Below are 142,358 nucleotides of genomic sequence, written 5' to 3'. Positions count from 1 at the left end.
TATATAGGTTTATCAAGATCACCATGCAAGAAAGCAGTTTTAACATCCATTTGTTTTAATTCCCAATCAAAATGAGCACACAATGAAAGCATTAACCTCACAGTGGTAAATTTAACAACAGGAGCAAATATTTCAGTGTAATCTACCCCCTCTTGTTGAGTAAAACCTTTAGCCACCAATTTGGCCTTATACCTTAGCCCCTCCACCTCATTCTTTAGCTTATACAACCATCTACAGTCAACAACAGAGGCACCAAGAGGCAGAGGTACAAGGATCCAGGTCATATTAACTTTCAGAGAATTCATCTCTTCAATCATAGCATCATGCCACTTAGCCCAGAATTTAGATTTTGTAGCCTGCTTAAAGGTTTGAGGCTCATCTCCATCAGATTCATGCACATTGAAAGCCAAGTTTATGAGAGCAATTAGCCCTACATATCTAGCAGGTTTATTCACATTCACCCTTCTGGATCTATCCCTAGCAAGCACATAGTCATTCAAATTTGGTGCATCAATGACATTTTGAACTCCAGGAGGACTGTTTAACACATTATGAGCAGGCACAGGAGCATTACTCCTAATAGGACTAGCATGCACATTGTCATCAGGTAAAGCCACATTGTTAACATTATCCTCAGGTAGATTTCCCTCATTAGGTGTGTCACTAGGACTATAGGCTGGCACTGAGTTCCAAAAAGGTTGCTCCACCTCACTTGAAGCATCCACTGGATGCTCCACATCAGTGGGTAAAATTGTGGACTCCACCTCACTTGGAGGGTCACTGTCCACACTCTCTAGAGCTGAAGGATCAGTCAACCTCAGACAAGGAAAGTCATGCTCATTGAACACAACATCCCTGCTGATAATGACCTTAAATCCAGGCTCATCTCTCAGCCAGATCCTATACCCTTTAACACCCTCAGGATAACCCAAGAGAACACCTTTTCTAGACCTAGGTTCAAGTTTGTCAGACTTGGTATGCACAAAAGCAGAGCAGCCAAACACTCTTAGGTGAGAAAGGTTCAAAGGTTTTCCATAAAACACATATTCAGGGCACTGCCCCAATAAAGGCACAGAGGGAGACCTATTTACCAGATAAGTAGCAGTCAACAAAGCTTCACCCCAAAATTTTTTGACAAACCAGATTTAGAAAGCATGCATCTAACCTTTTCAAGTAAAGTCCTATTCATTCTTTCAGCTACTCCATTTTGTTGAGGAGTATAAGGAACAGTTTTATGCCTTTTAATACCATGCCCAGCACATAAGTCATCAAATTGGTTATTACAAAATTCAAGACCATTATCAGTTCTGATTCCTTTGATTTTCTTTCCAGTTTGGTTTTCAATCAAGGTTTTCCAAGTAGTAAATTTTCCAAACACATCAGATTTATGTTTCATCAGAAAACACCACACTTTCCTTGAAAAATCATCAATCACAGAGAGAAAGTAGACAGAACCAGAGTGAGATGACACAGGAGCAGGTCCCCAAACATCCATATGCAAATATTCAAGCACATTCTTACTCACATTAGCAGGGACAGGTGTAGGAAAAGATACTCTATGTTGTTTGCCAAGCACACATGTATCACAGAAAGGCAATTCACCACAAACATCAGAGTCAGAAAGAATAACATGTTTTTTCAGAATATTCATCCCTCTTTCACTCATGTGACCTAGCCTATTATGCCACAACAATAATTTGTCAGATTTTACAACATTGGCAGAGGCTTTATCACAGGTAAGAGGGACAACATTGCAGACATACAACCCACACCTTTTTTGAGCCTTAAACAAGCACATAGAGCCTTTACAGATTTTCATACAGCCTTCCCCCCACTTACCACTCAATCCAGAGCTTTCAAGAGCATTACATGACATCAAGTTATAACACAGATCTGGAACATATCTTACACCCTTCAAAGTCAGCACATAGCCATTATTAAATTTTAAACACACAGTGCCAATTCCAAGAATCTCACACTTCTTGTCATCAGCCATTGACACATAAGTATTTGAAACAGGCTTCATATCAGAAAACACTTCCTTGAAGGGACTTACATGAAAGGTGCAACCAGAATCACATAACCAGTCATTTGAAGTGTAAGGACACATAGGGGAAGCATTGATATTCAACAAATCATGCACCATAAACACAGATTCATTGTCAGTTTCATACTTAACCATACTGGCAATGTTTTCAATCTGAGAGCTGTTATTATTATGGTGAGAAGGCTTATTCTTCTTGGGCTTGGTACATTCCTTTTTATAATGTCCTGTTTCTCCACAATTATAACATTTTCTGAAGGGTTTGGGGTCCCTACTGTTAGACCTAGACCTGTTATACTTCTTTTTGGAATTGGATCTAGTATTTGAACCCCCATTAGACTCAAAACCCCCTCTAGAATTAGGTCTGCCCCTGACATTGAAAACTTTGTTAGCAGCAGCTTTTTCCCCAGCCCTTTCCCTTAAATCAAGTTCCTTAGACTTAAGAGAGCTTATAATCAAATCTAGAGGAGCTGAATCTCTACCATACTTTATAGCAGCCTTGACATCACTATAAGTATCAGGAATTGCATTCATTAGAGCAATACTAGTGTATTCATCAATGGTCTTATCACCAGACCTTTTAATATCTTGAACAAGCTTCTGAAACCTATCCACATTGTCATCTATATCCTTAGACAAATCCAGCTTAAATTTAAACAACTTTTCAAGCAGATACATTCTGGAGGACATAGAGGTTTCTGTATAAAGAGTATCAAGTAATTTCCACATTTCAGAGGCAGATTCAACTTGGTCAACTTTTCTTATCACAGAATCAGACAAATTGAGAATAATAGTGGCTCTAGCCAACTCATTCATTTCATCTTGTTTTTCAGGAGAAACATCATCAGGCAAAGTACCATCAACAGCTTTGAAAACCTTTTGTTGAATCAAAATGCACTTCAATTTTTGTTTCCAAATCATAAAATCATTTTTCCCATTAAAGGGAACCAATCCAACAGGTTGTGACATTTTTTAGACAAGTTCAGCAAGAACACAGTGAGCAAGGTAAGAACCCACAACTTTGCACACAATAGAGGACAGAGACATGCAGGCAAAGGGCCTAACACAGATTTTCACAGAAGGAGCACAGGAAAAAAACACAAAGTCAAGTACCCAGAGGGCAGTAACAGCTTATCTGACCAGGAAAAAGAAAATTTTCTCAAGAACACAAAGAAACACACCATACACACAGGTCAAGCCCAAATCCCTGACTGTCACGAGCAGCACTGGCTAAGGCTATCCCAGATCGCAAGCACTCACTCTTGGAGGGCGCAGGGGGTCACTTAGGCAGTATATGTGCTTGGTGGCCAGGTAATAAGGGGTCAGAGAGACAGAAACAACAACAATAAAAAAAAACACGGAAGCAGGTAAACACAGAGAAAACAACACAGATAAGCCTAAAACCTTGCCAAGGTTTACTATCAGCAGCAAAAGCCCCAAACCTAGGGTGGCTCTAAACAGAAAAAACAACAAACAGAGTGAGTCACAGCCAATTTACCAGAGCAAACCCCCACTCGAGGGAGGGTTCCACTTGCCCACCTCCTTAATGCGACTCGGCGTGCCGGAATCGTCCCCCCGTGGCTCTGATACCACTGTAGGGATCAGACAATTCCGGGTTCACTATTTACCGAGACCTCTTTGGTCTTGTTACAAGATGGCTCAGTCAAACCATCAACCAAGCGACTGATGTTACAAGATAACTAGCTATTACAGTTATTAACAAATAGCTAATCCTAGAAGCAATCTTGAGCTTGACAGCTCCAAGATCCTATGTCAGTACCTGCACACTCAATACCCAAGTTAGTAACACAAGGTAACAGATCCAATCGGATCTTGGTGCAAACAATTAAGAAATACAGTAAGGAACACAAGTGAACAACAGTCAACGGCTCAGACACCCGCCGAAGACACAAGCCTATTCTCCAGAACACCGATCCAAAGGAGCACAGCCGAATCTCTCAGTGAATCACCTCACACTCCAGATTCCAGGCCTAACCGACTCCTACACACCAGATCTAAACCGTTCAAGAATAGTCTCTCACAGAAAACCTCACACCAGAAACCCTAGCTCTCTCAAAACATCAGCAACCGAAGTGGTTGCCTGCTAAACTACTGTAGCAAGGTCTACTACACTTCCAACCGTGAGAAATCACAAGGAAACCGCCGGAGAACCGTCGGCGAAGAAAGCAACAGAGAAGAGAAGAGAGAGCATCTCAGAGCTTCGAGAGAAAGAGAGAGAGAGTGTTTTTAAACGAATCAATAAACCAAAGAGACTAACCTCTCACATAACAAACATATCTCGCAATCCAATGGCTGAACACAAGGATCCGGGTGAGAGGAACACGTGGCGGCATCTGGAGTGAGAGATGTGTGAATTGGGTCAAGCCCAATTCAGATACACATGGGCTCCAGAAAAAATATAGGCCCAAATGAAGGTCCACCATAATTCAACAGATGTTGATTTATATCGATGGAAGAGGATGGAACAAACTTTTTATTTTATTTTCTCTCTTTTACTTTATTTTTCCACTCTACAAAATAAAGTTAAACAAAATTTATGTTATCCTAGAAAAAGATAACTTTATTAGGTTTGAGGGAGTTCTATAAACAGAATTCAATTTTAATAACAAAGTGATCAATATTTGACACACCCGGTGTCCAGTGAAAACTCTAAATACTTAATAGTAGTATAAATAAGTAAATAATGATAAATGGATAAACAATTTTTGTATCTTTTTTTTCTTTAAAATATTTTTTTCAGTAGCTAAGTCTAATCCGATTCGGTCGCAAACAAAATTAATTTCTGCACACTGTCTCGACTTTTATTTTTACTGAACAATAACAACGGTTCCAGTTTGATGAGTATCCGGAATATCGTAACATAGAGCTTCACATTAGTTTGATCTTGTCCGTTCGATCCAAGCTTGCACGAATTTATTTTTGAATCACTATAAATACCTCAAACTAATTGGAGGTACTTCCAACTTCCTTCATTCTCCGATATGAGTTTGTAACCCAACATTCATCTTGTTCAGGGGGCATGGAATGTTATAGGGACGCTTGGTTGTCATTCTGTCGGTCACTCATCCCATAAATTGTTCCTTGGAATTTTATTTCTATTTTTTATTATGTTTTTTTAATTTGATTTATTTTCATTATAATTTCGTTTGCTTTATGTTTATTTTTTATATTTCTTTTTTAATTTATTTTATTTTTATATTTTGGATATTTACTAAATGAAATTCATTATTTTTAAGTATATTAAAATTTTAATAAAATAAGATTTCGATTATTTAATTTTAATTTTTTAAAATTGGGCAAAAAAAGCCTGAATGAGTGGGCTTCACCGCCCATTGAAAACACGCTTTGGCATTTTTCTAACAATTTTTTTCTTCACATATTTCGATTTAGGTTAGGTTGATTGTTTGAAAACCAGTCCACCTCAACAAACTAAAAAAAGGATGAACCTAAGTAAGGAGAGGACAAACTAAAAACAACAGAGGTTTGGTTTTAAATAAGCATGGCTTATAGAGTAGAAGAAGCCAATCGCATTTACCTAGTTGTTGACTAAACATTGAAAAAGGCCAAATTTGGGGTGTGTCCCATCTTCTACTTTATTCATCATTTTCTTTTTTCTTTGTTTTGATCACCTAAACATATAAGCAATTTATAAATCTGACCGACTCCACACTAAATACTTCTTTCTAGTAAAAAACTGAGCTTCTAGCTTAATACACTATTTCAATTATGATTCACAATCTATTGTATTTATTTAAAAAATGTACTAGGATGTACTCCTCTCGCCCATTAAACATGACTAATCTGATTTGTTCCAGTCAAGTTTATCCATTATTAAAAGTAGAAATACATTTATCACTATTTATTCACTCTTTTATTTTATTCTCTCTACTTAATGTACAAATAAAATTACATAAAATACTGTACCGCCCAAGAAAAGAATCGTCTTCCTTGAAATGGAGGAAGTATATACTAATAGAGTAGTAGTATCAAATTATTATGAATCTAAAATAGTTGAAAATACACAGTAACACCATATAATGAAGAAGCAATAAAAACTTTGTTTACACTTTTAATGAAAACTTAAACAAAATGATGAATCACACTCGGAATCCGTAATTTTAATCTGGATGAAGCGAGAATTGGTATGTGTACATTTATCACTTACATTTTCACTCTGTTTGTTTTGCTCAAATGTCTGAAAAAAGATACATTCCAAGCTATTGGTATTTGTTTTGTTTCCAGGTATACAAATGTAAATACACGAACACATCGAAGTTCGATAACTGATTAGAGTCATAGAATGTTGTACGGAGTATATCACTGAGTAAGGTAAATGATTTCATATTTTCTGTATGTTGTAAGAATAAATATAACAAATACGACTAACATAATTGAGTGAACTACACAAATAATCTCTACTCATGGTCTATATGGGACATTCGGAATAAGATCATATTCCATGAATTTAAGCCCAATTGGGAGTTTGAGAATAAACGACTTTTTTAGCGCCTTGGTATATGGATGAGAGGATGGTACTCGGAGCTCTCATTTTCACCCGGATAGGTGATGGATAGCTTCAATGATGTTAGGAGTTGGGTAAACTCAAGGGCTATTTTTGGGGGTAACTGTTTTGATCCGCTTTTGTGACGAGACGAAGCAAGAAGCTTGTGCTTTTTCCAAGCCCTCACCCTGGATTAAAGTGGTACCATTTCCCACCTCTCGTGTGCTACTCGTTGCTTGCTTGAAACAGGTTCAATGGTTGTCCCCTTCCTTCTTTTTTTGTTGTTTGGCTACGTGCTTGGGTGTCTTCTGTTGGGTGTCGTGATGTATCATACCCTTGTGACCTTTGGTTGTCCTTTTTTGTTTTGTTCTGTTTGAGTACGTTGTGATGTTTGGAGTAGCTTGTTTTGGGGCAGTTGTGAACTCCTTGAGGTTCGTTGTTGTTCAGCTCACCATTTTCCAATGGTTTGAGCATTTTTTGTCTCATAAAAAAACACAAATAATCTCTAAACTTTGCGTTTTACATAATAGTCCTTGGATTTTACAAATATCCTAGTAAGTCCCTAGACTAAGGTGTAATCACATCCATGGTACTTTTTCACTATTCATTCCAAATTTCCATCCAAAATGCCCCAAGGCATGGAGGACATTTTTGGACTTTCACAAAAATGGGATATGTCGATACTACGTTATGATATTTTCTCTATCTCTCTCTGTATTGGTATGATATTTTCTTATAGTTTGAGTGAATAAGTGAAGTGAACAATATCATTTCAGACATTTAAACTATAAGAATATATTATACCGAATATTATAGAGAGATAGAGAAAATATCATACCCGATATTTAGATGTCTCATTTCTATGAAAGTCCAAACATACCCTTCATGCCTTGAGGGACATTTTCGGTGGAAATTTGGGATGAATAGTGAAAAGATATAATGAATGTGATTACACTTTAGTCCAAGGACTTAGTAGTATATTTTCAAAGTTCAGGGACTATTGACGTGTAAAACACAAAGTTAAGGGAGTATTTGTGCGATTCATTCTAGCTAATTATAAATATAGAGTGCATGGAGTGGTGGGAAATTAAAATACCAATAATGAGTAACTAAATAACTTATTTTGAATATAATTCTGAACTTATGTTAAATAATAGAGTACGAAGTGAGCTAAGGGAGGGAGAGTTACTAGGGGTGGGAAATTATACCGAAATACCGGACTTACCGTACCGGAAAAATACCGAAAATACTGATTTTTCGGTATACCGCAGTTCCGGTACGGTATGATACCGTACCGCATTGTTTCGGTATGGTAACGGTATCAATTTTTCTATACCGCGGTATACCGGTATACCGTGGATTCGGTATACCGCGGTATACCGGTATACCGATACATTTATATTAATATTAATATATATATATATATATATATAATATTAATATTAAATATGTTAATGGAATTAGCTCTGTGGGGTTTATGGTGGGTTTTGAATTAGCAAATGAAAAAATGTCGGGACATGAAACATATTGTACAGATGTCTATTTCACATCTACTCTTGAAATATAACAAAAATACATAGGATTCATTTTACATTTATCTGACTAGTGCTTTGTTTCATGCAATATGCGAATTGCTAAATAACAATACGAAAAAATATAAAGATATTTTGAAACTTCTAATCATTATAATTATTTTAAATGTTTTTTCATAAATATAGTTCATTTTTCATAAATATGTTATAATATATATATATATAGGTCCATGATCAATTGAGATTTTTTAGGCTAATTGAGAAATGAGATGCAATCTCATCCACTCATTTTTATTAAATGAATGGTCCAGATTTTGCCACACAAAAAATATTTTTAGATTAATTAATTGTGAAAGGGCATAGTGGTAATTTTATAATCTAATTATGATTTAATCAGGGTTCTTTCAATTTGGGCGATTTCTGTGACCAGTCGCTAAATCCACCGCCCTTCACCACCTCTCCCGCCTAATCATCCGCCGCCCTCCGCCGTCTGGACCCCCACTCCGCTCGTCAAAGTCTCCCTCATCGCCGAATCGCTGTTCCTCGTTACCGTCGACGTATCGAGCTCCCCCGAGCTCGCCGCGTCCTACACCAGCCCCGGCCAGTACCTGCATCTCCGCCTCCGCGACCGCCGCACGGTCCTTGCCATCTCCTCTCCTCCGTCGCTCGCCGCCTCCAGCGGCGTGTTTGAATTTCTGGTGAAGCCTATCGCCGGCTCCACGGCGGAGCTCCTCTGTGAGCTGCAGAGATGCGATGTGGTCGAATTGAGTCAGGCGGTTGGTGACGGTTTCGATGTGGATTGAATCTCGCCGCCGGAGAAATATCAAACGGTGCTCATCTTCGCTGGAAATTGAACGGAACCACTGTTGCTCTTCCGCGTGACTATTCTGGTAATCGTGATTGCCTTTTTGATAACCTCAGATTTTCGCCGTTTTTATTTGGTTGATTTTGCGAAGAAATGTTTGAAATATTGTGTGAACTGAGTATTGAAAGATAACCTGATTTCTACGCCCAATTTGTTCGTGTGATGATTTCATAATTTTGGAATTTGTGCTTTGATTCAACATTATCTGCTTTTGAACCGATTTCCAGTGATATGAAATCTGTAGTATAGAAAAAAGCTCAATTGGATTCTGCTATAATCAAATTTGATGCGAGATTTTGAAACTTTTCTTTTTTAATCACATTTAGCTTCAAATGAATGTGCTATAACTGTATCGCTCTTTCTAGGTTTCATCATAGGAAATAAAGGTCGTGATCAAGGGAATTATAAGTGTTATTTTTTAGTTGTTGACATTTTAATACAAGTTGTTGACATTTGATATTCTCGAGATTCAAATGTGAATTGTAAGTGTTATTTTTTAGTTGTTGACATTTTAATACGAGTTGTTGACATTTGATATTCTTGGTATTGATACGTGAATTGTAAGTGTTGTTTTTTAGTTGTTGACATTTTAATACGAGTTGTTGACATTTGATATTCTCGGTATTGATACGTGAATTGTAAGTGTTATTTTTTAGTTGTTGACATTTTAATACGAGTTGTTGACATTTGATATTCTCGAGATTCAAATGTGAATTATAAGTGTTATTTTTTAGTTGTTGACATTTTAATACGAGTTGTTGACATTTGATATTCTCGGTATTCAAATGTGAATTGTAAGTGTTATTTTTTAGTTGTTGACATTTTAATACGAGCTGTTGACATTTGATATTCTGGCTATTGAAATGAAATGACACTTATACCCCCGTGTTGACATAATGTGATAGCTGTTGACATTTAGTTAATCTTGTGAATTAGTGGCTGATATTGCATCTCATTTCTCAATTTAGCTAAATAATCTCAACCTAACAGGACCCTATATATATATATATATATATATATTACATTTAAAAAAAGTTTAAAAATATAATTTTCTAATCCACGGTATACCGTTACCATACCGCATACCGTTATTACGGTATGGTAACGGTATAAAAAATTATCATACCGAATTTTCGGTATACCGGAATTCCGGTATACCGGAAATTCGGTACGGTATCGGTATGGAATTTTGTCATACCGTAATTCCCGGTACGGTATGCGGTATGGCGACCCACCCCTAGGAGTTACATATGTGATAGTTAGGTGCCAATTTACGACAAGAGAATCGACCTAAAAATCAATAATAAAAAGGTGTAGTAGCTAGGGAATGTGGAGAAATCATGGCTACATGTTGAGGCGTGTGTGCGCGGCACACTCTTAGCCACATCCATATGTGACAATTAATACGTGCAAAAAAGTGTCTCCACTTATCACTTCTCTTTAATAAATTAATTAAGAAAAACAGTATACCAATGTATACAAATTAAAATTGCTTCGCATTAATCACGTTTAGTAATGAATACCTACTTTCGTTTTTCGTTGAACTTTATGATTTTGGCAGCATCGTTTAACTCACAATTAATATTCAATACGTCGTTTGCTACAAAGAAGTGCATTCAATACTGATTATGAAGATTTTTTTTAATTGTTTTTGTAGGTAATGTCGTTAGATAATAGAGAGATTGCTCATAAAAATTTGAGTGAATTTTGATATTTTTATAATGGTCTTAAATTTTACAAATGTTCAATTTGATCCCTTTGTTAAGGCATATCATTATTTAAATTCAGCATATCTACGTGTCATAACGTGATTTTATAAAATTTAATTTCAAATCATCTGTTTAGTAAGTAAAATGAAGTACTGGTGATTGATATAAAACTGAATTTGAAAATTTTGTGCATAAACTACACACATTGCGCACACAAAATGTGTGTTTGTATGTGTGTGTACTTTTTGTATAGTGTGTATTTTGTGTATAATGTGTGTGAAGTATGTATGTTATGGATATAGAATTCCAATTATGTACTTTTTATGGAGTATTAAATTCAAATTTTATAATTGAGAAATTTAGAATAGTAATCCAATTTCAAATATTTTTTTGATATCAAATACTGGATCATTGAAGAAGTTCAATTATAACAATGTATTTAGATTGTACTTATCCATTTTCTCTACTAATATACTATTAATATGATTAGGGGTACACTAAAGAGAGTGGCTAGAGTAGCATAAGAGCATCCACAATTGTGCTCTTGCCAGCGAGCACGGTTGTGGGCCCGACGCCACTATTCCTGCCTGCTCTCTGGCAAGAGCACAACACCCACAGCTGTGCTCTTCCGCAAGGACGAGCACAATTCAATTTAAAATTCAATTAAACAAAAACATTTCCATAATATTAAAATTCATTAAAAAACCACAATAAATATTACAAATTACAAATAAAATAAAAAAGACATAATTAAACTCCTGAAAATTAAAAATTACATAATTAAACTCCTAAAAATTAAAAATTACATAATTAAAAGCTAAAAATACCCCCGTGGAACCCCCAATTGTCTTTGGAGACCCAATATCATGGCCTCGTGCGATCGAAGTTGCGAGGGGGTCATAGTGGACCTATTGGCCATATTGAGTTGGGCCAAAAGCTGCCACAATGAGTTGGTGGGGGTGGAGGTGGCTCATATGGAACTGGAGCATCGGCGGTTGCAGCCGCAGCTCGACGGCGGTTGGCCGCCGCCTTCTTCCTTTCTTGCGGTCGGTGTTGGGAACCGCTCGGGCCGGCGTCGGGGCTACTCAAGTTAGCTTCGGCGAGTTGGCTAGCCACTTCTTCGGAGCCGGCGTCGGATAGAGATACCGACCTTGACCGTTTGGAGGAGCCGCTAGAGGAGGATGTTACGCCTCCCATATACTTCGGGTGCGTCCGCGTCTCCTGCCAAACGTTGAGGTACTTGAACGGCTTGTAGTTCATGGATTGGTAGGTGCTCATCGCGGCAGTGATGAAGTCGACCCCGTTCCGGCCGCTCCCCGCATTCCGCTCTTCCTGGAGGAAATAACCATTGAACTTGCCAGTTTCATCGTTGGCTCGGAAGATGGCGTTGCGCACCATGCTCTCGTTGCACTCGACTGTTCCCGGCGGCCGGTTTTCATTGTACCAGCGAGCGATGCGCCACCAAAAGTGATCGTCGGATTGGTTCGTGCCAACCACCGGATCTTCGGAGATTTCCAAGTACGCCTTGTACAATTTATCCATCTCCGCCGGAGTGTACGGTGTGCGGACACTGCGAGTAGGAGGAGTCGGAGTTTGGGAGTGGGCGGTCGGTCTAGGCTCCGGTGTCCACCCGTATCGCCCTTCGGGGGCACCTTGGTCGTCGATTGGGTATGGCCGGTAGCCACCCGGAACGCCTGAACTTTGGGTTTGAGGAGGGGCCGAGTATTCCATTTTCGGACTAAGAAACGGTGGTGAACCAAACCATTTGGGGTTCCAACCGGAGCACGGGGGGTTATCGCCGTGGCCGGACATTGTTATGGTGTAGGAGTGGAAGAAAGATTGAGAATGGATATGGGAGAATGAAGATGAGAATGGATATGGGAGAATGAAGATGAGAATTGTGTAATTTGGTGTGAATTTTTGGGTGTGAAAGTGGGGGTATTTAAAGATGAAAATGTGTATTTTTGGGGGAAAAAAAAAAAAAATAAAAGTGGTAAAAAACGGTAATAAACGGATATATTTTTTTTGGGAAGTGAAATTTTTTTATTTTATTTTTTATCGGTTTTTTTAATTAAAAACCGATTTTTAATAAACAAAATTTTCAAAGGCAACGGCATATCGCTTGCCGCCACGTCGCCTGCTCGCTGGCACAGACGTGCTCTTCGCAGCGAGCAGCACCGTGCCAGCGGCGCGAGCGCAGCGGCGGTGGAGCTTGTCCGTGCCAGCTGCACAGACGGACGAACGCCGTCCGTCCACCGCTGCGCGTGCTCTAAAATTCTTAATCCTTAATCATATTAGTCCAATCTTTGCTTATGAAACATCTATAAATCCTTAGTTAGTTATCTCATTCTTCAAATATAAAATAATCATTCGGTCCGCCGATGAATACTTTGATCTAACAAACAAGCTGGCGCGAGCGCAGCGGCGGTGGAGCTTGTCCGTGCCAGCGGCACAGACGGACGAACGTCGTCCGTCCACCGCTGCGCGTGCTCTAAAATTCTTAATCCTTAATCATATTAGTCCAATCTTTGCTTATGAAACATCTATAAATCCTTAGTTAGTTATCTCATTCTTCAAATATAAAATAATCATTCAGTCCGCCGATGAATACTTTGATCTAACAAACAAAAAAAATATGATGAGGTCTAAATACATGGAGGAACATTATTGATCCCTAAAAAAATTGAATACGATGAATAAAATTAAAGTCAAGGTACCCAATCAGTTAGTACTGGTTTTAGAAATTAAAACAAGTACTCCGTATGTGAATATTTGTCAAATTTTGTAAAATTATTGATCGATAATTGATAAGATATGATATGATAAAACTACTCAGATCTTAGGATTGCTATATTTTAGTGTATCCAGATTGGGGGTACTATATTGCTATATTTTGATACTACTATATTGTGATATTTTGTTTTGTTTGTGCAAATCTATTTTATAGAAGAAAAAAAATCATTCCCTTATAAAACCAAACATGATCAAATGCACGCTCGTTATTAGATCGTATCATCAAATGCCAAGTTGAAATGATCACGCGACTACAGACAAAAATTACTACTATCTTTTAAGTACAAAAAATTAATACACAAAATTACTAACATTTGAATTTTTTTTAAATAATCATAATATGAAAACGTCCTTAAATTGAGTGGAAATTGTCTTAATCTTTTACTCTTTTAGAACGCTTTTATTTGTGTATCATAATTTTAATTGGAACACCAATAATACGAACACTTTATGAAGCGTTGGTGGTATAATCAAATACACATAGCGTACTTAATAGTATTAAAAAATGTAATTAGTCATTCTTTTTCTTGTGGTGCGCCTTCAAATCCACATAGACAATAATCATTAGATCCATCGGTGGATACCCTTTAAAACAAAAAAAGAGGGTTATAATCAAATTACCGTCCTTAAAAATATACAACATTTGAAACGGCAAGGGTTTTAATGCAAAACTGGTAAAGTAAGCGATAGATAGAAAGAAAAAGTTATTGGAGCATTGTTAGTGGAGAATGAGACTCACCTCATTTGAGGGAAAAAGTTTCCTTAAATAGAATTGGTCAATTTTTACGGGACATCCCAAAATGGAAATTGTGGTTTATTTTCAAGGAACGGAGGGAGTATCATGCATCAATTGAATCTTAATTTTTTTAAAAATAATACTTTCACATTTATCCGTAATAATTTTAATTTTTTATTTTTTGGACGGAAGAGAAACATCTTACAATCAAATACTACCCATCGCTCATCATAAGCAACTCGTAGTTCTTCACTTAACTCTTAAATATCATTTTTCTTAAATTTCTTATATAAAAGAAAATCTCATTTATGGTTTGACGGAAAAAATAATAATACCTCTGTCCTTGAAAAATAAAAACTTTTTGAATGACACGAGTTTTAATGCATAATTAGTAAAATAAAAGAGAAAAGAAAAATGAATAAAGTAAGAGAGATGAAGAGAAAAAGTAATGAAAATAATGTTAGTGAATTGTGGGGTCCACGTTCTAAAATATAAAGTTTAGAAAGTTTCTAATTTTAAGTGACCACCCAAAAAGAAAATAATTGTTTTTTTAAGGGACGGAGGTACTATATTACTCCCCCGGTCCACAAAAAATAGTCTCATTTTTCCATTTTGGGATGTCCGCAAAAATAGTCTCATTTCTAAAAATGGAAAGTTTCTCTCTCATACCTTTTCCATTTTTTCTCCTCCCTCTCATACTTTACCCATTTTTTTCTCCATTTCTCTCTTATTTTACCTACTTTTTCTCTCATTCTCTCTTACTTTATCAATTTCTCATTAAAATCTGTGTTATCCACAAATGAAACTATTTTTTATGGACAGAGAGGTGTTATAGTACTATTGTTGTAAATTATTTTCTTATTTATTCATAAAAAACATAATTGAATATAATTGTTGTAGGATCTTTAAAAATGTGGTAATATTTTTGAACAACATGTATTTTATGTAATTAACCATAAACATAATACGTTCAACAACTTATCCGGACGATCCATAGCGAAAGCGATTAGAGAAGAAGACTTCCTTGAACTCTTCGATTTAGTGGCATAACTCCAATTAATTGTGTTTCTTTTTCCCTTATTTAGGTGTTTTCTGTAGTATGCTTCGATTTAGTGGCATAACTCCAATTAATTGTGTTTCTTTTTCCCTTATTTAGGTGTTTTCTGTAGTATGTCTAGTTTGATGAGATCTTACCATGTATGTACTCTCTTTGTATCATAAAATTATTATTTTTTCAATTTTTATCCGTTCTATAATTATAGTCTATTTTTATTTTTGGTAAGTTTTCTATTTGCACATCTCTTTTTTTACTAACAATATTCCATTTTTTTCTTATTTCTATTTTACTAGTGCCTTTTTAAAAGTTGTGGGATGGCGGAGTATATGTGCACATGTTATAGACTCCCTTCATTCGTCATAACTTGTCACTAGTTTCATTTTTAGTTGTTTGTTTGCCGATACTCGTCCCTCTTACTTTTTACTCCCCCTATTCCACTGAAAATGACTCACTTTCTTTTCTATTGGTTGTCAAACTTCTTTATATATTTTATGTCTTTTACTTTACCCACTCCACTTATCACACAAAATAAAGTTGCATAAAATCACGTACCGTTCAAGGAAGGGGTCATCTTCCTTGAGACGGAATGAGTACTACTTTTGATAGTGAACCTCATATTCTATTAACTCATTTTCACCTATGTTTTATTACAAAACTAAATATATAAAAATAAGGACAATCAATTAAATTTTTAACACACTTTTTGTTACTCTATTCGTCTGTGAATAAGAGTCTCGATTCATTATTATTGTAACTTATTAAGAGGCTTCTGTTGGAATCGTACTTGGTCAAACGCCTTTGACTAATAATAAATGTTACAAGACATTTAATTTTGTGAAATTAAATGCAATAGCGTCGATCTACGTTCCGAGTAAATGACCGTAGTATATTCATTTTCTCAAATCCGATTCCCGGTGAGTGAGAAATAATATATTAAAATTGGTCACAATAAAGCTAGAAATGAACTATGTGAAAAAACTAAGGGATTAATTAACTAAGCGTTAATTATCCCACATCGGGGATGATAAACTTCTTTGATGAAGTATTTAATCAGATGAATTATTATGTGTAATAATTATCGTGGAATAAGACAGGTGACAGAGCCCATGCACCGTGACCCGTGCCCCGGACGACGGGTCGTGTGCCGTGTGCCTTGGATCTTGGATCTTGATCTTTGGGTGGTCTTTGGGTTGTTCTCTGGAGCTGGTCGTTGAGCGTGGCTCAAGCCCCGCTTGTTCTTTTTAGACCATCCCAAACTCCACGCTATCCCCAACGGGTCTTGGTCCACGTCATGTTCCCGCTGGACCCCGACGCATAACGGGACACAAAAGGTCTCCGTTGGACCCCGACGCACAACGGGAGACAAAAGGTCCCGCTGGACCCCGACGAATAACGTGAGACAAAAGGTCCCGACGGTCCATGGTGTATCCCGTCGTGTAGCATGTCCAGGTGCGTCGTGTCTCTTCAGCTCCCAATGGCTAGTGCACCAGTCAATAACCCCCGGCAGTTACAGTCAAGCCATCATGGTACACATAATTGCTGTTGACTCCATTAATGCCCCTGCGGGTGGACTTGGCCTATAAATAGGCATGCATCCATTGCATTATACACAGAACATACACAAGCATTCTTGCATACACGCTTTCTCCCTCTCTGCATAATCTTCCCGTCGAAGCTCTGCCCCCGCCTTACTCCCGTTCGCCAGAGCTCTGCTGCTAGCGGTGCTGCTACTTCAGAGACGAAGCCTTTTTATCTCTGGGGACGACACGCCAAACCGAGAGCACTACCAGGGCGTATCTCGTCTTGCGGAAAGAGGACTCCTCGACTCGGCTTACATCTTTACGGTTTATTGTTTCGAATTCTTCTTTGTAATTTCAATTCAGTTTATTTCTGTTTAATTTCTTCATTCTTCATTGGGTTGTATTACGGCCGGTTAGTGTATCTTTGTATCACAGTCAATTTTCAACCAACAATCGTAAGACGAGATATACTTACCGTTGAAGATGGAGTTTGGACTTTAAATTGAATCTAAAACTTTCGAAACTAATACCTTAGCATGGAGATGGATCCCGTTGCTAAGTTCGCCATCGCCGCTTTCCCTGACTCCAACACCGACGCGCCCACTGTTCCCTACTGGGTCCCCGCCACGACCACGACTCCCGTCGAGTCCACATCATTACCTATGACTACCCATAACGCCATGAGAAATTACTAACCCGTTTGGGTTAATTGGTGCATCTACCTTTGGTGTGGCACCGATGGTTCCACATTAAGTGGTTCCATGGGATCCTTGATAGGATCGATTGTTGGACCTTTCGAGGTCAACACGGTGTTGGGGCCTTCGGGACCAACACGAAGAATGACGGTTCCACTTTTTGTGGTTCCACGAGATCTTCCAATGGATCGTGTGTTGAGTCCTTTGGGATCAACACGAGTATTGGGCCTTCGGGGCCAACACGCAAATTGACGGTTCCACTGTTAGTGGTTCCTTGAGATCCTCTAACGGATCAAGTGTTGAGGCCTTTGGGATCAACACGTGTGTTGGGGCCTTAGGGGCCAACACGAGAACTAGTGGTTCCACGTTAAGTGGCTCCATAGAATCCTATAATGGATTGAGTATTGGGACCGCCGGGTTGAACACGAGAATTGATGCCTTTGGGATCAACACGACTGACTCCAATGTGGGGGAGAGACCTCGTGAATGTGAATGGTCGGTAAGTCCTACGGGACGTCTCCCGTCGTTCCCATGGATAGGGTCGTTGGGCGTGTCCCATTGGTCTCAAGGGACGTCTCCCGTTCGTCGGGAGACATGGGAGATGTTTTGCTCCCGTCCGTGCCTTAGAAAATGTTCGAAGACATTTGACACACATTGGTCCCATGGGACGTCTCCCGTTCGTCGGGTGACATGACGGACATTCGACTCCTGTCCGTGGCATGGGAAATGCCGGGAGACATTTCTCACCCATTCGTACCTTTAAAACGTCGGGAGACTTTCGCTCCCGTTAGTGCCTTAGAATATGCCAGGAGACGTATGGCACACAACTGTGCCGTGGGAAATGTCGGGAGCAAATTTTGCACCCGTTGGTCTCCTATTTGTCGGGAGACATGGGCTCCCATCCGTGACTTAGGAAATGTCAGTAGACGTTTTGCACTCTTACATCCTATGTGAGATGTAGGGAGAAATTTTACACACGTACGTATCTTAGGAGATGTCGGGAGCAAATTTTGCACCCGTCAGTCTCCCGTTCATCGGGAGACATGGGGAGACATTTGGCTCTCGTTTGTGCCTTAGCAAATGTCGGGAGACATTTGGCACACGTCGGTCCCTTAGAAAATATCGGGAGACGTTTGACACCCGTCCGTGTCTTGAAAAAATGTCGGGAGATATTTGACACCCGTTCAGATGTCGTGAGAAAGATGAAGCCACCAACCAAGAAGCTTGGTAACATAGCCGACGTGGTAACTGAAGAAGTCAACAACGTCGAGAACAAAGGTGGTTGGTATATCGACTCGGGCGTCACTGCCCACGTGTGTGCCGATAGAAGTAAGTTCTATACTTACAAGACTGTTGAGAGGATGAAGCTCAGCATGGGGAACCAAGCCTCGTCCAAATGTGTCGACTTTGGAGATGTGGTCCTCAAGATGACGTCCGACGTGACAATCACTTTAAGAAAATGCTATATGTTCCGGACATGCGCAAGAACATAGTTTTTGGATCAATACTTGTAAATAGGGGTTTAAACTTGTATTTGAGTTTGATAAGTTCTTTGTGTATAAGTTTGGAAAACCCTCAGAAAATGTTATGTAACCGAGGGTTCTTTTTAAACTAAGTGTATCGGCTATTCGCCGCGTTAAAAAGCCATTGGCTAATAATGAAAATGCAAATACTTCCTCCTATTTGTGGCATTATAGATTAGGACATGTGAATCCTAATGCTATAAAAGTTTATTAAACTTGGATTTACTAAAGACAAAAGAAGTCAATACCCAAAACAAATGTGAGACTTGTCTTGAGGCGAAAATGACTAGATTATCGTTTCATTCTATTGAACGAAACATGAAACCCCTTGAAAATTCACATTGATGTATGTGATTTAAAATTCGTGCAAACTAGAAGTGGTATAAAATACTTTATCACGTTCATAGATGATTGCACAAGATGTTGCTATCTTTATTTTTTAAGAAGTAAAGATGAAGCAATTGAAGTGTTCAAAAATTATAAGAACGAAGTCGGGAATCAACTTGGATTGTAAATCAAAATGATTCAAAGTGATAGAGGAGGCGAATACGTAGCTCCGTTTGAGGAATTATGCAACACAGGTGGTATAATTCTTCAAACGGTTGCACCATATTCACCACAATCTATTGGTGCTACAGAACGCAAGAAACTGAACTCTTAAAGAGATGATAAATGCGTTACTGATTAGTTCAGGGATGCCCCAGAACATGTGGGGAGAAACTGTTTTGACAGCCAACCACATCCTAAACAAAATCTCACTCAAAAGTAAGGATGTTACTCCTTATGAGTTGTGGAAGAGAAGGAAGTCATCCTACAAATACCTCAATGTGTGGGGGTGTTCGACAAATGTGATGGTTCCTCTGCCGAAAGAAGTTACAATCGGTCCTAACACTGTTGATTGCATCTTTATTGGGTATACACTTAATTGGAGTGCTTATCGATTTGTTGTCTACAAGTCTGAAATACCGAATGCGTTCGTAGGAATAACAATCAAGTCAAGAAATGTAGTATTTCTTGAAAAATATATTTCCTCGCAAAGACAAAGAAAATGTTGCATCCAATTCTGAGATAAGAATTGAGGATGAAGCCACTAGTTCTGAATCAGCGGATGAAGAGCCAGAATCACACAAGCGAGCAAGGCCCGATCCAAACGATACAATACTAAGACGTGGTAGTAGGGTCAGTACACCAAAGACAGTTGGTCCTTACTATATTGCTTTTATGTTAGATGAATAACAAACATCGATAAAAGTAGCCTTTGCTGGCCCAGGCGGGCTGCATTAAAGAGAAACTGTTCAAAGCGAAATTGATTCAATTTTTCTAAACCACACTTAGGTGGTGGATGATCTATCTGAAGGTGCTAAACCTTTAGGATGCAAATGAGTCCTTAAAAGCAAGTTTAAGGTCGTTGGAACAGTTGATAAGTATAAATGGTGACTTAAGATGAAATCTATATGGAACAACCTGAAGGTTTTGTAGTACCTGGACAAGAGAGAAAGGTTTGCAAACTGGTTAAGTCCTTCTATGGATTGAAACGAGCATCTTTGCTTGAAATTTGATAGTGTGATGTTATCAAATGAATTTAAAATCAACGAATGTGACAAATGTGTCTACATTAAGAACACTGATAATGGATACGTTATAGTGTGTCTCTACGTTGATAATATGTTAATCATGGGTAGTAACACCTAAGTGATTAACTATCCGAAAACCATGTTAAAGAGAAACTTTGACATGAAGGATATGGGTCTACCCGATGTGATTTTTGGAATGAAAAATTCTAATTCAAATGAATCATCTTGACACAATCTCATTATGTTGAGAAAGTACTAAAGAGATTCAAACGCCCATGATGGCATGTCGGCTGAGACACCTATAGAGCTCAATGTTCACTTGAGCAAGAATAAGGGCTAGCCTGTTGCACAAGAAGGTTATGCACATGTCATTTGGTGCATTATGTATTTGACTAATTGCACTAGACTTGGCATTGTTTGCGTAGTGAACAAGTTCAGTCGTTACACGAGCAATTCAAGCAAGGAGCATTGGAAAGCTCTTGTAAGAGTGTTGAGGTACTTGAAATATACTCAAAATCATGGGCTATAATTCTCGATATACCCCCTGGTACTTGAAGGGCACTGTGATGCTAACTGGATATCCGATAACAAAGACACACTTTGAACAAGTGGATATGTCTTTACTATTGGGGGTACTGTCTCGTGGAAATCCATGAAACAGACATGTATAGCCCGATCAACCATGGAATCGGAATTCATAGCTTTAGATAAAGCTAGTGAGGAAGCCAAGTGGCTTAAGAAATTCCTTGATGATATTCTATGGTGGTCTAAGCCGGTGCCTCCAGTGTTGATTCGTTGTGATAGCTAAGCTGCTATAGGAAGGGCAAATAATGACTTTTACAATGGTAAGTCTCGACATACTCGTCGACGACATAATACAATGAGGCATTTGATCACAACAGAGATGATTACATTTGACTATGTGAAGTCATTGGGTAATCTAGCGGATCCGCTAACCATGTGGTTAAATCGTGATCAAATGAATAAATTGTTAGAGGGAATGAGTTTAAAATCCACAAACTAAAGAATTGTTATAGTGGTAACCCAACCATGATGGAATTGTTATAGTGGTAACCCAACCATGATGACTGGAGATCCCAAGAACTTGGTTCAATGGGAAAACTAAGCTACGAGAGTTAGTGTGAAACACTCATCTATATCTATTCCCTAGAGAGCAATAGAGTGTTGAAAAACTTGCCTAGTGGTGAGGTTAAGTCTATGACTTTTAATGATCCATAAAGGATCTCGTTTAGATGAAGTTCTCAAGGAGACCAAGTATGGCAAGATACTTAACGACGAATCACCTATGTAAGTGTGAAGTGGGGCTGCTTCAAACAATACACTTATGAATCCAAAGTGGTGTCCAAGGCTTGAAATGGACACAAAATGTGAGAACGGATGAGGTTGAGGTGTTTAAGTGTTAACATCATTGTCTCGGTGCACGCCGTGGAGGAATAGTTCAAAGCATCGCGCTACTAGTCCGCTTGTGTATCCGATGGTGTTGACTATGAATAGTTCAAAGCCAAAAACTACCTATCATTATGCTTACATACCTCTTGATAGTGTTGCCCACGGTTCACGAACCGGCGGTTCCGGTTCGGTCGATGGCGGAACCCGAACCGAACCGTGAGGCTATTTCACTGTTCCGGTTCCGGTTCCGGTTCGAAAACCGGCGGTTCCGGTTCGGAATCGCCGGTTTTCCGGCGGTTTTGGCAGTTTCGGTTTTCGAACCGGCAGTTTTGCCGGTTCAATTTTTTTTTTTTTTTAATTTGAAATTTGGCTTTATACAATAAATCGGAACAAGACAATGCATAATTCAAGCACAAATAAGACGGATAAGGAGAAAATGAAATAAATTTTTTTGATTTTGAGTTGTAACGGACAACGATACATTACAATTTACAATACATAAGTATACAATACAACAACATACAACAATATAATATAATTTATAGATAAAAATGGGGGACAAAGAGAGAGAATTGGGAGATTGAAGAGAGAAACTCTTATTAACACAAGAGTGGGGTGAATTTAAATGAGGATAGAGGGGGGTATTTATAGATAAAAATGGGGGGGGGGGGGAAATGGAACAATTCGAATTTGAAATTTGAAAAAAAAAAATTTGAATTTTCGGCAAAACCGGCGGTTTTTGGCGGAAAACCGCCGGAACCGCCGGTTTCCGGGGCAAAACCGCCGGTTCGGTCAACGAAACCGTCTGCAAAAGCTGCGTCATGTCGCCTCGTTTCTCACGCCGCAACCGGAACCCCCTGAACCGGCAGTTAACCGCCGGTTTTCACGGTTAACCGCCGGTTCACGACCCAAAAACTGCCGGAACCGGCCGATTTTTCAGCTGAAAAGCTGCCGCCGGTCTGCCCCATCCACACGCCTTGAAATACGCGCCCGAACCGGCTGTTCCGCCGGTTAACCGCCGGTTCCGAACCGTCCAGAACCGCTGGTTCGGTGACGGTTCCGGTTCGAAATATCTTGAACCGGAACCGGACCGCGACCCGAATTCCGACGGTTCCGGTTCGGGAAAATGGCCACGGTTCCGGTTCGGAACCGGAACCGGAACCGTTGGGCATGTCTACCTCTTGAGGGTTGAGCTTGTGTCTGCATACATATGCATTTGGCAATTTCCACTCATGTGGGGGATTGTTGGAATCGTGCTTGATCAAACAACTTTGACTAATAATAAATGTTACAAGACATTTAATTTTGTGAAATTAAATGCAATAGCGTCGATCTACATTCCGAGTAGATGACCGTAGTATATTCATTTTCTCAAATCCGATTCCCGGTGAGTGAGAAATAATATATTAAAATTGGTCACAATAAAGCTAGAAATGAGCTATGTGAAAAAACTAAGGGATTAATTAACTAAGTGTTAATTGTCCCACATCGGGGATGATAAACTTCTTTGATGAAGTATTTAATCAGATGAATTATTATGTGTAATAATTATCGTTGAATAAGACGGGTGACAGAGTCCACACGCACGCGCCGCCGCCCGCCCGCGAGTCGCGCACCGTGACTCGTGCCCCGTGCACCGGACGATGGGTGCCAGGTGTCATGTGCCCTGGATCTTGGATCTTGGTCTTTGGGTGGTCTTTGGGCTGTTCTTTGGAGCTGGTCGTTGAACGTGGTTCAAGCCCCGCTTGTTCTTTTTAGACCACCCCAAACTCCACGCTATCCCCGACGGGTCCTGGTCCACGCCATGTTCCCGCTGGACCCCGATGTATAACGGGAGACAAAAGGTCCCCGCTGGACCCCGACGAATAACGAGAGACAAAAGGTCCCGACGGCCCATGGTGTATCCCGTCGTGTAGCATGTCCAGGTGCGTCGTGTCTCTTCAGCTCCCAATGGCTAGTGCTCCAATCAATAACCCCCGACGGTTACAGTGAAGCCATCATGACACACATAATGGCTGTTGACTCCATCAATGCCCCTGCGGGTGGACTTGGCCTATAAATAGGCATGCATCCATTGCATTCTACACAGAACATACACAAGCATTTTTGCATACACGCTTTCTCCCTCTCTGCATAATCTTCCCGTCGAAGCTCTGCCCCCGCCTTACTCCTGTTCGCCGGAGCTCTGCTGCTAGCGGTGCTGCTACTTCAGAGACGAAGCCGTTTTATCTCTGGGGACGACACGCCAAACCGAGAGCACTACTGGGGCGTATCTCGTCTTGCGGAAAGAGGACTACTCGACTCGGCTTACATCTTTACGATATATTGTTTCGAATTCTTCTTTGTAATTTCAATTCAGTTTATTTCTGTTTAATTTCTACATTCTTCATTGGACTGTATTACGCCCGATTAGTATATCTTTGTATCATAAATCAATTTTCAACCAATAGCTTCATATTCCACTAATCGGAAAAATGCAAAACTAATGTTGGCAAATGGAGGGGTTAAAAATTGTTGAAGAATAGGCACATCCTCACGCATCTAGGCTGGCCCTAGGTGGTTCCACCAGTTGGCCCGCATGTGACGAACACGTGATGGTGGCTTTTTATTGCTGCACCTACATAACGACAAAATTCAAAACCCCACGATAATTTTCTTTAAAAAATGGCAGCATTAAAAAATTAAACTAAACAAAAAAACAATAAAGAAGATGAAGAAAAGTAGGAGGAGCGGGCCCCACACTCGGGGTGTACAGACAAGATAGAGGGGGTCCGCCACGCGTCTAACACTACGTGACAAATACGCGTCGCTTTCCGTGGCACTCCCTGTAATCTTGGTCTTGACCTGAGGGCTTTTTCGTCAGTTCAGACGATGTTTGTCGCCACGTGCGTTGGCGTCGGCCGCACGCAGCGAGTACAAGCTACGTACAACCCCTCCCACATTTGGCTACCTCCAGATTTATTCTTCCAGTTTATTGAACTTCCCTTTTTAAGAAAATAAATAAGCGACTACCATATTACAACATCTCAAACCATAAATCGTCTTTTAATGGAGTACCATTGTTTAGTCACTCTGATTATGTGCAATCACACACATTTATATTACTCTCACCGTCACTAAATTATTATACTCTCATTATTTTAGCTTGATACATAGGAACACAGTTTTTATTTTTGACAACTTTATTTCTGAAATGTAATCTTTAAATATTATTTTTAATATATTATATTAAAATGTCTTCAAAGTCTATATTTCTATAAAATAGAGATAAAATACTCCTATATTTTTTAAGAATAAGTAGTGACCTAAATGGATAATTATAAAGGCATCAGCAGTGGAACGCCCTAAGGCGCGCCACGTCATCAGTTTTATCCTCCTTCCCCCCACCTGCAGTGGGGTGCCCTAAGGCGCCCTATGACGCGCCACATCATCATTTTATTGTTTTGTTTAATTAATTTAAATGTTTTCAAATAACAAGTAACGAGTAAATAAAAAACGTCAAAATAACAAATGACGACGCATTAATAAAAAAAAGTTACACCATTCAACTTACAAAAAAAAACAACTAAGTCGGTGCAATTCCCAACTTCCGACGCAGCTCATCGATTAACGCCTGGAGATATTCGGCTTCGTCGGGGTCGGTACACTTCTTGAGGGCCTTGTGCGTCTGCAATAACGTCCTCGCCATCGACGCTGTTGCCAACGACTCAAACGCGGTGGCCGTCTGGGTCTGGAGCGTTTCCGGGAACGGAGATGGCTTTGCAGCGGTCGAGGATGAGGTCGCGGCCACCTTCCCCTTGGCCATCGCAGCCTTGACGCCGGGAGGACACCGGTGTGCCGGAACTCCCTTCATCCACGTACGTCCGGTTGAGGTCAACCGGGTGATTGCCGCTGCCGCTGCTCGTGTAATCACCAGCTTCGGTGGTCTTCGTCCTCTTCGGAGCACCAGTGTGCAGAATTCCACCTTGGAACTTCTGCTTGTCCCTCAAGAGCGCCCAGATGGCCTCGTGCTTGAAGTCGCCGTACATCGACCGGTACGACAACAGCGCTTTAGCGCGCACGTCGCTCAAGCTCTCGTCGCTCCCATGTGCCCGCGTGAACTTCTCGAACTCCGCCGCGTACAAGTTCACTTGCTTCTTCACTTGATCCCAGTGCTTGTGGAGTTGCTCACGTTTGCGCTTGTACGCGGTCGGCGACCTTGCCTCATTGTAGAGGCCGGCGATGCGCTCCCAGTACGCGACCTGCCTCTGGTTGTTCGCGAAAATCGGGTCTTCCGATATATCTACCCAATACCGGGCTAAAATGAGGGTTTGGTCGTCGGTGTAGTTTGTACGGCCGGGGGCGTACTCATCGCAATTTTCGGGAGGCGGCAACTTCTGCGCCCGCTCCCGGTTCCGCTTCTTTTTGGCTGGGGCGGAAGCGGTCGCGGCGGGTTAGGGATCGGCCGCTGCGGCGTCACGGCGGGAGGAGCGCTTGGTCGGTTTGGAGACGGCTCCATGTCAGACAACCCGTACGATTCCGTACTGAAATCGGGATCGTAATGGGTGTCGGCGTCGAAGGAACGATATTCGCCGGGTTCTGTACCCGGCCAACGCGCCTCTCCGCTAAACATAGGACTATTGGGACTTGAATCCATTTCGTAGTAATTATGTAAATGTAATAAGTTTCGAAAGTGAAATCGTGAAATGAAATTACAAATGGACTCTATTTATAAAAAACGAAACCGCGTGCCATCGTCCGCGTCGATCGTCCGCGTAGCCCACAGTGGGCCGGACGATGGGGCGGACGATGGGCATCGTCCGCGCTATACTCCGCGCCCTTAGTATACGGCGCGCCACATCATCATTTTATTGTTTTGTTTAATTAATTTAAATATTTTCAAATAACAAGTAACGAGTAAATAAAAAAAGTCTAAATAACAAATGGCGACACATTAATATAAAAAAGTTACACCATTCAACTTACAAAAAAAAACAACTAAGTCGGTGCAATTCTAACTTCTGACGCAGCTCATCGATTAACGCCCGGAGATATTCGGCTTCGTCGGGGTCGGTACACTTCTTGAGGGCCTTGTGCGTCTGCAATAACGTCCTCGCCATCGACGCTGTTGCCAACGACTCAAACGCGGTGGCCGTCTGGGTCGGGAGCGTTTCCGGGAACGGAGATGGGTTTGCAGCGGTTGTCGCGGCCGCCTTCCCCTTGGCCTTCGCAGCCTTGACGCCGGGAGGACACCGGTGTGCCGGAGCTCCCTTCATCCACGTACGTTCGGTTGAGGTCAACCGGGTGATTGCCGCTGCCGCTGCTCGTGTAATCACCAGCTTCGGTGGTCTTCGTCCTCTTCGGCGCACCAGTGTGCAGAATTCCACCTTGGAACTTATGCTTGTCCCTCAAGAGCGCCCAGATGGCCTCGTGCTTGAAGTCACCGTACATGGACCGGTAGGACAACAGCGCTTTAGCGCGCACGTCGCTCAAGCTCTCGCCGCTCCCCTGTGCCCGCGTGAACTTCTCAAACTCCGCCGCGTACAAGTTCACTTGCTTCTTCACTTGATCCTAGTGCTTGCGGAGTTGCTCACGTTTGCGCTTGTATGCGGTCGGCGGCTTGGCTTCATTGTAGAGGCCGGTGATGCGCTCCCAGTACGCGACCTGCCTCTGGTTGTTCGCGAAAATCGGGTCTTCCGATATATCTACCCAACACCGGGCCAATATGAGGGTTTCATCGTCGGTGTAGTTCGTACGGCCGGGGGCGTACTCATCGCAATTTTCGGGAGGCGGCAACTTCTGCGCCCGCTGCCGGTTCCGCTTCTTTTTGGCTGGGGCGGAAGCGGTCGCGGCGGGTTCGGGATCGGCCGCTGCGGCGTCACGGCGGGAGGGAGCGCTTGGTCGGTTTGGAGACGGCTCCATGTCAGACAACCAGTACGATTCTGTACTGAAATCGGGATCGTACTGGGTGTCGACGTCGAACGAACGATATTCGCCGGGTTCTGTACCCGGCCAACGCGCCTCTCCGCTAAACATATGACTATTGGGACTTGAATCCATTTCGTAGTAATTATGTAAATGTAGGGATGTCAATGTAACCCGAACCCGCCGGCCGGCCCGAATAACCCGATAAAAATACAGGGTTAGGGTTATAATTTCGCAGCCTGAATTTAAAATCGGGCCATTCGGGCTGACCCGTTCGGGTTGTCGGGTTAGGCGGGCTGACCCGTTCGGGTTACGGGTCGGCCCGTCGGGTTGAAGGCTTCTGCACAACGAGCAATTTTTGTAACGGTCATAACTTTCTCTACAAATCTCCGATTGAGGAGTGCAATATATCCACGCGAAGCTCTTTCGAAGACGAAGAGAATGATATGTATTAGAGGTTTATCAGACTTCAAAATCGTGAGAAACATTGACTCAAACAAGGCTGTTGCACATCCACATATTTTGTGTACATTTTCTAATCAATTTTCTATCATTTCTCAACAAACATGTAAACATACCAAAATATAGAAATATAATCAAAATCATCCAAGACAACCCTCTAAAACCATGCAAAATCCAAATACGTCAACCGACTATATAAGATCACGAAAAAAATCACCATGTGGTTCATGGATTTATAAATACTCGTATATAGAAGCTTTCTTTTAGTATATTTCCAATATAATAGTGCAAAGTGTTTTGACGCCGCTTCGTCATTGAATTATGCGTACTTTGATGATTCTTAAAAAAAAGATAAATTATTATTTGACATATTTACAGCTGGAATAAATTAAATTTGACCAATCATAAATCAAGAAAACTTAGAGTTACTCCAATTAGCTAGCATCTTGATAATTCACTCTTTAACAATTCAAAATATTTTTGTTACATCTACGATGCACCTCTCACGTTATGAAAATTTTATTTAATTTTCTACGAATTGATTTGTGTTTGAATTTTGAAACAAAGTGTTGATTTATGTTTTAAATACATAAACATAAACATACTATTGATAGATATTTTGTAAATAATTATGTAATGAATAAGTTATTTAAATTTAAATAACTTAATCTTTTTTAAAAATATTAAAGAAAATTAAAAATATGTATTTCATTGTTGAATGATTAATTAAAAATATGTATATAATTAAAGAAAATTTAAAATATGTATTATTTTTTGAAAATATTAAAAGAATTAAAAATACGCATTGGCCCGAATAACCCGGTGGGTTAGCCCGAAACCCGTAGGGTTAGGGTTAGGGTCGAACTTTTATAACCCGAAAAAATCATAACCCGAATAGCCCGTACCCGAATGGCCCGACAACCCGAACGGGTTGGCCCGATTGACATCCCTATGTAAATGTAATAAGTTTCGAAAGTGAAATCGTGAAATGAAATTACAAATGAACTATATTTATAAAAAAACGAAACCGCGTGCCATCGTCTGCGTAGCCCACAGTGGGTCGGACGATGGCACGGACGATGGGCATCGTCCGCGCTATACTCCGCGCCCTTAGTATAGGGCGCGACGATCGTCCGCGGCCTATGTCACGCACCCGCAATGTGGCGGACGATGGCGGGCGCGGGCGATGCGCGCCATCGGGCGTGCCATCGTCCGCCCCATTGCGGATGGCCTAAGGCGCCGCTTGCTTGAGTTTTTAGTTTAAAAAAAATACTCCGTACTAAAATTAGGTATAGAAAATGGCGGAAAAAATAAATTGAAAACGTGTTGGTGTCGATAGGCTTTGAATTTTGGTACCTCTTTTTTTTAATTAAAAATTAACTCTTATATAAGGGAGGAAATTACAAATAAACTCATATACCATAGATAGGAGGAAATTACAACTGATGTCAAGATGGCTCGAACTCGGGACCTCATGCAATAATGTCTAAGCTCCTTGCCGCTAAGACAGTACCTCCAGTCGTAATGGAGTGTTGTCGTTAGCGGTGGACCGCTCCAGTCTATTGACATTTTATAATTATTTTCAATCTTTCTCTTTAGAGCACCCACAACCGTGCTCTTGCCAGCGAGCACAGTTGTGGGCCCGACCCCACTTTTTCTGCCTGCTCTCTGGCAAGAGCACAACACTCACTGTTGTGCTCTTGCACAAGGACGATCACAATTCAATTTAAAATTTAATTAAATAAAAACATTTCCATAATATTAAAATTCATTAAAAAAAACCTAAATAATATTACAAATGACAAATAAAATAAAAACGACATAATTAAAATCCTAAAAATTAAAAAGTACATAATTAAAATCCTAAAAATTACATAATTAAACTCCTAATAATTAAAAATTACATAATTAAAAGCTAAAAATACCCCGGTGGAAGACTACTCATCCGGTGGCACTACCACCAATTGTCTTTGGAGGCCCAATATCATAGCCTCATGCGATCGAAGTTGCGAGCGGGTCGTAGTTGACCTATCAGCCATATTGAGTTGGGCCAAGAGGGTCCACAACGAGTTGGTGAGGGTATTTATAGATGAAAATGTGTATATTTGGGGGAAAAAAATAAAAAAAAATTTTAAAAAGTGGTAAAAAAATGGATATATTTTTTTTGGGAAGTGGAAAAATATTTTTTTTCCTTATTTTTAATCGGTTTTTTAATTAAAAACCGATTTTTAATTAAAAAAAAATCAAAGGCAACGGCTATGTCGTTGCCCAATCGCTGCTCGCCACGTCAGCTGCTCGCTGGCACGGACGTGCTTGATGCATCGACCAGCGCCGTGCCAGTGGTGGCGGAGCTCGTAATTGCCAGCGGCACGGACGGATGGACGCCGTGCGTCCACCATTGCAGATGCTCTTATAAGTATTAAAATAAAAGAAATATAAATTTGAAGTAGTCGTCATTTTTTTGTAAATTAAGAAACTGTTCATATTTATAAAACTTCAAGCAACTTCATTTAATTTGGTATAAAAAAGTTTGTTCATGTCACTAAACATATATCCACATCTAATTAGTTTACGGCAACTAATGACAACGAACTAGTAACAACCACGTCACTTTTAATAAATCACAGCAAAAATCTCAATATTAAGGTGATTGTTTTAAAACAACATTTTAAAATTGAAAGGGGTAAAGGGGTTATTCGATTTGCAAGATTATATGTCGAAATTAAATATATGTTGTGTTGTTCATTAGATTTAATCTCACAACTTAATCTTAGATAAATATATAATTATATGATAATTAGTGATAGTCAACTCCATCCAACTAAAATATGATAATAGTGATAGTCACCTCCCTCCAACTAAAATAATCTCACAATTCAATCCTAGATGAAATATTGTAGTATGATAATTAGTCATAGCAACCGAACCACCCAAAAAGAAAACTTGAAAATTCAATGCAAAGAGACCAAGATCATTATACATAAAAGTTAGATTTTTTTTCCATCATTTTTGGTGCGTATTTTTGAAAATGTCTCACCTATTTAGAAAAAAATGTCCTGTAAATATACCTTGGCTATTGGAATAGCGACATGACAAATGAAATTGCAGGTTGATTACTCAAAAGTACACATTAATTACTTAATGATGTTTAATTTTGATTGACAAGTTTTTTATGAATAATTTATCCTAAAAATGAAACGTGAGTACTATATATAGAGTAATTATCCAATTAATGAGATATTTTTGGATAAACTCTTCAAGCAACGAGAAAAAATCGATCATTTACTATATTATATCAGGTGTAGTTGTGTTTTTTAAGACATAAAAAGAAGGCTGTGAGTTTTTAAAAGATTGATGCTGTGAATGTCACTGATTAGTCATCTTGAGCCATAATAAAGGTGTTTTAAATGTTTTCTTGTTAATTGTTTGTTTAATGCACTTAACAACCCTCTTACACAATAGTAAATGATTTTTTTGAACAAGACTTCTTCTTTGGAGGACATTATATATCGTCGTCTCATTCTCACGTGACCAATCGCTCTCGATGCAGTCATGCAGATGATGTTCAACATTGTTCATCATTTCTTTTTCTATTAGAAAATTATTCTTTTCTACTTTTCTAGTAGTATTAAGTGTGAATCATTAAAGAGGTAGTATTATATTTTTTGGACTAAAAATATTTCCATTCAAATCTATCTGTAAGATAGTGGTACTATAAAACTTTTGATTAAAAAAATTATAATTTGTGCGGTGCTTCCTTTTGCCAATTGAGTTGTTGTACTGGTAGATGGGTACCACTTGTCCAAATTGGCTTTGCGTTACCTTTTAGCATTATACCCTAACATCTCTAAAAAAATAAACAACATTTAAACCGGCACATATTTTAATGATAATAAAGATATAATAAAAAAGTAACTGAAGTATTGTTAGCAGAGAATGAAACCACTTTATTAAAGAGAAAATTTAGAATTGATCTATTTTAAGGAGCATTCCAAAATAGCAGATTAATATAGTCTATTTTTAAAGGATAGAGGAAATATAAATGATGATCATCAACATATTAATTCAAATTATTTGATCGATCAAGTTCTATAAGAAAAATTATATTGACCCGACAATTTTAAACACAAACATGTATGAAGTTAATGAGTTTGGGTCTGTATTGAGACGACCAATAAGAATCCAACAATTTTGTATTGGGTCAGGTTAAGTTCGAATTACCCACTAAGAATTAAAATTATTATAATAAATTATTTTTAAAATATTATATGTGAATTTAATTATTTAGATCAATATCGTTATAAAACGTGAATCAAGTCATAACATGTTTTAATTGTGTAATACTACATCTGTCATTTAAAAATAACATGTATTTCTATTTTAATCAGTCTATTAAAATTATGCAAATCCAATGTAGGAACTTTTACAAATCATTTTATTTATAACTTTACCATTAGAGTTAACAACTACTCTTATGAATTGGTGAATTCACTATCCACTAACACTATATAAATAGACACTACTCCTTTATAATCTACAAACACTATTTCTCTTCTTCTTTTTTTCCTTTTTCTCCCTTACTAGTAAAACTTTAGATATCTACTTCATTAATATAATAAACTTACCTAATTATGATATTTAATTATATGTGTACAGTGTAAATAATGTTATAAGTAGGCACCTTTAAAAAATGTTACAAGTAGGAAATTTGAGAAATATTACATAGTACTGTTTTGTATTTGTGTTTTTTTCTAGGAGAGAAAGGGCTCAAACTGTTCTAAGATTGATAAGTTAAAGGAACCAAAGTTCAGTACAAACAAATTATAAAGGCTTATTCATTTTCACAAGTATTAAAAAAATTTATTAAGAAAATATATTAAAAAGACTTCCTAATATGCACATAGTATTTAATTTGATGAGGAATTAATGTGATTGAGTTAATAAGGATATAAATATAGATATATTTGTAAGTGAGTAAGAAAATTTGTTTTTATACTAGCATATGAAAACAAGTTATATACTTTGGGATACTAAAACAAAACAAGCTTATATAATTGGGACAAAAAAAATTGGGACGAAAAAAATATTTGTTCCAAATGTGTGAAGACAAATGATGTACTCTCTCCGATCTAAAAAAAAATAAAGACATTTGGGACGACATGAGAATTAATGCATAATTGGTAAAGTAAGAGAGATAATAAGAAAGATAGTTACAATATTTTTAGGAGTCGTTTGGTTACTTAGATGGTTTCAACCAGATTAAATAAATCATGTCATGGCAGATCGGTGTTTTGGGCCTAGATGGGTTATGAAACCCACCATTTGGTTAATAGAAGTCAATGTAGGAAAATAAACTCATGTGACGTTTGGTTGCCATTTTTTAATTGAGTTAAGCCGCCTAAATGACACGTATGCTCTTCACTTACTAGACATAATCAAATATATTTCCAACTCCTGAAGCACCGGATTGGAGGGATGAGGCCATCACCACCGGATCGCTGAAGCACGTCGACCTCAACACCAGATCCAACGGCTGGGCGTCGCCTCCAGGGGACCTATTCTCCGTCCGCAGCCCGAATTACCTGACGAAGAAGGGCAAGAACCCCGCCGGCGAGTGGCTGATGAATCCGGCCGGCGTCGACTGGATCAGATCCAGCGGCAAACTCGATCACGTCCTGGCGCGGCCGGACAACCGCGTGATGAACGCGCTGCGCGCCTCGAGGTGCTAGAAATCGTGGAAGACGTTCGTCATCGCGATCAATCTCCAAGTCCCCGGGCGCGAGCATCACTCGGCGGTTTTCTACTTTTCTAGCAAGGTCTACGAGCCGATTGGGTCGAATTCGCTTCTGTATCAGTTCATCAACGGCTCCGACGCCGTCCGCAGCAGTCGATTTAAGATTGTGAATAAAATCGTGAAAGATCCGTGGATTGTGAAAACGACGGTGGGGAATTACTCGGCGTGTTTGTTAGGGAAGGCGTTGAATTGCTACTACCACCGCGGACCTAATTATTTGGAAATCGATGTTGATATCGGTAGCTCCGCCATCGCCTCCGCGATTTTGAAGTTGGCGTTGGGTTGCGTGACGGCAGTGACAGTGGATATGGGGTTTCTGGTTGACACACAAATCGAGGCCATCTAACTCAATCTGAAGGTGTTGGGTTAGATTCGAAACTGGGTAAAATTTGATGAACAGTGCGGGCCTCAGTTCTGAAACACGGGCTTTACAAAGCTACACTTTGACAACCAAACACTTAGTTTCACTAAGTTACCAATCCTTACCTTGATGAAACAAAGCAACCAAACGACTTCTTAGTGGATAGTGAGACTTATATGATTATTAGAGTTTAATGGTGGGTCTCAGTGTTATACGTTGTAAACAAATTGATGTATATGAGTGATGAGTTTAATAGAACTTTCTATAAATAAAAATGGTATAATTTTATATAAGGATAAAAAAGGAAAATATCCATATTTTTATGGAACAGATGGTACTTAGTATTATTTAGTATTATTTGTAGGGGGAGAATAGAATTGTACTGTGATACTATAAATAAGGAAAAAAAAGAAAATCCCATTCTGTACTCGTATTCAATGAACACTTCAAATTAATATAGTTAGAATATGTATCTTCGGGTAATTTTGTTTTGATTTATATAGTTAAGAGTTAAGACTTGCTGTGTTGGTTAGATTAAATAGTTGTGAGAGAGTATGTGATAGCTTAAGATGAGTTTTATCTAGAATAAAATTAATATTGAATTAGATATTATTATTTGGTTGATAAGATTAATTATATTTACTAAGGTTAATGAAAATTATAAAGTTAATTTTAATAAATTATGAAATAAATTATAAATTAATTAAAATAATTTAAAATTTATTAGATCTTATGAATGTAAATTATGTGACAAATCAGTTTATATTTTAATTGATGACGGCAACTAAGAGAGAGAAGAGAGGGGTGGGAGTAATTAATCAGAGGATTAGTGGTGCGATGAATTGTTTGCCTTAAATACAGAAAATGCCACCATTGATATGGGCTTGACACGAGACTTGTTGGCTGAGATTAATTTGGATTGCAACAACCGAATACTATTAGTGAGTTGGTGAGACTCAATGTAGCCTATATTATATATAGCATAATATGCTAAACCGAACATCTATGAGTACACTTTGTTGCTCGCAAGGGTTGACGCATAGCGTCTCTATATTTAAAAATTCAAATTTGAAATTTGGAAATTTGTTTTTGAGTTACATACAGACTTTTCTACACCAAATGACAAAACACACAGCGTACACTTACTTATCAACAACACAATTCCATTTCAAGGGACCAACTTTAATAAGAGTAAACGAAAACTCAAAAAGTAACAACGCTGGGGAAATCTGCTTAGGCCATCCACAAAACTGTCACTATACCGTCCTTTAAAATACTATTTGCGGGCCCCACTGTACTTTTTTACTCCATCCCTTAACTGAGGGACGGAACCTGCAATGCTCCGTCCCTTAACCGTCTCTTAAATTACTATTCATTCAATTTCATTTTTTTTATTTTTTTTTTCAACAAATTCAATTAATAAAAAACACACTTTAAAAATAAAATACCATTACAACATAAAATTCGTAAAAAAAACAAAGATAAAAATCCTAAAAAAATTAAAACTACATAATTTAATTTCCTCCGCCAAAGTTTTCCCAAATGTGCTCAATTAGATCCTCTTAGAGTTGGGCGTAGGCGCTAGAGTCGCGTGTCCTTGTCCGAATAGACAACCGTTCTTGTATAGACGGATGCGCTCCACTTCGCGGCGGACTACTTGCGGTTGAGCTTCCGGGGGATTCGGGGTAGAACCAATTTCCCGCCTCGGGTCCTTCGTCTTGGACAATCATGTTGTGCAAGATTATGCACGTATACATGATGTCGACCTTGCTCTCCATGAACCACGAACGAGCCGGGGCTTTGATGATGCTGAAGCGCGCTTGAAGAACCCCGAATGCCCTCTCCACATCTTTGCGAGCAGCTTCCTGCTTCTGTGCAAAAAGAGCCTGCTTTGGGTTCACAGGCCTGCTGCACGTCTTCACGAAGGTTGGCCATTTCGGGTAGATGCCGTCGGCGAGATAGTACCCTATTTTATAAAGGCGGTTGTTGGCGACGAAATTGATGGCCAACGCTTTACCACCCAAAACTTCGATGAAGAGGTCGGATTGGTGGAGCACGTTTACGTAGTTGTTCGACTTGGGGACCCCGAAGTACGCGTGCCAGATCCATAGGCAGTAGTCGGCAACGGCCTCGAGTATAACGGTTGGGTGGGTGCCTTTGTGGCCGCTCATGTAGGACCCCCTCCACGCCGTCGGACAATTCTTCCATTGCCAGTGCATGCAATCGACGCTGCCAAGCATCCGGGGAACCCGTGCACTTGTTCGTGCAGGTCGAGCAGGAACTGACAATCTGTCGTGCTTGGATTCCGGAGAAATTCGTCGGTGAAGGCCGCCCGGACGCCTTTGTAGAATTGGAGCAAGCACATTCGCCAAGTGTTGTCTCCAATGTGGAGGTATTCGTCGAACACGTCGGCCGGCTGACCAGTCGCAAGCTGACGGATTGTTGCAGTACATTTCTGCAGCGTCGTGTGGCTGGGACGACCGATCGCGTCGAACCCTTCCTGGAAGAACTATTCGTGAGCTGCCAAAGTGTTCGCGATGTGGAGAAATAGCGGTTTCCCCATGCGGAAACGGCGACGAAAGTATGTATCTCTCCAAACCGGGTTATCACAGAAGTAGTCGCGTACTAACCTTGCGGCGGCTTCCTCCCGGTTACGATAAATGTACGTCCGAGAGCGTCGTTGGGGAAGCGCGACTTCTTCCGCCTCCCGACGTCGATCTTCTTCAAGTGATTGTTCCATCATTTGACGCATTTGCTCAAAAGGATCCATTAGTTTGATTAAATTTGGGAGAAGAAAAACAGAGTTGGTTTGAGATGAAAATTGGAGTGGAAATAGAGAGGAACAGATGTGTGTTTGTGTGTGAAATGAGTATGAAATATGAGTATTTATAGAGTAAAAAAATATAAAAAAAATAAAAAAAAATGAAAAACGGCTATAAAATGGTAACATTACCGTTTGGATTTTTCAATTTTTTTTATATTTTAATTCGAATTTTTAAAAAAATGAATTATTGCCTCAGCGTGACGAATCTCACTCGCGGGCCAGCGAGTGGGAGTCACGCATGGCCTGGGAGCTCGCCATGTCGCCTCGGCGCGTGGCGAGACGTCGCGTTACGCGTCTTGCAGGGACGGCACTCGGGACGGGATGGCGACGGGCTGGGGACAAGACGGGGCGCCGCAACGCGTCGCGCCGCCGTCTCGTCACTCCGTGACGGAACGCGGGACACCCGCGTAACGCGTTGCGGGTGCCCTTAAACTATTAAAAATGTGAAGTAAATTAAACATGATTTTATTGTGTCAAATACAAATTAACGTTATGGTTTCAACTGATTTAACTGAAACTCCAATATCAGTCAAATCTTAAGCTTTTGGAAACAAATGTTCATTAATAAAGCCGCCAATTCCACCTCTCCTTGAGACCTAGTCATTATATTGACATGCTAAAGCCTAATCAAGTTGGACTAACTTAACGTGTAATAGAATTTTATACTTCCTGTTCTATACGTTTAGATTTCGGACTAACTTAATGAACTAATTGAAAAGTACTCCATCCGTCCCCGAATAAGAGTCGGTAATTTCCTTTTTGGGCCCTCCCCCATTAAGAGTCACTCTTTATTTTTACCATAAATGGTAGTAGGTCCCACATTCCACTAACTCACTTCATTCACATTTTATTATAAAATCAATATAAAAAAAGTGGGTCTCACATTCCACTAACTTTTTCAACCAACTTTTCTTTACATTTCTTAAAACTCGTGCCCGGTCAAACAACGACTCCTATTAGGGGACGGAGGGAGTAACATATGTATTCTTCATTTTAAGGATTTTATATTTACAATATACTATAAACATATACGGAAATTAAAATTTAATTATGTTACAAGCATAAACACAAATATGATTAAGTAGTATAAGTACATTTTAAGAGTGTGATATTAGATAAAAATAGCATTTCAGAATTTTAACAAATAAGAATAAGTTAAGATAGAATACTAACATATTAAAGTATAATTTTTAATATAATTTATGGTTGTAAAATTTAAATAAAATACAAACAAATTTTAATACATTTAAAATTTTTGAATACTAGTATTTCTTATAGTAGTAGTAGTAAATTTTAATTTATCGATTCGTTTATTATATTAATTGGATAGTTTGTTTCATTATATTTTTTTATGTAGTTATTTACTTTTAAATAAACTATAGAAAATAATGAAGAAACATAAAAAATAGTTAGAGTATTCGCAATAAGACTCCAAAAATAAGCTTTAACCAATTTTCTTTTGTCACATTACCATTTTCTTATTCAACTACAACACCAGTCAACTCCAAAATCAGCCTCAACTTATTCTACCAATTTTTAATTCTATTCTTTTAATTTTCAAAGAAAAAAAATTTCCCTCCGTCTCGCCACAAGTGATAGATTTCTTTTGGGCAGATGATTAAGAAAACAACATACATTGATTTAAAGTAGAGAGAATAAAATATGACATAGTAAAAAATAAGAGATATAAAGAGAGAATAAAGTAAAGTAGAGAGAATAAAATATGGCATAGTAAAAAATAAGAGATATAAAGAGAGAATAAAGTAAGAGAAATGAAATAAAATAAGAGAGTTGAAGTTTTATTTTTTGTTAAAAAAAGAAATTGATCACTTGTGATGGGACAACCCAAAATTGAAAGTTGATAACTTGTAGTGGGACTGAGGGAGTAAGATAGACGAGTCCAACTTTAATTTTTGTTGACGTTATTTTTCATCTTTTGATATTGAATCTGAAAATCTAATGATTCAAATTTTAGTTTGTAGTAGTTTGCAGGAGATATATAATATCATACTCTTAAAATGAGATGAGAGATTCATTTTTTGTTTTCTTGTGAGAGATAAATGGGATGAGAGAAGAGATTGGAGTGAAAAGTTGATAAATGATGTGAAAATAGGATAATGAAGTGAAAATAGTGTAAAAAAATTTAATTTTCAACCGAAAACGCTACAATAGTGTCAATCAAACGCCCATCAGTACACCCTAGCTGATCGGCGCTTTCTATAGCAAGGGTGGACAGTTATGGTATCCACTATGGGGGCGGCGCGCCGGCCGCCCCCTTCCCGCCGCTGCCCCGCCGGATTATAGTAGGGAGGACGTCCGCCCCGAGACGGACAAAATTTCCGGGGCGGAAGAGGCTTCGGCGTGTTTTGTGCGAGGATGCGCCGGTCCCCGATCGCCGCGCCTATAGGCGCGCCGGCCACCCCCTGCGTTTTTTTTCCCGACATTTTTAGGGTTTTAGAGGGAGATTGGAGAAGGAAGAAGGAAGAAGGAAACAATTTCGAATTTTGTGTAATTAAAATGAAAATTGGTTATAAAATTTCGGGTCTATTGGAAGTGTCCGTTTTATAGTGGCGGAAGCCTTTTTTTTTTAGCGCGGACAAAAAAACTGGGGCTGTGGACAAAAAAGGGGACGGGGCTATTGGGGACGTCCGCATTATAGTGGATACTCTTAGACGAGTTTATCATCTAAACCCGAGCAATAGCGTCTATAAATCTGGCGATCACTTGGGTCGAATATATTTGGGCGGTATTTGATAAAAGAAGGAACATCATTTTTGGTCCACGAACTTTGCCAAAGTATAATTTTAGGTCCGTGAACTTTGAAAATATCATTTTAGGTCCGTGAACTTTGAGTTAGTATCATTTGAGATACTTTTTATTTTTTTGGACGAAAATAACCTCAATACCTTAAAATATATATATTTTTAATAAATCTATCATATATTCATATTTTTTTATAAATATCTTTACAATATATTTTTGACAAATTTTCTAAATATAATTTGACCTTAAATATTATCACATAATTTTGTGACATGCAAGTAAAATTGCTTCTTCAATTTTTTATATTAATTTTTTTTAAAAATTGAATAAAGAACTTTCTTTAATAATAAAAAATTGAATAAAGATCTTTTTATAAATATCTTTGCAATATATTTTTGACAAATTTTCTAAATATAATTTGACCTTCAATATTAACATTTAATTTTGTGACATGCAAGAAAAGATCTTTATTCAATTTTTTATTATTAAAGAAAAGTTCTTTATTCAATTTAAAAAAAATAATATAAAAAATTGAAGAAGCAATTTTACTTGCATGTCACAAAATTAAGTGATAATATTTAAGGTCAAATTATATTTAGAAAATTTGTCAAAAATATACTGTAAAGATATTTATAAAAAATTATGAGTATATGATAAATTTATTAAAAATATATACACTTTAAGGTATTGAGGGTATTTTCGTTAAAAAAAACTTGAAAATAGTAAAAAGTACCTCAAATGATACTAACTCAAAGTTCACGGACCTAAAATGATATTTTCAACGTTCACAGATTTAAAATAATACTTTGAAAAAGTTCGTGGACCAAAAATGAGGTTTCTATCGTGATAAAATTAAAAAAACATCTGCATCTCAAAATAAAAACTGACGGACATCTGCATCTCAAAATAAAAACTGACGGATTAGAATTATTGAAAACGGAAAATGAAAAATGACCACAACTTTTGGCGGGGCCTACCTAAACAGTTTAATTTTGCGCCACCTTCCCCCAACCCATTTCTCAATTTGTCGTCTCCTTCGTCGTTCTATTCCCTTTGACTCTCTCTCTACAATACTTCTCCATTTCTCTCTCTTATCTATTACTCCATGTAACTCCACGCGCCACCTTCATTGCTTTATCTACCATTTTGCATTATAGTAATATACACACTAAGATTATTTTTTTAATTTCCCCCTCTCTCTCCCCTCTCTTTCTTGATCTTTTCCACTTCTGTTGAGTTGGATAACTGAACTCCTCCCTGCAATATTTTGCGATTCTCTCTCTAATTGTTCTAAATCAGAATCCCGAAAGAAATAGGAAAAAGCGTTTTCAGCCATCGCTAAAAGGGAGAGGACAATTTTTTGGGTGAGAACAGAAATACAAATTTTTCTAGAGAGATCATTGTGTGTGGAGCTGCCAAATATTGAGCCTCCGGCGTTGAATTATGGCGGGCAGTAATGAAGTAAATGTCAGTGAATCGAAGGTAACCAGACGTGTTTGCTTGTTTTAAACATAATTTTATGTTTTTCCAGTATCGGATTTCTGGTTTGAAATTAGGGTATCATGCGGTTTGTTGGCTCGTGGATTTTCTCCGTGTTTCTGTGAATTTTTGTGGTTAAAATTGGGGTTTCCTATTGTTTGTTGTGGAAGAGTTTATTTTGCGGATAAAAAGTGAGATTTGAGGTTGGAAAATTGAATCTTGATCTTTTATCCACGATTTCCCCCCTTCTCTTTACCCTTGATTCTCGCCTTTGTTGTTTGTTTTGCTTTGACTACTGACTTACCTAGGCCGATATCATGATTGTGCTGTTTGGGTTAATTTAGGTTGTTTCTCGACTTTTCATTTCTTTTTATGGATATATATGCTTGAAATTTCCCTTTTCTTTTCAGCATTTTCCTTTATGGTTGATTGGTTGAATCTGTTGAGGATAATCACTTGGGAATGTTTGTGTATTTTTGATCAATTATCAATCCGAAGCCCCAGTTTGACTTGAGTCAGTAATGGATAAAGGAAACTTCTAGTGAACTGAAAATTAAAACTTTGGTGCTATTTTTTCAGAGAGTGGTTCCCCTGCATACATGGATCCTCATATCCAACTTCAAACTTGCATATAACATGCTCAGGCGGCCTGATGGCACGTTCAACCGTGATTTGAACGAGTTTCTTGACCGGAAAGTGACTGCTAATTCTGTCCCTGTTGATGGGGTGTACTCATTCGACACTTTGGATCGTCCTACTGGCCTGCTCAACCGTGTTTATCTCCCTGCCCGTGACAACGAGCCTCAGTTGGGGATTGCAGAAGTGGAGAAGCCCTTGAGTGCCTCTGAAGTTGTACCTGTAATCCTATTTTTCCATGGTGGGAGCTTTGTCCATTCATCGGCCAACAGCGCTATCTATGACATATTCTGCCGCCGCCTTGTGCAAACCTGCAAGGCTGCAGTGGTATCTGTGAACTACCGGAGATCACCTGAGCATCGGTATCCCTGTGCTTATGATGATGGATGGACGGCTCTTAAATGGGTTAACTCGAGAGCGTGGCTTCGTAGTGGGAAGGAGAATGATCTCAAAGTTCATATATACCTAGCTGGAGATAGTTCTGGTGGCAATATCGCTCATCATGTTGCAGTGAGAGCTGCTAACGAGAACGTGGAGGTATTGGGAAACATTCTTCTCCATCCCTTGTTTGGAGGGGAGGAGAGGACCGAATCTGAGAAACGGTTGGATGGGAAATACTTTGTGAGGATTCAAGACAGAGATTGGTATTGGAGAGCCTATCTACCAGAAGGCGAAGATAGGGACCATCCCGCGTGCAATGTGTTTGGTCCTAGAAGTCAAACCCTTGAAGGCCTAAAGTTTCCAAAGAGTCTGGTTGTTGTGGCTGGATTGGATCTTGTTCAAGATTGGCAAATAGGTTATGTTGAAGGGCTCAAAAAATATGGTCATGAGGTGAAGCTCCTCTACCTTGAAAAGGCTACAATAGGGTTCTACTTCTTGCCAAACAACGAGCATTTCGAGTCCTTAATGGATGAGATGAAGAGCTTCATCCAATCCTAATTGTTTATACATAACTCCCCATCACAGGCAGCCATACATGACAGAAGCTTGACTCTTTTTCGTTTCTTACTCAGGGTCTCGGGTTTCGTGGTTTATCCCGGCCTCGTTTAGCGATTATGGTGTGTAGTAGTATGATTGTGTAGAAACTACTCTTTTTCCAGTTGCTGATAACTTGTGAATTTGTGGTGATGATCTGCACCTTGTTGGTGCCGGTTTATCTCCTTGCATTGATGCTGATTGCTCTCATCTCCTTGGTTGAAGAGGGTGTTCCACATCGGAAACTCAACTCACTTGTTCGCGGTGGGTGCTTGTAATGGCAGATGGTGGACAGAGGAGGTATTAGGGTTACTGGCCAGAGATGCTTGCCGTGGCCAGCCGGCCAACTGGCTCGGTTGAATGCTAATTAAGTACACATGGATTGGGAGTAATCCATGCTGCTGCTGTATCTGTATTTTCCACTTGTGCTCTACAAATATATAGAAATTTTGTGTTTATATGTAACAGTCTAAACATCCCTCTTATAGTATTATACTACTAATTTGAATGTGATGGTTTTTTTACATGGCGAGAGATTGCTATTTCATGAAAATTTCATTATTTTATTGTGCAGACTCTTCTACTCATCACACAAAATCTTGTACACCCAAATTTAGTGAATACTGATTAAAGTTTTTGGATTGTTTAAGGCTATGCAGAGACAATGCAATTCCTTGTATATCCAAAAGATGGAATTTTGAACTAGAAGCCTTTTCCTTCTCTTGTTTCCCTCCCACGGTTGCTTTTAGTATTTTGTCATGGCCTATGAAGATCATACAAGGGTTTAGTTAATCTTGAAAGACATACTATCTGAGGAGCAATCCGTATTTTATCGTACTTCTATAAATTAAAACGATCTAAAAATGACTTTTGTGTTTTGGTGGCAATACGATTCAACTATCACAAAACTGAAAATGTCGTGAAATCCTTCTAATAACGAAAACCATAAATAACACAAATATTAAATGAGATGCCATAAAAGGCAAAGCAATGATATCCCCTCATCCTCGGATCCTCGATATAATGTTATATTTTGTTAATCTAGTATGTTTGCAGCTAAGAGTCTCATTTTTTTTTTCATTTTAAACTTATTAAGAAGGAATTCAACAACATAAGTATCTTAGGTTTCTATGCATAATGCTTTCTCCCTAATCGTGTACCTCAGCTAATGAAATTTAATAAACCTTCATATTGTCATCATTTCAGAAAATAAGTAGTACTATGCTATTTCCTTATCTACTGGTCCTTCTCATTCATTATTTTCAGTCTACACTACAAAGTGTTAATTAGTGCATTCCTTTTTGTAGCAAAACTATGGACACAACAAAGTTTTTTTTTAGCTCAACAAAATGTTTCATTATATCTTATGAAATCTCAACCATAACTTGGCTTTATATATTATACGATTCCTAAAAAGGGACCACTTCACAAAAGAAAAGGAGAGAAACATTCATTTAGCTTAGTGGTTGGGATGGCTTTGTTGATTGTATTTTTATAACTATATGGTAAACAAAGTGAAAAAAAATAAATAAAAGATTGGTAGTTTTGTCTTGCAGCATCTCACAATGTCGTTATCTGGCTTCTTTTGATCATAATTTCAACACGTCACTTATAGAGAAAAATAAAGTGAACTAATTCACATTGATGACAGACGTTATCACATAGTTATTGTGTGTAAGCACAAAAGAGGCGAACCACACAAGAAAACAAGGTCGACTTCCATCTTGGATGATAATGGGTTCGTTCCGTATACGGAATTGGAATTATAATTTTATGGAATTGAATTTGAAGAAATTCAATTCCAAATCTTGTGTTTAATAAATAATGTAATTGATATGAAATTGAATTTGATGAAATTATATAGTGTGTGTGTTTCGTAATGTGTGTGTTACTGTGTGTGCAATGTGTGTATAGTGCATTTAGTGTGTGCGCGCGCACAATATATGTGTTGTGTGTGAAGGTGTTTAATTTGATAACTATTTGGAATTTCAATTCTTAATCTTTAATAAAGAATTCAAATTGTAGAATGGGGGAGGAAATGGAATCATATAGCTATGAAATTTCAGTTCTCTAATTTTGATATTGAATTCAAATTGTGAAATTGTGGAAGGAATTGGAATTGTACAGTTATGAAATTTCAATTCTCTACTTTCAATATATAATCCAAATTGTGGAATTGGGGGAAACTATAATTCAATTCCAAATCCAAATATTTTGCGGTACCAAACATTGGATTTGGAATTGAAGGCTTCAATTCCAACCCCGCAGCTAAATTTTTGGCAATTCAATACAATCTTTACAATAATGGGAAACAAAGTATAGCATATTACAGAAAAAACAAGTCAAAAAGCTAGCACTGGTAGAATGAAGCCAATAACTTTTATTTAGACCTCAATGTAATCCACATGTTTTTAGAATGCATTTAACAACCAGAACTCTAGCAGGTCAATACAAAGTTATATAGAAACTACAGAAAACTGATGAAATTCTTACTTCATCTCGGATAGCGTTCTGGCATTTGGACATGCTTGCTCAGGAATTATTGATGTACTTTGATCTATTCGACATAATCCAGTAAAACTGATGGACCACCATGTATTTCGTATCCATTTTTACACATTACTCCGATAATCTGCTCGAGCTTTCTTCGCTCACCCCATCTTTCATAGGCATGATATAGTATCCAGAACGTTTTCTTCGACAAGTGTATATTTACTTTATCCATTTCAGAAAGAACCCTCTCCATCTCAGAAAGGCGCATCTCCGAAGCGTACATTACCATTTTGCAGTGGTAGAGTGACCTACAGAGCCTCCAGCCTGCAATCTCAGCACGCTGCACAAACTCATCCAGTTTGTCCACTGCATTGTGCCTGAAGTAACTTGAAACGATGCATCTCATCACACTCGCTGCTACAACATGGATTTTATGCTCAAACGCCTCGTTTATTGATTTTTCCATCTGCTCCAATAAGTCCTCCTTTGCGTATAAGCAAATTAAGAGCACATTCATCCACGGACGATAGCCACTTTCCGGAATTTTGCTGAGAAGTGCCTCCACCCTCTGAACTCTATCAGCATTGGAGCTCCTACTGTAAGCATGAATCATGATTCTAATCAACTGTATTTCGTTAGCATCAACATGATCCCGCACCATCTTATATATTTCCTCCATCTTTTCCAGCTTACCAGCGAGTGCATACCCTCGAAGCATAAGCAGATGGATGTCTAAGTCAGGTGTGACAAACTGATCTTTCATAGTCAAGTAAGTCTTTTCCATTTCATCCCACATCCATGCAGTAATATAACCAGAAATTAACACCTTGTATGTATGGACAGTTGGGTTGATGTTTGAATCATTTAACTCCCTAAAAGTTGCTTCCATTTTGTCGACAAGCATCAGACGGCCAAATACTGAAATGAGTATGTTGTAAGTAATGATCGACGGATAACAGATGGAATCCCTCTTCAATTCACGAAACACCGACCGGCACTTCACATACTGACCCGATCTCATGTAAGCACTCATGAGAGCATTATATAAAGATGTTCCCTTCAGTTGTTTACTGTAGGCCTCTTTAAAAAGTTCAACTGCAACATCAATATTGTACATTCTACCAGCTATGATGATACCTTTTGAGTACTCCTCAATTGTCATTGGAGAAGCATAATCAAGTTGTTTCCTCCTCCACTCGAGAACCTGTGTAGATTCAACTGATTAATCTAGCTGTGTAACAACACATTCTGATCCATAAATTGGTTCACATGTTATTGAACAGAGGCCATACAGTCAAGCTCGAAACAAGAAAGTGCTATCAATTCACTCCTTAACAACAGTTGACAAAGCAACACATACATTTCACCTAATTATATCAGTGGTAAATAAATTGCAAAGAAATTGTGATTTATCACTAATTCACCAAACTAAACTGCAGCGTAAGGAATGTGAAACATTTTGCAGGGTACAAGAGTTCTTACATTCATCATGTATAATTCTACAAAGCTGGGTTCTGTGGTTTCCACGAGAGTCCTAACACCTTGTTCTCCATCTATAATCCCTTTTTATATTAGTATTAACTAAAGCAGTAGAAAAATAGAAAAAATAAAAATAGGTGTGCTACCTGCCTCTCTATTGAACACTCATCTACATAGAATTCCATTAGAATGTGAATGAACGAGTCGAACTAGAATATTAGCTCGGAAATCTCAGGATTGCAGCAGACCTAAACTGCTCAATGTGTTTCATTTCAACATTTTCAAGGATAAAACAAACACATAGGGCATTCATGTGATAATTGAACAGCATCTTATTTGCATTCGTGCAAAAACAACAATTCATGAACTACATTATACCCATCCATCTACCAAATTATGAACCCCGCCTCTAGGTTAAATTCATGCGCAAAATATGAAGCATAAAACAAAAAAAGAGTTAATAAAAAAACACACCATCATAGCCACAGATGGAACTCTGTCTAGCTGGTTCAAGAGCTCAAGGATCGCCGACCCATCGGCGTACCTTCGAAAGAGGGCGACACCCTTTTCTTCTAGAATCTTCTCGATTTTCTCCACATCTTTCTCGGCCAAAATCTCATCCCTCAATTCGGCAACCGTCTCTTTTAAGTCATTTTTCCAATTCACATCCGCACGCTTACAAATTAATTTATCTTGGAACAAAGACGCTAATAACCCGAAACCCGGTTCTTTCCCATCACTAGAAGGCGTTTGAGTTGTATTTTGACAAATAAAACGAATTGGGGCAGAGGGTTTAGCTATTCTCTCATGGTGGTAGAGAATGAAACGAGGTGTAGTCAAGCAAGTCCGAAATTCGGCAAGTTTGAATGCTCGTTTCATTGGAGATTAGCTGCTAAAGGAAGGAAATTTACGCATTTTTCATCCGGCTTCCCTCTCTGGATGTTAGGGTTTTTGATGGGGTTTGGGGAAAGTCCAGATCAATGGCGTGATTCAGATTCTTTCACGTTGTTACAGAAATCAAGAGAGAACAAAAAAATTGTTTTGGGTCAGCAAAGTTAGTTTTGGATTGGCCCAAAACTTCATATTTTTGGCCCAATTTTTTTTTCTTTGTGGAGTAGTATTACTGAACTAGAGTAGTGACATTATGATAGGATAAACCTCCTATCGGACTGATCGGCGTCCGTAGATCGGCGATCGATAAATGTCAGTCGCGGGTAAGTGCCCGTCGAGCAAGACGGTTTTCTCACTTTGGAGAAGAGAATGAATATTTTTAATTGATTTCTTAAATGATTACAACGACTCCTATTTATAATGCTAATAACTAAGTTAATGAACAAGAAAATAAAGATATGGAAAAGATATGTGAATCCCTAAAATATCTAAAGAGAATATGAAATATGCTCGTATCACATTATAAGATGCTCCAACTTCACTTGTTATGCTTTTAGTATATCCGACCCTGATCCGAAACCTGTAGGTTTTTAGGTAATTCAGTATCCAAAATTACAGATTGGGTATGGGAACTGAGGATTAAGAGCAACTGCTCTAATGTACTCCTTCTGTCTCGCTCAAAGTGACACATTTTTAAAAAAAATTTCTCAGTTTAAATAATACTAGTACTCCCTCCGTTCCATAGTAGTGAAGTCATTTTGTACGTTCCATAGTAGTAGAGACATTTCTTTTTTAGTAAAAGTCAACACATTTCTTCTCACTTATTTTTCCTCTCTCTTACTTTCTTCTCTCTACTTTTTCCTCTTTCATACTTTATTATTTTTTATTTAATACATTACTCACATTTTTCTTAATCCCCGTGCCATAAAGGAATGCATCTGCTACTATGGAACATAAAGAGTACAATTTTAAAAATAAAAAAAAATTATTCTTTCTACTTTTTCTCTCTCCCTCTTAATTGTTTTATTTTTCTTTCTACTTAACTCATAAAAGAATATTATATAAAATCTTGTGTCAAATAAAGTGGAACAGAGTAGTAAAATTCAGAAAACCCTATCAATATATTGGTGGCAGAAAGGATAATACAAGTCATAGTTCATCAACACTACATGCATACACCCTAGACTTATACATGAGACAATAATTATAGATAGTAGGAATAAAATTTGAAAATGCAATTCATTAAAGATGGTATGTCATCCCAACTTTAAGCATTCTCTTGTGAGGAATATCAAACACCCTATTGCTGTGCCTCAAGTTCTTCTTCAAGAAGTTGTACCCATAGTCTATCACCACCCTCTTCCAAAGGGCCGCCCCTTTGGCCGCAGCCACCTCATGCTCCCCCACCATGTGCACCACCCCGCTCCGCCACGCTCTGTCCAAATCCCCAACCTCCCCTCCCCCACTCTCCTCGAACTCCTTGAGCCTCTCCACCAACAGGCGCTCGAACGGCACCTCCTCATTCCTCACATCCTTGTAACCATACCGCACCACGCATCTGAACACCTGAAGCTCCCTCGGCTGCACCCTCCGGAACAGGAACCTCTCCTCCTCCGGCACTCTGCTGATCGGCAGGGACTTGAACGACACGAACACGAGGACCGAGTGCAGGGCCGGGACGTTGCCCACGTAGTGCTTGAATATGGGCGGGATGCCCTGCACCAGCTCCGAGTAGAACACTGCCAGCCCGGGGAGACGCGGGGAGCTCGTCTCGCCAATGATCTCCCTCATGGCCTCTGGTGAGATCTTGTGATCGAGTTCGAAGTAGTACTTGTTTCTGTAGACGTAGTTCCATGTGCACATGATGGTCATCAGAATCATGGCGAATGCGAGGGGGAGGTAGCCGCCTTGGTCGAACTTGTAGAGGACCGAGCTCATGTAGAGCAGCTCCACCGATCCGATTATCAGGATGTAGAGGATTATGAAGACTATGTTGGTCTTCCATATCACGATCATCACCAGCACCAGGAATGTCGATGTGAGCGCCATCACCAACACCACCGCAATCCCTAGTAAGAAAGAGAATAAAGTAAGACAAATTGATAATGAGACAGTCCAAAAAGGAATAGGAATGTGACTCATACTGACCATAGGCATTGCCGATCTTGGCAGTAGTCCGGAATCCAAGGGTGACACAAATGCAAGCGAACATGAGAAGATAATTGACTTCGGGGATGTAGACTTGGCCGGGGTATTTGTTGGAGGTGTGGACGATTTTGACACGCGGGAAGCATCCGAGAGAGAGAGACTGTTGGATGATGGAGAATGTGGCCGAGATCATAGCTTGGCTAGCTATGACTGATGCTGCCACCGCCACCACAAACATCGGCCAGTACATCTTACCTGCATCATCATTAAAGTTTGGTTGGAGTTTGTATTATAAGGACAGCCGATTTGATATTGTGGGCTTTAAGATATTGAACCTGGGATGGATTCGTAGAAAGTGTTAGCAACCAAGTGGTTGTTCTTGCGAAGAAACGAGGCTTGGCCGGTGTAAGCTAGGACTAAAGCAGGGTAAGTGACACAGCACATGCTTATCTGAATCGATCTGACGGAGAAATGTCCGACATCAGCAAATAAGGCTTCAGTTCCTGTGATGGAAAGAACAGCGCCGCCGAGGGAGATCCAAGCCTGCTCCTTGTTCCTTATAAAGTAATCGACGATGTAAATGGGGTTTAGAGCTTTGATGACAGAAGTGTCGTATTTGATGAAGTTGAAGAGGCCGACTCCAGCGATGAAGGAGAACCATAGGAAGATTATGGGAGCGAAAGTGTATCCAACTTTATCAGTTCCGAATCTTTGAACCATGAAGAGTGTTACTAGGATCACCACTGATGTCCACACTATTCTATCTGTTCCACCAATCCAATTCAACTTTGTTAAGTTTCCCTTTTCACAACTCTATAATTTAAATCAAAACAGTAGAGATAGATAGAGACACCTTCTGTCATATGAGATGTAGCCTCTTTTAATCCGCCCACAGCAGACAATACTATAGAAGTAAACAATAAAAGTAGCTATAAATGAATACTAGTAGGAGTATTATAAATTGATAAAGCATACCTGAGATGCATGGCGTGAGAACTCCATCACCAATAACCATGGAAGTGCCAAGCATGGTGGCAAACAGCAAAGCATACTTAGCAAAGTTGCTATTCTCTAACTTTGCTTGGATTTTTGAAGCTCTTTGCAAGCTTTTACTAGGCAATTCCAGTTGGTAAGTCGACACATCTCGATCTTCTACTTCTTGGCTCGGAATTAAACTCACTTTTACGTATCGACATATCAGAGAATATAGAGCAAAAGTACCCCCTGATCAAATTCCCAAACAATTAAGACATTTAATCAATGATTTCTATTCTAATAAAGCTTTTAATTTTTAAAGATGAATTTATTTAAGAAAAGATGAGGTACCATCGCCATGGTCGTTGGCACGTAAGACAACGAAGACATACTTGATCAAGGGAATTAACGTTAAAGTGTACAAAATCAAGGACAAAACTCCGATGATATCGTCATTGTGTTTTATTCCATCCGTGAACGTGCTAGCGAATACGTACAACGGGGATGTCCCGATGTCGCCGTACACCACCCCGATGCTCTGGAACGCCAGCTGCAGCACCACCGCCCACCCCATGCCGCCACCCTATCGCACACACATACAATACAATTAGTGCAGATAGATACTTTCTCAGTCCCAAGGAAGATGACCTCTTTCTTTCTTGGGACGACCAAGATGTTATATATTGTTGTTTTGTTTATTAGTAGTAATTAAGTAGAGACAAAATAAAATAGAGTGAAAAGTGTTTCCATTTTAAAAAATGGAGTTAATTACCATGGCGGTGGCGGCACTGTGGCCAAGGCTAGCGGACTCTACGTCGAGTGAGTCCACGCGCCGGAGCTTAGTCCATGAGAGGCTTCTGCCGTTGAGTTGAGGATTTTCTTGGGGTATTACGACGTCGTCAAGGTTTGTATCATCTGTGTGTGTCGAAACACCGTCGCTAGACATTTTCTATTTTTTTCTCAGATCAAATATGTCTTGGGAGTGTCATGGAAGCAAGCCTTTTATATATACCCTAATCTATACATACAATACACTGTGTATATTAAATCTATACTCTCTCTACCTGTTTTTCTTTCTTTTGTATCTATGTGTAGCACTTTTCCTAGCTAACTAAAGATGGCGATGATCTTGAATGGAAAATTGTTATTTAGATGAATGAATTGTTTTGAGAAAAAAATTAGTTAAAAATTAAAAAATTTATGCTCCTCGATTGCCTCCATCTCCAAACACCAACCTAGTGCATTTTGAACAAAGATTTGAGAATTTAATTGAATACTAAATAATACAACTATAACATTGTCATTTACACACAAATTATCATATGTTGGGTTCAGAAAAACAAAAGAAAGTTTGAAGGAACTATTATAGTTTCATCTCCAACAAAAGTAAATTGTATAATTTTGACATATTTACATTTTAAGACAAACCATTCGACTAGTAAATGTAACTTCAAAATAACTTAACCGTTTGTTAGGTACAAACGCGGGAAAAATCAGTTCTAATAGAAATTTTTGGGTGCAGCAGTCATTTTTTCTTTACCCAAGTAACTAGTTAAATATTGGTAATATTTATTTCGAACCGTGTTGCATCTTACTCTATGAGAAATGATAATTGCAATTTCTTATTTGAATTAAGTATCGTGATGTGCAACCGTTCTTTTATTGCAATTTGCATCATTAATTACACGAACTTTAGTTTTGTTATCTAAAATTGGCTTGTAAGCAGTCTTCTAGCCTATAGACTTTTGAGACGACGACGATGATATGATATATTATGGTGTAATACTAACAAATTAATATTTTAAAACATTTAACCGATGAATTAAAAATAATAAGGGAAGACAATGGAAGACTGGAGTTAGGAATTAATAAAATCTATATGGATCTAATAACTAAATTTTTTTTATCTGTTTCAGGAAAATTAAACCTAAAAAAGTTTAATTTCTCCTTCAAATGAACAAACTTAAGAAAGTTTATCTTTACAGAATTTTCACTATTTGGATCTAAGAATTACAAATCTATATATATTTGATCTTTCAATCATTTTTTTTTCTAAATTAAGATACTTGTCACTTATAACTGTTCATCTCATAAACTGTAAAATTATTAACATTTTCTCCTAACCTGCCGCCTGAATCTTTAGGGATTAGCATACGGCCAATGAAAAGGTATGAATGCATAATCTTAGGATTTGGTATTTTCTCAACTAAAGACAACATTAATGTTAGTAATTAATCATTAATTTGTTTCAAGAAACTCAATCTCTCAATTAATTTGGCTAAAACCTGACTAATTTGGTTATTTAGTCTGACATTGGAATAATCACTTTTTTACCTTTCAATTTTTAAAATTTGTTCATGAGGTTTTTTTGTGTTATAAAATGCGCCAAAGTAAAAAAAATGGAGAACAACATATTAATAGTATCTTCGCAGTTCAAAATTTTAAAATTAATAAAATGCGATGAAATTAACGTACAGACAAAAGAAAATGATTCACCCAAACTCACTCCAAAAGAAAAGTAATGGACGAATACAAGAAAACAAATGCAAAGGAACTTCAACTACTAGAAACGAGTGGTCTTATACATAACTCCAAGCTGGATGAAAAATGCCACAATTATAACACAAAAAAATAAACGACTAACATACATGAAGGATCGAATAATCACAAAAGCAAGAAACATAAATCCACGAATGTAAAAAACCAAACCAACTATCATAGCACTAAACATAAATCTAGCTAGAGAGTTTGTCATGGACTATTTCTATGGAACGGACGAAAAAGGAAATATGACATATTTCTATGGGACGGAGGGATTAATCGATAGTTGTATGTTTCAAAGTTAAATCACTTAATGAATGCCACCTCCACCAGTTGACATATATACTATGAAGCTCAAATTTGAATTGTTTAGCTAACTAGTTTCACCAAATCAGCTTTTAGCGAGAGCGTATCTAATAGGGCATGAATAACTCAGTTTTTTAAAGCCCTTGTAATTTTCAAACAAAAAATTCACATATCCGGTGCAGGTTACTGAAAGCAAAGCACAATAATTTTGTTTTCCTAATTTTTATCACCAATCAATTTTTGGGTTCAATTATTGGTTTTATTTATTTAGTGGAAACACGCGTAATATTCAGAATTTGATCAAGAAATGCGACGTGATGCTTCTCCATTTTATATTATGAGGAGTTCCCATCCTGTGGGCTAGTTGTTTTCTCACAAGACAAATGAGTAAAAGCAAAGGAATTTAAGGAAATGAGTTGCCTTTTTAACTCTTATAAAGTTGAATTGAGGGTGCATGTGTTTTCAATTGGTAACAACTCCTTAAACAATGAGTGGAACAACAAAGAAGGGCGTGGAATGAAGGTGACATGGCGTAACTAGACAAAAATAAATCAATCAATAAAATCGCCAGTGATATGTGTAATAAGCAAATCAATTGATGCATCTTTCTGTGTTTTTTTCTTCATCCCAAACGGCTTTAACCAAAAACGCTCTCCTGTAAAGGACACACCAGCATCCGTGGCCTTGACAGCGACACACTCTCTCAGCAACACGTGTATGCCTTTGTTGTAAGAGAGGGGGGAGAGAGAGTACATAATAAGCGCCTCCACTACGCGGTCCCCCACCATCCCTTAAACTACTATTTGAGGGTCGCACTGTACTTTTTTACTCCATCCCTTAACTAAGGGACGGAACCTGCAACGCTCCGTCCCTTAATACTATTCATTCAATTTCATTTTATATTTTTATTTCCAACCCAATTCAATTAAAACAAACACACTTCATTAAAAAACACACAACATAAAAAAAATACAACTTAAAATTAAAAAAAAAACACACAATTAAAATCCTAAAAAATTAAACGGTTGCATAATTTAAAATACAAATTTAAAGAAAATAAAGAAACTACTCCGCCGGTGAATCATCCCCCGAAGGCGGTCGAGGTGGAGGGGGAGTCGGAAGGCCAAGTTGTGCTGCCATATGCACAATTCCGTTCCACCAGGCCGCGTATTGGGAGGGCGAGTAGCGGGAAACGTCCGCCATTGTGGCGGTCATGTACACCGCCATAAGTGTGTCCGAGCCTCCCCGAGAGCCCGATCCCGAGCCCGCCTGGCTTGATTCGCCTCGGCCCTTCCTCGTTCTAGCCGCTTTCGCCGCCTTCATCCCTTGCGGCCGACGGGGCCCACGGCTGGATCCCCCGGCATCGCCGGCCGTACCCGCAAACTCCTGCGATGCAGCCTCTAGTGCGTCGCTGCCCTCACCGGTGTCACCAGACGAGTATTGGCCACTCGCCGTGTGCTTCGTGAGCTTCGAGGTTGAGCCCGACCTGGAGCGGACACCGCCGGCCCACCGTTCCTCGTCCTTGACTGCCTACCAAACATCAACAAATTTGAATTGTTTGCCGGTGCTCTGGTTGTAGGCACGCAAAGCCGCCCTCATAATGTCGGCTCCTGAAGCGCCGCTTTGGTAGTGCGCCACTTCGGTGGAGTAGATGCCGCAGAATTTTTTGACTTGTCTGTCGACTCGGTCAAAATGAGAGCAGAGCATTTTAAATGTGCGCTTGCGGGAGCCTTTCGGCTTCATCTGGTGGTAGAGCTCGTAGACCTTTTCCCAGAAACACTTCTGGGGTTGTTGATTCCCGACGATGGGATCGTACGAGACGGTAACCCAGGCGTTGTACACCGCCAGCGTTTCGAGGTTGCTGTACGGATGCCGGCCTAGATCCTCTTCCTCTTCCTCCTCCTCGCCCTCCTGGGGTTGTACACCGCCTCGGCCACCTCCACCGCCTACTCCCGGCGTGGGATGAACGGGAAAATCCTCCCGAATCTGGGATAATCCCTGCGAATACTGCGGGGCGGAGGGACGGGCATAAGCATCAACGTCAAAATTGGGTGATTGGTACCCCCGGCGTCACCGAACCCTGGGTCCCCGGCGTCGATGAACCGGAACCTCCCAGTGTGTCGATCATGGTCTCCCAATCGCCAAACGCGTTGAGATCCCACCCGCCGGAGCCGGAACCGCCGTAGTTGCCGTCGCCAGACATCTTGGAGAAGAGTTGTTAGATGAAAATTGGAGAGGAAATTGAGATGATTTAAGAAGAATAGATGAGTAGTTATGTAAAATGAGGATGAGTTAGGAGTATTTATAGAGTAAAAAATTAATTAAAAATAAAAAAACGGTATTATTACCGTTAGAAAAATTTCTTTTCTTCTATTTTTATTTTTTTTAAAAAAATTTGAATTTTTTTAAAAAAATATTTATTGTGTCAGCACGTGACGACGCCCACTCGCTGGTCGCGCCACGTCGCCGAGGCGCGTGGCGAGACGGCACGTCGCTTGTCTCGGAGACACGGGACGCGGGACGGGTCGGCGCGCTGCAACGCGTCGCGCGACGGACCCGTCTCTCCGGGACGGATCGCGGGACGCCGGCGCGCCGCGTAGTGGATGCTCTAAGCATCTTGGATCTTCCACAAATACTATAATTACATAAACAAAATGAATGCTGTTTCACATATTACAAGAGATGTAAGTCTACAGCAAAGAGAATCTTAGAATATGAACTTTCCCCATGTTAAACATGAATGCCAATTCACACTGAACAAGACAACTAAAAGAAGAAGCATAACATAATGAGCTTCTTCTTCTAGTAAGGACTTAAGTACCATGATCACAAAAGAAGTCAGTTTTTTTACATTTTCTCGGTTTATTATGCAAAAAACTAGCACCATCACATTGGAAATAATCTGGTGTCTATATATTCCTCCACCCAGCACCGTCACATTGGAAAATCTGGTGCTCGCAAATGGAGTCAATAATTTGCAGCATTTCCTTCTCTCAAGTCCATTTCTCATATTCCCTTCTACCATGGCCAAAATATACAACAGATCTAGTCAAGACAACTGATTGGATGCATTCAATTCAGAAGTTTTTTCTGTTGTTTTGAAGCCTCCCAAATATTGGATTTTGAACTACCTCTCTAGCAGATGGTCTCCGAGCAGGATCAGCATCCATCATGGCCTGAGTATTAAGCCAAAAAATGTGCAATTAAACTTGTTAAAATTGGAGCATTTACAGCTTCTAAAACCCATAGGATTGAATTCAAGTTAAAAATCAAGGCAAACAACCAGTCAAAAAGAGCACATTCAGAAAGAGTGAAAGAATAAGGCATGGATCCTCACTACAATACAATGTTTAGCTTGCTTTTTACCATGATTTAGTTTGCTAAACACCAAGAGTATCTGTTCTATAAAGATTTCACACACCAAAAATAAAACATGGATAAAATAAGGTGATGATTTGCTCACATGATTGAGGCATACTAGCATTATATTCAAGCCGTCAATCACAAAATGATAAACCAAGAGAAGGGGAAATCCCAACCAATTTGAGGCAGGAAGCTTCAATATAATCAACAAGTTATTGTACCTTGATTAAATTCTGGAACTGTATTGAGTGGCCTGGAAGAAGAGGCAGCTTTCCTTTCCTAAGATGGAGAAAATGAGGACCCGATTCAGGTAAGGGCGACCCCTTCACGATTTCATAGATGGAAGCTCCTAAGGAGAATATATCAACTTTGTCTAGATTATCATAGTCCTCGTTGAGGATTTCTTGGGGCATATAGCGTGCATCCCCCTCTTCAACTGGCAAGCTTTTATCAATCGTAGTTGCACAACCAAAATCACCAAGTTTATAAACTCCCTCCTTTACATAAATATTATCTGGCTTTACATCTAAGTGAGCTATGCCTCGACTGTGTATAAACTGCAGTGCTTTTGCAATCTGCAAAATGTAAAGAACCTAATAATCACAAATCTCCACATATGAAAGTCATAGCAAGGAACAGAGATTAAGATGGATGTTCATGACACTCTATACATTTGAACCTTCAAACCACTTCCCCATCTCACAATTCACAAACAAAGCAAATCAGAAGAGCTTAGGAAACACATAGAAGAATTAATTAGTTACCTGATACATGGCATCTAAAGCTTCTGCCTCTGTCAATAATTTCGGTAATGTGTTGACTGAAAGGCTGTGATCACACAACTCCAACTGGATATAGAGATGCTCGTTTTCAAACCAAGAAGAGTAGTATCCAACTACATTCTCATGATACCCTGAAAGAAATATGATTCATATATTAGTTCTAGAACCTCTAATTTGGTAGGTGTTTGGAATGCATTTGTGCAGCAAACCTAAAGCTGCCAAAGCTTGAACTTCCATCAAAGCCTTCCGCCTGCAAAAAAAAGTATTACTAATAAGTATGCTGCACGTGAAAGTGCGCTGAACACAAGTAGGATGAATTGTTATTATTGTACCTTTCTGTTTCCTGATGCAACTGTTTCATGCTATGTTTCACCGCGTACATACAACCTTCAATCCTCTTCAGCACTTTGAAAACATGATTGAAGTTGCCACTGCCAATTTTCTGACAATGATAATAATTTCAGTTAGAAACATGAAAGAATTTCAGAGTTAGTGGAGAGCAAGGCTATGTTAGTCTCTAAACCTCAATTTCATGAAAATCTGTTCGATAGCGTGAAAGGCCATCACCACCAACACCAGCAGAAAAGTAACCTGGAGGCAACAAATACATTGTGTTAAAGGACTAATTTAAATTAGTTATTCTCAGAAATAAAATCACTTGGCCTTCTAAGATAAAATTAGCATCCACAATAATATAAAATGTTCCCTTTGTCCAAATAAAAGCAACATAACAACAATGCCTGCACCTGCACATTTTGATCTTTGATTGCTAAAAGGATCAACATCAAAGTCTGAAGCATTCTTGACGTATGGATTCTTTAGGCATGGAGGAGGCATAACTCTGCACCGTAATGCCACTGCAAATTGTGAAACGTAACCACCACGACTACTTTGCAACTCAGCTGGACTTCCAGTCTTCATCACATCGGTCCTCAAAGTACCATTTCCCAGATCTCCAAATGGATGATAACCAATATCAGGTGATCCAAAAGATGTTTTTAGATCAACATCTGGGACAGCAGTCAGCAGTCACATCGAGCATCAGAAAAATATAAAAGCAGATCATTGAGCTCTGAAGTCATTCTAAAAAAGGACAATGGAGAAATAATACTCATATAATGGAAAGGAAACATCTATTCTAATGAAAAAGGGCAATTAAAGTTCACAATCAGTTAGTTTCTAGCTTGAGCTATTACCTAAATCATCTAGTGCAGTCTGCAGAAGACAATGAGATCTGGAAATAGTCCTAAAGAATGTTTAAACTGAATAAAAAACCCTAACGTAGTCACTATATCCAGGATAAATAACCCCAAATTGCCACTAGATCCATGATAACATCCATCAAACTTGAGTTCACAATCAATTAGTTCATAGCTTGAGCTATTACATAAAACCTTTATTGCAGCAGGCAATGAGATAAGTAAATATTCCTAAAGAATCTTTAAACTGAATAACAGTTGTGATATTCTGGATTCTCATTATTAGGTCTCAGTTCATATAACACCTCAACAGGGTATATCCACTGTAATTGGCCGGAAAAATATTTTTTTTTTTCATTTCCCTCTATAAATAAATTATGAAACATAGTACACCCAAAAACGAAAAAATTATGTGAGCACTAACCGAATTTTTGCCGCTTGCTCGTAAGGGTCTTGACTTTCTCAGGTGATTTGGGACATTCAATATTCTCCTTCAACACAAATTGACACTGCGATATCAGCACCTTAATTTAACAGAAAAAAACAACAAAATTATACCTTGCTCCAATCTAGGTTGTTTCCAATTGCTGGCATCTCCGGAGTGATGTAATCAGGGGTACTGCAAGCAAGAAAAAAAATCAATCCCCATAAAATCTATACAGATAACTCCCAAATAGTTAAGGAGGAGAAAATAAAGATTTTGACCAGAAGAAATCCTGGCTGAGGATGAAATCTTTGTCGTTGGCATCGAAATCGAGGGGCATGGAGTCGGATTGAGGTTCGGAATCAACGAGGTTCTGGAAGCGTGAGGGCTTGAGGGAGGCCATGAAATGAGTGGACAAAGTGCCTTTAACCATGACGCTGCTCCGCCTCCGCCTCTTGGTATTACCGCTCGGTGCCTTTTTCCTCATCAACTCTGTCTCTTTATTCGATGAGATTTGGATTGGGGTTAAAAGTGGGGAGAAATAAATTCAAATTCGCGCGCGTTGGGAGATCGGAGTAATATAATAATGTGGTGGAGTAATCGAGTGTTGTGAGATTGAGATTTCAGATGTGTCTTCGAATCAGCACCGTTTGATTATATTAGTAAATGTACCAGCGTGCTTCATAAGCTTTTCTGCACGGGCCCCACTACACTTAAAAAATGTACAATGACACTACAGCAGCTGGCCTATAGAACAGGTGCATACACGCTCGGCTAGCATCTTCATGTTGTCGAGACAATACGACGATAGTGCCTTCAAAGATTTTGTTAGGCCATTAGCAATTAGCGCCTTAAGGCGCGCCCTATGAATTTTCATTTCATTTCATTTATAGAAAATTGAAATAACACATAAAATTTGGAAAAAACTTCATTTCATTTATAAAAATTAATACATTACAATACGAATTAAAAAAATACGCAAACTCAGCGACGGCGGTTACGGGCTCACACTTCTTCAATCATGTCGTTCATGAGCTGAACATGGTCTTGTTGGTTGCGCATTGAGACCAGGCTAGCTAGAACCTCATTGAAGCCCGGCGGTAATACTCTAGCGGGGGGCTCGGTCGCCGTGCTGGACGAGCTAGATGCACAGTCATCATCGTTCCAGTCGGTGATGCTCCCACCCTCATGCTCAACTATCATGTTGTGCATGATTATGCACGCGTACATGACATCGGCGGTGACTTTCTTGAACCAGAGACGAGCCGGCCCTTTCACAATTGCCCACAGTGCTTGGAGCACACCAAATGCCCGCTCGACATCCTTCCGCGCCGACTCCTGCTTTTGGGCAAATAAAGTCCTCTTCTCACCAATTGGGCAGCTGATCGTCTTCAGAAAAACAGGCCACCGTGGGTATATGGCATCGGCCAAGTAGTACCCCATGTGGTGTTGGCGCATGTTGGCAGTGAACTCGATGGCGGGGTCGTTGCCATTGCATTGCTCGGTGAAGAGGGTGGATGAGTTGAGGACGTTAATGTCGTTGTTCGTCGGACAATTCTTCAATTGCCAGTGCATACAGTCGATGCTCCCTAGCATCCCAGGAAAGTCGTGCGCCATCTCGTGCATCTTCATCAGGCCCTGGCAATCAGCGGCAGTCGGCTTGCGCAAATATGTGTCACCGTAGGCCTCCACAACTCCCCTACAAAATCTCTTCAGACACTCCCGGCCTGTTGTCTCCCCGACGTGGAGGTACTCGTCGAAAATGTCCGCCATGGTGCCGTAGGCCAACTGACGGAGTGCAGACGTACACTTTTGCAACGGTGAAAGGTCGGGTCTGCCGATGCCGTCTTCCCGATACGTGAAGTATTCATCACGTGATGACAACGTCCGGACAATGCTGAGAAAAAGGTAACGCGGCATTCTAAACCGACGGCGGAAAACAGTCTCTCCCCACCGTGGTTGATTGGCAAAATAGGCCTGTGGATCTGCTCCGCCTCCGCCACTGCCGCATCGCGCTGCATTTGCGCTAAGCATTCCGCCATGGCCTCTTCAACGGCTGCATCTAAGGCTTCCGAGGTGGACGAGGTCGAACTACCCGAAATAGATATGCATCTTTTATAAACCATATCCTAAATTTGCCATTCACTCAATCTAGAAATATGATTACTCCCTCACTATTATGTCAGGTCAGAGGAAGTAGCCTTGAGTGTAAGAAAATGAAACAGTTTTATCTAAAAACAGTAGCTCGAAAATAAGATAAAATATGTTTATTAGCGAATTATATCATGAACCTTGTACAAGTATAATTTTTTTCTACAAATTTTGAAGTGTATATATGACATTATCAATTTAAATTGAGGTGCCAATTTTCCCCCGATTAAACAAATTTTGGCCTACGTGGCTTGTTCGATGTTTATGTGGATTCGATATATGTTTTATAAAACTGCGTCATTTTGATTAAATGTTCAATATCATTTCCAGCTTATAAAATTTCCATCATTTTATATTCATAATATTATATAAGTAGTACTATTAGTTTTGAAGTATATGGGAAATAACTAATATTTTTTAAAGTTAGTGTGATATTAGGTGTTAAATAGACAAATTTTTTGGATAATGAAAAATAGGGCAAACTGCCTTAAAAGTCATAAACTTTTTTCATTTTCCTGTTTTTTCCACGAACTAAAAAATTAGCATATAATGTCATGAACTTTACATTCGGTTGTCGTTTTCCCATGACTGGTTTTCCGGCCATAAAGCAAGCTGACGTGTCTTTTTAAGCTGACGTGGTTGCTGAGTGTATAAGTTGACGTGACTGCTGTCGTGTCAAACTAACCAAAAAGTCACAAACTATTCCCATTTTCTGGTTTTTTCCACGAACTAAAAAATTGTCCTGCTGACGTGTCCTTTTAAGCTAACGTGGTTGTTGAGAGCGTGATGAGTGTGTACTGACGTGTTAAAATTAAGCTTACTCGTATTTTAGCCCACAAAATCCCCAAATTTAGCCTAATTCACCTCCATTTTTACCCTAAATTCATCCTCAAATTCCTTTCACTTCACTCTCAAATCGGTGCCGACGACAATGAGCACAATGGTGGCGAGGGGCTTCTGCGCGCTGGCGGAGGAGTCACTTTCCTATTTTTTTTAAAGCCGCCACGTCGACTGACTGCGACTTCTTCCTGCTCTGCTTCCTACACATGATAAATAATACTCCATTCGTCCCAAAATAAGTGAAACACTTCTTTTTGGCACGAAATATAAGGAATTCATATTTAAATAGTTAAAGTGGAGAGAGTAAGTATGAGAGAGAGAAAAGTAGAGGAGTGAAGAGAGAATAAAGTAGGTGGAGAATAAAGTAAGAAAGAGAATTTTTTGCTAAAAATGGATAACTAATTTTGGGCAAATGGGGGGTGGGTTCGGCCTCAAATAATTAATTTCAGATGAGTTTTAATTATATTAATAGGCCATGTAAAATTTCACAGATGCAGTTGCAATCCCTCTAACTAGACATGTATATTCCAACAACATTACAGAAAGTGATCTTTTCCTTGAATTTTAGCTGTAACCCTTCCATTTATCATAGTACACCACAATCAAGCAATCCAACCACAAAACTTAAGCATTTAGTTGGACATACTAAAAACTCTATTACAAACAACCAAATTAAATTGAAGCAGAAACATGGAATAATTGAAGCATAATCCAATCGTATATCAATTTCATACATTTTGCACAATATAAAAAAACCAATATGATCTATCACATTTTGCACAATATGATATATCATATGATCTATCACATGTATACTTCACTTATACGACAATGGAGTGTATTTCGACAGTTCAATCCCCTAATTATTCCTGGTTGACAATCTCTTGTACACTTTGCTCATGATCTTCCCAACCCCGCCGCGTGATGAACCCTCCGCAACTGGTCGAGGTTGGACATGGATGTTCTGAACAACCTCTTCTTCCTCATTTTTCTCTTCTCTTTCATCATTTTCTTCTTCTCCTTCATCATCATCTTTTTCTTCAACTTGTACAGGAGGCACAAACTGATAATTTTTGAAGAATGAATCGACTGATGCTCGGGCTCCACTCCATTGAGGCACATCTTGGCTTTGTGAATAGGGGTGACGATTCCAATCAGGCTCAGGCTGGCTTGGAGAATACAGGGGACGGTCCCACTGTGATTGAGACTCATGCGCCGGATATGAAGACCACTGAGGTGGGTCATGCTCTGGATTCATCGGCTCTGGTACTACATAATCGGGATGCGGCTGCGACATCCTAAACTGCTTTGTGAAACCGTGTCCACCAGTCCGAACACCAAGTACTCGACGACGTGGTGGAAGTACTTGGTGTTGGGAAGCCGGGTACTCCATGACATCGGCGTGGTTCATAGACTGAAGGACATGCCTAACAATTTCTTGAATCTGTCGCATTCTTGGGTTCATTTCTTCTTCAGTAGTTAAATGAAAAACCTGCTGAAAACCCTCAACCTAGATAAAAAAACATACAAATATCAATACGAAACAATCTATAACACATGAAAGCTTATAGTTTAATATAACAAACTTACAAGTAATCTCATCGAAGAAGCCGACTCGTTCATCCCAGCAGTTGACCGTACCCTAGGCTGAGTCAGGTACGTCACTGTTATCTTGTTATACCACGCCATGTACCCCGGACTCATAGGAATGTTAATGGACATTGCTGCGGCGTCTTCGGTTGCCTAGAACCTTTCATACCTCAGGTCTCATTCCCCAATGTATAACTGATGCGTGTTTTCCCAATTGTTACCTTTCTTACCAAGCCGATCATTTTTGCCCAAATGATCGGCATTTTTTAGCATCATATCTATATATTGAGGAATATCCTGGTACCGATTAAACTGTCGGCACACTCGTCCAGCCTCATGTGCCTCGACATGGGACCAACACACCAAGTAAGGGTCGCACAAGGAACATCCATTCACATCACTGCAGTAGTCAGGAAGTATGCAATGTGCATATGGCGTCCACACAAACTACAAACTAGCAATGCAATCTCCTATCTTTTTCGCCTCGCGTCTGCCCTTTCTGCCTCCCTCGCGTCTGATTTATGCAAATTAGAGACGCATGAGCCTCATGCGTCTCTCCCTACGACGCATGACGGTCATGCGTCGTCTAATAAAATTAAAAATAAAAGGCGACGCATGATGGAGATGCGTCTTTAAAAAAATTTAAAAAAACAAACGGCGCATGTCTCTCATGCGTCTTTGTGTAAGACGTATCTCTGTGATGCATTTCATTAACGAGAGACGCATGACCCTCATGCGTCTATCCCAATGCAGGAACAAAAAAAAGTCCAGTACACTTATAGAATGTTAATTGTAGTCTAGAACAACAAAAGAATTAACCTTGGCGCCGTTAGAGAGCTTCTTCTTCCCTTCGCCGCCGCCACTCGTGGCAATAGCCAGAGTTTTGGGGCACACGGTGTCAAGAGGCTTCCCATAACGAGAAGTTATCCCTTTGATATTCCTACAAGGCATTTTGGAATGGAGTCGTTTAATTTGTTGAAAGATCCGTTGAATTGGTCGAGATTTGGGAGCTAGAGTGATTATTCTAAAAAACAAAATTGAGATTGAAACCATACATTCAAACCAGAAAATTGACTAATTTCGAACAAATCAAAAAATCGCACATTCAATCAAAATTGACCAAAAATCGATCGTTTGAAATTGAAAAAATTGAAATTGGATTACGACAGAATTCCCGTGAGAAGAAATCGCGACGGGAGAATGGGAAAAGTTCGTGGGAAAAACCGAAAAATAGGAAAAGGTTGTGACTTTTAGGGCTAATGAATTTCTTGCGTTTTCCACGTCAGATTTCAGGCTTGCCACGTGCGCAAGATTTCGACCGGAAAACTCTAGGGTCGACGAGTCAAATGAGAAATTCCAACAACCCGGTAAAGTTCATGACATTATACGCCAATTTTTTAGTTCGTGAGAAAAACCGAAAAATGGAAAAAGTTGGTGACTTTTAAGGTAGTTTGCCCTTTAAAATATAAAGAAACAAAATAACTTAGTGTAATCATAGGTGTGTAGTGGGCCTGGCTATGATTTGGGCCACACAGAAAAAGGACGAAGTGAGATCCATTTTCACAAGGCAGGGCATAAATCTCTAGTACTCCTACTGAAATTCATAGATGTTTATCTGCTCTCCACAATTCAATTAAGCAGAATCTAGCTACAAATCTGTCCACCCACAACCCAACCATGTCGGATCCCAAGGTCACTATAATCGACGGCAAAACAGTCGCCCAAACAATCCGATCGGAGATCGCCGCCGAAGTCAGCCGCCTCTCTCAAACTTACGGCAAGGTCTCTCTCTCCTGTGCATCGGATTTGCCTAATTTTTAGCTAATAATTGCAGAAATTCAGAATGCTCTATCGATTGTATGTTTTGATTTCAGGTTCCCGGTCTAGCTGTTGTCATTGTTGGGCAAAGGAAGGATTCCCAGAGCTATGTGAATATGAAAAGGAAAGCTTGTGCAGAAGTTGGAATCAAGTCGCTTGATTTCGACCTGCCAGAGAATGTCTCCGAATCTGACTTGATTTTCAAAGTTCATGAATTGAATGCCAATCCTGATGTTCATGGTTGGTTAACTTAATTTGCTCAACACATCGAGTTTATTGCCTTCCATTTTTGCTAGATTTTTGCATACTTTTTGAAACTTGTGGAGATGGATTCGATGATTTACCAAACTGACACATTTGCATGTTCGGATTAGTGTTCAAACCGGAGTTGATTTGTCAAGTCCATGAATTGAATGTCATGTTCATGCTTGGCAAGCTAAATGTGCTAAATAAATATAGTTTCTGTAGTTTGGATTAACAGTTAGATTTGTGTTTGTTGTTCGTGCAATCATTTTGTAGCTGTATCAGCTTAGGTGTAGTGTACCCAGCAATGTTGTTTTAATCTCTTAAAGTATAAACAAATTTCATGATATGTCCATTTAAAAGTTGAATCTTTTGCCTATAGGAAGCAGTGTCGAGTGAATACTGATTGGCATAAATCCACATGTCTTGATTGTATAATATTGGGATGGTTTTCCTTAATCTCTTCTTAGATAGCAAGACCCTCTCAGTACATACGACATTGGCCTGAAACTTAAGTAGTTTGAAAGTAGGAAAGACGAAAATTGAAGGCATTTCTGTTTGGTTGCTGTAGGTATACTGGTTCAGCTCCCGTTGCCTAAACATATAAACGAAGAGAAAATTCTAACTGAGATATCTCTGGAAAAGGATGTAGATGGATTTCATCCTCTCAATATTGGTAAGTTAGCAATGAAGGGCAGAGATCCTCTCTTTGTCCCCTGCACCCCAAAGGTAATATTTATGTGCACTATATTAGATGCTATGAAATTCTTTTCCCTTATTGACTTGAATTTATGTTTTGGCATTTTGTTGCATATAAAGGAGTAAATTCTTAATTTATGCGTGCTTTTCTCCCTTACAGGGTTGCATTGAGCTTCTTACCCGCCATGGCATTACTATTAAGGGAAAGAATGCTGTTGTGGTAGGCCGGAGTAACATAGTTGGTTTGCCAGTTTCGTTGCTCCTTCTAAAGGAAGATGCCACCGTCACTATAGTCCACTCTCGTACCAAAGAACCAGAGAGCATTATACGGAATGCTGACATCATCATCGCTGCTGCAGGACAACCTGCAATGGTAACAAGAGTATTTATTAGTATTACCAGTTGCCATGTTACAACTTAACTTTGTATAGTATTTGCTCATAATGCTAACCGATCATGTTAATCGATTTTCAGATCAAGGGCAGTTGGATCAAACCTGGTGCTGCAGTAATTGATGTGGGAACCAATGCTGTGGATGATCCTAGTAAAAAATCTGGTTATAGGCTTGTAGGGGATGTGGATTTTCAGGAAGCATGTAAGACGGCCGGCTGCATTACTCCAGTTCCTGGTGGCGCCGGGCCGATGACTGTTGCAATGTTGCTAAAGAACACATTGGATGGAGCTAAGAGAGTAATAGAGTGCTAGTGTCTCATTTCCCAAATTTAAGATGTTGTGTTGCTAAAGAATTTTGAATCTTTTTAAGATATGAATAATCGTGTGAATTAGCTACCGCGCAGATAGTGGTAGTTAAATTATAATGTACTTTTTCTAAAGTAATTATTTGAATACTATATTTATTGTGATTCTTGGGTGTGTTAGAGAATTGTATTTCCTGGAACCATCACGGAGCATAATAGCAACCGATTATTAAAATTTATAAATGGTCCCTGAATTATGCGTTTTACACGCAAATGGTACCTAAACTTTAAAAATATCGAGGGTAGTCCCTTAACTAAGGTGTAATCATATTTTTTATACTTTTTACTATTCATCATAATATTGCACAAAAAATGCCTCCAAGGCATGAAGAACATTTTTGGACTTTCATATCTAGGTACTAGATTTGATATTTTCTTTATCTTTCTCTCTAGTACTAAATATGATATTTTCTTATAATTTGAGTACCTAAAATGATATTATTCACTTCACTTTTTCAATCATTTTATGTCTTATCTTCTTTATCTCTCTTTCTCTAAAAATTTTAGGAAGTAAAAAATTAAAATGAAAAATTACTATAAAATTCATAAATATGGAATAAAATTTAAAATTATAAATTTAACTGTCAAAATAAATTTTACCTAAATTTAATTTGATTATGGTTCAATAATTTTTTTAATTTTAAATATTATGATTATTTGAAAATTAAGAATTTAGTTTTAATTAAAAAAAATTAATTTTTAACATTAAAAAATAATCAAATCACAATCAAAATGAAATTTTGCTACAAATTATTTTTATAATTGAATTTATAATTTTGATTTTTATAATTAATATATTTAAGAATTTCATACTATTTTTTATTTTAATTTTTTACTTCCTAAATTTTTTATAGAAAGAGAGAGAAAGAAGATATGACATAAAGTGATTGAAAAAGTGACGTGAATAATATCATTTCAGATACTCAAACTATAAGAAAATATCATGTTTAGTACTAGAGAGAAAGATAGAGAAAATATCAAATCTAGTACCTAGATATGAAAGTCAAAAAATGCCCTTCATGCCTTGGGGGGCATTTTTTGTGCAAAATTGTGATGAATAGTGAAAAAGTATAAAAAAATGTGATTATAACTTAGATCAAGGACTACCCACCATATTTTTAAAATTTAGATACTATTTGCGTGCAAAACGCATAGTTCAGTGACCATTTGCGTAGTTCACTCTAAAATTTAATTTAAGTATAACCAAATGCTAATACTAGTATTCAGTAGTCAGTACACATGTTGAACCTATCAACGACAAGATTAACAAAATATAATTCCAAATAAAAGGACTGGTTTGTTTATAATAAACTAAAATTGATCAAAAGTAGTTATCGAGGAACAACTGAAGAAGACCTATACATAATAATGACTATACACAATACAAATACTTAAATTCGAATTAGTTGTGAGGAGTATTTGTTTCGTTGGAGATAAAGGGTTGCGATTGAGATTCATATTTCGATTTTTCATTTTTACAAAGAAAATGAATACTCTCTGTGATGTCCATTTTTATGGTAGGTGTTAAAAATTTCATAGGTTTGTAGTGGCCATTAGTAAATTGACGTTCACTGAACCATTCAACTAACTGCGTAATATCAAAAATATTTCTATACCTAATCAACTATTTATATAGGCATACGCTAGTATGAGAATGTTGTCACATTGTGTTAAACCAGGCTGCTAGCTCATTTAGCAATTCATTGTTTAAAAAATGGAAGTGGGAATGTCATAATTTCACATTTAATGAATTCAAGTTTGATCACGCTCCAACATACTAATAAACAAAAACTATATGTAGGTAATTAATTGAAACCTAATAGCGTTTATGTCAAACTATTTTTCAAATAAATTAGAAAATAAAGATGATATATATATATATGCATGTAAAACCTAATATAATCATGAAAAGCAAGCATTACTTTGTGGACATGGTCACTTGAGTTTTTGCTTAATTTTATATGTGCACTACTAGATTGACTTGTTCTTAGTGTGATTCACCGTGCCCAATAATTAAACTGCGAGTTGAAGGCAAATAAAACTAAAAATATATATATATATATAGAGAGAGAGATAGTATTTGTAGTCAAGTTGCGTAGTTCTCCGCCTTTAAAAGGCTCCATCTTCCATGCCAAAAACTACAAGAAACCAAAAGGAAAAGAAAAAATGGCGAACGCTGCGCTTCTCCGGCGGCGTTGTTGGTGGCGGCTATCTTTCTCAGAGCTGCGGATGCTGGTGTTGGCCCTGAATGGATCCCGTTGGACAATCGGGCAGCCTGCCGGGGATCGATCGCGGAGTGCATGGCCAGCGGCGAGTTCGAGATGGACACGGAAAGCAACCGGCGCATGCTAGCAACCACAGAATACATCAGCTATGGTGCGCTGCAGGCGGACAGGACGACCTGCTCCGAGCCCGGCGCCTCGTACTACAACTGCCAGTCCGGCGGCGGAGCTAATCCCTACACGCGTTCATGCACCGCTGCCACACAGTGTCGCAGTTGAATTAATTAACTGCTCCATATAAATAATAAAATTTCCACCTTCCTTTGTTTTTTTTCGTAATCTTCTCGTTGCGTTTCAAATAAATATATAGATGTGAAATTTGATAATTTCGCACGCGTGGGTTGGATACCGGAAGTATTTTCACATTTATTTTACATCAATATTATACTCCATTTATGAGAATATGCATTTCAATTATGAAGTGTCGATATGATATATATATATATATATATATAGTAGTCTTTCCTAAATTCATATTTATAACTTGAATGTATTTTAAGTGTTCAAAATTATAGTTCAATTAATAAGTTTCATCTCATCTTCCAACTTCAATAAATTAAGAATATTATACTGCAATCAAATTAATTAATACGAATAAAATTGCGCTTTCGTTCACCACTAATCGCCTTAGAAGTTAGAATAGCATAGGCTTCGACAAGGCGTTGGATTTTTCTAATTTCAAATTGCACTGCGGAAGAAAGCAAATGCCCCGGCTTGTGCTCCCTCGACAATTTGTTTCCCTTACGAAGAAATTGAGTGAGAGACCACATTATGATTTTACTCTCTTCTCTCTTCTCTCTTCTCTCTTCTCTCTTCTCTCTTCTCTCTTCTCTCTTCTGTCTTCTGTCTTCTGTCTTCTGTCTTCTGTCTTCTCTCTTCTGCTCTATGATTTTCTCTCTCTATGTGTGTTAGTTACACAATATGTTCTTCATTCTTTCATTTGATCTTGAGTGAGCACCAAGGGTTTGAGAAGTGTGGTAGTTGTTCCTTTAAATTCAATTCCGTAGAATTCCAATTCCAATTCCGTGTAGCGAACGGATGGCTTTTGTATATGTATGTTACTGTCGATTGTATGTTCTTCGTAGTTACTCTTTTTATAAAATTGTGCTAATTGCAAGGCTGATCACCTTACGCTTGTAAAGTACTGTAACCAGAAAAGTATCGGTTAACATTAAAACTTTATAGTTCTTGACCTTACAATCATAACATATGAAATTGTCGTTAGTTATATAAAATATTTATTTATTTCATTTAATTTGATCAAATTAAATACGTGTATTTATGTGAATAAAAAATTAGAATTTTCTTTTAAATCTCACAAGATTTTAACGCGCTTTGAGAGTCATCAAATTAGTACTTTCCTTTAATAAGTCATAATTTAAAATATAAATAAGAATTTGAATAAAATCAGAAACAAGGAATGACTCAAACTCAAAGTGTATTCCTAGAATACACCAGTCAATGAGCCACTCAACCTAGTGGAGTGGTGTGTGACAACATCAGAGGCAGATATATCAGATAACATCCAATTGACCAATTCGACCATGATCGATTAAAATGAATAAGGAACCAAATTACCCATAAATCCATAATCCGAAATTACTTATATTAGTCTCAAAAGAAAATCGAATTGGTGAGATGAATATGGCTGTGGCTGTATTCTCTGGCCCAACCTAATTTAAAAATGGTCAAGGGGCTTCAATTTTCCAAATCATAACACTCTAGATTCTAAACTTTCCAACTCCAAATTAAATTAAGTGGAGTACTATTAATAAGTACTAGATGACAAAAATATATCGCCATTCATAATTCGAAAATATGAGGCATGGCTAATGGGCCCCCAAAATAATGAGGAAAAAAGCCCATACCTTTATCAGACACAGCCTTGGTACGTGTGCCATTAACCACACAAACGGAAGAGAAAACCCTCCTTATAAATTGCGAAAACATCGTCAACCTCTTCACTCCACACTCCCCCATCTCGCTAATCGCTCTTTTATATCTCACTTTTTTTTTTCAATTTCTTTTCTCAATTCGATGGCGGAACCGGAAGCCATTCCGCTGCCCTCCGATCAACCTGTAATTCATCGATCTCTTTTGATTAATTATTTATATTTTCCAATTTCGAGAAATGTGTTAATGGATCGATGATTTGGTAATTGAAGGTTTTGGAAAATGAGGAGAAGAAGCTGAAATATCTGGATTTCGTGCAAGTGGCGGTGGCGTACATCGTCGTATGCTTCTCGACGCTCTACGAATATGCCAAGGAGAATTCCGGTCCGTTGCGGCCCGGAGTTCAGACCGTTGAAGGAACCGTCAGAACCGTCATCGGACCGGTCTACGAGAAATTCCATAATTTTCCCTCCGACCTCCTCAACTTCATCGATCGCAAGGTTTGCTGCCAATTCAATCTCATCTTGTTTTTAACGCCACATTTAATTTAGAACATACCTTCACTAAATTTTGAGATAATTAATCTTCGTGGTACCAAATTATGATTTTGATCCCTCTTCTCAGTGAGTTTAGTAGAACCAATTGTACTAAATTGAATCCAGTGTTTGTGAAAAAATCAAACTGAATCTGCCTACTTTTTATTTTTAGTAAACAAGGGCTGAAGGTGTCTTATTTTTAACGTAGAGCTTTGGACAAAAGAATATTCTAAAATATTAAAATAATTATGTTCGCGAAAATTCTATAAGATTATGATTTTTATGCATCTGTGTATGTATTTGTGTGGTAATTGGTATATACTAAGTGTTAATATATTTTGATTTTTGTTGAAATAGAGTGTGTGAAAATTCTGGATCTGCATGCCTGTATTTATTCTGTTTTACAATGCACGCTAAAAAAGGTTAATTTTTATACCAATTTAACTTGGTCAAGCTCATCTTGTTTTTATCGCCAAGTGTATAAACTATTACTACCAATTTAAATTTTTATTTTTATAATTGAAATGTTTTTCTATTGAAGCACTCAATTATTTTAATTAATGATTAAAATGTACTCCGATGTAAAGAGATTGCGGGCATATTTAAAAAATGGTAAATTGACTATTTATGAAAGGATGAAAAGAGCAATATTTTATTTTTTTGGCATTATGATTTAGTTCTTTTATTTGATCTGTCACGTGACTTGCAGGTGGATGAGTCCATAATTGAGTTGGACCATCACGTGCCGGCTCTACTAAAGCAGCTCACAAGCCGAGCTTGGGCCGCGGCTCAGGGGCTGGCGTCCGAGGTACAGCGAGACGGCTTAGCTGATACGGCTTCAAACATGGCTAAGAACGCATGCGCAGAGTACCGGCCCACAGCCAAGGCGCTCTATGCTGACTACGAGCCCGTGGCTGAACAGTACGCTGTGGCTGTTTGGCGTGCACTGAACAACCTCCCGCTGTTCGCTCAAGTGGCGCACATCATGGTCCCGACGGCCGCACATTGGGCCGAGAAGTATAATCAGGGAGTGTCGGATGCGGAGGAGAAGGGCTACGCTCTGTCGCGCTACTTTCCGATGATCCCCGTCGAGAGGATTGCCAAAATGTTCGGAGCCGAGACCGAGCCGGATGTTTCCAACAACGTTGGATACGTCACCGTTTCTTAAATCTTTGTGTCTTGTTTGGATGGATTGGGGTCATTTTTGTGTTCATGTATTGTTTTGAGACTTGGATTGAATTTAAATATCTCTGTTGAGTTTATCTTCTTGCCTTATTATTTGTGTTACCTACAGTATTACTACTAGTAGTATATGTTTATTTTTATTTTTATTTTTATTTTTATTTTTTTTAGTTTTTACTTTGTCACTGTTTCAAAATTGAAAATGCATAAGAATTTTTAAACGAGGGACTACACAGTATCGAATTGACGGCTCTACTCAATAATACTCTTATGAAACCAGATCGAGTTAACACAATATATCTACATCCTAAATGTGATCATGAACTAGGTTGAATTACGAGTAACTTTTGAGCACTTTTTTTTTAAAAATGATAATAAATAGTTAAAGTAGAGAAATAGTAAAATACGAGAGAGAATAACGTAGATAAGACTCTTCTCTATATTATTCTCTCTCGTACTTTACCATTTCTCCACTTTAACTATTTATTATTATTTTTACAAAACGAGTCCTCAAAAGTGACTGAGACTGCTAAAGCGGGACGTGGGGAGTATATGTTTTTGTGTAGTAGTTAAATATGTAGAAAAAAAGTTCAAAACGTAAGAACATGTTTAGAACTTTACTTTTGTTGGACATAATTGTTTTAGCTTTTTTTTAATTATTGAATTATGTATTAATAATTTTCATGGATTGAATCGGCATTCACGTGGATACCAATTATAAGAGGCGAGTAAAATGGTGGCTATGTTTAAAATCACTAGGAATGTTAATTTGACTAATCCGTTTGAATTTTTCAGGCTATTAATTACACGTCATTCGAGTTATGGAGTAAATTATTTTCAAATTATAATTCTCAACCATAATCATAAACTTTCAGGTTTCAGACTAACTCGATGAGTCACCAAATATCATTTTTTATACCTTATGCATAAAAGAGTGTTTCGCTTATAATGGGACCGAGGAAGTAGGAGTATAGTTCTATTGATAAATAATACAGATATAAATGAATGTTATTTAAATTTGAAATTAATATGTACAGTAAGTAACAAGAATATATTTTTTCTAAATAATTACTATTATTTTAAATAACTTTTTTATGATAAGCATAAACGTATAAACATAATGATAATAACTTTTTAAGTAATTGAATAAATATAATTTTACATATAATTGAATATTTTTTTACTAACTTTTAAAAGTTTAGAAAATTAATGAAAGTTGAAAATATATAATGAGAATAAACTCATTTCAGTTTGATGGAGCTCAGGTTAGTTTTGGGTGAGAAATTTCGGAATATGGGTCTCAATTCGCTGGTCTTTCATAATTTGGGATTAAATTCCCTTACCTTTTAGAAAATGGGATCGAGACGCGCAAATTTTTCGTAATAAGGGTTTTTTAAGTTTTTCTCTTTTTTATATTTCTTTTTCTTATTATTCATTTCATAAAATATATTAAAGGATCATCTTCTCCTTCTCCTTCTCTATTTCCCTTTCTTCATCTCCTTCCCGTGAACTCCATTAGACCATTACCTTAACTGTTTCTCCTCAATTTTTTTGCATAAAGAGTGATTCATTCCAATACACTACCATTAACTTTCTTTTTGTATTTTCAGAATGAATAGTTTATACAAATAGCCAAATACTAAAATAAGTTGCAAGAAATTGGAAAAATCAATAATTGAATAATTTTCCTCTCGTAATAGTATAGTTTACTACTGTGGTTGCAGTATGAGAACGACTATTTAATTTTGATCTCTCACATTATGTAGATTCAGTTAAATTCAATCAGATATTTCGTCAAACAATCACAAACTATATCAACTCAAATTACGCATTCTTACATTACTCGTTTCATTAAGGTAAATATGCTTAAAAATTAGTACTTATTTAGGAAAAGTAGGTTGAGTTGTTACCTCAGAATTTCTTATTATGGCCGATCAAATGAATTTGTGAGAGATAGGGAGGAGAGGATGGCCCATTAATACTATATTTTATGAGAGGAATAATAAGAAAAGAAGTATAAAAAAGAGAAAAACTCAAAAAACCCTTATTACGAAAAATCCGCACGCCTCGATCCTATTTTCTGAAAGATCAGCGAATTTAATCCCAAATTTCGAAAGGCCAGCGAATTGAGACCCATATTCCGAAATTTCTCGTTTTGGGTAAAGCAGTAAGGTCTCTTTTTTTGTGCAATATATGTTTAGCCCTACCCTATTAAATTGTCGGGTTATTAGAGTCCACTCGTGAGTTTCGGTTGGATTGAAATCCTTAAGAACCAACCAAATATTTTCTTAAACTTACATTTTCTGAATTGGGCCTTTCTTCTAAACTTACATTTTCATAAATTGGGCCTTCCTTATTTATCAAAACCAATTTTCTTTTAGATCCGTAACATTTACTTCCAATATCGGCTAAGCCTAATAATTTAATTGGAAATAAAAAGTTCATTAAAGTAGCCTAAAGTTGAAACATTAAAAAATTGGGCTAGGAGTGAAGTTGAGTATGCTATATATGTGGGCAATGATTGTTGACAAGGTATTAACATGTTTCCAACTAATTAAACCGTGATCATTATTAAGTCCACGCAATCAACATAAACTTAAAAACCATGCATGATTGGTATTCATAACTTGTCCACTTGAGGCGAGCATGCATTTTCATTTTAAAGTGCACACATGGATGTCCGGTTATGTAGAGCTCCACTTTTCATCATTTTCCAAGAAGCACATGATTTCTTTACTTTTATCACATTTTAAACTTCACGCTTTTACCAATATACTACATACCTCCGTCTCACATTAACTGTTACATTTACTTTTCTGCACTCATTTTGTAAAAATGATACTAAATAGTTAAAGTAGAAAAATAGTAAAGTAAGGGAGAAAATAATTTGAAGAAGACTCTTCTCTACAATACCCTCTCTCTTATTTTATTATTTCTCGACTTTAACTATTTATTATCATTTTTACAAAACGAGTGCAAAAAAAGTAAATGTGACCGTTAATCCGGGACGAAGGTAGTATATGTTTTACATTACAAAAGAATTGACCCAGAGATGTTGAAGAAGTATATCTACTGTACATTATAATTTGGTGCAAGTACATATCTAATCTAGCAAACTTACCAAAAAAAGTACTCCATATAAATTCATCTGAACATGTAAAAGAATGAAGATCCAGTTCTAGATTAAATGTTCGAAAATTATATCTGATTTGTGAATTATTTAAACTCTACTTAATAGGAGTATAATAATATGGTTATTCTTTTGGGAATATTGCTCACGTGTTAACTATTGGGAATGAATAACTATTAGGGCATGTTTCACTTGCAAGGCATGAGAAGTATCGTGCCTTTTATTCATTTCTTATACATCTCTTCTCTTCACTATTTATTGATCTGTCTTTTATTCATTTCTTATACATCTCTTCTTCACTATCTACGGATCTTATATAATTTTTTATTTCATTTCTTAATAAAAAAGACAGCCCTCAATCTTTTAACCATTTCGTCTCTTAATTATTCATTATTTTATTTCTTTAATTAAAAAATGCAAATAACACTCCAAAATAAAACCGTTAAGGACATTTTTTAATGCAATTAAGGACGCTAATTTTTGCTCTATCCGTCCCAATGTAGTTGAGTTGTATTCATTTTCGGGTTGTCCCAAGTAGTTGAGTCAAATTTTTTTAGCAAAAACTTTATCATCTTTAGTAATTTGCTCTTTCTTTATCTCAGTTACTTCACTATCTCCACCTTAACCTTTAGGCTTTAACACATCAATTTCTTAAATCTCGTGTCCAAAAGAAATGCCCAACTATCTTAGGACGAAGGGAGTATTTCTAAATATACCACCAATGCCCAAAAGGTGTCCTTATTGTTAGTGTTCCAACTAAAATTAGAGAACGCAAATGGAAGCGTCCTAAAAAACAAAAGATTAAGTTAATTTGTCCTTATTTAGGAACGTTTTCTTCTGCGTCCTAAATTATTGTTATTTTTGAAAAGTTTCCAACACAATTAATTGCGTCTCAATTTTTATGTCCCTAATAATTAAGTTTTTTGTAGTATAATAAAAATACATTTCGTTTAAAATAAATAATAATAATAATAATAATAAATCAAAAATTACAAAGGAAAATACATAATTTAAATCATGAAAATTAAAAAATACATAATTTAAATCATGAAAATTAAAAAATACATAATTTAAATCCTAGATATTTAAAATCGTACATAATAAAAAATCCGAAAAAATTACTCATTGTGGAGGAGGTTGTTGTTGTTGTGCAAATGGCGAGGCGGCGTTAGGGGAATCCCAAATTCCCAATTGGATCTTGAGATGTTCAATTCCTTGGCAATGTGATTGAAATTGGAACGATGTCGTATGAGAAGCATCGGCCATTGTAGCGACGAATCACAGTCCCATTAAACGGTCATACGCCGCTCCGGATGGGGTCGTCTGGCTTAGTCGTCTTCTCCCCTGCCTTTAACTCTAGCCTTCTTCGCCGTCTTCGCACCACTCGGACCACCGGAGCTCGAACCCTCTGCATCGGCTCATGTGAACTAGCTAGCGACCTTGGCGCCGAGCTCGGATCGGCCAGGGCTACCACTTGAAGTATATTTGCCACCTGCCCTATTCTTCGTCTATTTTGAGATGTAGTCCATGTTGAACTCGATGCCACCCGCCCACCTATCAATAATATGAAGCTTCGCCCAAGTATTGTCGTACTTGAAGGCCCGTCTGGTGTCTTGTTTGAAGACCATCATACCCGTCCTTAGAATGTCGCTCCACTTGTTCCGCTTTGGTACTGCATCTTTATTCACGTAAATGCCGCAATTTTTTTTCAAGTTTGTGTCGACTCGAGCGAAATGATAGCTAAGTATCTCGTTGTGTAGGGGGAGAGTTCCTCTCGGGCACTTATTGTTGTAAGTGTCAGTTATCCTAGTCCAAAAAACATTCTGGTTTTGTTGTTTCCCACGATCGAATCTTCAGAAGTAGGGATCCACACTTCGAACAATTTCTTCATCTTGGGCGGAGTGTAGGCTTGACTGGCAGTGGCTTCGTATTCGTCTGAAGTTTCTTCCGGATATCATTCCTCCTCCGGTTGGATGTCCCTAATTTGGGATAGTGATTACGTCGATTCGTTGGGCCCGCGCCAGAAGTGTGTCATAAAGGGTGTCGACGAGCCTGGTCCTACTGTTAAATTTGTTTAGTGTTATACCACACCAGTATCACTAGTCTTTCAATGTAAGGAAACTTTCGGACTAACACTGCAATTTTTTATGATAGATAGCCAAAGTTTTTCTAAGTAGTGAAACGTGTTATACTATTGAAAATCATAGATGATATGTATACTTGCTCAGTCCCACAAAATAACAATCTTTATTTGAAATTTTGGTTCATCCATAGTAAGAGTCTCTTTTCGCTTTTACCGTAAAAGAAAGTACATAAGTAACTAACTCATTCTACTCACATCTTATTATAAAATTAATATTTTTTCATCCCAAGGTAGTTGAGTAGTATTCATTTTCAGTTTTTTTTTTTAGTTCGAGATACATTGGCAAGCGAACTAGCCTCCCCCAGCCCCTCGTGGCCGCACGAACTAGCCTCCCCTAGCCTCTCGTGGCCGCACGAACTAGCCTCCCCCAGACGTGTCCAGACCTGTAAGCTTGCAAAGCCCCAAGGCAACAAGCCTTGTTTAGGTCAACAGGGGAAATTAATCCCAAGTTGCGCCATCCAGGAGTCGAACTCGAGACCTCCATGATGGCACGGTATCATTGTCACCCTTCTCAACCACTTGAGCTAGGGGGCTTGGATTAGTATTCATTTTCAGGTTATCTCAGGAGAGTTGAGTCATTTCTTTTTTGGCAATAACTTTTCTCTCTTCCTTTCATATTTTATTCAATGTCCTACTTTCACCTCTTCACTTTAACATTTAACACAATAATTTCTTAAATTTTGTGTCTAAAACTATTGTCTCAACTACCTTGGGACGCATGGAGATATAAAAGTGAGACACATATTTCACTAACATTTTATAATATTTTTTATATTTCTTAAAATTCCAGTTGAATCAACTAAAGACTGTTATTGTATGATGAAGGTATTAATTATGCATATAAGATCTACTACAAATTTACTCAAACATTGTGCTCATTTGAGAAAAATCTTGATATAAAATAACACTATGTCTTTATCAAAGAAGATAGTCACGCTTTTTTTAGCCTATCCCTACGAAGATAAAATAATTTTATCTCTATTTTATTCTTTGTCTACTTATTACACAAAACAATGTTATATAAAAATCACACGCCATTCAAAATTTATGACATCTTTATTGGGATAAATAGGGTATTTTGTAATTCTTAGAATAACAAATTATAAAGAAAAGTAAAAATAAAGAAAAATCTAGAAAGTGAAATTGAAGTATGAGACATGTGAAAGAATGGCTTAAAATGAAAAAGTAGTAATTTCATCCTAATCCCATATAAATTTAGTGGTCGAACATTATTCAATATTTTATCGTAGACTCTATATTCAGTTAATACACTGTAACAACAACCTCATATAAATGAATGTGTCATTCTACGCTGGTTTCATATAAGAATATATCACAGTGTTAACTCAACGCTAACGATGTTAGGTGACAGTCATTTCTAGTTGGCGTGACATGCATGTGAAAATATCGTTTTATGTTGATTTTCTATACTCCTAAGAAAATATGGCATATACTATTTAACTTGGCTGTGATGAGTATCAATTTAAGTTGGTGTGGAAAATTACTCCGTAAATATGGCAAATATTATTAACTCGGCCGTGACAGAGTGTCAATTTAAAGTTGGTGAGGAAAATTATCTCGTTAGGTCATTTTTCCGTCCTTAAAATATTGAAATATATATTAATTTTAGCGTTACTTTATATTCAGTACATTTTATAAAATACATTTATAATAATATGTAATTAAAAGTTGATGAGTTATCAAGTAATTGTTGACTCTAAATGAAAACCAAGTCACCCTACACTAACCCAATACCTAACCATTATTAACACACACCACACACTGTAGAGCCTTAAATTCTCTAAAACCGTTCTCTCCTAATCCCCGCCCTTTCAACACCCACCATTTTTTTATTATTCCCCAAAATCAAATAAAAATCATAAAAATAATCGATTTCTTACTTTTTCTGTCATAAATTGCATAAACTATTAACTACTCCGTTATTACAAAAGAAGATTGCCTATATATATACAATCCATTTCCCGCAATCATTCACTTTTTCATCTCATTTCTTTCCTTTCTCTCTCTAGCTTGCACATAATATACTACTAGTATTTTTGTCTTGGTAGAGGGAGGATTTTCTTTAAATTCTCGATTGAAATTCTTGAATTTTAAGGTTGTACTCGTCCAGAAGTCAGAAGCCATGGTTGAGACTAGGCGAAGCTCTTCCGGCGCCAAGCACGCACTGAGTGATCCCTCACCTGCTCCGCCCAACGCCAAGCGATCCAAGGTTGAATTTTTAATTTTTCCCCCTTCTTACCTTTTGGGATTTTTGGTGATCCGTTTGATTGTTTCCTGTGCTTGATGGCGGTTTTAAATTCTGGGTTTTTGTGTGCATGCAGGCTGCGGAGGCGCCGGCTTCATCCGTGGATGATTCGTTGGCGTCAAAGGAAGTAGTGGGCGCTGCCCCGGTGAAGGATTCAGCGGCTGGATCGGCTGATCTGTCTGGAGGCGGCGGCGGGAAGCAGCCGGATGACGTGACGGGGAAGGCGGCTGAGGCGGCGGCCGAAGGTGATGATTCCTCTCTTTCCTTTCCTTCTTTCTACATGACTTAGAGTTCTCTGCATGAGGTGGGATTTTAGCTCTTTTAGGGGTTTTGGTGAATTCTCGAAAATTTATTTGTTGGTAATTGATAGCGGTGGCTGCAGGTTCCAATCTAGATACTGATAAAGGGAATTCGATTTCGATGCCCGCAAATCGCGGGCGGCAGCTTAAATCTAATGAAGCTGGAGATGCATGGGGAAAACTCCTATCTCAATGTTCACAGGTGTGTTGTGTGTGTTATTTATCTTGTTAATGGAGTATGGTTACAAAGATTCTTGATGTAGTTGCAATATGGATTGAGAAAAAAAGGTTCTTTATGTAGGTGCAATATGTGGTACTACTATTGTAGGGGTCTACGAAAGTAGGCATGTTTTTTATGGGACGGAGTGAGTATGTTATAGTGCAAGGGTCTAGGTTTGGGTCCCTTAAGAATGGGATTCACAACTAATATGTTATTTTGGTTGTTTCTTATTAGGCATTTGTAGTGGATTGTTCCTATTGTCATTTTTTTACTGTTATGTTTACTGAATTTTGTCTGTCGGATCATGTCCAAGTCTGAAATTTGATGTCTGGTAATGTAAAAGCAGGGTCTTTGGAAAAATAGATATCTCAATCTGATGTAGTTGAATGGTGAAAGTATGTACCCCTTTCTGTATAGTAGGTCATGGAAAAAACTTTATTTATCTCATTACGGAATTGGAAACTGTCTATGTCCATTGAAAGTAGTATGCATTATATGCTCAAAAGTTGAACTTGGGCTGGTCCTTTGTTGGAAGTGATGGATACAAGACAATGTTGTTTGTCTCATGCTGACAAGTGAGGTTTAAGTGGTAGTATATTTTTTGTAGAATCAGTGTTGCTAAGCTTTATGCGCGTCTAGTTAAAGGTTAACAAGTCCATCAATGAGGGTTTAGTTACACTCTTTATTTGCATCCCAACAACTTGAATTTCTTTAATGCATCCATGTTGCTCCCCAATAGTTTCTGGCTCCTGTTTATAGCAGTTCTCTATCGTAATTTGTATGGTGCAATTTTCCCATCCAGAATTCCCATGTTGTTATGCATCGCCCTACTTTCAGTGTTGGTCAAGGCCGCCAGTGTGACTTGTGGGTTGGGGATCCAACAGTCAGTAAGCTGTTGTGTTATCTGAAGCACGTTGAGTCTGAGGTATGTTGTGATTCTTTGTTATCGTGGTAACTAGGGCACGGATTCCTATTATCATGCTTCCTGATTATATACATGTTTGTTTTACGCCTTTATCCAAATTCACAGGGAGGGGAGTCAGTTACATTGCTTGAAATTATTGGGAAAAACGGAGCTGTCCATGTTAATGGAAAGGCTTATTTCAGAGATTCCACTATCCCTTTAAATGGAGGTGATGAGGTGGTCTTTAGCTCATCAAATAAACATGCTTATGTATCCTATCACAACATAATTTTGTTCTATTTCTGTGGCGTTGTAATAGTAGTTTTTCGTCATATTGTTTATTCTGGTTGGTAGAATATAGCAACTACTGTACCTGTTTATTTCCTTCACATATTACTAGATTTTCCAACTTCTTGACAACACTGGTGAATTGACAACTAGCGTGCCACCTTCGGTAAGCATATTAGAAGCTCATGGTGGATCCACAAGTGGATTACATATTGAGGCTACATCAGGTGAAACTTCTACAGTTTCTGTTGCGTCAACTCTGGCCTCACTCTCACATCTCACTAATGAATTGTCTCTCATTCCACCATCTTCTCGGAATGGTGAGGATGTGCAACAAGGGTCTGAAATTCCATCAGTACCTTCTGCTTGTGAAGTGTCAGACAATTGTATTATTGACACTGAAATGAAAGGTGCCCCTGCCTGTAATGACGATGTTTCTGGAGCAGTTATTCAGAGCGCTGGTGCTCCATCTTCTGAAATTGCCAATGATAACTTGAACAATGATGCTCAAAATGGGAAGATTGTAGGCGAAAACAATGACTTAGGACCCCTTTTGCATTTTTTAGCAGGTCCATCAGCTTCTGACTTTAAGACGGGCCTTTCAAGAATTCGTGATATGCATAGCAGAGGCAGAGATCAGTTGAAGTGTCCTCTTTCCCCCATTCCACAGTCATCAAGAAGACAAATAATCAGAGAGTGTATACAGCAAGGACTAATAGATGTGAAAGATCTGGATGTTTCGTTCGAGAAATTTCCTTATTATCTAAGGTATATGTTAATATGTCAATAAACTGCAGAGATCTCGGTTAATGTGTACTATGTTACTCTTACCACTGATAGACTTGCAGCCATTTTAAAACTAGGATAGATTATCCATTTACTATGTCGGATGCGTACTTCAATGTTTGTTTTCCTCGACAGCGAGACCACTAAGAATGTGCTCATTGCTTCGGCATACGTACATTTGAAGTGTAGGAATTTGGGAAAGCTTTCTTCAGAGCTCCCTACAGTAAGCCCAAGAATCTTGCTGTCTGGTCCAGAAGGTAATATATCTCCATGCTTTGAATATTTAGAGTATGTTTTTCCTTTTTTGTTTGATCTTGACCATCACATTATGTCTTTTCTTCACAGGATCGGAAATATTGCAGGAAACACTGGCTAAGGCGCTAGCTAAATTTTTTGGCGTAAGGCTCCTTATAGTTGATACAATTACATTATACGGTGTAAGTTTCCACTATAAATATTTGGAAAGACAAGAAGTGTCTGTTTTCTTTAATCAGTTTGTTCTATTGCTCTTTTTGCAATGATATTTTCTCATTTGTGAACTAAAAATTTGTTTAGGGGCCAATAACTAAGGAAGTTGATTCCCTAAAAGAAAGTCCAAAGCCTGAGAGAAGTAGTGTGTTTGCTAAGCAAACTACTGCTGCTGTACACTTTAAGATACCACCGTCATATATGGATGCTAATATCACTGGGAGTTCTGCTATAGCCTCTCCTGTGCAGCCTAAGTGTGAAGCATCTACTGCTACGTCAAAGAACTACACTTTCAGAAAAGGTATGCTCAAAGCTTTTTTCATGTTTCTCTAAATTTAGTTTTCGGATTCCTTATGTTAAGTGGTAAAAGTGGACTTTGGCAGGTGATAGAGTAAAGTTTTTGGGCGTTCCCCCCAGTCAAATTCAAATTAGGTAAAGTATGGAAATCTGTTGTTCAAATTTGCTGATGATGTTTATCTCTGATAAATGTGTTTCTGTCTCATGTACTCATGAAATATCCTGTCATTTTATTGGATGTTGGTTGCATGAAATTGCACAATATACACATTATTAATCGAATATCCCCTTCTGATGTCAACTCATGTTTGAATATATCTGCAAAATTATGAGAACAATTATGAGGATGCAGGGTTGACGCTCTGTACCAATTGTTTCGGCAGGATAGTATTGATGTGTTGTGACTTGTGAGTTATCATCATTTGTATATGAGACAGCATATGATTTTGTGCAGAGGGGGTCCAACTTATGGTTCCAGGGGCACGGTGGTTCTTACATTTGAAGGAAACGGCTATTCTAAAATTGGGGTTAGATTTGATAGACCAGTTCCCGAAGGTAATGATCTCGGGGGACTCTGTGAAGAAGATCATGGTTTCTTTTGTTCTGGTAATACTTGCTCAACTGGTTTCTGTTATCTTGTCTTATTTATCTTCCGTACCTTGAATGTGTGAAGTTTTGTTGTGATTATTTTTCTTCTTGTGCAGCTGTCTCCCTAAGTCTTGAAATCCCTAATGGTGATGACATTGATGACCTTGCCATTACTCAGCTCTTTGAGGTAAACTTTGTTGCTATGCAAACTTTGAAGTATTTAGCACTAGAATGCATTCTTTTATGTTGCATAACTGTGGTTTTCAATAATATTGTACATATATCATAATTTTTTAGGTTGCTTCCATGGAAAGTAGAAAGGGCTCTTTAATTATGTTTGTCAAAGACATCGAGAAATCGGTGATAGGGAATCTGGAGGCCTATACAGTCTTTAAAATGAAGCTCGAAGCTATGCCAGAAAATGTTGTTGTGATAGCTTCACATACTCAGACAGACACCCGAAAGGACAAAGTGTGTGATGATCTTTAATTTGGTATTTCTACATAAAAACACATGCACACAGATGCTTTGTTTATTAATTTAATGACTGCAATTCACATTTTTCACTTTAGCCTCAACCTGGTGGATTTCTTGTAACAAAATTATCCAACCAAACCGCACTCTTCGACCTTGCTTTCGGGGTATGTGCCAAGTGAACTTTGTGTCCTTATTCTGTGTTAATATTTTTAAGTTGCATGCAATTTTGCCTTCGATGGAGAACAGTTTTTGATGTGTTCGCATTTCCCCTCTGTCGAGCTGTTAAACTTCTCTTCACAAGACACATTTTATTTTTTGATAGGATCATTATAATAGATTGCAAGAGAAAAATAAAGAGGCCTTAAAAAGTATGAAGCAGCTCAGTCGTCTTTTCCCAAACAAAGTGACAATACAGATTCCCCAGGTAATCATGATTTTTGGCTTCCATATGATGCTACTTTGGTTATTTCAAGAGAAAGTATTGACTGCTGCTCAAATATGACAGGATGAAGCAATGCAGAAAGACTGGAAACAAAAGCTAGATCATGATGTCGAGACAACGAAATCACAGTCAAATAGTGCCCTTTTCCGCTCGGTTAGTCTCACCATTCCTTTATCCTTTCATATGTACGTATGTCTTTTGACTTTGCTGCAATATTGATACTTCAACAGACTTTTTGTATTCTTTATTGGCTTAGTATTTTGTTTCTCTCTTTCTTATAAAATTTCAGGTTCTAAGTCGGAGTAATCTTGTTTGCCCTGATTTGGAAACATTATGCGTTAAAGATCAAGCTTTGTCTGGTGAAGGTCAGTTATAACTTCACTTCGAATCTCTAAATAAAGTGCTGTGATTTTCAATTGGATAATCATTGATGCTTGTTTAAATGGTGATAGATGTTGAAAGAGCTGTTGGCTGGGGTTATGCTCATTATTTCATGAACAACACTCTACCAGCATTCATTGATAAAAAAATTGTTATTTCATGTGCAAGGTAAATATGTCTCTACTATTCCTGTTGCCACTGTAAGGAGCCTGAGAACTGAGTATTTGGTTTCGGCTTAGAGTCTCAGCAAGTACTAATCTTTTTGCACTATATTGCAGTATCAAATATGGGCTCGACATTCTAAAAGCCATTCAAGATGAAAACAATAGTTTGAAGAAATCTCTCAAGGTGAAGTTTGGAGTTTGCTCTTTATGTCTGTTGTAAATGAACTGCTTCGCGAAACGTGGTACATGAAAATAACTTTTTATGTTTCAGGATGTGGCTACTGAGAATGAATTCGAGAAAAGGATTCTTGCTGAGGTCATTCCACCTGGTGATATTGGAGTCAGTTTTGACGACATTGGAGCGTTGGAAAATGTGAAGGAAACTTTGAAGGAATTAGTGATGCTACCTCTGCAAAGGCCAGAACTGTTCAACAAAGGACAACTTAGAAAAGTAAATGTGTTTTGTGCTTAAAGCATAGGAAAAAATGAGCCTTCTTCTTTTCATTTTTCATAAAGTAGTTACATATTTGTACTAACTATGTCGCTGACAGCCTTGTAAGGGAATATTGCTCTTTGGCCCCCCCGGTACAGGTAAAACAATGCTTGCAAAAGCTGTTGCAACGGAAGCTGGTGCTAACTTCATTAATATATCCATGTCTAGCATCACGTCAAAGGTAAGGTTTTTGCTAGTCCTTGAATGATTCTTTGTCATTCTCCTTTGTTTTTCTTATACGTCGCTGATAGTATTACTTTGTTGTCAGTGGTTTGGTGAAGGGGAGAAATATGTAAAAGCAGTCTTCTCCTTGGCCAGCAAAATATCACCTAGTGTTATTTTTGTTGATGAGGTCGGTCTAATTCTCTTTTATTTATCGTTGTTCTGATATCATTAATTATGCTCTTCTTGATAAATATTCTTATATACGTTGCCACAGGTTGACAGTATGCTAGGGAGACGGGAAACCCCGGGAGAACATGAAGCAATGCGTAAAATGAAAAATGAATTTATGGTCAACTGGGACGGCTTGCGTACAAAGGATAAGGAACGGGTGTTGGTACTTGCAGCAACAAACAGGCCTTTTGATCTCGATGAGGCAGTAATCAGGAGGCTTCCCAGGAGGTGATACAAACAATATTTTCAATTATCTAAACAAGAAACATTTCTCGTCAGTTCTTTTGATCTATTTATAATTTGAGCAGGTTGATGGTCAGTCTGCCCGATGCTCAAAATAGGGAAAAAATCTTAAAGGTGATATTAGCCACAGAAGAGCTAGGTCCTGATGTGGATCTTGAAGCAGTTGCGAAAATGACAGAGGGGTATTCAGGAAGTGATCTAAAGGTTTGTTTGTGTTTCCTCATAAGTCCTAATTTGGCTTGTAATCTTGTCAAAATTCTTTTTCTGACTTCATTCATCTGGGAAATGTGTCTGTTTCGTAGAATCTTTGTGTGGCGGCTGCACATTACCCGATAAGACAGATTTTGGAGAAGGAGAAGAAGGTATATTGACTTTATTAGAACTTTCTTCCAACCTTCTATAGTTTCTGTGTTAGATATATAGAATCTCTTTGTTGCATCTGAACTGTTGGTTGTTTTGATGACTAGCATTGTATGTCATATTGGTTTCACTTACAATAGAAGTACTGTTCGATATTGTAGGATAAAGCTTTGGCACTAGCAGAGAACAGACCAATGCCTTCATTGCATAGCAGTTCAGACATTCGGTGCTTGAGTATGGATGACTTAAAACAAGCACATGAAAAGGTACATATACAATACAAAACGATGAAATAAGTACCATATCTATGCTCTGATAATGGCCCCGTATAACTTTTTTCCAAAGTATATGCTACAAAAGCTTGTTCACGAACTCCGTAACTGGCAGATGTGTTGGTTGTCTTAAACTTGAATTTTCTTCCCTTTTTACTTGCCTCGGGTATCTATTCTCGCTGTTGTTATCTTTATATGTTCCCTCCCGTTTTTAGTTCCCTTTTTCTTTGTACTCTTATCTAATGATTAAAATGCATAATATGTAAAAAGGTTTCAATTCATTGAGATTTTCAAACTTTGAAGTATTAATGGGTTTCATTTTCTTTCATCCGCGTCACATCTTGAATGCCGTGTCTTACTATTAACTTTTTTCAAAATTTGGAAGTATGGAAAGATACATAATCTTGTTTTCTTGCCTTCGAGTAGGTAATTTTGTTTAGTGTTAATGCTCCTAGATGCAAATAGTATGATTTAGTTTTCTTTCCCTTGAAATGATAATGAAAAACAACATTGGTGTGTTGGATGGAAATGTAGGTATGTGCAAGTGTTGCATCAGAATCACGAAACATGAACGAGCTTCAACAGTGGAACGAACTATACGGGGAAGGTGGATCGAGGAAAAAGGCATCATTTAGCTACTTCATGTAGAGGGGGAGATACAGGAGCTGTTTAGGAGTATATTACATCTAGGCGGGTTCTTTTTTTTCCTTTGAATGAGGCGGGGTGCTGCGCACATGAAAATCGGATTACAGGTTTGCGTGACCTATAAAACCTCAGCATTGTGTATTAGTTCATGAGTATTTTTGTCATCACCAGATAAGATAACTGTTGTATTCTACAGATTTTTCCTTCTTCATGATTGATTGTCTGTATATTACTGGTGAATTCAATAAATATATTCCAAATTTACATCTCTTCCAATGTCATCCCAAGTAATTGGTGGGGCTGGAGGAGGTGTTGGTGTTGATTGTTGTTTCCCAGTTTTTAATTGAGTGTTATTTTCTTGCATTCGTGCGTTTGAATTTGAGTTTCTATTTGGATAAACTTGATGGAATGGAATAAGAAAGAAATAGAATGAAGATGGGAAAGTATTGATGATTCTCCATTCTCTTACAAAAGGAATGAAATTGTTATAACTTGGTAGTGAATAATGAATATGTGTATGTGTGTGTGTGTGTGTGTGTGTGTGTGTGTGTGTGTGTGTGTGTGTGTGTGTGTGTGATGTGATGTGATGTGATGTGGTGGGCAAGACCGTTTCCAATTCTGATATCAATAATTCAATATCAATATTTAATTTATTAATTATATCATGTGCTATAATTTGATCATGAAATACTCAAATATGTTGTAGTGAATTTATCTGAACTGATCGTATCAATAAATCTTGTTTATTCAATTAAGCTTATTTATTAAACTATGTGTAATTAATTTATAATTACAATAGATTATTAATAATAATATTATGTATTTCATTTATTCCAAAATAGATGTCACACTTTTATTTTACTTGTCTTATATAAGGTTCACATTTTCTTTTTTTTTGAAAAAGTTTTTTCTCATATCAATGTAGTATAAAAATATTTTTTCTTTCTCTACTTAACGTACAAAATATCTCTTAAAATTCCACCCAAGCATGGCATTTATTATAGGATTGAGGGACTGTAATTTTAATAGCATAAAGAATAAGAATAGAATGGAATGGTCAAAATCTTAGGAGTATAAGGGCACCCGCAACGCGTGCCGCCGGCGTTCCGCGTGCCGTTTCGCCGGAACGGTTTCGCCGCGGAACGCGTTGCGGCGCACCGTTCCGCTCCCATTCCGCTCCCATTCCGTTCCGCGTGCCGACGGCACGGAACGCGGCACGGCTTGTGCCGCCACGCGCTCGGGCGACGTGGCGCTCCTCGCTTCGTGCGTGCTTCCCACTCGCCGGCCCGCGAGTGGGACACGTCAGCGATGACGCAATAATTAATTTTTTTTAAAAAAAATATATTTTTATAAATTTTTTTTTTTAAAACGGTCATATTACCGTTTTTTTAACTTTTTTTTAATTTTTTTTATTTTTATTTTTATTTTCTTATTCTATAAATACACCTAATTTATTACATTTCACACACAACTACACATCTACTCTTCCTAAACCAACATCAATTCCTCTCCAATTTTCTATTTCAATCTCCTTCACAAAATGTCCGGCGACGGGAATTACGGCGGTGGGCGGGGTCGCCCTGCCGGAGGAGCTACACTTCTTCAATCATGTCGTTCATGAGCTGCGCATAGTCGTGTTGGTTGCGCATTGAGGCATGTCTAGATAGAACCTCATTGAAGCCCGTCGGTAATCCTTGAGCGGGGGGCGGGGTCGCCCTGCCGGAGGAGCTAGATGCACCTTCGTCATCGGTCCAATCGGTGATGCTCATACCTTCATGCTCGACTATCATGTTGTGCAAGATTATGCACGCATACATGACATCGGCGAGGACTTCCTTGAACCAGAGACGCGCCGGTCCTTTCACTATTGCCCACCGTGCTTGGAGCACACCAAATGCCCGCTCCACGTCCTTCCGCGCCGCCTCCTACCTTTGCTCAAATAAAACTCTCTTCTCACCCATTGGGCAGCTGATCGTCTTCAGAAAAACATGCCACTTTGGGTATATGTCATCGGCCAAGTAGTACCTCATGTCGTATTGGCGCCTGTTGGCAGTGAACTCGATGGACGGGCCGTTGCCGTTGCATTGCTCGGGGAAGAGGATAGATGAGTTGAGGACGTTGATGTCGTTGTTCGACCCGGCTACACCGAAGTAAGCATGCCAGATCCAGAGCCGATAGTCAGCGACGGCTTCGAGGATTATCGTCGGGTGGCTGCCCTTGTATCCACTAGTAAATTGACCTCTCCATGCCGACGGACAATTTTTCCACTCCCAGTGCATACAGTCGACACTCCCTAGCATCCCAGGAAAGCCGTGCGCCGTCTCGTGCATGCTCATTAGGGCCTGGCAATCTACAGCCGTCGGCTTTCGCAAATATGTGGCACTGTACATCTCCACAATTCCCCTACAAAATCTCTTGAGGCACTCGCGGCCTGTTGTATCCCCGACGTGGAGGTACTCGTTGAACATGTCAGCGCTGGTGCCGTAGGCCAACTCGCGGATTGCAACTGTGCACTTTTGCAACGGCATAAGCCCGGGTCTGCCGATGCCATCTTCCGACGTGATCGCGTCGGACAGACTTCCGACGTCGAATAGGAATGGGGATCTGCTCCGCCGCCGCCTCCTCGCGTTGCATTATGGCTAAGCATTCCGCCATTGTGTCGTGCACGGCTGCATTTAAGGCTCGAGTCAAGGTCGGACTACCGTCCTTCGAGGAACTTCGGTCGTCGTTGTGGTTCATTTTGGCTTGTGAGATTTGGAGAGATGTGTGAGAGATGAGAGAACCGATGCGAGAAATGTTCGTATGAAAATGGAATGACAATCGAGGTTTAAATAGACAAATTTCGAATTTAAAAAATTAAAAAAGAAAAACAAAAACGCGTTGTATCGTCCGCGTCATCGTCCGCCCACTAACGATGGAAGATGCGGACGATGGTGCGGACGATGCCCTATCGTCCGCGGACTAAGCGTCAGGGCGGACGACGCATCGTCCGTCGTCCGTGGAGCCACAATGGGCGGATGATAGCGCGCCCGACGCACGGGCAGTCGGGTGATAGCCATGCGTCGGGCGCGCTATCGTCCGCCCCATTGTTGATGCTCTCACACCCTCATCCTAAGTAGCTTATTGATGAAAAGGAACAATAATCTTTTGAAGACGCCATATTTTCTTTTCTTTTTTTGTAATTCCCAACAATGCGTCGGGCACGCTATCATCCGTCCCATTGCTATTGCTCTCACACCCTCATCCTAAGTAGCTTATTGATGAAAAGGAACAATAATCTTTTGAAGACGCCACATTTTCATTTTTTTGTGTAATTCCCAGCAATATGAACATTATCTTTACCCAACAAAATGTTCAGTTTGTTGCTACATATGGCTTGTATATTCACTGTATATTATTATTATTATTATTATAAAATAAAAAGAGAGAACCATAACTTGGCTTAAAAATACACCACAGATTGGATGAAAATATTAATCTGCCCCGAGAGTGCAATAAAATAAAATTGGTTCAGTAGTATAAAAATTCAGGCAAAGAAGCCATTACTCTCACAGAAAGCACACCTACGCAACATATCACTAAATAAAAGTTGGGAACCCAAGCAGAAAACATATGCAGTCTGTATCACATCCTCATTCATGAGCTCGGCAAGGGTTCTGCTTTATCCTTCAATGTTTCTGCTTCTGCCTTGGGAACTGCCTCCCCCTCTGGTTTTGTCACCTCTGTGAAAAAATGGGTTAACTTGTTATAAATGGAAAAAAAATTGAGCACCAAGTGCTAAGAAACATGAGAGCCAACCAAAGTGCTAAAACCTATATCTCACACAGTAGGAAGCTGAGTAAGAAGATGCCTTTTGATGACAGAGCCAAAGAAAACTATGCATCAAAGACTATTGGAAGAAAATGGCAACTCTACATGCTTTGACTTTAGAAAATCTAAACAGGTGGTATGCAAAAAGGGAAAAAATAAAACAGTCCTAACCCAAGAAGATGCTCCTACAAATAAGAACATTATTCCACAAAGGAGTAACAAACTCAAATTCATTGGCAGGGCTAAGCAATTAACAGATTTTATAAACAAACAAACTTGGTAGACAAACAAAAACTAAAGAACAAGTACCTTCATCGTCACTGTCTTCAAAGTCATTTCCCATAGCATCATCTCCGAAGCCACCCATTCCACCCATGCCACCCATTCCAGCCAAGGCGCTCATATCCATGCCACCCATTCCACCCATGCCCCCCATGCCTCCCATGCCTCCCATGCCACCCATATCACCAAATTTCTGTAAGAGATGCCGAAGCAGAAGAATATTAAGAGGGACAAAATTGCAGACAATAAATCATCATGCAAGAAACAGAATTGTACTTACCGAGAAATCCATACCACCTAAATCTAAGTCTGATGGTGCACCTGATCAAATGGCATGATAGACATAGATCAATTACATGTAGTAGAGTATATGAAACTTAGCATTTCATTGCCAAATAATAAATAAATAAAAATTATACCAGCACCATCATCATCTTCATCTACCCATTTATCCCAATCTACTTTCACGTAGTGAGGTGTCTTCTCATTTCCACGCAACAACTTTGTCCACCATTTCTTCTCAGCTTTCTCCAATACACAGACAATACTGCGCACACCTATGTTTATCTTGCACTCCTACAGAGTGAACATTCAGCAACTATTACTCAGTCAAGTAAAAGGAATGCTCCATTATTTACCAGTGGCTGGATAATCATAAGATGATTTTATCAATATAGCCAGATAAGATCACTCGATAGGGACTAAACTACAGAACTTTTATCATTGGCTGTGACTGTTTATAAGGTAAAAAAAGAGACTTCTGGCAACTCACCTCTGCATTGATCTTATCAAGAAGCTCCAACTTGAGTTCATAGAGGTTACTGTCAGTCCCAGCAGCGGCAGAAAATGTAAATGTACCATCAGGGTCAACATTGACCTTAGGGTCTTTCGCATCTGCCAGAAGCACTGTGAGATAGATCTTGTCCTCCCTTTCAGCCCACTTCACTTCAGGGTGTCGGCTGTAGAATGTAGAATATGTTTTATCCAGTGGCTCAATCCAACACAACAATAATACCAAGAAAACAAATATCATAAAATATTGAAAAAATCCAGTTAGTAAAATGCAATTATCGATATCAATTGCGCAATTAGTTTCACAAAATTTTATGCAGCATGTAGTGACACCACCGAGTGCAGCAGGTGATCAATACCAACATGTAACTCATTCCTGAAAATAAACACCCTTTAGACATATTTACCAGTTCCCTCATTACCTAGACAGAACATATACTATATACTCGAAAGATAAAAACAGTGACCTGCAGAATCATAGATACACTCTGTACAGCGCAAATCTAACACAACATCCATTATACACAGTAAATTCCAACACAAATCCCCACTAATTGAAAAAAAAATTGAATATTTGTTAGCTAACCTACGTAAAGCAACAGGTTATAGGCAGTAACTGAGCGTATAACATTATCACGAAAAACTAAAAAGTTCAATTTAAACCGACATAGACATTATCGCCTCTTAGCTTTCATAAATCGAAAAATAATGAATTCAATTTTCTCGTAATCAAACACGCACATAAATAGATAAAAAAAAGATAGCTAAAATTCAACCAACCATGTACTACAAAAATCGAACGCAGTATCACAAAACAAAACAAAAAGAACAAATAAGAATGTGAAGTAAACAGAAAAGCTACACAATTCGACTACAACGATCAGTATCAAGACGATAAGAAACAAAAAATAGTAAGCTTTAGGTACGAAGAACAATTCGGACCTCATATTCGAATCTGAGAGAGAGGCAGTAGAAACCCTAGAGAGGAAGAAAATGGAGAGTGAGAAAGTAAAGAGAAGTAGATGCCCTGCTCCCAAAGTCTCCTCCTCCTTTTAAACCCTCCAATCCAAATAGTTTTGGAAGCCCTCACACGTGTATCTTATTATCATTCGATAATTGTAAATATCTCTCTATTGTAAAATGTGGGCTGCCCATTATACTCTTTTAATGGGTTATAAATGATGGTATCTAACATAGATATCTCCTTGGGCTTTTTTTTTCTTGTGTATTCTATTAAAATAAATTATTGTTCAAGTTTCTAAATTCATAAATTTCAGTATTTGAAATGTTTTACAAATGGTCCGACTTAAATTGACGAAGAGTCTAGCGAAATAAATAAGATTTGAGTGTTTTTATTTTGAGGGAACATATTTTTTAGTACATCAACTATCTCAAATGAGCAAATTTGGTCCTTAACATTTCATAATATCTTTTAAGATCCATGACTTATAAGTTAATATCAATTCAACTATTTTTTGGCTATTTCCAATATTTTTATGACCAAAGTATCCTTAAGACCAATGAGGGAAATTCAATCTATTTACCCTCTCATTTTCATTAAAGTATGTAATTTGGGATAGTTGATGTATCAAAAAATATGTTCCCTCTAATTTTAATTTCAAAATAAAAATATCTTAATGATATTAATATTCTATTACTATTAATTATTTACGTTTAGTTTTACTTATTTGTAATATTTTAAATTATTGTACCATATTTAATATTAATAGTGAAATAACTTAGATATAAATATATATAAACAGTATACTTATACAATATTTGTATATAAAAGTAGTTCAATTTATTCGATGGAATAATAATTTTTCAATCTTAAAGCTATAGAATAAGTTATTTTTAAGTGCAATACAAAATTAATGATTAAAAATAAATTAAAATTTATTAATCTACATAAAATCTTAAATAATTCAAAGAGCTAAGTGTTATTTTATCTACTCTTATGTAGTAATTGTAGTCTAAAAAATTAGTTAAAATTATTAATAATCAATTTAATAAAAAAGACAATGTCATTCTTTGTTGAATATATAATTAATTTAAATCTATGATTGTTTAATTAAATAAAAAATCAATAGTTGCTATCAATTATTTAATATCACAATGTCGCGTCTTAATATTATCATTAGGACATTTACAAAATTATGAAAAAAAATGTTCATAGTTCTTATATCTATTCCTTGACTATTCGTGAATCATATTTTTTCTACTTTATTAAATTTTTATTTCAATATAGTATATATTATATATTATGATTAACTTAAATTTTCAGTTTAATAAAATTACGAGATTCATTAAAATAAAATATTTATCTTAGTTTTATCTAAATAATTGAGAATGTAACCATATAAAAATATTAACTAGCACTAGAAAGTAATATCATAATATTCAAATAAGGTATGGTGTATATTAATAATAATAGTATAAGATCTATTAAACTTAATCCCAAATAAATTAAAAGAAACAAAAAAGTGGATGAATAAATAGATTGGATTGCCCTTCATGGCCTTAAGGGTACTTTGGTCACGAAAATATTGAAAATAGCCAAAAAGTAGTTGAATTGATATTAACTTATAGTTGATGGATCTTAAAAGATATTATGAAATGTTACGGACCAAATTTGCTCATTTGAGATAGTTGATGTACTAAAAAAGATGTTCCCTCTTTTATTTTTTGTCTATAGGTGAAATTATTAGCCGCATAAAGCTTTTTTTTATAAAGAAAAATGCTCAAGCCTGAAAGGGAGACGAGCCAGAATTTGTTACAGAGAACATGTAAAAACAAAAGCCAACCAGCTAGAGCGACACACAAACCAAAAACAAAGACAAGGCCGCCCATGAAAAGTCCCAACAACAAACCTATAGAAGTGACAAAACAGACCAACACCAGCACAAAACCAGACAACTCGCTCAAGGATAAAGCTGTCAAACCTGAAGACCATTCCCCAGTTCGTTCAAGCTATGGGTGCTATCTTTTGCCTGGCCATATCCTCAAATCATTTAACTTTTCGAGAACTTGTTAAGGGGAGAAGGGAAAATCATGGCACCAACCCTGAGTCCAGAAGCCAAGCTGCCAGAAAAGTTTCCTATTTTTCAAAATCCCAGTTCGAATTCAAGCCTTGAAAAAACATCTTATTCCGAATATTCCAAATGGACCATGTAATGACATAAAACAATGTGTCATTTGTATGAACTTATGTGGCCCACGAGGTGTCCGATCCACGAGGGATCACATGAGCTGATAACCCACGAGGGGTCATGAGATGATAGCCCCCAAGGGACCGAGGCTAGTCCCACATGGATATCACCTAAGTTTAGATGGTTCATTATGGTATGATTCATTACACACCATTGGATATACTGCTCGCAACGTATTCCTCACTAAGTGTGCTTGCACACTCACACCCCTTTAGTTAACATTTTTCAGGTTAAGGAGTTGGCGACAAGGCAGCGGTCAATGTGGTCCACGATCTCCCAGTTTGTTAATTTGACTAGTAATCATTTTGGAATTTTGGGTAATATTACTTTTAATATTATTTTATTTTGAAACCACGTGGTTGATTGAATTGATTTTTTGGCGTTGTGACTTTAAAATAGTAATGTCTACGTTTCATAGTAATTGAGTCATTTTTCTATTTTAGGATGTTCCATAGTAATTGAGTTAAACTATGATAATTTTGATGCATAAGAGTGTCCACAGTGGGACTGCCGTGGCGGTCGGGGCGGAGCCGTGTGGCATGTGGCGGACGGGACGGCAGTTCCGCCGCGGTCTATTGCGAGGCGCAAAATTGCCGCTGGTTCATTTTCCCTATTGTTTTATTTTTTTATTTCTTTAATTTTTATCTATAAATATCTATTCCCAATTCATTTTTTCATTCCAATCTCTAATTATTTTTGTCCAATTATTTTTGTTCTAATCCACTTAAAAAAATAATAACAATTTAAAACGTGGTTGTGGCGTGGCTGGACAATTTTTTTGTGGCTGAGCCATGGCTGTGATGACGTGGCGGAAGTATTTTTTGTGACTGAGATATGGTTGTTCTAGTTTATTGTGGAGACTCTAATAGTACTCCCTTTGTAAACGACTCTACTACGGGAAATAGGAGTATGTCTTTTCATAACGTTATTTGTAATTGTGGGTAGTGACCTGATCTATGAGCTCACTTACTTCTAACCAACTTATTCAATGAACTATACCTTTATGATTATCTTTTGTTATGCATATACCATGTTTGTTGATGAGAAAATGATTTTGCTACTGTTTTAATATTTTGCATATTTATTAATATAGTATATTTTGGTAATGTTTCTCATTTATTAGGAATTGGGGCGCCACCCAAACTTTAGAATGTAATTATCTTTTTATGAGAAAATGATTTTGCTACTGTTTTAATATTTTGGTAATCTTGGTAATGTCTCTCATTTAATTATCTTTTTATTTTTAAATTAATTTAATTGCAGTGTTAACTTAAAAATTATTGAAAAAATAAAAATCTATAAGGTGATCAAAATCTTCTTTAACCATTTTGATTAATAAAGTTTCAGACTAACAATTTTTACTATCCTGTTTATTTTCAACATCATTGGACAAAATATTTGTTATTATAGAACATAGAAATATGATAAAGGGTATGAGGAATAATGACACTTGATGGGATCACAATAAGACTTTGTTGTAGATAAGACAAAACTCCATGAGAAGTCTACTTTTTGGGAAATATTAAAAAAGACAGGAAAAAAATGTATGTAAATTTCTAAATTTTTTCCAAATTTTAATTTTACATACCAGTTTTAAAATCAGTCCATAAATTACAAAATTATTCATTTACAGAATTAAGATTTATATTAAGCCATACTATTAGAAGTGAAATTTCAATTGATTTCAAAATCTGAATAAATTAACCATTAGATAATTTGTAGTCATATTCTAAAACTAATATACCAGAATTTGATAGAAAAAAATCTTTTGAAAAGTGAAAAGTCTCAACTGATTAATGTACTCCTTTTAAGACTAAAGTCTCATTTTGATCCTTAACATATTGCGATTTTACGATTTTGATCCAAAACATTATCTTTTGAATTATTCGGCCCCTTATAAATAAAAACGGGTCACATTTGGTTCGAATTTGATGGAACTATTAAATATTAACGGTCAACGTGGATTGACCCGATTTTGTCCCAATTAATCATTTTTAATTAATTCAAAAATGATAATAATTATTATAAATAAAAAAACTTTTATATTATAAATAAAAATATAAACCCCCCAGCATCTCCGCTGTACCATCACCTTCGGTCCATCTTCTGTCATCCCTCAGCCTCACCTTCCATCATCCCTCTGCCACGGCGTCCACCTTCCATCATCCCTCAGCCTCACCCCCTCCTTACATCATCTCCCTCGCCACCTCCGCCACGACGTCCACCATCCTCTTCTCGCTCAACTCAGCAATCAATCCCCCGTAGCTGTCACAATCGGGGACGCATCCCGCCCTCCCCATCCCTTTCAACACCTCCACCGCTTCCCCAAATTGATCGATTTTCGAAAGAGTCAGAAATAGGTAATTGCAGGTGCCGCAATCGGGGGTGTATCCGATCGATTTCATCTCCGATAAAATTAGCGACGGCGACGCCTTCCGGTGTTGCCGCAGCCACGATTTGAGAGGAGGAGGTGGAACTGCAGCGGGGGGAGGCAGCCGTAGCGGAGGGTGCCTGGACGACGGTGAGGGCAAGGGGGAGGTGGTCGATGGAGGGGTCGAGGGTGAGGGAGAGGAGGCGAGACGACGACTTGACGGTGAGCACCAGCGGCAGAACACAGGGAGTCGGAAGCCGGCAAGTCCGAGGAGAAATGCGGGTGCCGCGAAATCGAGGTGATGGTACGGCGGAGCTTGGCGGCGGAGATGCTGGGGGGTTTATGTTTTTATTTATAATATAAAAGTTTTTTTATTTATAATAATTATTATCATTTTTGAATTAATTAAAAATGATTAATTTGGTCAAAATCGGGTAAATCCACGTTGACAGTTAATATTTAACGGTTCCGTCAAATTCGGACCTAATGTGACCCGTTTTTATTTATGATGGACCGAATAATTCAAAAGATAATGTTTTTGACCAAAATCGTAATTTGTTAAAGACCAAAATAGGCCTTTAGTCCCTTAAAAATTATTAGTAGTTATTTTGATACTTTTTTGGAGGATATACACAAGAGAGTCACCTATTAAGAAGCACTTAAAAGGCTATCCCTTCCGCCCCTAAAAATTGAAACTTTTAGAACAACACAAATATGTAAAATTGATAAAGTAAGAGAGAAAGAAAAAATAGTACTATCAGTGAAAGTTCTTTAAATAGAAATTTTTATTTTTAAGGGTTGAACTAAAACAGAAAGAGTTTCTATTTTAGGAAATGGAGGGAGAAGTATTCATTAAATAGGCTTAAGAATATAGTACTCCCTCCGTCCATGAATAAATGTCCCATTTTTAACCAGCTCGGATTTCAAGAAATTGTTTAACTTTGTAAAAGAAAGTGGTTGACAAAAATTAGTGAAATGTGAAACTTACTTTTATATATTGATTTTAAAATAAAATGTGAGTGGGGTGAGTTAGTGAAATATATAAAGTCTATTTGCAAAATATAGTAAAAATAAAACGAGACATTTATTAGCGGCCAGACTAAAAAGGAAAATGAGACCTTTTACGGCGGACGGAGGGGTTAGTAGTCATTAAATTGGCTTTAGAGTACAACACAGATTGGATGGAAATATTGCTCTGCCCAGAGAGTACAATAAAATAAATTAGTTCAGAAGTAGTATAAAAATTCTGGCAAAGAAGCCATCACTCTCACAGAAAGCACACCTACGCAACAAATCATTAAATAAAAGTTGAAAACCGAAGCAGAATGTTAAAAAGTTGAAAACCAAAGCAGAAAACATGCAGTCTGTATCACATCCTCATTCATGAGCTCGGCAAGGGCTCTGCTTTATCCTTCGATGATTCTGGTTCTGCCTTATGAACAACCTCCCCCTCTGGTTTCTTCACCTCTGAGATAAAATGAGTAAGTTGTTAGGAATGGAAAAAAATTGAGCTCCAATTGCTAAAACACATGAGAACCAACCAGTGCTATAACCTATATCCCACACGGTATGTGACACGGCCAAAGTAAAACAGTAACACTACAAATATATCCATGATTGCAACTCTCTTCCACCACATCAGCATTTAGTTGTGTGTGTCTAGCAATAATAGAGTTTAGAAACTAAGGACATTTTGGTCAAGCAAGGTAAAAGAGAGATGGATACATCTACACACCAAAGAACCAACAATCCAAGCAGAGGCCACCTATCATTGGATGTTACAGCAGCACTTAAGCCCGAACATCAATGCAATGAGTCTAAGAAGTACAGATCAGTGCCTTGAGATACAACCATTTAACTTAAATACATATCAGGCATGTCTACATGCTTTGGCGCATATACACAATTGAGAAAATCAAAACAAATGGTATGCAGAAGGGGAAAAAACAAAAACAACAGTCTTGGCCAGCTGGCCCAAGAAAATAATGAATAAGAACATCATTCCACAAAAGAGTAACAAACTCAGTGCTAAGCAATTAACAGATTTTACTAAGCAAACATACTTGATAGACAAACAAACACTAAAGAACAAGTACCTTCATCGTCACTGTCTTCGAAGTCATTTCCCATAGCATCATCTCCGAAGCCTCCCATTCCACCCATGCCACTCATTCCACCCAAGGCGCTCATATCCATGCCACCCATTCCACCCATGCCTCCCATTCCACCCATGCCACCCATTCCACCCATGCCTCCCATTCCAGCCAAGGCGCTCATATCCATACCACCCATGCCGCCCATGCCACCCATATCACCAAATTTCTGTAGGATATACCCAAGTGGGAAAATGTTAAAAAGAGACAAAAATGCAGACCATATATCATCATATAAGAAACAGAAGTGTACTTACCGAGAAGTCCATACCACCTACATCTAAGTCTGATGGTGCACCTGATCAAATGGCATGACAGAAATAGATCAATTACATGTAGTAGAGTATATGAAACTTAGCTTTTCATTGCCAAATAATAGATAAAAATAATTATACCAGCAGCATCATCATCTTCATCTACCCATTTATCCCAATCTACTTTCACATAGTGAGGTGTCTTCTCATTTCCACGCAACAACTTTGTCCACCATTTCTTCTCAGCTTTCTCCAATACACAGACGATGCTACGCACACCTATGTTTATCTTGCACTCCTACAGAATGTGAACATTCAGCAACTATTATTCAGTCACGTAAAAGGCATGCTTCATTATTTACTGCTGGATGGATAATCATAAGCTGATCTAGTCCATAAGGGCAGTTAAGATCATTCGATAGGGACTAAACTACAGACATTCTTATCATTGGCTGTGTTTATAAGGTAAAAAAGAGAGACTTCTGGCAGCTCACCTCTGCATTGATCTTATCGAGTAGCTCCAACTTGAGTTCATAGAGGTTACTATCAGTCCCAGCAGCAGCAGAAAATGTAAATGTACCATCAGGGTCAACATTGACCTTAGGGTCTTTCGCATCTGCCAGAAGCACTGTGAGATAGATCTTGTCCTCCCTTTCAGCCCACTTTACTTCAGGGTGTCGGCTGTTCAATGTGAAATATTTTTTAGATAGTGGCTCAATTCCAATACAATGAGAATAGCAAGAAAGCAAATATAACTACTATTTGACATGAAATTTTGAAAACTCAAGTAAGTAAAATGCAAATATCAATATTAATTGACCAATTAGTTTAACAAAATTTTATATGCAGCATGTAGTTCCATCACCAAGTGCAGCATGTACTCATACCAACTTGTAACTCATTCCTGAAAACAAACACCCTTTACACATAATTTCTAGTTCCCTCATTCCTCATTTCCTGAACAGAACATATAGGAGTACTATATACTCAGCAAAGAAAAAACAGTGGCATACAAACACAAATACCCACTAATTAAAAAATACGAATTCTTCTATTTGACAGCTAACCTACACAAAGCAACAAGCTCTAAACAGCCCACGAAAAACTAGATAGTACAATTAAAACCGGCATAAACATTATCGCCTCTTAACTTTCACATATCGAACAATAATGAATTCAATTTTCTCGTCATCAAACGCGAACATAAATAGATAGAAAAACTAGCTAAAATCCAACCAAACATATCCTCCAAAAACCGAACCAAGATCACAAAACAAATAAGAATATGAAGTAAACAGAAAAGCTACACAATTCGACTACAACGATCAGCATCACGACGATAAGGAAATAAAAAAGTTGTAAACGTTTGATGAATAACAATTCAAACCTCATATTCGAATCTGAGAGAGATAGAGTAGAAAACCCTAGAGAGGAAGAAATGGAGAGTGAGAAAGTAAAGACTACAGAGAGTAGAAACCCTGCTCCCAACTCGTTCTTTATACCCTTGAAGTGAAATAATTTTGGAAGCCCTCACACGTGATAATAATATCTCTATATCAATTTAAACAGTGTAGATCTCAACGGTATATCTTGGGCGGCCCATTACACTCCTTTAATGGGTATGAATGCTGGGTTCTTACATAGATAATTGTTTGGGCTTTTTTGCTTTTTAATTCATTAAAATATACTTTTAATTAATGTTAATTTTATACTAGTCAATACAAATATACTACTCTCTCCGTTTTATAATAATGGAGACATTTCTTTCTCACATGAAAATTAAAAAAAATTATGTTAAAATGAAGAATAAAGTAGGAAATGAAAGAGATAGACCAATGAAGAGAGAATAAAGTAAGAGAGAGTAAAAATTGCATATTTCCCTTTTACTAAAAAAGGAAATGACTTCACTACTATAGAACGTACCAAAATATCAAAATGACTCTACTATTATGAAATAAAGGGAGTAGTACTTTTCATGGCCCTTATATTTTTCACTCATATAATGATTTTGAGAAAAAGAATGCTTAACACTTTTAATATATTCTCAAGAAAAATCGCATATTTTACAATTATATTTTGTAGAATAAAGGCCAGAAAGTCCGTTGTGAAAACTAGGGGTGTCGAAACAGGTACCCGCAATAGCAGTCCTGCACTGTGACAGGTATAACCCGATACCCGACTCGGGTATCCCGCACCCGACATCGCGGGTACCCGACCCGAAGTACCTAACCATGGTTTTCTTTTCTTTTTTTTAATCTTATTTTTTGTTGTAGGGAGGCGGCGGCGGCGGATGGAAAATTGTGGAATTAAGAATCAAGAACACAAATTCACAATTTAAGATTCAAGACTATATATATAAACTTTTACTGCACGAAGCAGAATTCCTTCCTAACAATTTTGAAATTAATACAGAAGTTAAGAATCAATCCAAGATATATGTAATATGTGTATTAGAGCAGCAAGTGATAGGAAAAGGAAAAAAAAGATGAAGGAAGATAAATAGAATGGGATTATGGGAAAGACGGAAAACAGGAAATACAATAGAAAAAAAATAAAAAAAAATCATGACTTCCTGAACTAGCACAGGCTAGCTGGTGGAGACGTCGCCGACTGCGGATGCGGGTGGAAGGAGGTGGCGGGTGTGTTGAATATTGGACTCAATGTATTGGAATTGGTCCGGTTCTACATTAGTAATTGGCTTGCCATCTGGTGTCTTGTTAGGCAACTTGGTATTCCCTATCTAATGAACTTTGTGTTCTTTGGTGATTAGGAATGCCTTGTAAGCTATGATGAAGCAGCAGTGGACCAAGGCTCTCCTCTGTGTCTCCTGATGTAATCTAAAGGTGGAGAATGTTGAATATTGGACTCCATGTATTGGAATTGGGCTGGTTCTACATTTGAGCCCAAATGGAATTAGTGAGGCCCAAATGTGAGATGAGGCTCGTTACATTAATTCACTTACCTGAGTCCTTCGATGGCCGCCATGTGTGCACTCCACGCGGATCATGAGTTGGAGCTGTTGGATGTGGGATGTGTTTGTTTGATGAGAGATAAGTCTCTCGACCATTCATTTTCCCTCTTTCATTCTTTTCAGCCTCTCTCTCTCTTGCGATTTGCTCCGCCTTCTCTCTACTCTCTCTCTCTTTCTGACGACGGTACTTTGCAGGTCATCTTCTCCGATCTTCTGTTCTCACCGATGATTCTCGGTTTTAGAGAGGTTATTCGGTGTAGATTTTGAGTTGGTATCTGCTTCGGTTTTCTACTCAGATCTATGGTGTTGTCTGACCTTAGGGTTAGATCTGGGTGTGATCTGAGATGTTCTTAAGAGATCTTGTCGTGTGTGGCTGAGATTCAAGTGTTAGTGGAGATCCGTGTGTAGAGTTGGCCGTGGTGAGCGGTAGTCAGTTGGATCTAGAGTTTACTGATCCTTGACGGTCAAGTCCGTTCAACGGTGCTCTCCTTGTGACAATCAGTTGAGATTTGGGGAGGTCCAATGCCTAGTGCAGTCACTGCTGTGACCTGAGCCATATCCTTCAAACTCTCGGTTTTCTGTATTTTTTTGTTTCTTGACTTTAGATCCTTCTGGATCGATAGTTGGTTTACTAACTCTTCTACTTGAGTGTGCAGGTGATACCCGGAGTGATGTCGGGTAGTTCAATCCAGTGATAGGATATGAACTTAGATAGGGCTTTTCCTTGTATCATGTACTTTGTAGTAGTTCTGAGTTGTGTAAGCATCTTTCATATCTTGGCTTGTATCCTCTGAGATTAGCCATCTCAGTACGCAGTGTAATACAAAAGAGGTCCTAGTAACTAGTGTCATGGTGGTCTGATCCCTACAGTGGTATCAGAGCCACGGGGGGATCACCGTGGCACGCTAGGTCACTAAAATAAGGAGGTGGGCTCGTCAGAGTAAAGCTGAGCCTCCGGTATATGCTCTGAGGTAAGTTGGGTGCTCATGATCTAGGACCTCGCTCTGGTATATTGGCTTAAAACCCTAAAACTTTTACAGCTTTCTAGTTTTAGGTGTGGGCAGTTGTTTCTGGTAGTCGCCGCTGACCGCGGTTTAGGCTTGTTTGCTCTTGTTTTTTCGCATGATCTATTGTGTTTTACAGCTTTCCTGCTTCCGTTGCTCTTCTTGCTTTCTGAGTTATTTTTTCTCAAGGTGTGTATCTCAGAGCTCTAGCTCTGTGTCTTGAGTGAATTACCTATCCACCTTGAGCCTTAACTGCCTTGAGTGACCCCCTGCGCCCCCATACATTGGGTGATTGCGAAGTGTAAAATCCTCTTGCCGGGGTACACGTGGCAGATAGAGATGAACACATCTTTGGACTTGATCTGTGTGCCTGAGATCACCTTGAGATTGTTTTTTCTGTGTGTGCGCCTGCTGTAATCTACATCTATGACTTCTTGCATGAAAAGTCCCTGCATATCTGTTCTTGGTGGGCTCTCTGTGACTTCTTTGTTTAAGTCCACTATCTATGTTAGTAGGGTTAAGTGTTGTGCCTTATTTGTGTTGAGTTCTTTTGTGTGTGTAAAAATCTTCTTCAAAATGACTCAACCTATTGGTATTATTCCTTTTAATGGAAAAAATGATTTTGTTATCTGGAAACAAAAAGTTAAATGTATCTTGATTCAACAAAAAGTTTTCAAAGCACTTGAAGGGACTATCCCTGATACTGAACCTGCTGAGAAAATAGCTGAAATGAATGAATTAGCTAGATCCACTATAATTCTCAACCTTTCTGATTATGTGATTAGAAAGGTTGGGACCATAGAGTCTGCTACTGAGATGTGGGCAAAACTAGATACTCGGTTTACTAAAACCTCTATGTCATGTAGGATGTATCTTTTTGAAAAAATGTTTAAATTCAAATTGGATCTTACTAAGGACATAGATGATAATATTGACCGCTTTTAAAAACTTATCCAAGACATTAAAAGGTCTGGGGATAAAACTATTGATGAGTATATCAGCATTGCCCTCGTGAATGCTATCCCCGATACATACAGTGATGTTAAAGCTGATATCAAGTATAGCAGGGATAGTGCCCATCTAGACCTTATAATCGGTTCTTTAAAATCAAAGGAAATTGAACGTAAGGAAAACTTTGATAGTAAATCTTCTCAAACTAAAGCCTTAAATGTTAGAGGAAGGTCTCAATCTAGGGGGTGGCAAGAACTCTTATGGGAATGGTAAGAAACAAGGCAGAGGCAGGTCTAATTCTAAAGGCAAAGACCCTAAAGCTAAAAAAAAGTGTTTTAATTGTGGTGAAGTTGGTCACTATAAAAAGGAATGCACCAGACCCAAGAAAGGTAAAAACCACAACTATAACAACCAGTTAGAGTCTGTTGCTAATCTGGCTAAGGATAATGGTTCTGATGGTGTGTGTTTTATGAACCATAATCTGGTTTCTGTCAATACTGCCTCTGAGTGTTCCTTTACCAGTAGTGATTGGCTAATTGATTCTGGATGCACCTTCCATATCTCTCCTTTCAAAGAATCGTTTTCTGATTTCAAACCTGTTGAAAATACTTTTGTGTCAATGGCAAATGATAAGAAGTGTCAAATTCTTGGCACTGGTTCTGTGTGTTTGAAATTCAGTAATGATTATGTGCTCAATTTAAAAGATGTGAGATATGTGCCTGACTTGTGTTGTAACCTGCTCTCCTGTACCTATTTAGAGCATAATAGGCTTGAGGGTAGACGGAGACAGAGGGTTATGAAAATATGCAAGGGTGCTATGTGTTTGTTTAAAGTTGTTAAGAGGTGTAACCTCTAGTTTGTTCTGCTCAGTCTATGGCTTGTTTGAGTAATCTTGCAAATGTGGTCAAGGTTGATAGAACCATGTTGTGGAATAACAGACTTGGTCATAAAAGTGAAAAAAGGTCTTAATATTTTGAAGAAAAATAAGCTTTTACCTGAAAATGAGTTTCAAAACAGTCTACCTTTTTGTGACACTTGTGTTCTGGGCAAACAACATAGAGTCTCCTTCCCTACACCTATGACTGAGAATACTAGTCATAGTGTGTTAGAATACCTACACATGGATGTGTGGGGTCGGTCCAGCCTCTGTTTGTACTCATTCAGGGTCTGTGTATTTTCTGTCAATAATTAGTGATTTTTGCAGAAAAGTTTGGTGTTTTTTAATGAAACAAAAGCCTGAAGTTTTTGAAAAGTTTTTGACTTGGAAAAATCTTGTTGAAAATCAAATTGGAAAAACCATTAAGGTCATTATGACAGATAATGGTCTTGAGTTTTGTAATTCCCAATTGGATGCTTTGTGCTCCAAGTATGGAATTAAAAGACACAAGACCACTCTTTATACCCATCAGCAAAATGGAGTTTCTGAAAGGATGAACATAATTCTTTTGGAAAAAGTTAGGTGTCTTTTGTCTAAAAGTGGTTTGTCTAAAAAATTTTGGGGTGAAGCCTTACTCACTTCAGCTTACCTTGTTAATAGGTCTCCCTCTGTTCCCTTAAAAGGAAAATGTCCTGAGTCTATTTTCACAGGTAGAAAATTTGCTTTATCTCATTTGAGAGTCTTTGGTTGTAGTGCCTTTATCCATTCCAAAACTGACAAGCTGGACCCCAGATCCAAGAAAGGGGTGTTTCTTGGATACCCTGAGGGTGTGAAGGGTTATAGGATCTGGAATATAAGTGAACCTGGGTTTAGGGTCATTATAAGTAGAGATGTTGTCTTCAATGAAGATGAATTCCCTTGTCTTAAACATGCCCCTGAACCCTCTCCAACAAGTGCTGACAGTGAGCCTCAAATTGAGGTGGAGTCCACTGACACTCTCACTGAGGTGGAGTCATCTCAGGATACTCCAAGTGAGGTGGAGCACTTCTGGAATTCCAGTCCCATTTCCCCTGAACCTGAACCTGTTCCTGCCCTTGTTGACCAAGTTAATGAAACTGTACATGTTGATAACCCTGGTCCAGATTTGCAAAATTACCTTCTAGCTAGAGATAGAGTCAGGAGAAACATATATCCTCCTGATAGGTTTGTTGGTTTGGTAAATTTAATTGCCTTTGCTTTTAATGTGCATGAATCTGATGGGGATGAACCTCAGTCTTTCAAACAGGCTCTTAAATCTAAGTTCTGGAATTTGTGGCACAAAGCCTTGGAAGATGAAATGTTTTCCTTAAAAATTAATTGTACTTGGTTGCTTGTTCCCTTGCTTGCTGGTGCTTCTGTGGTTGACTGTATGTGGCTTTATAAGATTAAAAATGAAGAGGATGGGGTAGATTATACTGAAATTTTTGCTCCTGTTGTGAAATATACTACTATTAGACTTATACTTGCTCTATGTGCTCACTTTGATTGGGAATTGAAACAAATGGATGTTACAATTGCCTTCTTGCCAGGTGATTTAGATAAACCTATCTACACGAAACATCCTGAGGGTTTTGTTGATCCTAAATTTCCCAACCATGTTTGCTTGCTTAAAAAGGCTTTGTATGGCTTGAAACAGTCCCCTAGACAATGGAACATCAAGTTTAATTTTTGTATGCAGAAACTTGGGTTTGTGAGAAGTATGGCTTGAAACAGTCCCCTAGACAATGCATGCTTGCATGTGAAAAATCTTGATAAAGTTTCTGTTTTCTTATTGCTATATGTAGATGATATGCTGATTATGGGACCATGCCTTACGTCTATTAAGTCTGTGCAATCAGCTCTGAGTGAAAACTTTGACATGAAGGATCTTGGTGAAGCTCAAAAGATATTGGGAATCAATATCTATAGGAATAGAAATGAATCTGTTCTGGTCCTTCACCAAGAACCATATGCGCATAAGATTTTGCAAAAGTTTAATATGTCTGCTGCTAAATCTGCTCATGTGCCTTTAACTGCTCATTTTCTGTTGAGTAAAGATTTGTGCCCTAAGTCTGATACTGATATTGTTGCCATGAAAAAGGTGCCTTATGCTAATGCTATAGGTTCTGTGATGTACTTGATGGTTAGTACTAGGCCTGATATTGCTTATGTTGTTTCTTGTCTTAGTAGATATATGTCTAATCCTGGACCTGTGCATTGGGAGACCCTAAAATGGCTTCTTAGATATCTGAAACATACTGCAAAGTATGGTATGTGCTTCTCTAAATGTGATAATGGTGTTGAGCTATGTGGTTATGTGGATTCTAACTATGCTAATGACAGGGACAAAAGAAAGTCCACTACTTCCTATGTATTTACCGTGTGAAGGTTTTGTATTAGTTGGAAATCTCAGTTACAACACATTGTTGCTCTCTCCACCACAGAGTCAGAATATATAGCCATCACAGAGGCTATGAAGGAAGCTATTTGGTTGAAGGGAGTTCTGTGTGAACTTAAATTCTTGAAAGTTATTCCTGTTGTGTATTCTGATAGTCAGTCTGCTATACAATTATGCAAAAACCCTATATTTCATGATAGAACTAAGCATATAGATGTTAGGTTCCATTTCATTAGAGATGTTGTTGAAAAAGAAGAAGTTTTGCTCCATAAAGTGTATACTGATAAGAACCCTGCTGACATGGGTACCACGTGTTTGCCTGTTGATAAATTGCTCACTTGCATTAGGAGTTTGCATTTTGATTGTAGCTAGCATGTGCATGTCCCGGGGGTAATAAGACCTTGTTGACACTGAGCTTTGTCTCTTTGGAGTCACAAGGCAATTAAAGTCCTACATGACTAATTGGCTTGCCATCTAGTGTCTTGTTAGACAACCTGGTAATCCCTATCTAATGAACTTTGTGTTCTTTGGTGATTAGGAATGCCTTGTAAGCTATGATGAAGCAGCAGTGGACCAAGGCTCTCCTCTGTGTCTCCTGATGTAATCTAAAGGTGGAGAATGTTGAATATTGGACTCCATGTATTGGAATTGGGCTGGTTCTACATTTGAGCCCAAATGGAATTAGTGAGGCCCAAATGTGAGATGAGGCTCGTTACATTAATTCACTTACCCGAGTCCTTCGATGGCCGCCATGTGTGCACTCCACGCGGATCATGAGTTGGAGCTGTTGGATGTGGGATGTGTTTGTTTGATGAGAGATAAGTCTCTCGACCATTCATTTTCCCTCTTTCATTCTTTTCAGCCTCTCTCTCTCTCTTGCGATTTGCTCCGCCTTCTCTCTACTCTCTCTCTCTTTCTGACGACGGTACTTTGCAGGTCATCTTCTCCGATCTTCTGTTCTCACCGATGATTCTCGGTTTTAGAGAGGTTATTCGGTGTAGATTTTGAGTTGGTATCTGCTTCGGTTTTCTACTCAGATCTATGGTGTTGTCTGACCTTAGGGTTAGATCTGGGTGTGATCTGAGATGTTCTTAAGAGATCTTGTCGTGTGTGGCTGAGATTTAAGTGTTAGTGGAGATCCGTGTGTAGAGTTGGCCGTGGTGAGCGGTAGTCAGTTGGATCTAGGGTTTACTGATCCTTGACGGTCAAGTCCGTTCAACGGTGCTCTCCTTGTGACAATCAGTTGAGATTTGGGGAGGTCCAAGGCTTAGTGCAGTCACTGCTGTGACCTGAGCCATATCCTTCAAACTCTCGGTTTTTCTGTGTTTTTTTTTGTTTCTTGACTTTAGATCCTTCGGGATCGATTGTTGGTTTACTAACTCTTCTACTTGAGTGTGCAGGTGATACCCGGAGTGATGTCTGGTAGTTCAATCCAGTGATAGGATATGAACTTAGATAGGGCTTTTCCTTGTATCATGTACTTTGTAGTAGTTCTGAGTTATGTAAGCATCTTTTGTATCTTGGCTTGTATCCTCTGAGATTAGCCATCTCAGTACGCGGTGTAATACAAAAGAGGTCATAGTAACTAGTGTCATGGTGGTCTGATCCCTACAAGGTGGAAGGACAATCGGTACAAACGTGAGAGAATAAGATAAAAATTAAAAACTTAACCTTAATTAATATACGGAAAAAGATAAATTATAAAATGCAATAACTTATATAAAAATAAACAATCGGGTAATTATCAGGACTAACGGGTATACTCGATACCCGCAAAATTTAAAATATGAACACCCAATCTCGTCCTGTTACCCGTTTCGGTCGGATAGCGGATACCCAATACCCGTAACCCGTTTCGACACCAGTGAAAACCACCTACATGTTGCAGATTTATGATAAAAAAAAAGGATGTTAAAAACTTCATTTTTCATCATCTCTTATCTTGTTTTATGGTAAGGTATATACTCCCCACTTTCCACAAATAGTAAGTACACTATATATAATGGAAGAAATTTATTCCCTCCGTCCCTCGTTAATGGTTTATTTTGTCATTTTTGTCCGTCCTCATTAATTATTCCCTTTCATTTTCTTTATCATAAATGATAAGTACGTTCTATATTTCACTAACTCATTTTACTCATATTTTATTATAACAATAATATATAAAAAGTGACACTCGTATTCTATTAATTTTTTCAATATATTTTTCTTTACATTTCTAAAAATTTGTGTCGGATCCAAAGTGGACAATTATTAAGGAACGAATAGAGTAATTTTTTTTGTTATACTTATTATTTATGTAGCAGATATATTCGTTTATTTTGTTTGTAAATCCATATGCAAAATGAAGTAAAAGAAGAAGAGAAAAGTGCTCATTTTAAAAATGTGTGTACTATTTGTGGACAATATAAAAATGACAAAATGTTAACTAGTGACGGGGCGAATGCATAATAAAATGCTGGTAGAGAATTTATATTAAACTTGATTTGTTATACTCTCATCGTCCAAACAAATAATCTCATTTGTGAACGGCACAAATTTAAATGGAAAATTGGTAAAATAAAAGAGAATAAGAAAATGTAGGTGAGTAAGAGAGAAATATGATAAAGTAAGAGAGGAGAAGAAAAAATAGGTAAAGTATATGAAGAAAAAATAAGTAAAATATGAGAGAGGGAGAAAAGTAGGTTAAGTTTTAGTGGAAAACTTTCCATTTTTAGAAATTGGACTATTTTTTTGGACATTCCAAATAGCAAAATGAAACTATTTTTCAGAGAGAATAGTATATTTAGACCGTACTTATTGAAAATAATATTATAAGAAAAAACATCCATAATACGAATAGTATACATTAATGATTAATCTAACTTAAAACTATGTCTATTTTTTATTTTTTTTTATTTTACTTTATTCCTAATTTTGACATTTTTTCTTCTGTATTACTTGAACTAATCTTTTGCAGTGAACTTTCTTCGTTTAATCTCTAATTTCAGCCCCTACTAGTATTTTTAACAATTAATCTTCACCTGTATAAATTTAGGAATGGTTAAAGTATGATTTCAGACAACTTTGATGAAATTAACAATTTAACGTCCCTTAGATTTATTGTGTAGGATTACATGATTTATTGTGTGCTACATGATCGATATTTCTTTTTGTCGAACTCACTTCCTTTTTTCTGCTTTCGGTGTATTTTCAGTTCTACATTGTTTTAACTATTATATGTACTATAATTTGATTATGCATGGGTATGCCAATCTATGATTTTGAGTATTTTCTTCACTGATAAAAAATATGCTCATTGTTATTTGTTTTTATTTTTATTTTTTATAATTAACTAAAATTATTATGCTCATTGTTATTTGTACACTCTAGTGTAAGATAAAAAAAACACGAGATACTAAATTCAGTAGACAAGAAACGATTTACTCGACACTTATAGATAATTCGATACGTGCTATACAGATTAATAACGGAAAATAAACATTTATTTGAACAATTTTATCAAAATATCTGATGCAACGTGCATTTTTTTTCTATTTTGAATTACAGTTTTCATCCAAAAAATCAGCCCCGACATTGAGGCCCAGCCCAAGCCTATTTGATTTAACTCCCTCAACCAGATCCAAAACCTAAACCCTAAAGCCCAATTTGACAAACTAAATATATTCGTCTATCTCTCTCCCCTCCCACTATCTCTACACACAGTTCACGTACTCAGCCGTTTGATTCACCTGTGAGCAAATGCGCAACCTTTTTCAGTGAAATCTTCCATTTTCAATATATTCGTGCGTCGATCTGTTGTAATTCTAGTTGATTTTTGCAGGCGAAAAAGAAAGTTGCGAAGATGAGCAAAGTCACGGCGGCTGCGGCGTCGAAGGGTGGGAAGAAGAAGGGGGTTACCTTCGTGATAGATTGCACGAAGCCGGTGGAGGACAAGATCATGGAGATCGCTTCGCTGGAGAAGTTTTTGCAGGAGAGAATTAAGGTCGGAGGCAAAGCTGGTGCCCTCGGTGATTCCGTTACTGTTAGCCGTGAGAAGAGCAAGATCACCGTCGCAGCTGATTCCGCTTTCTCCAAGAGGTAGGTTAATTAACATTTGTTTTCTGTAATGTTTTCGAGTTGCATATTTGGATGAGCTCATTGAGATAGTTAATATTGAATCAGGTAAAACACACGTTAGATCCATTCATTCGCAGTTAGATATGCTTCAATTGCTAATATGTTTAGTTGCGAGCGGTGTTTAGGATATGCGTCAATTGCTATATCTATGAGTTATGAAAAACTGAATTCCATGGTTTTGTGTTCGTTGTGATTAGCTCCCCTAGCAATGCAGCTACCGTTTAATAGGTGAGAGAATGATGATTGAAATATTGGCGATATTATTAGCATTAATATGAAGTTTTGTTGAATGAAATTTCAGAACAAATGTGGAATTTGTAATACTCTCTTCGAAGAGGGAAAACGATAGGACTGTATAATGTTGGATCATAGGGTTAGTACTAATAAGTTCAAAGAATGCCGTGTGTGTGTGTGTGTTTGCGCTTTGTGGTTAGGTTCTTTTCTAGTTAAAAGATCGTATCTCTTATTGTTGTGCAGGTACTTGAAGTACTTGACAAAGAAATACTTGAAGAAGCACAATGTGAGGGATTGGCTTCGTGTTATTTCTTCCAACAAAGACAGAAACGTGTACGAACTGCGCTACTTCAACATTGCTGAGCAAGAGGGTGAGGACGAAGATTAAATATAGATATTAAGTTTCATGTTCATTTCATGCTTGCTCAAAATTGTCAAAACCACTTTTTTGGATCATTTTGTTTTTGTTCTTTCTTAATTCTAAGATTGAGACTGTTTATGGGATTGAATTTTGACTTGAGAATATGGCTTTTATTCTAGTACATAATTGCATGCCACTATCTTTTCACACACAGTCTAATATCAACTACTATATAAGGGGCCGTTTGGTAGCTATGTTATGGTTAGATAAGAGATTTATTTGGGTTTATTTGTGTGTTTGGTAGTTATATTACCAAACATAATAGCTCGTGTTTTATATTCGGCCCGCACAAAGCCCAGTGAAAATTCTATGTTTCACTCATATTTGTAACTACCTAAAATCCTATGTTATTTATCATGGAACCTAAGTTAATTTTAGCAAAATACAATTTTACCCAACAAAATTTCTAACCCTAAACCAAAATATGTGTTGGTTTTACTTGTGTTGTTGTATTGAAGGACGTCATTTTCCTATTAAATCATGTTATGATTTTTGTGATGTCAATTTGTTGTTCTCACTTTATTTTCATTATATTATATTCTAATTGGCTCTTGATAAAATATTTTCATATAGAATTTGTCCAAAATTATCAATGCTTATTCATAAAATTTGACCAAAATGATCAATACTTACTAAACTAGAATACCAAAATAAAATATATTTTTTTGGTAGAATAAATATACCTTGATAAGTAAGGAGTTTAGCCTGAAAATATGCTATTTTTTTTGTAAGAAGTTTAGCTTAAAAAGATGCTAATTTTTGTAAGGAGGATAGTTTAGTAATTAACTTAAATTAATGAGGATAATTTTGGCAAACATAATTTTAATTCTTGCTTGTGACTTATTGCACCAAACACTACAATAACATAACTTACAATTATCTTAATCTACCAAACACCCAATATATGTAAATTAACTAATCAAAACTATGATAACTATCATAATGGTATCATGCCTAGTCGAAACATGACATAGCTACCAAACGAGCCCTATATGGTATAAAATGTTGTCATGCGATGGTAATGTGGGTTCAGTTCGGTTGCTTTGATTTGTTATCTTCTTTATTCTGATTTTTCTATTGGAGCATACAAGGAACCTGTTTTTTTATAACCCAACTGAGTTTCCTAATTTGGTTTAGGTATCTGTCTAAGTTGTTGCTGTGATTGTTTTTTGGGATGATTCGTTCATGATTTTGAATGCCGTATTTTACTTTCTTTTGCTAGGTTAGGTAAGTTCCCTTTCACTCCCAACTTCCACTTTCTTTTGCTTGGCTCGTTCCATATATAATCCACATTTAGTCAACTCAGATTGATTTTCTCTATAGAATTTGACTCAAGTTAAAAAAAAATTAGTGTCCCAATCAGCCAGATTGTTGTAGTTGTTTTTGCCGTAGGTTAACGACACAGGACACCCACAGCAGAAGTGAGCCTAGCCTCGTTTATTGGCGAGTCGCGACCGACTTTAGCAATTCTCTAATTGCCTCATTATAATTACATTGTTGTCGGACCCTTATAAACGGCCATTCGACTCCAAAAAGGGCGGAAATTAACATTGGTTGTAATCTCACAAAATTGGCTAAGCCCAATTTAATTTTAGAGCAAAAGTTAAGATTAGTGTGGGTAGCACCGAAATTTCCCCTAAAAAAATATTCAAAGATAGAAAAGTCATTGTAATAGTAATATTTTTATTTCATGAAAATTAATTCCACTTTCGTAATGTGGTTCGGTTAATTTTGTCAGTATTATACCTTTTGTATTGTGATTAATCCTATCCAGAACGGGAAAATGAAACAAATGCGCAATTGTATTCCACAATAAGAATTGACAAATGTCCTGCAAAAACACCCCACAGCTTAATTAGGCATTAGAATAACACGCAATAACCACACAGCGTGCCGTGGTAAAAAAAAGAATCATTGTCTTCGTACATGATAATGTAATTACCATTTACCAACGTGCATATTTGATTAACTTTAACGTGTGACACATCACTAGGTGAAGTTTCATGTTTTAATAATGTCGAGAAGTTTAAGTTCAATTCAACTAGGTTTTGATTACAGTCCCACCTACGTGCAATGTTAATTTTCCACATTATAGTGGTATAAGTTTTTAATATTAGTAATCCTGCTTGGGTGTAATTTAATACTTTTAGTGAATCAGTAATGTTAGGGTCGAAGATCCCCAAGGTCAGCCTTCAATTTAAGGGTTAATAGTTTAAATAATAAATTATGGTTAAATCTGGTTCATCCCATAAAATTTAAATTTGGAATAATATATCATGAAGTATTAATTTTCTCCATTTTCTCATTTACCATCTTTTGATGATGGTCAAAATAACTTTTTTTTTCGTTAAAATAAAATAAGAAAGATAAATAAAAGAAAAAATATTGTACTTATTTTCATAAAATATGTCATTTTGAATATCATTCAAAGACAAGATTTTGTACATAGATGAGACATTGAAAAAAACGGAAACTTCAAGATTTAATAATTCAATTTTAAATTTAATAAGAACAAGAATCAATTTGGATCATAAATTTGATGGTCCAGATTTATTGCCGTCGATATCATTTTCCACGTTAAATAACATATGTTTGGAGGTATAATTGGAAGACGGAAAATGGTTGCAGTAGTGACACTAACCACTTGTTCTCTCGTTAAAAAATATATGAAACCTTGTAATTCACCAAACTCTCTCAATTTAAATGATTTGTTCAAGAAAAATATATTCAATTCAAGGTAATTGACGAGCAATCTGTAACCTAATTGCGTATGTTCAAACAAATAAATTTGATTAATATCTTGTGCGATGTTAATTTATTTTCGAAAAGCGGTTAAATGCATATAAACTGATGTTAATGATACAAAAAATCGATATGTTTTGCTCTGGAAACTGATATCATCGATTACATAGTTAATGTAAAACACGAATAGTTCAAAAAAATTATCAAAATAAAAGTAATTTTAAAAAAAACTAACGACTTCTTAATTGCATATGTTCAAGCCATTAAATTTGATAATATTTTGTATCATATTCATATATTCTCGAAAACCTGTCAAATGCATATACATATTAATTGATAAAGAGCTGATATATTTTGCATTTTAAATGATATGCTCAATCATACACAGTGTACAACCAAAAAAATACTTTAAAGTTAAATTTACTACAAATCTAATCCAAATCAAATGGATAAACATAAGTTGGCCTTTTAGCATAAAACAAAGTTATTAATTAACAGAGATAAATAAGATAGAAGAGAAATAAAGATAAAAAAAATTGTTAAATTTGCTCTTGAGATTGAAAAAGGCAAAATGAAAAAAATAAGTACTAAAAGAAAAAAAAATACTTTAAATGAATTGAGCATTAGTCTAGAGACATCCGATGTAATTTTTTTTTTCATACAATACCGTGGACATGAATATAACTTAGTTTCATGAAGTATTGCAAAAGAGAAGACTGAGAGAAAAATAATAAATTAAGAGAAATGGTAAAATAACATTGAAAATAATTAAAAAAAAGGTGAAAAACGGGGGAAAAAACAAACTCCAAAAGTCTACAAAGAGACCAATCAAGTCTCAGTCAAAAAATTTGATCATGTGCTATTTATTTTCATGAGTAAGTAGGGGTGAGCAAAAAAACCGGAAACCGAATATCCGAACCGAACCAAACCGAAATTTTGAAATTCGGTTCGGTTCGGTTTTAAAAATAAAAAAATTTCGGTTTTTCGGTTCGGTTCTGTTCGGACGAAGGAAAAACCGAAAAACCGAATTATATATATATTCTATTAATTTAATATATTATATTATATATAATATATATATTCTTTTAATATATTCTTCTATATAATATATATTATATGTATTATTAATTTTATATTATATATAAATATTCTATTAGTATATATAAAATAAAATAAAATACACATATATAAATATATATTTATATTATATTTATTTTTTTCAGGGTTTTTCGGTTTTTTTTTCGGGTTTTTCGGTTTTTTTCGGGTTTTTGGGTTTTTTAAGTTCGGTTTTCGGTTTTTTTCGGTTATTCGGGTTCGGTTCGGTTTGGATTTTGAACTAAATTCGGTTTTTCGGTTTTGGTTCGGTTTTGGAAAAAAACCGAACCGAAACCCGAATGCACACCCCTATGAGTAAGCAAAAGCAATCCCAATTGTTGAGTTATCAATTTTGAGTACTTGAGTTAGTCAATATAATCTCAATTGTTGATAGACTATTTTATGGCTTATTGAATTTAAGCTACTCGCCCGAGAAAAAGAGAACACACAACACTCGCGCTTAGTTTACAGATACCTGATGCAATTTATTTTTGTGAAATACTGAAATATGCATATTGCATAATAAATTGAGAGAGATGCGAAAATAACATTGAAAACAGAAATCCTAAAACAGACCTGAAATGGAATAAAGTTTTGTGAAAAAGAGTCTGTCAGGTAAATGCAATCTCAATTAATGGTTGAGAGACTTTTTAAAAGTTGGACAAAAAGAGAACAGAAAGTCACATGTATATATATACAGATATAGAATTCAATAGCTATATCAGTCCATGCACGTTTACTTCTCTAACTCCACATTCCACTTAAATATCTTCTCATTCCCCTAAATTCTTCCACCCGCCGTTTTTTAGATCCTCTCGCCGGAAATCTCCGTTTTCAGGTGAGTTTATGGTGTCGCCGCTATTTAGTTTTTGCTCTTCTTCCGTAGTCAGACCGTGTGTTTTTTTGGCTTCCCCAAAAGTTCAGGATTTCGGGGTGTCATAGCATTTGCTGTTGTTGTTTTGTTGCTTTGAGCATTAATTCTTCGATAGGTGAATTTTCCCACATTTTTTCCCCAGATTTTTGTCGGCAGAGTTCAATTTTGTTTGTACAAGCTACAATCCTCGTATTTAAATACATATGCATATTAGTTGTTATTAGCAGCACTCTTTGTGTGGTCTTGTGGAACTTGTTGACGCAGTTGTTCATGAACTTCGTTTGGTGAATAAATAATTATATATAGCAGGAAGTTGTTGGTAACTGCTTTTTTGAAGATTAGTTATTGTGATAAATTTAAATTAACTAGTAGGAGTATCTTCTACCATAGAAATATTCATCAAGTATGGAGGTATATTTGATAGGGAGTAGTCGAGAATGATATCACAAGGACCAGTTTTTTCTACACTTTTTTTGTTGCATAAGTTAGCTCTGGTTGTGTCCAAGTACTACCTTCTCCTTTCTCATGTTTAGTCTACTTGGATATCTCTCTTTTTTGTGGTAGGCAGCTTGTACCAACAACCCCCTCTGTGGAGTCTCGAGTCCAAGCATGTTTCGTTAATTCGGGGAAAAGTAAACTCCATGTTCATGCTATGCAAACTATGCGATGCAACTTTATGTCATTTTGAACTCTTGATTTCCTGACTTTTCATATGAATATATACTATAGGTACAGTGTATACTAGTTGTTTATGAGGAAAAGACTGATGCCGTGGTTGAGCTGTGAAATCTAAACTGTTTGTTTAATCAGTTGAGATGGCCCCATTAAATAGTAACAGTTCGGAGATCATGCATGGAGGTTCCATTAACTCTGGCCATGGGAAATGCCCCTTTTATTTGCTTTTCCATTTTGAGACCACGCTTGGCCTTGGTTTGAGGGGCTTCTTATATTTCCTGGCTCTTGCCTACTGTTTTATTGGATTATCAGCTATTACTGATCGTTTCTTTCGTTGCATGGAAACTGTGGTCAAGCAATCTCGGGCTGTGGAAGAGATAGATCCTACTACTAATTCAAAAGTTATTCGAAACAAAAAGGTTTGGAATTATGCGGTAGCTGACATCGCTCTGTTGGCATTCGGAACTAGTTTTCCTCAGATTTCATTGGCAACAATTGATGCCATAAGGAATATTGGAGGGTTGTATGCTGGAGGTTTTCCCATCCTCTTTTACAATTGTTATAGTTTCAGCTTTAAGTAACTAATTAACTGTGAAAGCTTAAATTTCTCTTTTTCTCCAAATTGATTTTTATTTATTCTGATATTTCATAATTCCCCTTCTCGAGCACTTACACCACTTATTTCCAGTATATATTATATCTTGGCCATCAATTGTTTTCAGTAGTTTATTGAACTGTTACTCTTTTGAGATACCAATTATTTGCCATGACGGCATGAACATTACAAGAAGGTTTTCGTTTTCTGTTAGTTAATACTTAATATGTTATTGATTTTTTGACAGATTTATGCACAGTAAGTTGTAGCTTTCAATAGAGTATAGAGTATGTAGTTGCTTCAGGAAGGAACGGATCCAGCAATAGGTCACCAAATGTTTATGTAGCATTGGCTTGATTCTCACTGAGTTAACTTTTTATGCTATTGTTTAAATAATACGTATGGAAAACAACCTTCATTAAATATGGTGGAATTTTTTTTTTGTAAAGTCAGTCTTTCTTGTTTTTATTGATTCTGATGAGCTTGAGTTGTCCGGAAGTTTGTTTTTTGTGACCAAGGCATGAGTCTAATAGCAATGTGCTGATATATAGCATTTTCAATCTGAATTCTTGTTTTTCTTTCCCCCTTTTTCTTGTTTACATTGCAAAACAGGCTTAGATCTACTGATGAGCTTGAGTTTCCTTCTACTAAGATATTTCCCTTGGAATTTTGAACAGGTCTAGGTCCAGGAACACTTGTTGGTTCTGCTGCTTTTGATCTATTTCCCATCCATGCCGTATGTGTCGTTGTTCCTAAAGCTGGAGAACTGAAAACGATAGCAGATATCGGAGTATGGCTTGTAGGGCTCTTTTGGTCTTTCTGGGCTTACATTTGGCTATACATAATACTAGAGGTCCTATTTTTTGTCTTGGAAATCTATTCACTACAGACTCAAAAGTTGGGAGCTACTAACTTCTAATGTGATAGATTTATTTGAAGCGAAACTTCAAATACTCTCTCTGTCTCTCTCTCTCTCTAATTAGTTTTCGTATAACATACTCATCATTTTAGATCACAAACTTCCCTTTGAAGAATAACCTTAACTTTGCAGGTGTGGACTCCAAATGTGATTACTCTCTGGGAAGCTCTGTTCACTGTAGGGCAATATGGTCTTCTGCTTATGCATGCCTATGCTCAAGATAAACGTTGGCCATTCGTTTCCTTGCCCATGTAGGTCTTTGGTTGGTGCGCTTTATATTATCTTCTTTCTCATCAAGGATAAACAAATCCATGTTCTGTTCTTTCCATCACATTTGTTAATTAGGAAAAGAGATGAAAGGCCAGAAGACTGGGTACCAGAAGAAACTCCCCGGTGCAGGAAAGGAGATGAGGATCCTCATAATTACTCTGGAATACATGAAGGTGATGAAATTAGAAACAGGAATATAGTCGACATATACACTGTCCATACTGCTAACAAAGATAATCCTTGTTAATGAATATTATTTCCTGATTTCTCATTTTCCCCATGCATTCCTTTTTCCTGTACTGGAACTTAATGAAAAAAGATATCTACTGGCTTTGCTCCTTAGTTGCAACCGATTTTGTTCAAGACCATATGATAGTGAAATGCAGCTGGTGCATGCAAGAATATTTTTGTATAGGATGAAATGAGAGGGATGGTTTCACAATTGCAGCCATGATGTTTGACTGTTTAAGGATGTCAGATGTAGAAGTTTGATTTGTTTCCACGCTGTTAATCAAACAGGGGCATTATAAATGAAGACATTCAATCTTAAACTCCAGACAATGTATATAATAATTTATTTAATACCTGCGTTGCTGAATTTTCCACAGAACAATCTCTTGAAGACAACATTCCTCAGAAAGATGATTTGGCCTCCATCTGGAAGCGGCAATTTATTGATGCTGTCACGGTAATCTATTTGGCCTTATTTTGCCTAATCTATACTTTGTATGTGGCTTATGGAAACACTAGTATAATAGCGGGAAGCGTTCACCAACATACTCTTTAAGTTTCTCCCTTCCACTTTGTTTGCATACGTCCTATCCACCCTCGAACAAACATATGCGATCATGCACATGCCACACCATTTTTTACCAATGCCTAATTGCCTCTCTCTGCATGAGATTCTATGCATCAAATCATTTCGTCGTAAACCTACCACTCTTCTCTGTTGCCTTTTCTGGCATTTGTGTCTTTCATTTTCTTACAGTACTTCTTTGTGAATATTATTTCTTACTTGAACAGTTGGAGACAGCAGAGTCAAGGAAAGTAAATAGTCCATGCCTCTCCCTTGCAAAGGCCTTTTGGAAGCTGCTCATAGCACCATGGAGATTCCTGTTCGCATTTGTGCCTCCGTATCAGATTGCTCACGGATGGATTGCATTCCTTTTCTCTCTAGCTTTCATTGCTGGGATAGCTTATGTTGTGACAAAGCTCACAGATCTATTAAGCTGTGTCACAGGTTTGTATCCATACAAACATGTTAGTGTAAGAACTCCTATCGTATTCTTATGCTAATAACTTTATAAGCAATTTCAATATGCAGGTATTCATCCGTACACCATTGCGTTAACAGCTTTAGCCGCTGGAACGTCATGGCCCGATCTAGTTGCTAGCAAGATTGCCGCAGAGCGGCAGATAACAGCCGATTCAGCCATAGCTAACATCACTTGCAGGTTCTCCCTCTCTCTTATAATACCAGCAAATTTAGCAAATACTCCTATTTCCCCCCAATTTCCTTCAAAATGGTGAAATTACTAAAGATGATCTATTTTCCTGATTCTGTTAACATTATCGGTAAATTATAGATGGATTTGCTTGTGTTGATGCAGCAATTCGGTGAATATATATGTTGGCATTGGCGTGCCATGGCTCATCAACACGACGTACAACTACATCGCGTATAAGGAACCATTAAGGATAGAGAACGTAGGAGGGCTAAGCTTCTCCTTGCTCATGTTCTTCGCAACGTCTGTAGGCTGTATCGTTGTTCTGGTGTTCAGACGTCTGACGTTGGGTGCGGAGCTCGGTGGCCCGAGGCATTGGGCGTGGATTACTAGCATTTATTTTATGATGCTTTGGCTTATTTTTGTTACATTATCATCTTTAAGAGTTTCAGGTGTTATTTGAGTGTAGCTCATCCTTGGGCTATGAAATGTGTATACTACTACTACTACTTTATCAACAACAATGTAAAAAAAGGAAATGTATTGCACGGAATGCTACCCTGCTTCGGTTAATCGATCTTATTTTATTCGGTTAATCGATCTTATTTTATTCGGATCTCTATAGCTAATTAAATTATGTATTATAGCAATAATTTTTTAATTAAGAAATGATTGGTAGCAATGGATATTTTAATCGGTGGAGAAATAGAGTTATATAGGGAAGGCCAACTATGGAAATAAAAAAATATGTCTAATGTTTGGGGGTTAAAAGTAATAACTGTCGACGAGCGTTCATCTTAGTTGAAAAATCCCACCTCAAATGCTCAGAAAGAGTATTCTTCTCTGTAAATTAACAGTATCATTCTCAAAACTATATGGATTGAATACTTTGAATATGATGGAATGAGTGATGGAATTCTGAGCATGTTTGGGTCAACTTGCTGTTTAAGTTGTTGATTGTTTATGTTTGAGCAGATCCTTTATTCACGGACCCCTACATCAGATGCCTTCTGCCTCTGGATATTGAAATGGATGTGAATCAAAACTTGCACAAGCACTGCCTTGCAACCAAGTTTATTGATGACAAACTTATCGCCTCAATGCAAAAAGACGATGGACTTAGACAGGTATCTTATTCATGTGTAATTTCCTGACCCTTTTTGCCCCACTGTGGAAAAAAGAATTCTTAGAGAATGATGTTGGTCGCTTCCCACTGCGTATTTAATGGTATTTTCCTAGTCTAACACACACCTAAAGAGCTTAGATTAGGTGAAGCAAATGTTGGGATTCTTGGTTTAATATCATACATTTGATTGGTGTGTTTTTGCTTGGGTGGATTTGTGTGGTGATTTGGATTCTTCATAGAGATGGCCATCAACATATGTGAAGACCGTTTTTTTTCCGCATGAGTTGTAAGTCATGTAGTCTGTTGTCTTGTTGCAGATTGTTCTCTTGACGGATGGAATGGACACTCGGCCGTATAGGCTTAACTGACCTGCATTGACGGTACTATTTGATGTATCTCCGGATAGAATATTTAGACAATCTATTCAGAAGCTAGAAGGTCTGGCAATTAAACTCACAAGATTTCAGTATCTCCTAGCATCCATATCTTATTTTTGTTCAACAATCCACAATGTTTTATAATAGTAATACGACTGATGATTTAACTAAGTTTCGTGAGAAACTATGGAATTGAGGGTGATTATTGAAATTTGATGCAAATTAATTCCTTTGAAATTGTGACTTTTGCTTATAGCCGGAGAGCATATGACAGTTTTCAGCTATGTCTACTAAAATTATTTCTTACTTTTACAAGAATTCGAGCGTGTGGTGACAGTATTTATCTTTCATGAAAATTAAACTATTAGAAGTTGGTGCCAAGATTCCAAGAAGGTGCTTGCTCTTACATGTCCCATCAGAAACCTCGGACATTCAAGAAGCTTTACGCAGTAAAGGATACAACGGCACCAGATCTAGTCTGTGGGTTCTTCAGGTGATTGAATTTTTTCCATGATCATTAAATATAATATCTCGTGGCAACATCTTTACTGGAATTTACATGATGGTGGTTTCTATTTGCAATCTTGCAGGGACTTCCAGTAGTTACTTTGTCCAACTTTCAAGATATTTTGAGCATGGTGAGCGCGTTAGCCATGAAGGGATCCTTTATCTTTGGAGAACTCCCTAGCTGGTTAGTCAAAACTGAGACTGGCACGAAGGTGAGCAAGTTTTAATTTTGTTGGAGAAGTCGCCTCTCCAAGAAGATCATAATCTGTTCCTTGCCTCCATTTTAGTCCACAACAGCAGAATGGATGGACAAGCTCTTTGTGAGCCACGGCCTAAAGGCGGAGATCGTTGAGCACGACGAAGTTGCAAGAGACCTTGGAAAAGAATCATCATTCGGTGACTGCGAAACGATACTATTTGCTGCAGAGCAGCTGCAGTTCTCTGATGATCAGGTGACCAACTTTGAATTTTGAAATAATGTGCAGAGTTTCATTTTGAGTTTGCAGGGGCGCTTTTCGTTCTCATGTTGATATCGATTATGTGTGTTTGACTGGGGATTCCAAATCTTGCAGATGGAATTATGGAGAAGAGAGTTTCAAAGGATAGAAGGAGGAGATGAGGATGGTTTTGAAGAGCTTTAGATGGATACCATGTGTTACATATTGAGTCTAGACTCTAGTGCTATATTGCTATTGCATTTTTCTCATACAGTATTTTGTTTGCATTGGGCCTTGGATCTTGGGCCGAAACCAGTTCCAGCTCCAACTGCACGGTGTGGCCCAATAGATGAATCTAATTTTCCAATATTGTTGTGGAAGTCATGTTTTTCTATTGAGTAGGAGTACTATACAGATTTTTTTTAAAAAAAGAGATGATATGTGTATCTAAAAAATATATAGGGATCACTTAAAACATTTAGATATTGTTTGATAAGATAAAGAATTATATATGGACATTTGTAATTATTTGATATCATATGTAAGTTTAACTCAAAGTCCAACATAAAACAAGAGTCCGCCTTAATCTCGCCAAAATATAACTTTAACCATGTTTATGTAACCCGCTAAATTGTCAAGTTAAATATGTAATACACAAATCTAATAATTCTTTTCTATCAAACAACAACGAAAAAATTTTATCTACTCATACTTTCATACGAAATCCACATTTCTTATCTTATTTTAGATATCTTTTCATATCTTATCTTTATTATCAAACGGGTCTTTAATAAAAATATGATACAAATCATTTTTATTTGAAATTAATTTTTTATTAAATTTCAATGAAAATTTCTTTATTAACTATCTGTTAAATTGAATAAACAATTAAAATGATTATAGAAAATAACCAGAATACATGAATTTTGAGAGGCTATATTTCTCATTTACCTTCTCAAAAAGGTTATTATATCTTCTTAAAAAATAATGGATTCCAAGAAAAGAAGGTATATTAGAAAAGCAAACAAAATAACTAACTTTATACCTTTTCTATCAAGAAGAGGTAAAGATACATTCTCAAAATGAAAGAAGGTATAATACCTCCTCAAATACTCTTTTCCTTGGAGCATGAAATTTTATAAAGAAGAAGTAAATATGGTAGTTATTTCTCTTTACCTCTTCATTTACCCTCTCCATTGGAGATGCTCTAACTTGAGACTGATACTTTCAAATTTCAACCGTTCTGAGTCCCCCAAATTTATAATTTCCTCTTTCTAACTCTGGATTGATGAATTACCCCATATGTCCCATTATATCATAAGCGAGACGTTTTGTTGAATACGAGATTTAAGAAAATAATATTTAAGAAATCAAGTAGAGATACGATAAAGTAAAGAAAAGAGAATATTAAAATCGAATTACATTTAAGTGGGACGTCCAAAAAAAGAAGAGTAAAGGCTCAAAACTGGTCCTGAACATATGTCTATTTTATGATTTTGATCATATACTTGGACGGGTAAAATATATGTAAAATAAACATCATATCCGAACATAATTAAAAAAATAAAAGTGGAAATAAATCGAAAAAATAAGAGTAAGAAACGTTTATGTAAATAGAATAAAAAAAATAAAAGTAAAAAGAAAACATAAATAAAATTCTACTATGTAATATAATTAGAATTATGGTATAAAAAAGGATAACTTAATGTATTTGTAAATAAAAGGCTGAGCCATGATCGGATACCGATTACCGGAACAATTAATTTATAACTGAATCAATGCAAATAAAAAGGCAGGAGTCGATCCTGGGTCAATTATATAATAGAACTATCCATCTGCGCTACATTACGTATGAAAGAATTGTATAGTATATAAATATCAATACCTCGGGGGCCCAAAATGAGATTAAAAAATAGTTGCATCAAAATTAAAATTCGCACGCAGATTCTCTCTCTCTCTCTCTCCCCTTTCTCGCGCATTCTCCCGATATCACCGCCATGGAAGAGCCTAATAATCAACCGATTCCGCCGGTTCCTCCACCAGGTTTGTTCGTTTTTGACAATCAGTAGCTAGTTTTGGATAATTTTATCTTACTTGAATGAATTTCCTCAGCTATGTGTTTTGATGCGTAGAACATTTATTTGAATAACTGCGTCTGCTATGTGTGGAACTTATGTGTGGAATGTGTTACTCATTTATTTAAGTTTGGTGAGTTGCAGAATATTTTTGGTAACACCGATCTATGTTTTTCTGCTGGAGACTTCATAATACTTAGGAATAGGAATATTTTTCGTAACATATATGTTGCACCTATCATTCATAATACTTAGTTCTATGTGTTACTCATTTATTTAAATTTGGTGAGTTGCAGAATATTTTTGGTAACACCGATCTATGTTCTGCTGGAGACTTCATAATACTTAGGAATAGGAATATTTTTGGTAACATATATGTTGCACAGATCATTCACTATTTCTAATCAAAATCCACCGATCTATGTTGCTGCTGCTGGAGACTTCATAATACTTAGTTTGATTCCTAATCAGGCTTCTCTCCAAGTGCTCTCTCGTTGCTAAAAGATCATAAGATGGCTAGAGTTTTTTTTAACACCAAAGGAGAAGAAAGGGTTCAGTGCTCCACTTGTGTCAATTTTGGAAAGGGTTCTAATAAGAGTCCTTATGTTTCTGCGGAAGGATCTGGAACAATAAGATCAAAAGCCTTTAAAGAGCATTGTTATTCTGCATTTCACATAAACGCAGTCAATGACAAAGAAAATGCACACCGGGAGCAAGAAAAAGTACTCTTGGAGATAGAAGAATCACTTCAGAGGGGAGTAACAGAAGAGTCCATGGGTTGTGATATCCCGCAGCAGATTGAGAATTACACTCAGGGAGGAAAAGGAAAGAATGTGGTAACTGAAGGAGACAATGCTGACAGTAAATCTGATTTTGGCTATTTTACTGCTGAAGAAATTAAATCATTGACAACTGCTGCCACAATGCAAGATAATATGTTAGTGATAAGTATTGATGCAGCTGCTGGAGGAACGCAAGAGGGAGTGCAACAGAATCAGCCAATTATAAATTTTGACGCTGCTGCTGAGAGAGTGCAAGAAACCCAGTCACTACCAAACTTTGACACGCAATATCCTCGAAGGAAAGAAGCGTCTGGTGTCGATTATGACATGCATACTTCCTTTCACAACACTGATTTGGAATATGGAGTTGCTCACCCTATTCTTCAGAATGTTTTGAAGAATAATGTTCATGACACAGAGTTCATTCAAGTATTAAAAGGAGTTGTTCGGTCTTTAGAAAAGATGGCCTCGTCGTGTTTAAAGTAAGTGTTAAATTTTGTGTAATAGTAATATTTGTTATGAAATTATTCGGTCTTTCGAAAATGTGTTCTTAGATTTCGTGTTTTACAGTTTTGCAGATGTTATGAAAAGCTTATTGGAACCTGAATGTGCACTAACATTCCGTGTCTCTTGGATTGACGGCGAGGGAATAAGGAATGTCAACCGCGGCTATTGGGTTTGCTTCAATCGATCCCTCGGTCCATGCAGGGGTGGCCTGCGGTTCCATCGCAAGATGAATCTTAGTGTTGCCAAACTTTTAAGTCTTGAACAGGTTTTTCTTTCTTTTTTCTTGTTTTTTGTAATTTCATATAGTAATACCTTTTTTGGATTTCAAACTGATGGACATGTTTTTTCTCTTCCATTTGTTTAAATGTGGCAGACTTTCCGTAATGCTTTGTCTGGATTAACCCTTGGTGGTTGTTTCGCGGGAAGTAATTTTGACCCTACTGGGAAAACGAATAGTGAAGTCAAGAGTTTCTGCGAGAGCTTTATGAACTCTATACATTTCTATCTCGGCGTTGACAAGGTACAATCCCTTTTTTATATTTGTTGTACGTTACTTATGGTTTAGTCTTGTTTTGTTTTGATAACACTATATATTGTTTAGGATTTACTGTCAGAGGATATGGGCGTTGGTATTCGAGAGATGGGCTTTCTCTATGGACAATATAGGCGCATTAAGGACGGCGTTGGACCTACAATTCATTGGTTTGGCTCTGCATTCAGAATTGAAGCAATGGCTTATGGATTGGTATTTAGAATATACTCATTTTTTGGTTTTTTGTTTTCCCTTTTATATTTCCCTAATAATAATAATAATACCTTTTTGCTATGTGTAGGTGTTCTTTGCACATTTAATTCTTACTAAAATGGAAAAAGATTTAAAAGGATTAAGGTCCAGCGATTTGTGATTTTGTTATATTTTTCTTTTTCTTAATATGTTCTTTTCTTGTTCGTCACTTAGTCATTTCATTTTTTCAGATGTGCGATTAGCGGATTTGGGAAGCTATCGTTGCAATTGCTTGAAAAACTTATTGATATTGGTGCAGTTCCTGTCACAATCTCAGGTTGAGATCCTTCCACGTTTGTATAACTAAATGATCGTATATTACTAATTTTTCCCCTTCACAGATTCGAAAGGGTATCTGCTGGATGAAGATGGATTTGATTTGAATAAAATTGCTTTACTTAAGGAACTGAAAGCTGGCAAACTAAGTTTGAGGTTTGTACAGTTTCTGTTTATTGATGAATTATGTTTTGAAATTACAACATCTTATTATAAATGTGTTCTTTGCAGGGAATATATCAAGACTTATAAGGATGCATTTTACGTTACTGATTCGAAGCCATGGAACGCCGAATGTGATGTGGCATTTCCTTGTGCATTGCATAGTGAGATTTGTCCTGCAGATGCACTAGCCCTTGGGAGGGCAGGATGTACTTTACTTGTCGAAGGTAGTGTTTGATTTTGAACTGTTTTTTGCTCTTTTGTTTTTTTTAAATCTCTTTGTATGTCTTGTGGGTGCTATTGCCCTTGGGAGTGCAGGATCTTGTATGTCATGCACCCCTGAAGCCATTGAGGTATTGAAGAAGCAGCATGTGCTAGTGGCTCCTTCAGTTGCAGCTGGAGTTGGTGGTATTGTCATGGGACAAATTTTGTTAAGAAAACAAGTGTTGAAGAGTACTTTCAAGGACTATGAAAGTAAAGTTCAAGTGAGTTTCAACTTTTACAATAATTTTTAGATCTTTTAAAATATTATTGTTATTGTTATTTGTTTTATTTTTGAAGGAAGCATTGAAGGTTGTATATGAAGGTGCTGAGCGTTCTGCTACTCTCTACGGTTATAAGAAAGGAGTAAACTCTGAGTAAGCCTTCTATGACCCAATGTTTGTTTATTATACTTCTTCTTTATATTGAAATATTGTTGTACTCTTATTTTGAAGTTGGTAATGTTTGTTTATTATACTTCTTCTTTATATTGAAATATTGTTGTACTCTTATTTTGAAGTTGGTTGGTGAATGGAGCTTTCATTTCGGCTTATCAGACAATTGTGAAGAGTATGGAAGTCCAAGGGTCTGTATGACAGCTGATTTATTTTTTCTTTCACATTTTTTGTGTTTTGCTGGTCCCCTGTTTTGGCTACTCAATTGTTTTGGCTATTTTGTGTATTCATTCTTCATTTGTGTTTAGCCAAAAACATATGAATTGTCGGCTGTTTTGACTTTCGTCATGAGTGTGAGAGGTGAGTGAGTGATATAATGAGTGAGTTAACAAATGCAAGAGGTATCGATTGAGCACTGGGAGAATCTCTATTTGAAATCGTTTTTACCTTCCAAAATCATAGTATTCCGTGATATAATCTTTTTATCAACCATTGAACAAATTCAGTCATTTTTGTTTTATGTGATTGTTTCTCTTAATTGGTTATATCCTAATTGTTGTTTTCTTCTCTATCTTGAAAGTGGTATTTATATTTGCATGTTTTAATCTTTTGAAGAATGATTGTTTGATTTGAATCATATTTAGCTATATTACTAAGTATTGCATGTCTGCATATGTTAGTTTCCAAGTTTCAATCTTTTATTTAACTGTTGTATGAGTCTTGCGTATCTGAGAATGTAAAGTGGTTTTAAGTGTCCAAGTTTCAATATTTAAATCAACTGTTTTGAAGAGTCGCTCATATTTTGCCTGGTTTACGAGTCTTGTATATCTGAGGATGTAAAGTGGTTTTAAGTTTCCAAGTTTCAGTCTTTAAATCAACTGTCGTATGAATACACTCATATCATTCCTCATTTATGACTCTTGGTTCATGTTTGATTTAAATAAGCATTCTTCTTGATTTGTTACATTTCTTGTTATTGCATATCAGTTGTTGTATGAATTGACTCATTTTATAAACTAAAGTATTTCAATATTCTAGTTGTGCAATGTATAAACTTTTTGTCTACCATAGAAGAAATTAACTTATTTTTTTCTCCCATTATGTGATTGTTTCTTATAATTTGTCACCTTCCCCTTCTAATAAACAAGATTTAATTCTACAAGATATAATCTTTTTATCAACGCTAAAACAAATTCATTCATTTTTTGTCACACAAATGTGTCTAGCTTTGTTTTTCATTTTTATGTGATAGTCTCACATAATTTTGTCACATCTTAATTATTATTTTCTTCTCTGTCGTATTTGTGAGTATTGCATATCTGCATATGTAAATTAGTTTTAAGTTTCCAAGTTTCAATCTTTTAAACAACTGTTGTATGAACTCGCTCATTTGTTGCCTGATTTCTGAGTATTGCAATCTGCAGATATAAAGTGGTTTTCTGTTTCCAAGTTTCTATCTTTGAATCAACTATTATATGAATTCACTCATATCATGCCTCATTTATGACTCTTGGTTCATTCTTGATTAATATATGCTGATTCTTCTTAATTTGTTGCATTTCTTGAATATGCAAGTTTCAATGTTTTAATCAATTTTGGTCTGAATTACCTCATATTTTACCTCATTTACGAGTGTTACATGTCTGCAGATGCTAACGAGATATATATTTGCAAGTTTCAATCTTTTAGTCAACTATTGTATGGACTTGCTCATATTTTGCCTGATTTATGAGTATCGCGTATCTGCAGATGTAAAGTGGCTTTATGTTTTCAAGTTTCAATCTTTTAATCAACTGTTGTTTGAATTCACTCATATCATGCCTCGTTTATGACTCTTGGTTCATTCTTGATTAAAATATGCAAGTTTCAATCTTTTAATCAATTGTGGTCTGAGTTACCTTTTATTTTACCTCATTTATGAGTATTGCATGTCTGCAGATGCAAATGAGATATATATTTGCAAGTTTCAATCTTTTATTCAATTGTTGTATGAATTCAAACATATTTTTCCTTATTTATGAGTATTGTGTGCATGTACCCAGCTTTTGATATGTCTTCTTACATTCTTGATGTACATATGATTGTTGTTTTTAATTAGTCATTTTTAATCTTATTTAATATAGATGGCATTTTCAAAACTTTACTGTGTTGTTGGTCTAAGTTAGATGGGAGTTCTTGGCTCTGTGATTGTCTATCGAAATTGCATGTTTTGTAAAAATTGATGTTGATTCTGCTCTTTTTTTTCCAGATTGCAGATCAGATGTTGGAAGGGCTGTCCTCGATTTGGTTGGCTCTCGTTATGCAAAATATTCTGTTGCAACCATCTTTGCTGCCTCAGTGATGAATCTTCCATTTGGACGTAACTGTTAAGTGTTTAAACTGAATTTGCTTTAACATATACAAGAGGCTCATCATATCAGAATTTTGTTATTAACGAATGTGTGTGGTGCAGTTCCCCACCTATTTTGCGGAGCTCAGAAATGGATCTTTCATTTTGAATGGGAGGATGCGTCAGCTTTCATTAGGCAACAATTTCATTGCTACAATCGCATCTTATGTGGGTTAGTAAGTCACACCTGCCATATATCTACCTAACACTTCTGTAAATAAATGTTTATTTGATTGATTGAACGGGTAAACTATTTTTTAGATATTAATTTTGTGTGGCTTGTCAGAGTTGCAATTGATCCGTTGAGATCCTCCATATTTTGAGTTGTGATGTGGATATATAATTCAGGCATTCAATTATGCCATATATTTGGAAACTGAACTAACCATGTCTGATTAGTTTTCATTAAACTGGGCACCATATGTCTCCAGCTAGCGTTCAATTTAATTTAGCTGATGCTCATTTGTTCAAGGTTCTACGGGCAGATGATGAAGGTGCTTCTTTCCACATTGCGCCAATTTTAGGCCTAGTCTGAAGTGACTGTAAATAGAAATAATGCGGTTTGCTTAAAGGGTTGGAATTTTATGGTTTTCTGGACTGGTTGATAAGTTAAAAATGACGAGTAATTATGCTTTCACTTGCATTAGATACAACCACATTGCATTTGGTAGAGGGTTTTTTAATACTATGCTTGAATTCAGGATCCCTTGGGAAAATGGATTTCTCTTGCAACTATTGAGTCAGATTTTATCTCTGATTATTGATTTGTATGAACTTGTTGACAATTTATTGTTTATTACGTGTATGCAGGTGTGTATATACGTATTTCAATCTCTTATTTCCTCCCATGCAGATTGAGATATATATTAAGATTTCATGAAAATAACAGCATACATGAAGCTATGTTCCTGCCTAGAGCACTTGATAAACACTGCGAGAAGCTTCTGATAAATGATGAGCATCTAGCTGAGCTCAGTTGCAGCCACGTTGAGCATCTGGCTTAGCTCACTCAAAAGCAGCATACTGTGGGATCTCACAATGATAAGGATAAGACGAAGGATTCCAATTCCCAGTCTACACTTTCTTGTTGGAAACTGGAGGTATATAGGTATATATATGCACATATACACATTGCAATTACATGTACAAAATTTATTCGCTTCAATCTATGATTTCGGAATGTAAAAAACCCATCTGTTCTTTGCAAAGGGAGTTTAGCCACGAAGGTGACTTGACTGCCAAGTAATTATGCTTTGCAAGGAAGAAGCTGGTGTGGGAGTTTCTCAATGGGTCACTATACAGCATAATAGAAGTTTCAGGTCTCATATTCTGCTTATTTCATCTTTATTAGCTTTGTAATGAATTGAATATGACTAGTTGAACTGATACACTGTTGGCTAACACTCCTCTCTTCCGAGAAATCGCACCTCAATAGTTGGAACGATCTGACTATTGGTCAAGCCCATCTTTGCATGTATGGAATCAAATCAACAATGAGCCATCGCTTGTGGCTTATCAAGTCAGAACCCTATAGTTGTTTCGGATCAGCAGCTTCACGAACACAGCGATATGGATGTCCCTGTGATTCCTTCTCCGAGTAGCTACCCACCAATATTCCAACCTGGCCCAAGTGAAGCATGCTGATGATTTCGACTGGTCGGTGCTTGATCTAATTATATAGTATAATGCAAAATTGGCAAGATCATTGCATTGAACCAGTTGAAGGTGGTAAAGAAGCTTCATCTATTTCTCCTGCTCCACCAGCGAAGGCCATGAAGAGTAGTTGTGGTTTGTACAAACATAACAGGAACTAAAAGTGGTTCTAAGTTTGAAGATCCTTTGTTTTCTGTTTTTGGTCTTTGTTCTCTCTCTTTTTTGAAAATAAATATTTGAATAATTATTCATATTATAAATCTTTTGTTAACCGATAGAACTATTTTTTTCAAAAAAATGTTCTTTCCTTCTTAAATGTAATTGAAGATTGGTTATAGAATAAGTATAATAACGAAGTCTATAAATCTATTTCCGTTTCCATTGCCAGTTACATTAGTATAGGTTAGATGCATGGGCATAGGTTGTTTGCCTTTAACATTCGTATGGATTAGAGTCACAGGTTGTTAGCAATTAGAGTTTGATTTATTAGAGGCGCCTTAACATTGAGAGGATACAAATACCTCTGAATATGCATAGGATTCTAAAACCATATGCAGTTCAAAAGAATCGAAAAAGAAAATAAAATTCGAGAAGAAAAGCATAAAAACTTAATCTACTACTCAAAATTATATCTTCGATTCAATACCTTTTAGTTAGACATTAGTTTTACCCCATATTGGCTAATTATATTTGAATAATATTTTGTATTTACATCCATCCCATCACTCCCTATTCTTTGCGATTTCAACATCCCAATATTATTCTACTCTTGCTCCCTTCCTTTCTCCTCTTATCCACTTTAATTATTTATTATCATTTTTATAAAACGAATGTGCAAAAGTGACCGGAAAGTGGACGGAGGGAGTACTATTTTTTTAATTAAGTATATCATATACGATTTTGTAATCTATAACTCATTGCGCTAAATCTACCATTGTTAATTTGTTGTTTTAAAGTGCATAACTTATTTTGTGTGCACTACATTTGATGATTCCTTCTCTTCTTTGGAAGCAACAACAATAGAGGAATATTGACCATCTGGATTTGGACCCCAAGAATTCATTTTGAGACTTTTTAATCAAACTTTGGATTTTGGGTGAGATTCCTTTGAGAATCGGAAACATACCAACGCTTCAATCCAATGTAGCAATTCTGTGGTGGATTCGGCTGAAAGAATAAAGGAGCAACAAGATCTAGGCAATGAAAACCTTCGAATCATTCTTCGATGAAGAATTTGGGAGGTAACATCTCAACCTTCTTTTCTTTAATCATAGGCTTTTTGTTTAGTAAACAATGTCTCCTCTAAAAATATCACCTATCACCCAAGCAAGAGTGGATTGACTTATTAACTACCTCAAAAAAGATGCTCTTTGAATCTATGTTTAATACTTTTTCCATAATTTTTATTAGAATGTTGTAATCAATTTTCTTTCACTTTCATTTGATATAAGACCAACACAACACTGCCATCATAGAAGAATACTGGTTGTTATTTTCTTTGAGATGAAGGTTGCCTCATTTTTTAATAACGAGTAATTTCATAGTACTATATTTTTGCAGAAATTGGTCTAATGATCATGTCTACTTGTAGTAGGAGAAGATGCAAGTCTACAAATTCGAGGTAATCCAATAACTCTTAAATTCCCGTGCCTGCGAAGAAATGTCTGGACAGAGGAGTAGTAATTTAATTGGGGTAAATCTAATGTCTTATCTAAAAGAGTAAAAGGTATTGAATGGAAAAGGAAAGGAAGGGAGGAAAGGGGTGAAAAAATCAAATCTCCATTCCTCTGTATTAACAAAGTATTCATCGTCGGAGGTAAATTAGATTATAAATTCTTATCATACGTTCATAAAAATAAACGCTTGGGCTCCAAATCGAGACGATCAATTACGCCCATGATGTTGTCGTTGATTCTAAAGAAGAAAAAGAATTACAAAGGGAGTTCTATTTAACAAGGTATGTAATGTTATAGTAATTGATAGTGAAAGTTGCACTAAAAGTTGGGGCTGCCGCTGGAAACCTTATGATACGACCTCCCCTAACTGAAAATCTAATGTCGTAATTGGTGCCCATTTCAATGAAATGCTATGGCCGACGAGGATGTGGTTCTTTGTGACGTGCTCCCTTTGGAAGTTTGTTATGTGGTGCTTGGAAGGCCATGGCAGTATGACCGAAACACATCTCATTACGGGTATAACAACCCATACTCGTACCGTTTTTATATCCCTCTTATCGCGCGCAAACCATATGGAAGAAGAAGGCCTTGATATCAAAACAAGACCTGCAGGAGGAGACCATGCATGAGAATGGAGTCAAACCACAAACCCACAAGCCCCTCTCCAAAGCCTATTATGTTTCAAGATAAGAATGGGATTCCAAGATATTGTGTTACGAACTCTACTGAATCTCGGGTATCGGAGGAGACTACAATGGGAGGCACGGCTGAGCCGGCATCGACGCTGACTTCGTCGTCGTCAGAGAGTGAGGAAGAAACGGAGGAAGAAACAGTCAGAGGAAATCACCAAGGTGGACACGGTAAGGAAGTTGAGGCCGAGAAAGGAAATCAAGCAGCCGGAGCGCTACCAAGACTTCGTCACCAAGTAGCGGACCAGCTGCTCGACGGAAGGCTTGAAAGAGTGTTGAATTACGTATTTTATTTCTGCATTAAATATTTTGTTTAAGTTATTTCTTTTATTGTTTTCTTATTTCCTTATTGTGAACAATTAATGGGTCGAGCGTTTTATAAGCTCCGTCAGGTTTTCTTTGTTGGTTCTTTTCCGATGTATAGGATTAGGTCGAACCAACCCTAGGTCTAGAGTATTATAAATAGGGCTTTTCATTATTGCCGCAGACAATGAATGAAGAAATATTTTGCCCACGTTTCTAGTGCAATACTCTAAAGAATTCAATTCACTGCCGACGGAGGAAGTTCTCCGCGCCAGTCACGAGTTTGACCGCCGACCCCAACGATCGGGGCGTCGGATTTGTGTGTTGCGTGCGACGACAGCAAGACTTCTTCGTTAAGAGAATTGTGCTCTTAACATATTGTTGCAAGATATATCTATTTTCAGATGTTGTATGTTATTTTCTTTTTCGAATTTTTGAACTGCTTTTAGAATCTATACATATACAAAAGAGGAGCTTTGGAAAGTTTTGAATAATTATTTTATGCCAAGGATTAAATGCAATTAAGAAAAATTATTATATGACCTTTTACTTTGAACCCATTTAATTTCTATAACGATCACTTTTTTAAGTATTTCTTACAATGATCTTGGGCTAAATAATATGGTGTGAGTTTTAAAATAAATTCAGCCTAAAATTTGTAAATTCCCTAATTATTTTAAAAATAAATAAATTTGTGAATGTTATACGCTATATAGTTTCTTCATATATTATCACATATCATTATAAGCAATATATAAATGGTTACACTAATTAAGGAGTAATATAATAAGTGTTATATAATTTAATCATATATGTCCCGAAAGTTTATCACATGTTTCCATTTTCGCCAGTCCCGCAAAATTTATCATATTTCACTTCTTTTTTTTTAAAAATTTTAGTAGTGGACCTCATATTCCACAAACTTATTCCCACCATTTTATTACTATAAAATTAATATAAAAAAGTAGGACTTACATTCCACTAACTTTTTCAACCAACTTTCTATTATTTTTCTTAAAACTCGTGTCTGGTCAAAGTGTAACAAAATTTAAGGGACGAAGGGAGTAATAAACACCGTTGAATGGTTGCAATTTATAATATAATAAATATATAATAAATAGGTAATGGAATTAGCCGATCTATTACGCTGATTAGAAGAATTGTATAGTATAGCAATGGGGTGCGTTATATTGCTAACTCACCCTTAAATTGCTAACTACAACTAAATGACAGACATTAGATCTTTAAATCAAGGATCATGACCATTCAATTTCGAGTATCAATAAAATGGATCAAAAATGTGAATTGGGGTATTTTTGTCAATTAACAACAAAGTAGTTATAACTAGCTTTTGAAAAATAACTCAAAACTTTAAATGCATATAACTATCTCAATTTAAATTATTTTTTCACTCAACATATATCAAATTAAACATAATTTTATAAGGATTCCAACGAGATACATGCATATGTTTCGATGTTAAAATTTAAAAAAAATATTGAATTTTCGTGTTTTTTTCGAAGCAGTCTAATATCAACATATCTATCAATAAATGTCAACACAATACGTATAAAATGTCAATTTAAAATTGTGTTGACATAGTCAATGCGTCATATTGATATTATTTTTACACTATATTGATAATTTGACCAAAACGCTAAATTTGTTAATTCTTCTTATCTTTTTAAATTTAAATAATAATAAAATGAAATTACACATGACAATTTGTAGATCACTAGATCTTTAAAAATTCTATGGTCTTAAATTAGTTGTAGTTAGCAATTAATGGATAAGTTAGCAATTTAATGTCAACTATTTGTGATTTTTAATCTTTAAATAATGTAATTACATCCGATTTTAAATAATTAATTCAAAATATGAATAAACTATGATGAAATTAAATCAAGTTGTACATCACATGAGTGTGATACTAGTATTATAAATAGACGACTTTATTTAGTTGATTATTTTTTTTATACTCTTACTGATACATAAACGTACGAAAATTAACTCAACTCTTAAATAATAGCACTAAGGGAAACTTTATTATTTTTGTAAACAAAAATAATTTACCAGACTTCCTGACGGTTGAACTTGCAGAAAAATATGAATGTGGGTGTTGTGTTCTTGCAGAAGAGCGCTCTTGCGGAAGAGTAAGAATTTAAAAATGAATAAATGTAGATTCGGGTTTATATCCATGCTCTTGCGCAAGAGCACGGATATGGATGCTCTAAGGCCAACTGTGCCTCTTCAAGAGCATGGATATGGATATGGATGCTCTAAGAGCAACCGTGTCTCTTGACTGTTGTATTTTTCGTACTAATTTTACCCTCGAATTGATATTTTGTAACAAATGATTGATATATCGAAGAATATATCAATGATTCAGATTAGTTCTATCATTCTATGTGGTCGCATTTTAACAAGAGTTTTAACAAATTGCCACCCCAGGGATAATATTTAACTTTTCTTTTTGAAGTTTGTGTAAATAAGAAGTAGTAGTAACTAATTTGGGGTAAATGATTTACCGTATATCTGATGTCTTAAACAAAAGATTGAATTATAAAAATAGTCCATAGACTATGAGTTTATCTCGCTCATAGTCTCTGAACATTAAAAATGTCGTCAGACATCTCTGGACTACGGATTTATCTCAAATTTGATCTTTTTGCCATTTTTAATATGAAAATTACCCTTTGCATTTGGGCAATTTGATCTTTTTACTCTTTTAACATTTTAAATCTGATATTATTTCAGTGATGTACTAAGTCTGATATTTTTTCAAAATTATCATTCTTCTTCCCTTTTGTCGTCATTCACTTTGTTTCTTTATTTCAATCTTAGATTTAATTTTATAAAATTACTTGATTTTTAAATATCAATAAATTTTTTTAATTAAAACTATTAATTCAAGGATACTATGAATATTGATTAAAACTATTAATTTTTGTTATTTAATATAATATTCAGCTGAATTAAAGAAGTACAGAAAAATAAGATTAATCATGATGGAAAAAATAAGAGTTATTCCTATTCTATTTAGACTTTGTTCGGTTGTTATAATTGCTTGTGATTAAATATTATGAAGTTGACTAAAAATTTGATACTACTAAATATTTTATATAGGAGTATTTTTGTTGAAATTTTCTAGTTAATTTTTATTTTTTCAAATTAATAAATGAAATTTTTTTTGTCTTACATTAGTAGATATGCATACCTTATTGATTAAATATAAGACACTATCAAATATTGATTAAAATTATTAATTTTTGTTATTCAATAATTTTAACAATTAATAAAAGTTTATTGATATTTAAAAATTGAAATTTAAAATTTAATTTTATAAAATTAAATCTAATATTGGAATAAAGAAACAAAGTCAAGGATGATAAAAGGGAAGAAAGATGATAATTTTGAAATAATATCAGATTTAATATGTCACGAAATAATATCATATTTAAAAGTTGTATTTCCAATTCGGCCTTGATTAAATCTCTCCAACGCCGCAATAATCGAGCGAAAGCCTCGACCAATGTATGGAGCATCAGGAAAAATGGGAATGTGAGTTTTTTGGATTTAATTCACGGCATTCTAGTTGAATTTGTGGTTGATTGTTTTTGGGGAAGAGGTTTTAGCTGAAAATTAAGAATAATTTGGATTGAAAAGGAGATGTTTTGTGATTAATTGCTATAGTTTTGTTTTGTGATTAATTGCTATAGTTTTGTTTTGTGATCAATTGCGCTAGTTTTGTAATGGATTTGTGCTTTGGGCCGGTGGCAATCTACATTGAAGCATGGTGATAAGGTTTGAGCTTTGAATGTATTCTGAGTTCCAAATGTCATACTGGAATTAGGTGGTTAGCACAGAATTTTTCTGAATTTCTTTTGATATGGTTTGGTGATTTCTTATTCCGTCAACCTCTCGTTTGATAGGTATCAGAGCTTAGTATATTGAGAAACACAGTGAATTTGGTAATGAAAGAAAAGAAGAAAGAAAGGAAAAGTTATTGATGATAGGGTTGTGTTATTGACACTTGATGCTAAGCATATTTTCTACTCCCTCCGTCCCGCACTACTCGCACATTTCCTTTTGGGCACGGAGATTAAGGAATAAGTGATAGACAAAGTCAACAATTACAGCTGTAGGTATAAATTGTTACTAAAAAGGGAAAGAGTGCAAATAACTTGGGACGCCCAGAAAGGAAATAAGTGCAAGTAGTGCGGGACGGAGGGAGTATATTTTTCCCCTTAGGCTACACATTTTTATGTAAATTATGACTCATCAAATCGTGTTTTCATCGAAGTTTGGGATGTAAAAAGCTGGCTGGAGCTTACTTAAACATTCCATCAAACACTTGGTGTGCTATGTAAAAGACAAGAACAGATTTCTCTTTGAGGCATTTCATCAAACAATTGGTTTACACTGCGTTATAATACAAAATTCAGCA

The 142,358-nt window shown here is 37.2% G+C and overlaps 12 protein-coding genes and 2 pseudogenes across 26 annotated transcripts; 9 read left to right on the top strand and 5 right to left on the bottom strand.

Moving 5' to 3' along the window:
- The first annotated feature begins 33,647 nt into the window (after window positions 1-33,647).
- Window positions 33,648-34,486, top strand: LOC121800655 (annotated as a pseudogene).
- A 6,641-nt stretch (window positions 34,487-41,127) lies between these two features.
- LOC121798573 (gibberellin receptor GID1C-like) lies at window positions 41,128-43,704 on the top strand. The gene is given in 3 exon segments (XM_042197648.1): window positions 41,128-41,570; window positions 42,147-43,133; window positions 43,135-43,704. Coding segments are annotated over 3 exon segments (1,086 nt in total). The 5' UTR covers window positions 41,128-41,531; the 3' UTR covers window positions 43,195-43,704.
- A 1,834-nt stretch (window positions 43,705-45,538) lies between these two features.
- On the bottom strand, window positions 45,539-48,138 carry LOC121798571 (pentatricopeptide repeat-containing protein At2g30780-like). Its single transcript, XM_042197647.1, has 2 exons — window positions 47,625-48,138; window positions 45,539-46,875 (listed from the first exon to the last, which is right to left on the bottom strand). Exons 1-2 carry the CDS (start codon window positions 48,027-48,029, stop codon window positions 45,736-45,738), a joined length of 1,545 nt encoding a protein of 514 aa, XP_042053581.1. The 5' UTR covers window positions 48,030-48,138; the 3' UTR covers window positions 45,539-45,735.
- Window positions 48,139-49,143: 1,005 nt separating this feature from the next.
- On the bottom strand, window positions 49,144-52,116 carry LOC121800067 (potassium transporter 5-like). Its single transcript, XM_042199624.1, has 7 exons — window positions 51,937-52,116; window positions 51,516-51,747; window positions 51,165-51,413; window positions 51,043-51,093; window positions 50,525-50,953; window positions 50,190-50,444; window positions 49,144-50,110 (listed from the first exon to the last, which is right to left on the bottom strand). The coding sequence occupies exons 1-7, from the start codon at window positions 52,108-52,110 to the stop codon at window positions 49,284-49,286; spliced, it is 2,217 nt and encodes a 738-aa protein (XP_042055558.1). The 5' UTR covers window positions 52,111-52,116; the 3' UTR covers window positions 49,144-49,283.
- A 4,541-nt stretch (window positions 52,117-56,657) lies between these two features.
- On the bottom strand, window positions 56,658-60,349 carry LOC121798802 (wee1-like protein kinase). Its single transcript, XM_042197993.1, has 10 exons — window positions 60,061-60,349; window positions 59,914-59,974; window positions 59,780-59,846; window positions 58,903-59,166; window positions 58,680-58,747; window positions 58,489-58,598; window positions 58,366-58,406; window positions 58,139-58,287; window positions 57,596-57,949; window positions 56,658-57,187 (listed from the first exon to the last, which is right to left on the bottom strand). Exons 1-10 carry the CDS (start codon window positions 60,264-60,266, stop codon window positions 57,089-57,091), a joined length of 1,419 nt encoding a protein of 472 aa, XP_042053927.1. The 5' UTR covers window positions 60,267-60,349; the 3' UTR covers window positions 56,658-57,088.
- Window positions 60,350-65,935: 5,586 nt separating this feature from the next.
- On the top strand, window positions 65,936-67,983 carry LOC121801640 (bifunctional protein FolD 2-like). Its single transcript, XM_042201174.1, has 5 exons — window positions 65,936-66,142; window positions 66,235-66,418; window positions 66,993-67,150; window positions 67,281-67,493; window positions 67,595-67,983. Exons 1-5 carry the CDS (start codon window positions 66,038-66,040, stop codon window positions 67,823-67,825), a joined length of 891 nt encoding a protein of 296 aa, XP_042057108.1. The 5' UTR covers window positions 65,936-66,037; the 3' UTR covers window positions 67,826-67,983.
- Window positions 67,984-72,085: 4,102 nt separating this feature from the next.
- LOC121799193 (stress-related protein-like) lies at window positions 72,086-73,851 on the top strand. The gene is made up of 3 exons (XM_042198535.1): window positions 72,086-72,239; window positions 72,326-72,553; window positions 73,299-73,851. Exons 1-3 carry the CDS (start codon window positions 72,198-72,200, stop codon window positions 73,755-73,757), a joined length of 729 nt encoding a protein of 242 aa, XP_042054469.1. The 5' UTR covers window positions 72,086-72,197; the 3' UTR covers window positions 73,758-73,851.
- A 7,183-nt stretch (window positions 73,852-81,034) lies between these two features.
- Window positions 81,035-89,353, top strand: LOC121798570. Of its 3 annotated transcripts, none has more exons than XM_042197645.1 (27): window positions 81,035-81,274; window positions 81,387-81,555; window positions 81,693-81,811; window positions 82,632-82,754; window positions 82,860-83,003; window positions 83,134-83,789; window positions 83,943-84,064; window positions 84,153-84,244; window positions 84,363-84,576; window positions 84,659-84,707; window positions 85,027-85,178; window positions 85,277-85,347; window positions 85,458-85,631; window positions 85,733-85,801; window positions 85,960-86,061; window positions 86,143-86,232; window positions 86,369-86,444; window positions 86,532-86,628; window positions 86,739-86,808; window positions 86,896-87,075; window positions 87,176-87,298; window positions 87,386-87,469; window positions 87,557-87,741; window positions 87,822-87,960; window positions 88,059-88,118; window positions 88,278-88,382; window positions 88,923-89,353. In XM_042197645.1, exons 1-27 carry the CDS (start codon window positions 81,188-81,190, stop codon window positions 89,034-89,036), a joined length of 3,666 nt encoding a protein of 1,221 aa, XP_042053579.1. In that variant the 5' UTR covers window positions 81,035-81,187; the 3' UTR covers window positions 89,037-89,353. The 3 variants fall into 3 exon arrangements, with proteins under 3 accessions (XP_042053579.1, XP_042053578.1, XP_042053580.1); XM_042197644.1 differs by having other exon boundaries at window positions 81,681-81,811; XM_042197646.1 differs by lacking the exons at window positions 85,458-85,631; window positions 85,733-85,801 and having other exon boundaries at window positions 81,681-81,811.
- A 3,140-nt stretch (window positions 89,354-92,493) lies between these two features.
- LOC121801483 (uncharacterized protein OsI_027940-like) lies at window positions 92,494-94,999 on the bottom strand. The gene is made up of 6 exons (XM_042200983.1): window positions 94,860-94,999; window positions 93,898-94,084; window positions 93,545-93,701; window positions 93,406-93,446; window positions 93,153-93,318; window positions 92,494-92,755 (listed from the first exon to the last, which is right to left on the bottom strand). The coding sequence occupies exons 1-6, from the start codon at window positions 94,862-94,864 to the stop codon at window positions 92,670-92,672; spliced, it is 642 nt and encodes a 213-aa protein (XP_042056917.1). The 5' UTR covers window positions 94,865-94,999; the 3' UTR covers window positions 92,494-92,669.
- A 5,675-nt stretch (window positions 95,000-100,674) lies between these two features.
- On the bottom strand, window positions 100,675-103,421 carry LOC121801523 (uncharacterized protein Os08g0359500-like). Its single transcript, XM_042201031.1, has 6 exons — window positions 103,292-103,421; window positions 102,399-102,585; window positions 102,046-102,202; window positions 101,908-101,948; window positions 101,594-101,819; window positions 100,675-100,964 (listed from the first exon to the last, which is right to left on the bottom strand). The coding sequence occupies exons 1-6, from the start codon at window positions 103,294-103,296 to the stop codon at window positions 100,879-100,881; spliced, it is 702 nt and encodes a 233-aa protein (XP_042056965.1). The 5' UTR covers window positions 103,297-103,421; the 3' UTR covers window positions 100,675-100,878.
- Window positions 103,422-113,759: 10,338 nt separating this feature from the next.
- Window positions 113,760-115,018, top strand: LOC121798379 (60S ribosomal protein L22-2-like). Its single transcript, XM_042197349.1, has 3 exons — window positions 113,760-113,856; window positions 113,947-114,203; window positions 114,720-115,018. The coding sequence occupies exons 2-3, from the start codon at window positions 113,968-113,970 to the stop codon at window positions 114,862-114,864; spliced, it is 381 nt and encodes a 126-aa protein (XP_042053283.1). The 5' UTR covers window positions 113,760-113,856; window positions 113,947-113,967; the 3' UTR covers window positions 114,865-115,018.
- Window positions 115,019-119,463: 4,445 nt separating this feature from the next.
- LOC121798258 (magnesium/proton exchanger-like) lies at window positions 119,464-124,122 on the top strand. 5 transcript variants are annotated; one of them, XM_042197168.1, is made up of 9 exons: window positions 119,464-119,572; window positions 120,338-120,817; window positions 121,556-121,731; window positions 121,930-122,048; window positions 122,143-122,240; window positions 122,676-122,755; window positions 123,091-123,307; window positions 123,392-123,521; window positions 123,678-124,122. In XM_042197168.1, the coding sequence occupies exons 2-9, from the start codon at window positions 120,424-120,426 to the stop codon at window positions 123,973-123,975; spliced, it is 1,512 nt and encodes a 503-aa protein (XP_042053102.1). In that variant the 5' UTR covers window positions 119,464-119,572; window positions 120,338-120,423; the 3' UTR covers window positions 123,976-124,122. The 5 variants fall into 5 exon arrangements, with proteins under 5 accessions (XP_042053102.1, XP_042053103.1, XP_042053105.1 ...); XM_042197169.1 differs by having other exon boundaries at window positions 119,470-119,572; window positions 120,419-120,817; XM_042197171.1 differs by lacking the exon at window positions 119,464-119,572 and having other exon boundaries at window positions 119,591-120,817; window positions 121,556-121,668.
- Window positions 124,123-124,180: 58 nt separating this feature from the next.
- On the top strand, window positions 124,181-126,163 carry LOC121800654 (annotated as a pseudogene).
- A 1,692-nt stretch (window positions 126,164-127,855) lies between these two features.
- Window positions 127,856-135,520, top strand: LOC121798569 (NADP-specific glutamate dehydrogenase-like). Of its 9 annotated transcripts, none has more exons than XM_042197637.1 (16): window positions 127,856-128,002; window positions 128,506-129,298; window positions 129,387-129,588; window positions 129,697-129,843; window positions 129,925-130,068; window positions 130,157-130,212; window positions 130,299-130,384; window positions 130,449-130,539; window positions 130,615-130,772; window positions 130,864-131,030; window positions 131,107-131,183; window positions 131,327-131,392; window positions 133,450-133,566; window positions 133,654-133,762; window positions 134,480-134,698; window positions 134,800-135,520. In XM_042197637.1, exons 1-13 carry the CDS (start codon window positions 127,957-127,959, stop codon window positions 133,562-133,564), a joined length of 2,148 nt encoding a protein of 715 aa, XP_042053571.1. In that variant the 5' UTR covers window positions 127,856-127,956; the 3' UTR covers window positions 133,565-133,566; window positions 133,654-133,762; window positions 134,480-134,698; window positions 134,800-135,520. The 9 variants fall into 9 exon arrangements, with proteins under 9 accessions (XP_042053571.1, XP_042053568.1, XP_042053569.1 ...); XM_042197634.1 differs by having other exon boundaries at window positions 134,444-134,690; XM_042197635.1 differs by having other exon boundaries at window positions 133,654-133,766; window positions 134,401-134,698.
- The last annotated feature ends 6,838 nt before the right edge of the window (window positions 135,521-142,358 follow it).

This window comes from Salvia splendens, chromosome 4 (genome assembly GCF_004379255.2).
Source record: "Salvia splendens isolate huo1 chromosome 4, SspV2, whole genome shotgun sequence".
Taxonomy (NCBI): Eukaryota; Viridiplantae; Streptophyta; class Magnoliopsida; order Lamiales; family Lamiaceae; genus Salvia; species Salvia splendens.
Note: the sequence above shows the minus strand (reverse complement) of the source record. Positions and strands in the feature narration are given on the sequence as shown.

Excerpts from the sequence above, each read along its gene's own strand:
- LOC121798571 (XM_042197647.1), bottom strand. The coding sequence starts at position 48,029 with ATGAAACGAGCATTCAAACTTGCCGAATTTCGGACTTGCTTGACTACA. Across the intron at positions 46,876-47,624 it reads TTCCATCTGTGGCTATGATG|GTTCTCGAGTGGAGGAGGAA; the intron begins GTGTGTTTTTTT and ends GAATCTACACAG.
- LOC121801523 (XM_042201031.1), bottom strand. Across the intron at positions 102,203-102,398 it reads TCGATAAGATCAATGCAGAG|GAGTGCAAGATAAACATAGG; the intron begins GTGAGCTGCCAG and ends CACATTCTGTAG. Across the intron at positions 101,949-102,045 it reads TGAAGATGATGATGCTGCTG|GTGCACCATCAGACTTAGAT; the intron begins GTATAATTATTT and ends CCATTTGATCAG.
- LOC121801483 (XM_042200983.1), bottom strand. Across the intron at positions 93,702-93,897 it reads TTGATAAGATCAATGCAGAG|GAGTGCAAGATAAACATAGG; the intron begins GTGAGTTGCCAG and ends TTCACTCTGTAG. Across the intron at positions 93,319-93,405 it reads TAGGTGGTATGGATTTCTCG|AAATTTGGTGATATGGGTGG; the intron begins GTAAGTACAATT and ends CATCTCTTACAG.
- LOC121798258 (XM_042197168.1), top strand. The coding sequence starts at position 120,424 with ATGGCCCCATTAAATAGTAACAGTTCGGAGATCATGCATGGAGGTTCC. Across the intron at positions 120,818-121,555 it reads TGGAGGGTTGTATGCTGGAG|GTCTAGGTCCAGGAACACTT; the intron begins GTTTTCCCATCC and ends AATTTTGAACAG. Across the intron at positions 122,241-122,675 it reads TTACTCTGGAATACATGAAG|AACAATCTCTTGAAGACAAC; the intron begins GTGATGAAATTA and ends AATTTTCCACAG.
- LOC121799193 (XM_042198535.1), top strand. The coding sequence starts at position 72,198 with ATGGCGGAACCGGAAGCCATTCCGCTGCCCTCCGATCAACCT. Across the intron at positions 72,240-72,325 it reads CGCTGCCCTCCGATCAACCT|GTTTTGGAAAATGAGGAGAA; the intron begins GTAATTCATCGA and ends TGGTAATTGAAG. Across the intron at positions 72,554-73,298 it reads TCAACTTCATCGATCGCAAG|GTGGATGAGTCCATAATTGA; the intron begins GTTTGCTGCCAA and ends CGTGACTTGCAG.
- LOC121798569 (XM_042197637.1), top strand. The coding sequence starts at position 127,957 with ATGGAAGAGCCTAATAATCAACCGATTCCGCCGGTTCCTCCACCAG. Across the intron at positions 128,003-128,505 it reads TCCGCCGGTTCCTCCACCAG|GCTTCTCTCCAAGTGCTCTC; the intron begins GTTTGTTCGTTT and ends ATTCCTAATCAG. Across the intron at positions 129,844-129,924 it reads TCTATCTCGGCGTTGACAAG|GATTTACTGTCAGAGGATAT; the intron begins GTACAATCCCTT and ends TATATTGTTTAG.
- LOC121798379 (XM_042197349.1), top strand. The coding sequence starts at position 113,968 with ATGAGCAAAGTCACGGCGGCTGCGGCGTCGAAGGGTGGGAAGAAGAAG. Across the intron at positions 114,204-114,719 it reads GATTCCGCTTTCTCCAAGAG|GTACTTGAAGTACTTGACAA; the intron begins GTAGGTTAATTA and ends ATTGTTGTGCAG.
- LOC121798570 (XM_042197644.1), top strand. The coding sequence starts at position 81,188 with ATGGTTGAGACTAGGCGAAGCTCTTCCGGCGCCAAGCACGCACTGAGT. Across the intron at positions 87,470-87,556 it reads GTGTTATTTTTGTTGATGAG|GTTGACAGTATGCTAGGGAG; the intron begins GTCGGTCTAATT and ends ACGTTGCCACAG. Across the intron at positions 87,961-88,058 it reads ATTCAGGAAGTGATCTAAAG|AATCTTTGTGTGGCGGCTGC; the intron begins GTTTGTTTGTGT and ends TCTGTTTCGTAG.
- LOC121798802 (XM_042197993.1), bottom strand. The coding sequence starts at position 60,266 with ATGAGGAAAAAGGCACCGAGCGGTAATACCAAGAGGCGGAGGCGGAGC. Across the intron at positions 58,599-58,679 it reads CAGATTTTCATGAAATTGAG|AAAATTGGCAGTGGCAACTT; the intron begins GTTTAGAGACTA and ends TATCATTGTCAG. Across the intron at positions 58,407-58,488 it reads TTGCATCAGGAAACAGAAAG|GCGGAAGGCTTTGATGGAAG; the intron begins GTACAATAATAA and ends TTTTTTTTGCAG.
- LOC121800067 (XM_042199624.1), bottom strand. The coding sequence starts at position 52,110 with ATGTCTAGCGACGGTGTTTCGACACACACAGATGATACAAACCTTGAC. Across the intron at positions 51,748-51,936 it reads ACAGTGCCGCCACCGCCATG|GGTGGCGGCATGGGGTGGGC; the intron begins GTAATTAACTCC and ends TGTGTGCGATAG. Across the intron at positions 50,445-50,524 it reads TTTCTACGAATCCATCCCAG|GTAAGATGTACTGGCCGATG; the intron begins GTTCAATATCTT and ends ATGATGATGCAG.
- LOC121801640 (XM_042201174.1), top strand. The coding sequence starts at position 66,038 with ATGTCGGATCCCAAGGTCACTATAATCGACGGCAAAACAGTCGCCCAA. Across the intron at positions 66,419-66,992 it reads TGCCAATCCTGATGTTCATG|GTATACTGGTTCAGCTCCCG; the intron begins GTTGGTTAACTT and ends TGGTTGCTGTAG. Across the intron at positions 67,151-67,280 it reads TTGTCCCCTGCACCCCAAAG|GGTTGCATTGAGCTTCTTAC; the intron begins GTAATATTTATG and ends TCTCCCTTACAG.